The sequence below is a fragment of the Musa acuminata genome, chromosome BXJ1-7, assembly GCF_036884655.1.
Source record: "Musa acuminata AAA Group cultivar baxijiao chromosome BXJ1-7, Cavendish_Baxijiao_AAA, whole genome shotgun sequence".
In the NCBI taxonomy this organism is placed as follows: Eukaryota; Viridiplantae; Streptophyta; class Magnoliopsida; order Zingiberales; family Musaceae; genus Musa; species Musa acuminata.
The window spans coordinates 71,921-213,935 of record NC_088333.1 but is presented as its reverse complement, the minus strand read 5'-3'; the positions used below and the strand labels follow the sequence as shown (position 1 = coordinate 213,935).

At 42.4% G+C, this 142,015-nt stretch overlaps 10 protein-coding genes and 1 pseudogene across 19 annotated transcripts; 6 read left to right on the top strand and 5 right to left on the bottom strand.

Moving 5' to 3' along the window:
• Positions 1 to 781: 781 nt before the first annotated feature.
• On the bottom strand, positions 782 to 3,308 carry LOC135678052 (probable indole-3-acetic acid-amido synthetase GH3.1). Its single transcript, XM_065190366.1, has 3 exons — positions 2,791 to 3,308; positions 1,774 to 2,678; positions 782 to 1,679 (listed from the first exon to the last, which is right to left on the bottom strand). Exons 1-3 carry the CDS (start codon positions 3,111 to 3,113, stop codon positions 1,087 to 1,089), a joined length of 1,821 nt encoding a protein of 606 aa, XP_065046438.1. The 5' UTR covers positions 3,114 to 3,308; the 3' UTR covers positions 782 to 1,086.
• Positions 3,309 to 12,695: 9,387 nt separating this feature from the next.
• Positions 12,696 to 17,773, bottom strand: LOC103991035 (probable NAD(P)H dehydrogenase (quinone) FQR1-like 1). 2 transcript variants are annotated; one of them, XM_009410395.3, is made up of 4 exons: positions 17,635 to 17,773; positions 15,584 to 15,677; positions 14,392 to 14,654; positions 12,696 to 13,143 (listed from the first exon to the last, which is right to left on the bottom strand). In XM_009410395.3, exons 1-4 carry the CDS (start codon positions 17,655 to 17,657, stop codon positions 12,912 to 12,914), a joined length of 612 nt encoding a protein of 203 aa, XP_009408670.2. In that variant the 5' UTR covers positions 17,658 to 17,773; the 3' UTR covers positions 12,696 to 12,911. The 2 variants fall into 2 exon arrangements, with proteins under 2 accessions (XP_009408670.2, XP_018684051.2); XM_018828506.2 differs by lacking the exon at positions 15,584 to 15,677 and having other exon boundaries at positions 17,635 to 17,762.
• Positions 17,774 to 22,703: 4,930 nt separating this feature from the next.
• LOC103991036 (vacuolar protein 8-like) lies at positions 22,704 to 25,240 on the bottom strand (annotated as a pseudogene).
• Positions 25,241 to 27,761: 2,521 nt separating this feature from the next.
• LOC103991037 (B3 domain-containing protein Os07g0563300) lies at positions 27,762 to 43,049 on the top strand. 5 transcript variants are annotated; one of them, XM_009410398.3, is made up of 12 exons: positions 27,762 to 28,119; positions 28,601 to 28,682; positions 28,819 to 28,917; positions 30,314 to 31,110; positions 31,278 to 31,374; positions 32,255 to 32,378; positions 33,167 to 33,243; positions 33,719 to 34,087; positions 36,490 to 36,539; positions 40,154 to 40,267; positions 41,167 to 41,234; positions 42,012 to 43,049. In XM_009410398.3, exons 1-12 carry the CDS (start codon positions 27,971 to 27,973, stop codon positions 42,596 to 42,598), a joined length of 2,613 nt encoding a protein of 870 aa, XP_009408673.2. In that variant the 5' UTR covers positions 27,762 to 27,970; the 3' UTR covers positions 42,599 to 43,049. The 5 variants fall into 5 exon arrangements, with proteins under 5 accessions (XP_009408673.2, XP_009408675.2, XP_009408672.2 ...); XM_009410400.3 differs by having other exon boundaries at positions 32,204 to 32,378; positions 42,066 to 43,049; XM_009410397.3 differs by having other exon boundaries at positions 27,763 to 28,119; positions 32,204 to 32,378.
• Positions 43,050 to 43,491: 442 nt separating this feature from the next.
• LOC103991038 (uncharacterized) lies at positions 43,492 to 66,060 on the top strand. Of its 5 annotated transcripts, XM_009410404.3 has the most exons (10): positions 43,500 to 43,747; positions 43,840 to 43,890; positions 56,992 to 57,156; positions 57,994 to 58,194; positions 59,123 to 59,201; positions 59,315 to 59,457; positions 60,091 to 60,172; positions 62,061 to 62,134; positions 65,045 to 65,303; positions 65,388 to 66,060. In XM_009410404.3, the coding sequence occupies exons 1-10, from the start codon at positions 43,745 to 43,747 to the stop codon at positions 65,465 to 65,467; spliced, it is 1,137 nt and encodes a 378-aa protein (XP_009408679.2). In that variant the 5' UTR covers positions 43,500 to 43,744; the 3' UTR covers positions 65,468 to 66,060. The 5 variants fall into 5 exon arrangements, with proteins under 5 accessions (XP_065046437.1, XP_009408679.2, XP_009408677.2 ...); XM_009410402.3 differs by having other exon boundaries at positions 43,500 to 43,890; XM_009410403.3 differs by having other exon boundaries at positions 43,503 to 43,890; positions 65,054 to 65,303.
• Positions 66,061 to 67,443: 1,383 nt separating this feature from the next.
• LOC135679796 (internal alternative NAD(P)H-ubiquinone oxidoreductase A1, mitochondrial-like) lies at positions 67,444 to 70,796 on the top strand. The gene is made up of 9 exons (XM_065193776.1): positions 67,444 to 67,487; positions 68,088 to 68,702; positions 68,782 to 68,995; positions 69,176 to 69,336; positions 69,453 to 69,518; positions 69,603 to 69,766; positions 69,866 to 69,980; positions 70,114 to 70,293; positions 70,381 to 70,796. The coding sequence occupies exons 2-9, from the start codon at positions 68,112 to 68,114 to the stop codon at positions 70,534 to 70,536; spliced, it is 1,647 nt and encodes a 548-aa protein (XP_065049848.1). The 5' UTR covers positions 67,444 to 67,487; positions 68,088 to 68,111; the 3' UTR covers positions 70,537 to 70,796.
• Positions 70,797 to 80,081: 9,285 nt separating this feature from the next.
• Positions 80,082 to 81,017, top strand: LOC135680078 (uncharacterized). The gene has a single exon (XM_065194069.1). It carries the CDS (start codon positions 80,082 to 80,084, stop codon positions 81,015 to 81,017), a length of 936 nt encoding a protein of 311 aa, XP_065050141.1.
• Positions 81,018 to 82,583: 1,566 nt separating this feature from the next.
• On the bottom strand, positions 82,584 to 91,369 carry LOC135678050 (uncharacterized). The gene is made up of 2 exons (XM_065190361.1): positions 90,698 to 91,369; positions 82,584 to 82,998 (listed from the first exon to the last, which is right to left on the bottom strand). The coding sequence occupies exons 1-2, from the start codon at positions 91,019 to 91,021 to the stop codon at positions 82,840 to 82,842; spliced, it is 483 nt and encodes a 160-aa protein (XP_065046433.1). The 5' UTR covers positions 91,022 to 91,369; the 3' UTR covers positions 82,584 to 82,839.
• A 3,824-nt stretch (positions 91,370 to 95,193) lies between these two features.
• Positions 95,194 to 100,518, bottom strand: LOC103991042 (mitochondrial outer membrane protein porin 1). Its single transcript, XM_009410407.3, has 6 exons — positions 100,221 to 100,518; positions 100,058 to 100,125; positions 97,273 to 97,383; positions 96,191 to 96,280; positions 95,886 to 96,094; positions 95,194 to 95,759 (listed from the first exon to the last, which is right to left on the bottom strand). Exons 1-6 carry the CDS (start codon positions 100,261 to 100,263, stop codon positions 95,453 to 95,455), a joined length of 828 nt encoding a protein of 275 aa, XP_009408682.2. The 5' UTR covers positions 100,264 to 100,518; the 3' UTR covers positions 95,194 to 95,452.
• A 175-nt stretch (positions 100,519 to 100,693) lies between these two features.
• Positions 100,694 to 103,162, top strand: LOC103991043 (putative pentatricopeptide repeat-containing protein At5g40405). The gene has a single exon (XM_009410409.3). The coding sequence runs from the start codon at positions 101,164 to 101,166 to the stop codon at positions 103,072 to 103,074; it is 1,911 nt and encodes a 636-aa protein (XP_009408684.2). The 5' UTR covers positions 100,694 to 101,163; the 3' UTR covers positions 103,075 to 103,162.
• Positions 103,163 to 105,047: 1,885 nt separating this feature from the next.
• LOC135678049 (phenylcoumaran benzylic ether reductase Pyrc5-like) lies at positions 105,048 to 106,971 on the top strand. Its single transcript, XM_065190360.1, has 5 exons — positions 105,048 to 105,353; positions 105,439 to 105,573; positions 106,012 to 106,249; positions 106,395 to 106,598; positions 106,694 to 106,971. The coding sequence occupies exons 1-5, from the start codon at positions 105,168 to 105,170 to the stop codon at positions 106,858 to 106,860; spliced, it is 930 nt and encodes a 309-aa protein (XP_065046432.1). The 5' UTR covers positions 105,048 to 105,167; the 3' UTR covers positions 106,861 to 106,971.
• Positions 106,972 to 142,015: the final 35,044 nt, after the last annotated feature.

Here is a 142,015-nt window from a genome sequence, read left to right as displayed (position 1 = left end):
CTTGATCCATCTTATTAACAAATAGTGGAAACCAGCTAATAATGATCCACAGGTAAAAAGGAATTAAGATCGAGGCTTTCTTTCTTTGACTTAATTAGTGTGTTCGGTTCACCTGTGTGTTCTTAGAGCTGCTCTAATGTCTTCTCCAGGATAATGAATAGTACTCGCTCACGGATTTACTGCTTCGATTTGGATCACCGGCCTGCACTCTGGCTATATTTGTAGTGTCATAACAGGACGCAGATGGGATCCCCCGTTGACAAATGAAACTTGCAAGTCCTCTTGCGTGCGGTAACGTCGGTGCGGGTGAAGAAGCCTCCAAGATGAAGCCAGCCGCCGGTTCGTGGGATTACTCCAACTCCAGCATAGTCAGTCGTTGGCCACATCCACTGTCTCGACTCGCTTCCTCGCCAACATTCTGTGAACCATCGTCGGATGTCACGCCGAAGGTTCCGTGCAAACTGACAAGCAAAGACCGCACCCTGTTTTGAACTGATCATCGACAACGAAAGCAGAGCATGTTGATCGGAGGCGAGGTTAGAATTACATCACCAGGAATTTTTTCTCGAGATGTCGTCTGCAGGAGCACGGAACCAATGCCATGGAGCTGGAACAAGTGTGCACACATGAAACAAGTGGAGAAAAAGCAGCCATCCAGATCAGATGTGCTTCTTTGTCATGTCAAAAGTCGCTTCCCTTTTCTTTTGTGATTGGGGTCATGAACCAAGACATGACGACTTCTCAGAGTTGCCAACGGTGAGTGGGCATGAAATGGAAGCTCTGAATCTACAACAACATCATAACATTACTTGAGAGAAAGGCATCCCTTCCTCGATCGAGAGTGGTAGTAGTTTGTACAAAGCTGAGATGACCTCCTAGCGAAGCTACTCGTATACTATCTAAAACTCGAAAAGCGAAAAAGACAAAAGGGGAACCAAAAAAGAAAAACTAGCAGAGGAAGTAGGAAAAATGAGGGAGGAGAATAAGGACACCTATTTCTCTACATTTAACCGCTGGCTATTGTGACTAAAAGCTAATATCCACTGCTCCGACTTGTACTCTCCGATTAGATGATGACGATTTGCATTAGATGCCAGTATCGTCCATGTTCCATTGCTTGTGGCCCGGCCGCCATTTGGGACACTTGGGGCTGAAGAACCGGGACTTCACTCGCCCATCCAGCAGGTCGACGACCGGCCCTGCCCGCACGCACCGCGGCGCCTTATACTGGTTGATGGAGGCGCCCTGGCTCAGCGCATAGTCCATTAGCTTGTCGAACGTCCCTTCCGCCACCACGCGGATCTCCAGCGGCCCGATCGACTTGTCGCACACTCGCCCCTGCCGGTACACGCTGTTCAGTGACTCCTCCACCGTCAGGCCGCAGTCCTCGAACACCGAGGGTGGCACCGGCGTCCCACCGGCACGCAGTTCCCAAAACAGCACGTAGTGGCCGGGGATGCTCGACGTGTCCGCGTAGCTGGTGTACTCCACCAGCGACGCCCCAAATGGCTCCAGGTTGTTCACCGCGTTACCCACTGCGTCGTGGAGCTCCACCTCGTCGGTCTTGTCGGAATCGATGCTCAACGCCACATTCTTCCGCCGAATGAAGTTGAATTGCGGTGCCTTGTTCTTGAATCCCACCACCCTCAGCACGTCACCGATTCTATACCGATACAGCCCTGCGAGACATGTAAAACCAAACCTCCACTTTTAGTTGAATTTTGCCGCCGCCACCGTCTTGTTTAACTACACAAGTCGGTCGATGTCACTTGCCAGCGTAGGTAGTGACGACGAGCTCGTACTCCTGGCCGAGCTTCACGTTGACGAGGTCGACCAAGTCGTGGTGATCCAACTCCACACCGCCGTTGTCGCTGCATTTTTGGATGGGGAGGAACTCGAAGTAGGCCATGGTGGGGATCAACGTGTAGGAGACGTCACTGGGCTTGCACGTGGGGTCGAGATTGAGCCCGAAGTAACACTCCGACGACGCGTACATCGTGCACGTCAGCGGCAGGCAGTCGCTGTAGAAATCAAGCGTCGGGATGTACTGTGCCATGGCACCGGTGACAATCACGTCGACGTACTTGGTGTTGGGCCACAACCGGGATATGATGCCCTGCCACGACCCCTTGCGGCACTCGGCCTCGATCTGCAGCGCCAGCTCCGGATCCGGGCGCAGCACGCACGCCACCGCCTCGCGCACGGCCCGGTCGGTGATGTCGGGGTCGAGCTCGCCGGTCCTGATGTCGCGGCAGATGCTGGGCCAGTGCTTCTCCAGGAAGCGTATGGCGCGGATGAAGCCGGATGCAAAGACGGCGCCAACGCGAACCACCTGGGTTCGCTGAATAAGGCCGCAGAGGAGCTGAGAGTACATGCTCTGGTAGGAGTCCGAGCAGAGGATGGCTTCGTTCGGGCTGGTGTAGACGTTGTAGGGGTCAAATGGCCGGCTGAGGAAGTGGCGGCTCTTGTAGTAGCTGGTGAGCACCGGGCGGGCGACGAGGCCACCGGGAGTCCGCGCCTCCGACTTAACGAAAAGTAGGTACATTCCCTTGCCCTTGTCGAGGCCAGGCACGAATTGGCTCATCACCGGCATGAGCAAGCTGTAGAGTAGAGAGCGGCGGTCGAGCTCATCGTCGATCGTCGGCATCAGCTTCCGCTCGCCGCCCGACGTCCCGGAGCTATTGGCAAGACACAGAGGGCATGAACCACGATTAACCGCGCAACACGTGTTGACCGTGCACGCTCAACCAATGATGCCACGCCGTATGGCAAAATGAGAAGCACACGCACCTGGTGAGGAATTCGGAGATGGGGCGGCCGGAGAGGATGGGGGAGGTGTCACCATGCGCGATGCGGAGGATGTCGGGCTGGAGATCTTCGTAGGTGACGACCGGGACGAGGCGCTTGAAGGCGTCGGGGTCGGGGACAGCTCGGCCGGAGAGGCCGTGACGGTGCAAGTAATCGGCGGCGGCGTTCTGCGAGAGGATCTCCACAAGCACGCGGCGCTGGACGAGGTCGGCGTTCGCGGTCACATCTTCGATGAAATGGAGAGCTTGCCGGTGCTCCTCCGGAACCACAGCTGGTGGCAGCACGAGCTTAGGCGCTTCTGGCATGGTGGTGACGGTGAATCAAGCTGAAGCAACAACCTACGAGCTGTGATTCTTGTTGGGAGGGGGTTGGGGGGGGGTTGTGGTTTGTTGAAGTGGCTGACAGCAACGGAGATGGGGTTTGCAGAGAAATAATGAGAGTAGAGAGGCTGTGGGGGAGGGAGAGGATGAGAGAGAAGAAGAAGACTCAAGTTTGTCGATGTGTGCGGGAGGGGGGAAGGATCGTGACGAAGTATTTATAGAGAGAGGAATAGTTGTAGCTCACTCATGTTTCAAATCAAACAGTCGAAGCGAAAGGAATACCTTTTTATGTAGCTATATAATAAGCTCTTCTTTTCATCCTTATCACCGTAAATTGGCAACCTCACGTAAACCCCATGTATTCTTCGTGAATAAGCTTCATGTATTATTCGCGCACTTCATACATTTGGAATGATCACATGTTTGGTCAGTCCAAGACCTTTGCTTCGATGATTACTTTTTGGGTCTCATCATCCATCCATCCCTCGCTTACTTATTTCCATCCATGCATTTCGAGTGACGAAATTTAAGCGATGCCAGAATTTAAACGATAATTAAATTTCATCGACTAGCTTTACTTGTCTTATGTGGTAGATTTTTTGTCCATTAGCACGATTAGGTTTTACCAAGTCATCTATTTATTTTATTTCGAGAGATATATGTATTTCGTTCGTAAGTGTGTGTGTATATATACATATATATATACTCACTCGCAGATCTTCTGTAATCCCAAGCAGAATCGAGAGGAATCATGAGGGACACGATCGGGCCAGGTTCTTGGTGGCGAGTGGCAACACAAGACAAGGATGGATGGCTAGGAAGACATTTTTCTTTCGTCGGATTTGGTATCCCAAAAAAAACATCATAATTGCTGCATTAATTTGCCAGCAGATGGTGCCAAGGGGCATGTAGTAGTAGTAGTAGTAGTAGTAGTAGTAGTAGTAGTAGTAGTAGTAGTAGTAGTAGTAGTAGTAGTAGTAGTAGTAATAGTCATCATGCACCCACGCATTAGGGACGAATCATTAATCAAACTTTATCGAAGCAATGTTGTGGCAGATCAACATGACATTGCATACGATTAATTGATGGACTCTTCCGTATTTCCTAGTCACCAAAACATGTATTTGAAACAAATTGCAGGAACAATAAAATACGAAAACGAATCATTGCATTACAACAAATGTCACATAAATACGTACGCACGCAGTAGGAGGTTTTGCCTACGAATCATGCCCGAGTACATATGTACTCGTATGCAGCAGCTACATCGCGGAAGTGCGTATTGGCAAGAAAAGGAGAGCGAATTGCTTGCACGAGCTTTATACTCCATGGCTGGGATGGTGGTGTCTTGGAAAGGCAAGGTCGATAGGAATCCTCGTGCGTGAACCCTTTTTGTGTTGTGCCGTGCGATAGATGGATGGATGGATGGATGCGTTGGAGTCTCCACCCTTGCTTTATTTATTTATCGTACGCTCGACATGTACTGGATCGCGTGATCTATTCATTTGTCACCATGCACTAATTAGAGGCCAGCTCGAGAGCTAAGCTGATCGTTTCGCCTGGGGAGGAATCCCATGATGCATCGGCTTTATGGATGTCGCTGGTGAATTAACTTTCTTGGATGTGGAGAAAAAAGTGTGTTGACGAACTAAGCTGATCATTTCACATTCGGACTTTGAGCTGCAGGCAACATGACAGGCGATGTCACATACCACTCCATGCGGGAAGAAGAAACCCCTTTTCCGCCTTCCTGGTGTACCTAAAACTTGCAAAGACAAAGAGTAGATAATAGTTGGGATTGGACATCATTATCATCATCACCCGCCGAGAGAAAATTTTTACTCCGATGCACACGGTGCGAGTTTGGATGTAGCGAAAGAGGGTCATTCCTAAGCTTTGAGTTCACATCATTGAAAAGATAGGAGGAGGACTAAAGTTACGTACATTTTATTTTATCCACGGATCTATCTATCTATCTATCTATCTATCTATCTATCTCTCAAAAGTAGTTTGAGTCTTGCTGCCAATGCGACCAATCGAATCGGATGCGAGCGATAGATAGCAACGATGCGACACTGAAACCGTGCAAGATGCATCAAAAAGCAAGGCGGGATGGATGCATCGGTCATGCTAGTGATCGATAGGCCACACGTTTAGCATCTTGTCGTTGATATGATTCCTGAGGTCGATCTCTCTTTCGTATCTGTGTGTCTTGATCACGATCATGGCTGAGATATTCCTTCCTTTCCATGGCTCGTCGAGTTAATGGATGTCGTAAACGCAGCGTCGTCAACACAAGCTTTGCGCACACTCGTTCGACACGTCGGGCAGAAGCGGCGGGGTTTTCCTCGATGCGCATCGATCGGCAACGTGTGTACGTGGTGTGATGAGATACTTGTAAACCTTGTTGATCATCTATTAGTCGTATTCCTTTAGCTTAGATTTGTCTCCGAGGTGATGTGATCTGCGATGGACGGACTTGAAGTAATGGAAGCAGCATACACGTAGGCCCTACACGTCATGTCAATGAGAGAGGATCACTTTGGGAGCGATTTTGTCAACCCGAACACTGTGAGCCCATCCATTTATGATACGAAATAGACATAAATTTTCTTTGTTTGTTTATTTATTTTATTTGCATGGGGTAAAAAGAGGCAGGAAAAGAATCGCTCACCACAACGCTACCACATTAAATATTAGTCGACTTTTGGGAGAGTTGGGTGCACCAACGCAGAGAAAAAGAAGGTGCCGGCTCGTTAATTTCCTTTTTGAACTGACCTCGAAAGCTCGTGGTAGTCAAGTTAATTAAAAGAATGGTGAGGATTGTGGGGATCAGCTGGATCTGCACTCTCGTTACTGTTCCATGTAAGGAAGCCTGGAACAAGAGTGAGAGAATTGTTATCTTTTTCTTTTTATCATTTTCTCTTTCTAAGAAAATAAAACACTATCATTTACATGAATATATATACATGTAAACGAAACTCTCTCATTTACATGCACACACACGCTCTCCCTCTTCTCTGGATGGCACTTTATTACGATGATCATACGTTTGAAAGCAAACTTGTGGTGTATATATATGTATATGTATATGTATATATACATATACATATACATATATATATACATATATATATATATATATATATATATATATATATATATATATATATATACATGCATACATACATACATATATATTCCAGTCAGGAGCAGATTTGCAAGACTCCCAAAATACCAGTTGCCATCTCGCACGCAGTACAGGATACTAACAAAGTAAAGACCGGGCGGTAAGTCCAGTGAAAAGGCTCTAGATACGGACGCATGGTTAAGCAAGTTGGTCATCGCAAGGTGAAACAAATAGGATTCTCTGATACATGTCTGACCAAGCAAGCCCACAGGAAACTTCTTCAAGTTGGATTGTAATCAATGCAACTCTCAATCATCGTCTAACTAGTATGTTCTAGAGGTAGCGTATTCTTGGTTGCCTGCAGGCTCATGTTAGCCTTTTGTCTTGCTTAACAAAGATTACATCACAACGCCATAATCATTGAGTTCCCCGAAGAAGGGATCTCAGAAGTAGCTAGCTTAGCCCTGTCTAATATTCGTATTAACTATTCCCTCTTCTTTTCTTCCAGCAGTAATTAAGCATGTGCTGTCGATATGGTGCGTCCATGGCGGTGGCCCTGTTGCTCATGGCCCGGTGCTTCAACATTATATATAAACAATAATGATTAATGCGTGGGGGTTGTCGAGCGTCTGCTATCACCTATAGGAAACCGGTCCTCATGTCCCATTGATGGCTGTCAAATTCCTAGCTTTTATACCCTGGAAATCAAGCCTAGTTTCTACTTTTCTATTGCCATTCCTTGTACGTGTAACGAGTTCGCAGCTGGGAATTAATGCTTGAAATACACTTTTACTTCGGAACCTCCTGTGAAACATGGTATATATGTATGCTTTATGACGATGATGCTACAACATCTAAGTTTTATATGTCTAATACACTTCTTATGTATACTCACGCGTAGGATCAAGGATGGTTTGCGCTGTGAAGTGGTGCTATCGGGGACGGGACGTGACATAATTCTGCCGTCATATACTACAATGTGGAATGGGAATCAAGGCAATATTCCAAACGAACAAGCAACCAAAGATGGATAACGTGTCTCTCCAACGAGCACAAATATGAATCTATCTGCATGGCAACAGTTGCAAGTTTGGCGGGATATGTACATCAGCAGCGTGTGCGCTAACGATATATCCACACCTGCGAACGCGTGTACAACGACATGTCGGGTGGGTTCTTGTGCTGCTGTTATCAGCATGGCCCAGCATGCTTCTACAGCGTAGCCATCACAGTCTACTTCCCATGGCTGCTGCAGTCCCCAGCAATTGGCTTGGCGAGGCTAAAAGGTGAGACACCGATCCGATCTTTCTCAGGCGTGTCAACCCAGGGCCGCCGAGGCGCCCCTCTCGTCCGAGTCAGGGGTCAGCATGTACATATGGATGGATGTGATGGATCCCTGCATTAAGCTTCGGGCCGTTTCCCCTGGATCCTTGTGCAGGTCCCTTTCCATGGCTTTCCTTCATAAACCAAGGTAGGCGGGCAGGCATCTGTGGCTCCGGCCTCTGTTATCTTCTCCGCTAACTTTTGTTATTTCCCATTCTGTCATCGGTGGTGAGTCCAAATGCTCCATAAAGGGTTTCCTCACCTCCCCGCCCCTCCTCTCCTCTCCTCTCTGCGATGGCGATGCGTGGGTGCGGTTGTGGCGTCTCCATCTGTTCACTGTTTGGACACTAGTGTCTGGCAGATCGTGCGACATAGAGGGCCACCGAGTGGCACCGCTTTCGTCGACTCGTCGTTGTACAGAATGTTGCATTATTCTCCTGTCTCGGGTTTTTCCTGGTTCATCCTCCGACAGGGTGGTGTTGCAGAGGCGCAAAGGTTAATGGGGTTACGGAAGGAAGCTAGCGACGACTGTTTGTACATTACCGACAAAACATATGTCTCCAGTTGTAACGAGTGGTATTTCTCGACAAGGAGACGTAATGAATGGTGTTTTTATTCTTTTCAGAAAAGGAGATGTAATGATGGTGTTGACCTGAAAGACAACGAAGCCATAACTACAGCATGATAATATCCCAAGCAGGTGCCTTCGCGAAATGCATCACCGTCATACGGTTAATTTATACGTTCGGGTAATATGTATGTCACGGTAGACGACAACGCTAAAGAGAGTGAATTGATCGATGATCTGGATATCTATCGATCTTTTTGTATATATACATGAGGGGGGAGAGGGAGAGAGAGACAGCTATGTTTACCATCTAAGAAGGCGTGCGCACAGACATTAAGAGAGAGAGAGAGAGAGAGAGAGAGATGTATACCAACTAAGAAGGCGTGCGCACAGATATTAAGAAGAGAGAGAGAGAGAGAAAGATATGTCTCCCATCTAAGAAGGCGTGCGCAACAGATCTTAAGAAGAGAGAGAGAGAGAGAGAGAGAGAGAGAGATAGATATGTATCCCATCTAAGAAGTTGTGCGCACAGAAATTAAGATGGCAGTCGGTCGTTCCTACATGATTTCATCGTCTTCTGAATAGCGCCAAACAGTCGACGATCTTCGTGAATTGTTCATATCTTCTGCGGACACACCCTTTCATTTATTAGCCATTATTATTTCTGCCTCTTACGCTACTGCTTGTCACCATAACACAGTCTTTTTAATTTGATCGTACAGCTATTTCTACTGCCCTGTGGATATTAAAAATCTTGAACTTCCCATACGGACAATAAATGACATTAAATCAACTGCCTACGCGCGGGCAAACTCTTCCGACGAGAGGAAAGAGAAATAGGTGATGAACAAGTATGAAAGATGTACAGGCAACTCATGGTTAATTAGGTCTATCTGGAACAACATAAAAAGTCCCAACCCTCATGTCGATCGGTTTCTCTTCCTGCTCCGCCGACGATCGACGAACATGCTGTGACTGACGGCAACGCAGTAGTGTGTACGGTTTTGATGGCTGAAACTTTTGGCGTCTTACCGGAAGAGCTCATAATTAATGTTCCAATGGCGTAGAATAAAGCAGCACGGAGACAAAAGACGTCCTACGCGAATCTCACGGTGGGTGATTCCGTCCGCTAGGGATGACAACAAAACAACGACCGGATGTGGAAGTGGACAGAAACCGTAGGTCCTCCGGAATATATATAGCAGACACAAAGCTAAGAAGACATGACATTGTTGGGAAGCTTATAGCTCGGAAGCTTCTCATTTCTAACTCCAACCTCTACTGGGACTCCCGGTTAATTAAGCTTGCAACCGACGGACGTGACCCACCGTGGCAAGGAAGTCCCATTGTTTACTTTCGCTCTCTCTCTCTCTCTCTCTCTCTCTCTCTCTCTCTGACTTGTTCACTTCCCATGTTTGTTATCCTCGCTCGGAAGCATGGAATTTAATTAGCTACTCGCACTAGCTAGCTAGTTGCCATCTTGGCGCTTGACATCATGCATGGGCATATATACACCACCTGAATCTTCCCGCGGAATGGTTCCACACCTTGTTCTGCCAACCTCTTAGAACTTTCTTGCTCGAGTATCGTGACAATTACACAAGTGCATCTTCATGAAACATGGATCGATGTAACCAAAGAACAAGACAGCCGAGACAGAAGCTTCAACGACACAAGATGCAACATCTTACATCTAAACCCACTTGTTGTTCCCGCTTTCATCAAGTTCAAATTTAGTAGGTATCAAAATCTGACATCTCACCCCGCCAAAGTAGTCTCTTGTTGATGCTACAGGGACTGACATAAATCTTCATGAATCCACACTTGGACCATCGAAATGAGTCTGTCCTCTCTATCACATCTTATTTGCTGTCGGTTTGCAAGTGTATTCTCGCTTGCCAATGCCAGTTCCTTCCGACAATACAGTCTCTTTTTTTCTTAATTACTCAGCTAAAAGAAGTAGCAGCACCTGTTGATTAATCTGAATTTCACGGTTCATCGTAGTCATGAATAGCATTTACCTCTCTCCATCTTCATCATTTTATCTTATTCCTTTGATGTTTTGTGTTTCAGGTTTGCATGATTATTCTTATGATGAATTCACCGCTTGCGTTGTGGGCTCGTTGCAACTTTCTTTATCCATGATAGGGGAGGGGAAACAAGTCTTGGATACCAAAAGAACTACTACTAATACAGAAGATCAACGATAAAAGCACAAACAAGAAAATAATTAATAAAAATTTTATATGGTTCAACACTTGTGTATAAAAAAAAAAAAACCAAATAAATACAATATGTCTCTCTTGAATCAACTCAAATTTAAGTGTGGAGTCTCTTATACTAAATCTCTCTTAGGATCTCTAATATCAATTTAAAAAAAAAAAGAGCAACTCGAAATGTTTTTCCTTTCTATCTCTTTTACCAAAATCATGAGGTACACAAGGGTTTCTTTTCATACGTAAAATCATTCTTCAGATAATTTTAATTTTAAAGTAATTTAAATCATATTAAAATTCTGAAAATACTCGTCCGTCCCCTCGTTGAAACGCCCAAAAAAAGAAAAATAGACGCTGTATAGCTCCCTCCATATCAATCGTCAAATCGTGAGTCGCAAAATTCAAAGGTTGGTAGCCAGAAGGAGACAACTAGCACACTTTGCATGACAGGCATTGGAAGATCATATTTTGAAGGTGTTTGGAACACTTGGAGATGATGATAAAGGGAGCATTAATCGTGGGTGCATGGAGGAGGACAAGGTGGATCCTTCAATCTTGGAGATGACGAAGACTTGAAAGGAAATACGTTGAACGATCGGCTCCCCCTCCCTAGATTCCAGTCCCAAGGCGTCGTGGGTTTCCTCCGATCAAAGCAACGTCTGATGTCATCGTTGAAGGGGTTGCAAATTAAAGGTGGGTTTGGTTGTCTCCAAGCGAAGGTCCTCGCTCGGGAGGACCAACATCATCAAGTACCCATTAAAGTATCCTTCCTCCAGTCGCAGAATGACATTTGGTGTCTGAGAGTACTCTTGGGGTTGAACATTCATTCATTCATTCGTACGCACTGTTGGTCTCGCTTTGCCATGTCTGTGTTACTGTCGTGGCATCTAGCAATATAATAGTAGAAGGTAGGAAGGGAGGAACAGGGAGAGGACCAGTGGTTTCTGTTTGGCTACTGTTCTAGAACATGCTTTTGGATCACCATTGACTTGGCGTCAGTGAGGAAACGATGAGATGTCTTGCTCATGCAGGGTCTTCTTCTACTCTTTCTAATGAGCCGAGCTGAGCTGTGTATCTATCTATCGTGTCCACTTCCTCTGTGCTTCTTCCGAGCTGTGGCAGCAATTCAACAGTAGCTGGACAGCTTGTTTCACGTTTTAGTAAAGATTTGATCACTATCTAATCCTCTATCTTTTAACTTAATCCTTGCACATTCAGAACCGCCACATGTCTTCCGTGGGCATATAAATCACATTCATGGCAAGCCTCTTCGTGCATGTGCATGCATACTGCTACGCATGGGAACTCCGACATGTAGCATGCATGCCCCTCGATCGACGTGGCCTGCTCGGTCGACGGAGGCAAACGATGGTGGTGTCCTGTATCCCCACAACTAGTGCAGTGACCCAAGGGACGACACCCTTCACGATGATATATTCAATGGACGCGTGATAGAATATCCGAGTTGAAGAGGAGACATCTCTCGTGTGGATACTGGATGAAGCTTGGGACTCATGGCACAACAGGATCAACTGTTGTAAGCATTAGGGGAAAACCGGCATCAGTTCTTGATCATCGAGCTTTCACTCTACAGCTTTCGGCATGGCAGGAGTAATCCATTGGTCCCCTGGCCCTATCGCGTGGTGGCGGTGGTTTTGCACCTGGAAGCAACTTCCGACAGCGAGCAAAGATCGCCGCATGTCGAGCGGATAGGCAGCAGAACGGAAGAGGGATGGAACCCATAGGGGAAGGGAGGAAGGACCAGAGGAGGTGAACCGATCGATGGGACAGCGGACGCAGCTTTGGTGGGGGCCATCACATTAAATTTCTTCTTCCTTTTGTAGCCATCTTCGACTGTTACATTCACTGTGAACTTTTTGTTTTTTGTTTGTGGCAATGTGGGCGTGGGAGAGTGATGGGAATGGTCAGTAGACACCGAGCTGCATGATGAGGGCTTCCTGTTTCAGAACCTGCAGGTCGCAGTTTGCTTTTGGGTTGGACTGTGGAGGAAACCTTGACAACACAAAATCTTATCCATTCAAATTCCTCATGACATGTATAAGATACACTGATGACGGCTGATCGTGTCAAAAGTAAGTTTTGGCACATCCTCGAGATTTCTCACCATCTTAATACGAGTCTTGATGCGTTGGCCCAACATTGGCTTCAGATTCTACATGATGGGTTCATCATTTTTAGCACATGATCATGACAGTGAAATAAAAGTCCTCCTTGCTCTTTAACTGAGTCATAATCTCGTGAAATAACGCTCATAAGCTCTACTAACAGAACAAATACTGATGTAGCTAATAGATTGTAGACCGTCAGCAGAAGGAAACAAGAGATAGATGGTTACCATTAGAAGAAGAACTTCACAGGACATGATCCATCGTTCTAATGGTACAAATAATATCTCGATGGGCACAAGAATCAAACAACCTTGCAGTATTAACAACCAGAGATAAATTGCAGAAAACAAAGACAAAGACTGTACATATATGTTTTATATTTTGAAGTCGACCTTTTGAACATTTATGTTCATCAGATCAAGCAGATGTCTTGAGCTTCTTTGCCATTACTGCAAAATATCTTCCCTGATGAAAAGCTTGCTCCGATTCAAGCTCAGATGGGACTCTGGTACCATCCCCAGCATAAGTGCCTGCACCATAAGGGCTGCCTCCCTTCACCTTCTCCATCTCAAACATACCAGCTCCAAAGGTATAACCAATGGGCACAAAGATCATTCCATGGTGAACCAGCTGAGTTATTGCAGTCAAACTGTAAAAAAGAAAAAGAAGGTGACAGCAAGTAGCATGGTGGTTTAAGTTCTTTATGAAGGCTTTGGAATCTAAAGATAAAGAATGACATGTATATAGATGACAAGCTTATTTCCTCAATCTGACTATGGCAGCAAAGCTTATCATATAAATGTGGGTACAATGATAAAAGCTAACAGAAACCGACTCCACTAGCTTCGGGTAGTGGCTTTTAACTCTAATCACAAAATCTCCTAAATGAACAAAACTGAAGACAAGAATGGCCTTTAGCTACTTAAAGATGTCAAATAACATAAACATGCCACTGAATAACCCTACGAACATGATATTTTTAAAAAAATTGTTAATAACAATTTGTCGTATATCCATGGTATTTGGACTTGGTTCAGGAAATTGTCATGGGATGATGACCAATGAACTTGATTTTGCCTAGAGCGGGCCATATATCTACAGGTATTTATCGATCCAGGCATGAACTGAGACATGGACTGTCTCATTTTGGGTAATGTGATTTGCTTTTCTCTTTTCTAAACATGTTTTTTTATTTTTTAAAGGCCTGGATGCCTTTATCTGCATCGTCCGACAACCGCTGCTTGCTGCCTGCTCTTTATCATCATCCACATGCTGCCCACCTCTTTTTAAACAAGTACACCTCTTCTTTCTCTATCTCCACTGCCTCCTTTTCCTTATCTTCCTTCCTCTTTCCTTCTTTTTCCTTCTTTCTTCTGCTTTGCTCTTCGTATGCTTCCTTCTTTCTTCTTCTTCATTCTTCCTTTCTTCTTCATTTTCCTTCTTCCATGTTATTACTTCCCCTCTACCCATATCCTCCAGCAGAATGGAACCATGGTACATGCCGACATACCATGTATCAACACATGTATATATACAGAGAAACATACTGGTTCTGCCATCAACCGTACAGGTGTGTATCCAAAATTGCATTCTATATAAGTAACCTCTAAAGGCAAGAAGCCATGCTGTTCCAAAGATCTTACATTTTAAATGATAGAACTGACAGCATAATGGTGGTTTACTGTGAAATATAACATTTAAGAATTATGAATGCAACCTAGATTTTATTCATAAGAATTATAATTGAAGCCGAAAAACATGAAATCAACATCTTATTCATCTACCTGAAATCTAAAGACTAAGAATCCTGATAGCTGACTTGTGCGTAAATAGGGAAGTTTCAAGAGAATGCAACGTAAGTAATATTAAAATCTTCTTTTCGTAGGAAGTATCTTACGGAGTAGTCTCCTGTCCACCGCCTTGAGATCCAGTGCTATAGAAGATTCCTGCAGGCTTGCCTGCAAGCTGTTGAGATCTCCAAAGACCTCCAGTTGCATCAAGAAATGCTTTGAATTGTGCAGCCATCATACCAAATCTAGTTGGAAATCCAAATAGAACACCATCTGCCTCAGCAAGTTGGTTTGCTGTGATAATTGGTACTTCGCTTTTAGGAGGTGCACTCATTTTCACAAGAACTTCATCAGGGAGGATTTCAGGTACCTGCTCAGTTGATGTAAGTCCACATCAATGACATGCAATTAATGGATGATTCGTTTTGCCAAGCATTCCTAATGTGTATGGACTATGGAAGTGTTTTCGTAAAATATTGTTCTTACCTCCAATCACAAATTTTTCACAGATCTTTACTGAGAAAGCATTTAGTTTAATAATGTACCATCACCTAATTCAGAATAATAGATATGTAGATATTTGACACTAGAAAGATTCTTAGACCAACAAGGAGGGAAGACAAACAAGGTAAACAGTGAACCATGTAGCTTCCTAATTGCTGTGTCAATACAGGTTTAGTGCATCATATAATGTGGTATCATATCCTATGGATAGCAATGGGGGAGTGGAACAGATGAAAGCACCAAAGCAACCAAAATTTTCTCAAAAGGATGTGGCACAGTCAAAGAGCAGACTGAAACAAAGACTGGGAATGGAATTGCTCCTGAGTTGCTTTTTTTGGTATTAGCAAATATCTTACCACAGAGATAACATTTCCTTCCATCTAGTAAGCTAAGTCAAACGTGACTAGTTCTGTGGACAACCAGCATTAGAAGCATCTGCCAGAAGGTTCCAAAAATATCATCTGGCATTGGTTCTAGAAGTGACTTCCAAGAAATAAGATTAATGGTTCTTAATCAAGTTACCATACATAAGAATATCACTTTTAAGCATCACAGTGTGCATTATTCTCAGGTCCACGTAATCCATCACACCAGCAATTAACAACTTAAAAGACAAATTCACGTACTTCTGCTAAACACCTATCTGACATTCTTAGAAGTCCAAATCAGCACTGATTGAAGACTTTGACACCTACAATGATAGTCCGAACGCAATGCAACTAGGCCAAACACAATCAAGGAACCTTATAATTTGTTAAATTGAAATCGATTCTAATGGAATCCAGTTGCACAAACCTGCCACATTTTAGCTTCCACTCCTTCAATAGATGAGGCACCTTTTTTTATCTCTTCAGCTAACCTCTCAACATGGCCATACATAGAGTAGTATCTGTTCAAGCATCATAAAATTGTGATGTTCATTAACAGTAATAACTACTTTCAAGTTCATGGGTTACAGAATGCAAACAATGCCTTTCTACATATATATTATACTTTATTTAAAGAAATCAAGAGACATAATTGTTTATACCTTAACATGCTTAAGCAACCCTTACATATTTGTAACCACACCAACTAATTAGTCATGTACTATTCTATGAATTAGTTAAGGGCTTACACATCATGTTGGTCCCAATTTTGAACTATCATACATGGCTAACCATGTAATGGAGGGGACACAGATAAATCAGCAAAACTACTATCTTGCTAATAAGTCAATGTAATTTGAAAGTAGATGAAAAGAGACCTCCCATTTCACTTGTAAAAGAATGAATTACTTCTACTATTTTTACAGAACTACGTTTCGTGACAGTAAATATGATCTTTAATCTTGAAACAAGTAGATATTGCATAATCTAATGATAAGAAATTAAAAACTTATACTCTAGAAGCCTATATTTGATGCTTCAACTATTTATTCCCAAACAGAAAAGAGAAAAAAAGGTTTCTAGATGATAAATGTTTTGATTAGGTTATTAGTATTCCTAAAAGCTTAAGTTCATAGGAAGGAGCCTAATATTTTTATAAGCTTTAGGATCCCCTTTCATGTGCAAGTTGATCTAGGCTAGCTTGATACCTGAAGGTAAATCCAAGTATATGACATACATACTTCTAATTAAATAAAGAATGAAATAAAGAATGACAGATCTAGGAATTAAACTCGTTATGTGCTTTGATACCATGATAAATAATTTGATTAAGTTACCAATAATTCCAATTTTATGGTGCAAAATAAAATGAAAAGCGAATATTACACATATATTTTAAATTAAATATTAGGTGATAGATGTGAGAATCGTACTTATGTCTTGCTTTCACTCTATGATAAATATTTTGATTGGCTTACCTGGTAATATTAAGAGCTTAAACTGATAGAAAAGTGTCCAATATATTTATAACGTAAGATTAGATATTCATGAAAGAATACGAAACTTTGGAACAGTAACAATCCAATAATTATATTAAGTACCAGTAGCTAAGAGGATGTTCTTATGCATATGATAGCTTTGTCTCTAAAAATGCATAAAGCACGGGAAAATTCTGGTGAGCTGTCCTGGTACAAAGCCAGATAGAAAACCGCATCAGGCCAAGCACAATTATGGAAGGATCCAAAATGAGCAGGCCCTCCATTAAGTCAGGAATAAAATTGGTTCACCATGTTGATGGGGATTCATAGTGTATGGAACCGAACTAAACACTAAAATTGTATCAAGATTAAGATAAAGGTATCATTTTTCGATTCATATTTTTATGCCTTCTACTTTTTTCAACGTCTCTAATGGTGGGTCGCAGGCACACAATAGCTCTCCTCCTTAGCACAAAAGAGCTCAAACATGCACAGCAACGAAAAGAGAACAGAGCTAAACGACCAGGAAAAGTAATCCAATTACTTTCAGAAACAATTTGCAACAACGAACGCGAAGGAATTCCTAACATTATAACTTAAACTAACTTCAAGAGGAACAAGACATCAAACTGTATATTTTGAATCGCGTTCTCCTGAAGGAAAATTCTCACGGGAACAAGTGATCAACAGACAAATACGATGGATTCCAACGAAGCCAGAACAAGGGCAAGAAGCAAAACTGAAACTATCTGTAAAGTACACCCCAAAAGAATTGCTCTAGGTCGTATATCCTTGTGTGAAAATTCGAAAGATCCCAACCTTATCCATGTCTGAAGAAAAGATCGATAGAAAAAAGGCTACAGAAAAAAAAGGAAAACACAACTTTTAAACGAAAAGAACAAACAACAGTGAAGAATCAGAAACAAAAAATGGTATCCGCAGGGACGCGGAAGAAAGAAGAGAGCAAAGGAGAGACAAAATAGGGTTTTGAAAAGCTTACACAATAAAGACTTTGGTGGCCATCGATGGAGTTGTGGGAGCTCGACCGAGGGACTCCGAATCTGTGAGAAAGGGTAGAAGAAGGTGAGGGAAAAACAGCTCCCCTTCTGGGAGGGGAAAGAGGGGCAAATAACGGTCCGTCCGTTATGTCTAGCGAGGGCCGAACCTGGTTCGGTTTGATTTCCGGTCTAGTGAAGTCCTATCAATCATTGATCACGTCATTCTCGTGGTTGGCGCACGGAACACGGTTTCTTTTCCCATGTGACTCTGTATATCTGCGGAGTCGAGTCGATGGTCGCATTTGGTTGGACCCAACCTACGTGTTCTTTAAGCTAAACTTGGTAGATTGTTACCGATTGGTCCTCTAACTATTGCTTATACAGTAATTGTTGTGATTCTTTATGTCATGGTTTCGGAAGAAACATGGTTTGGTTCGATCACGATTGTATAAGTTCGTTCGCGTGGTTACTCAGAAGGAAAGCTTCTCGCAGAAGGGACGAAGAGTTATGGTCGTCGTCTCCTAGGGTGTTCTCCGACGAATCCGCGAGGGGCTTTAGGTCCCGAGTCCTTGCACGATAGGTCAACGCTTGAGATGGGAGTTCTGGCTTACCCCGCCAAAACATAAGTTAGTTTTTGTAGATATTGAATCATGTTTCTTGGCATCTTCTCATGAGTGATTTTTATATCTTTCGTAGGGAGTCGACTCCCCCTATGCTTACTGGTGTCTGTTGATATTTTCGACGAGCGGTTTGTATGTTCTGGAGTCATCCTTCTGACCCCATTCCTTGCGGGGTTATATCCTCGCTGGCAAGCATCACTTGATTCCGAATGGCGTGGATTTGTAGTGCGCAGCTTCGAAACTGAGTGGCGTCGCTTTTGAGTTGGGTTGCATCGCTTCAAAATGCGATCGTTTCCATATCGATCTATGTTGTTTTGCATTGCTTTTTGATGTGCGCATTATTTTTACTAGAGTGGCGCCATGTGTGATCTGAGGTGGCTGTCAATTGGGTGGTGCCAAAATATCCTCTATCATTTTCTCCCCCACCGTAGAAGTGTAATATATATCTCTCGTAGGGGATTTGAGGTGCTTTGAGGTGCGCCTTTTGTGTATTTCTTTTGGTGGCTTCTTTGTTTATTATCGAAAAAACATGTTAGCTCGCCTAAAGTGCAAACCTTGGTTCTTCACGCTGAGGTGCATGGCTTAAGAGCAAGTAGGCTCGGCCGAGGAGTAAGCTTTGGGTCTTCATATTGAGTGCACAACTAGAGAGTGCATGGGGTCGACTTAGGTGCCAACCTCGGCTCTTCATACCGAGGCGCATGGCTCGAGAGTGAATCCTTTTTGTTGAGAAATCTATGAGCGACATCACATGCATAGCGGAAAAATATAAACAAAAATCTCATATTTTCATAAAAAGGTTTTATCGTCATGTGAAGATTGGTGCACAAAACCCATAAAATAGAAAACCACGTGTGAGATAGTTGTGTTACCTAAGGAGATCGTATATCCTTAAAATCCTGTAAATCTATGGGAGAGGATGAAGGAGGTCAATTGTCCTCATTTCTAGTAGTGATACATATGGTAGGGGCTGCAAAGATGCTCCTCGAATCATTGCCTAAATCTCCACACACCCTTATTGGTTGAGGAGGAAAATGGAAGAGAAGAATAGGAGGTGGCAGTCAAAAAGGTCTAACATATGGCCATTTGGTTCCCTCCTATTTATACATGTCTAATGTCAACTTAACCCTAATGGATCCTGCCTTATTGAGTATTGTATCTTCATCTAATTACTCAAGTTTTTTAGGTTAGTGGGTCTTTACTCAATAATCTCTTATTAGCTCTTATTGGATCTCATGAGATCCAATAATTCATTAGCTTAATGGATATCTAATTAGATAAGGGCTCCGACGGATATCTTATATCTGAACCTCTACTAGTCGTAACACCTACCATATATGTATGATCCTCTAGACTCAATATCGAGCTGGCTATGAGTCATACCTGTCAAAACTTCTTCCGACTCAGTGAATTATTATTTCTATAATAATTCACTCGACACATTGATTACGGACGTACTTGGCCACTGCGTCACAGTTCATAGACGATACAGGAGAATCCAATCCTTTGGACTTATCTGTCCTCAGTTATCATGTATCTATAGTCTCTCATCCATCTAAATCTAGTGATAAAGCATCCCGCTATGATGATGAGACCGATTATGATAATGAAGCTCATGGTACAGTGATATGATCGAATCCAATGATAAAATATCTTACTATAGTGATGTGGTCAAATTCGACTATAAAGTGTCATACTAACTTAATCGAATTTGGTCACAAAGTGTTCTACTAAGATGATATGATCAAATCTAGTTATAAAGACTCCTATCATGATCATGCCATCGAATTCAGCTATAGAGAGTGCTACTACCATGACTAGGTCGAATTTGGTCATAAAGTATTATATTATGATGGTACAATCAAATGGTACAATCAAATTTCATTACAAAAGATCCCCTTTCGTGATAATGTAACCAACTCCACCATGAAACCTCATGCCCAAGTCTTATTGAAACAAGGCAGATATGTAGATATGCAATGGGGAGTGTAAATTAGTAGCCTACTCTATGATATCGTGTCCCAACACCTTCCATATATTGAAATATGTTAAGGGTGCAAGTGAACAAAAAATTTGATATATGGGCATTCTAATGATATATCGCACCCAATCGACTAATGTGTCCTCGAGGACAATGACTTGATGTTAATAGGATAATCAATTTGATCGAAACAATAGTTGGTGTCCCTCGATATAAATTATTACTTTGTAATCGCAATGTCCGATGTTTTAATGCATAATCCCATGCCTCAATGATAATTAGACAATCAACACAATCATTCCTAACATTAACCTCTACCTTGACTCAATAGTCAATGATGATAAAATCTCTCTCCCCCTCATCCCGGATCTCGAATTTTGATGATAAAATCAATTGGTGTCCTCCCCCCTCTCTTAGTACATTTATGATCATAATAATAGTGACAAGTGTAAAAGCGACTCCAAATCAGATTTAAATCCCTACATGTATCTGACAATCAAATTTTGATTTATCAACAACAAACAAAGAATGTACCAAATTCTTATACACGTGTGCCTAGAAACATTATTATAGTAACACAACCTACATTCATTCATTTACCAATATGTTGATATATATTTTCCCTCTCCACGTCAGATAGAATGGGCCACTAGCAAATCACCGAAAAGACAAATAAAAAAAAATATGCTTGTGTGCAAACGCACAATGATTCACTAAAAAAAAGAAATAATCATGCAAAACGAAGTTAGAGTGACCATTTGCAATATAGAGACGTCTACAGTTTCTTGCTTTGAATAGTGGAACTCACCCTATGCTATCTATCTGCCCTGCATAAAGATAAAATTTGGAGTGAGTAAAAATCTTAATCAATTCGGGTTAATTCTAATGAAATAATGGATGATAGGACTATAAGAACAACTATAGTTTCTATCTTAAGAATATTTTCTATCAAATATAAAAAATTAATAATATCCAAAAAAAACTTATGAAAATAATTTATACCTTAAATATTCTCTGTGGAAGGTGATCGAACTTTCAATCTATTAATATTTTTCTATCGTTTTGTTAACTTTATGATGATCTCTGTTGATTATCTTTTTTATCTCGATATCTCCAGCTTTGGTGATTGTCAAGATCAAATATGCTCTTTGTCAATTATGTTTTTCATGATATTATCTCAAAATATTTCTTTGATGTTTCTCTATATAGTAGTTTCTCTCTCCTTGTTTCTCTAATTTCTCGGTCCTTAGTATTTCTTAGTTTTCCCTCTCATTTCTCTCTTCACGAAGATAAAGTGCAAATGATGGTAGAGGAGACCACCGAAAAAGGGGTTTTTAGCAAACTAAAGATATATATATATATATATATATATATATATATATATATATATATATATATATATATATATATATATATATATATGTCAAACTTGGATCGAGAATAAAGTCAAATGTTAACGTAGATGGGTGGAGTTGTCTACGGTCTCTGTGATACATATATAATTAATAATGAAATAGAAGAAATATGATCTTTTCTTGAATTAATTTAAATTCAAGTACGTATATATCACAGACACAGTCCTGCAAGCCACTCTCAGTCATCAATATATCACTCGGAAATAACCCGTGATGATGGGGAGGATTCCTCGTCCTGTACGCAAACCTCCATCGCAGCTAATAAGCCCGAACCTGCAGCTCAACTTCCCTCTGCTCCTGCAAAAGTTGACAGTGACTTTGCTCGTCAAGTCACTGTTCTTAAGGTGGAATGCTTTATTCTCTTCTCCTGCAGAGGATTTCAGCGATTCAAATCACTGTTCTCGAGGTGGAATGCTTTACCAAGACGGCCTCGTAGGAGGAGAATCATTCGGGACAGAGTCTACCATAATGATAGTCGTTGGCAGAGAAATTTGGGAGTATTCGAAAGTTAGGGGAAACAGGATATCACAATCAGATAGCCAACTCCTGCGAGGTAGAAGCTATGTTGAAAAGGTGACCACCCACCAACCGGTTTGTGTCAGTCAACCTGGAAATATGTTACTGTTGTGGGACTTGAACACACGGTAGAAAAAGAAGCATAAAGTTAGCTACAAGCTATCCAACCAGTTGTGTCAACTTAGAAATATGTTTCTGTCGTGCGACTCCACCAGACGGTGGTAGAAAAGAAGCACAGATTTTTGCGAGGAGGACCCCAGAAAATTAACAAGCCCATCACCTTGCCTGGAAGAAGCTACGTGGTGTTGTTCGATAAGCCTGACCACTGCTTCACAGATAGATCATGGTAGAGTCCACATGCTACACGTCAATATTATATTTGGACCTTGGTGACACTCGAGTGTTTGGCAGCATCAAATTTCTGCCGCACATACGCCCCTAACTTCGTGGAGAATAGATGCTAAAACAGAGATGTGGCTGTCGTGGGAAAAGAGAAAAGAGAGAGAGAGAGAGAGAGAGAGAGAGAGAGAGAGATACGCATGTCAAACGGAATCCCAGTAGATCACCGGCGACAATTACATAGCCACATGCGAATTTAAAGCACCACGGTGGATCATTTGTCCAGAGATCACCTCCGGCAGTATGCGTAACACCACTCAATTCCCTTACAGAAACGAAATATCTACACAAAGAACTAATGTTGGTAAATTTGCTTGCACTTTTGGGACTCTTGTACGTCGTTACCTTTCTTCCATAGTAGCTAGGAGAAGAAAGTAAAGATGAGTGTCTTGACCACCCACACAGAGATGGGTGGTCAGCCAGTCGTTGACGTCTACGAGCTCCAGATTCCGGTAAACATACTCCGAAATCTGCTGGTAGACAGCTTTTTGATGATCTTCTTAGCATCGGCTGCCTCCGTCTCTGCGAGTTTCTCCAAGTGTTTCGAGTACCCAGAAGCCATCATCTTCCTCCGCACACTCGTGCCATCGGTCAAGGACACGAGGACAGTGAGCAAGAACTTCTTTGTCACCGACTTCTCTTCGGGATCGAGCAGCTGCAGGATCCGGTCCACGTTTTCATCTTCTCGAACGAATCGCCTCCGGTTTCTTTGGATCGATATCATCCCGGATAGCGTCTCAGCAGCCATCTCCCGGACCTGGAAAGATCTGGCCTCCAGTAATTTCACGAGCTCAGGGATGAAGCCAGCGTCTCCCATCGCCTTCTTGATCGCTTCGGATAACCCAGAGAGGCGAGCGACGGCTTTAAGCGCAGACTCCTGAATCGAGATTTCGCCGCTCCTTAATAAGTAAAGAACACAGTCGAGGAAGCCGGAGCTCATCAAGTAGTTCATGGAAATTGGAGATGAAAAGCATAGGTTCTCGATGGCCCTGAGCGCAACCTCTTTCGCCTTGGAGGAATGGGGAACCAGTGACCTAAGGACGCCTTCTTCCATCACCTTCTGCTTGATGGCATCGTCCTCGCAGGCCAGTATAGTAAAGAATTCGATGGCTTGGACTTGTGAAGCTTCTTCCTATGATCTGGAGAGCTCCACAAAGATGGAGACTGCCCCTTCTTCCACCATGAACCTTCTGATCTCTTCGACGCCGCTGAGGCTCTTCAGCACGCCACAAGCTGACCGAATCAACTCCCGGCTGCTGCTGGCATCACCACAGATTTTGAGAAGCGTAGAGACACCTCCTTGAGCTGAAACCGACCATGCATTGTCTGAATTCTCCGTCAATTTCTTGAGAGCTCCAGCTGCTCTCTCCTTCGCCAATTCACTTCCCATCTCCAGTGTCCGAATTAACGGCGCGACAGCTCCAGCCATCACAAGAGCTCCCTTGTGTGAATCAAAACCAGCGATGACTGAGATCGCCTCGGCTGCCTCCTCTTGAACGCCTTCGCTCTGGGATTCGAGAAAGCTCACTAGCAGAGTAACACCTTGGGCTACTTTGGCGACCAAAATCCTCACGTACTTGTCGTCGTCGCAAAGCACCTGCTTAAGGGCGTTCAAGGCTCGAAGCCTCATCTCCGAATCGCCAATCTTTAACCTCGAGATGAGATCCTTCACGTAGAACCGCATGTCCTCCCAGCTCGCACCAACGCCTGGCCTCGAGACGACGATGGCTTGTGAAGACGTCAGAATCCCGGATGCGTAGATCTCTTCCAGGCGCCTCATGAGGAGGTGAAGCTTGGATGCTATCACATCAAGATCACTCCGCAGGTGGAGCTTGCCACCACCGTAGGACTCATCGTTACACCTATTGGCCAGCACCTGTGTCTCACACGCAGTCGATTTTATAGCTTGTAGTAATCCGACGATATCAGAATTTGTTGCAGAGTTGTCGCCCTCTGCTGCAGCGGCCAAGGAAGAGTGTATTTGTTCTAGTTTGTCCCGGATCAGCTGCCACTTTGCGGGGAAGGATCTGACGGAGTAGGAGCAGGATATCAAGAGATTGATGAGCTCCGTCGCTCGGTGGAGGCTAATCCCTTCAGGTTGCTGAGCTTTGGGGGCGACTTTCCCTTCTTCCTCCTGGTCCATCTCTGCTTTCATGGACTTGGAGTGGATCCTGGTGCGGCTGGTTTCTGTGCTCCCACTGGGTGCATATGCCTGAATTCTGCTGATTGTGGCTGGAGGTGGAGAACGATTGGTTAGTTCCTCGGTGGGAGGGTGGTCTAGAAGAAGAAAAAGAGATGTTGTTTGTTCACCTTGGCTATCCAAGACGACGGTGGTGCGTCGGTCCCAAGCCTCTCTCGACCTTGGATGTCGACACCACGTTGAGTTTGGGAAATCTCGATGGGCTCAACGATGATTGAGCCGATGACCATGCCTAAGCTAGTGGTATTGGTATCGCCAGTTGAGCTAATTAGGGAAACAAAAGGATTAACTACTTGTATCTTGTTTGTGTTTACACGAGTGAGATTTGAGAACATCTTGATGGGGATGAGTAGGTAGCTTAGAGTCATCCTTGGAGGGGCTGAGAGACCTATGTTCTTGAATAGATGCTAGTATCGCATCGATATCTAGGTCGATGTGGATGTACTCATGTACGGAAAGGGTCGTTATTGTCTACCTTGAGTGAAAGTACTATGGGTTAGAGGCAAAGCCTTTTTGCTATAAGTGTTTATTTGAATGGTTAACAAGCAAACATTCCTACAATATCATGCCCTCCTTTTAGTGCTAAAAATATTACGGGAAGAAATATTTAATATTCTAATCAGCTTGATATGGTTTGGACCTATGTGCGTAGGATTGTTTGAGATGCCTCCGAGCTAAAAACATAGAACTCCTGAGATATCACCTATGTGAACACCGAGGTTGGGAGAGGTTTCCCATCAAAATCTCTCCGATACCCCAAGTTAGTAACTTGAGGTAGGTAAGTGTGTATGCTGATTAAAAAAAAGTGATTCCCTTCTTATTTTATGTTGAAAAATGAGTTTTTACATATGATCGTAAAGAGAAAATATTTTATAAAATATTCTATAGGAATACAACCTCTAATCGTGTCCAATAATCTTCTATTGATCTTTTATCTTAGTAGGTGATAAAAGGGAGATAACTTGTGATCAACTCTTATCCATGTGGACAAATATTTGTCTTTTCTTTTCATTGTAAATATAATATGAAAATCATATATTGGATAAAGATTTACCGACGTTACTTTTTCCTATATAGTATAAAAAAAAGAAAAAAGGAAGAGCCATGCACGATCCCTGTATCTTGATGCTGCAAGAAAACATAAATACATTATGGCGAGCGGTATTAACCAATCTCAATTCCATTCTGATAATGCTTTTGACGTCGGTCGGCTTACGTTGAATTTGAATATTTGGAACTTTTCTACATCATGTTTACGTAGGGCTGGCTGACTGGCTAGTTAACAAGCATGCAGACATGATGCATAGAATGGCTGCTGGCTGAGTTGTTGATTTGAAAACACCTGGCTTCATGCCACGTCGGTCATTACGTTAACAATAGTAATGAATGGGTGGGGTAGGTAGACCAGCCGAACATAGCTGATTCTGTATGTGACCGCATCTTAGTTATCTTCCACTAGCTCCAAAATTATGGAGGCATACTTTTTTATGTTCCGGAGTCGGCTGTTACGAACACGGTGGATAATTAACTGATCACAAGGAATCTGAGGTTTGAATCCTCAGATTCGATTCAAACACACATCCGGGTTCCTTGCAAGTTGATTCCTTCCCTCCTTTTTCTCTGCATGTTACGGAGTGTTGACCTTTTTATTAGATCCCGAGCGTGATGTCGTTTCGGAGTCGCTGCATGGCGTCGTCCTCCCATTTGCAGGTAAATGTCATTCGTGAAAGGATACAGACATGGGATCGCACACGACGCGCGTGTAAGGCGTGAGTGGGGAGGCGTTAGGCGTGACCTCACCGTCCAGCGTGACTAATGCAAAAACTATATATATATATATATATATATATATATATATATATATAATAATAATAATAATAATAATAATAATAATAATAATAATAATAATAATAATAATAAACTTACCCCTTCTCTCTCTCTCTCTCCTTATTATGCTTGTTCATTTGTTTATCCCTGTCTTCCCAGAGCTAAAATTTAGGAAAAATGAAAATAAAATTAGTTGTCTAATTTACCTCATCTCATATCTTCTAGAATCGTCAAGGCTCGTGAGGGGTGTTTTGGTCCCGCGAAAGCACGGAGACGGCGTCCGTGACCGTCGTCGTCACGTAAATATTCTACGAGCAACTCAAAGAACCCATCCCACTCGGTCTCCGTTTCGCATCGCTCACCGGTGACAACAACGTAATCTATGCTTGCCTGTCTTAATTATTCTGCCAAAAACCTAATTTTATCTCCTGTGTGCGAGCGATAAAGGCCGGTATTTGAGCGATTATTATCGTTAAAAACTCAAGTCTATACCACTGACACTGATGGAAAAAAATAAAATAAAAAAGTGTATGACCGAGTTTTGATGATTTGGGGGGGTGCAGTTGTCAAAACCATCTCTTTCTCCGTCGCAAAATTAAGAAATAATAAATAGTTTTTCTTTTTATCATGGAAAATCGAAAAATAGGAACACAAAATTAAGAAATAATAAATAGTTTTTCTTTTTTTTTATCATGGAAAATCGAAAAATAGGAACACAAAATTAAGAAATAATAAATAGTTTTTCTTTTTTTATCATGGAAAATCGAAAAATAGGAACACAAAATTAAGAAATAATAAATAGTTTTTCTTTTTTTATCATGGAAAATCGAAAAATAGGAACACAAAATTAAGAAATAATAAATAGTTTTTCTTTTTTTATCATGGAAAATCGAAAAATGGGAACACGCATCGAGCCAGCCACATACCCACACACGTCTCAGGTCGGCCGATACGAAGAAATGTCTAGCAACAAGCGTTGTCGTGGCAGTGGTTAGAGTGGAATAACGCTTGAGGCGACGTCGAGACACACGACACGATGACAACCCAACCCCCCCCCCCCCCCCTGCCACATCTCAAACATATACCCACACACTCACTCTCTTTCTCTCTCTCTCTCTCTCTCTCTCTCTCTCTCTCTCTATATATATATATATACGCATTAAAGAGACGCCCACCTTTTATTCTTCCTTCGTCGCCTCCCCTCATCCCTTCTTCTCCTCCTTCGATCCCTTCTCCCAAACCCTCCCTCCCCCTTTCCTCTTCCCTCTTTCTGTTTTTATGGTTCCAAATCGAAACTTCTTGCCTCCTGCGAGCTCTCTCTCCCTCTCTCTTTCTCTCTTCTAGGGCTACTTCGATTTGATCTCTGCTTTTCTTGTAGTCGTCATGTCTTCGCCTTCGTCGGCGGCGGCTACCACCGCCAAGATCTGCTTCAACTCCCAGTGCAAGGAGCCGTTTCCTGACACCCCGCCCACCAGGAGGAAGGGGTGGCGCCTACGCTCCGGCGAGATCGCCGAGCTCTGCGACCGATGCTCGTATGCCCCTCTTTACCCCACCCATCGGGTGCTTCACTTTCCTGATGCTTCCCCTCGTCTCTTTACGCGTCGGAGTGTTTCTATATTTGGATCTGGCGGTTTGTTTTCTGCCGTATGGTTTCGATTTTGGTTTGGTTCCCCATGCTGGTGCGTCGAACGAGCCTACTGAAACGCGGTGGCTTTTTCATTGTTTTCCTTCTTCTTTGGATGTTAGAACTCAAATTTTGATTGTTTTTAGTGGAAATTGCTCGTTGATTTTACCTTGTAGTTCCAGTGGTGGCCGACGGTGCTTATTTGCCAAAACCTTACGCCAAAACTTGCAATCATTTTAGCTTTCATTTTTCTATTGGACCTTTTGATCCACAATTTGAAGCGAGTTCAGATAGATTTGAGTTTCTCACCAACGGTGATTTTGGGCACGTCGGTATAAAACTTTTGAATTTTCCATTTATATTCTCTAAGTCTATTGGTTTTCATTTAGCTGCATGTTCGAGCAAGGTAATTTCTGCGAAACGTTTCACTCTGATGATGGGGGTTGGAGGAACTGCGAAACATGTGGCAAGGTTAGAATTTAAATTGTTCATTAGTTTCTCTTATTAATTGGTCATGGTTGGATTAACTTTAGAATGATGATTTCAGAAGATCGGTGTTTTTGTTACTCTATTCGGCAAATTTTCTGATTCAGCATTTTTTTTTCAGCGGGTGCATTGTGGGTGTATCGTTTCAGCTCCTACCTACGTGTTTGTTGATGCTGGTGGAGTCGATTGTGTTGCATGTGCTAGGAAATCTCTTGTCACGGTGAGCAGAAAAAAATTCATCCTCTTCTGATTCATGTATTTTTTATAGCTCACCCTATTTAATTTTTGTATTTTTGTATTTTTGTATTTTTGTACAAATTACAGTGACTAAAATACCTAAGGTCACAGATAATTGGTTGTACATCTTCATGACAAGTCATAACCATAATAATTTTAATTTTAAGATCTTAGTTATTTTTCTAAAATTTATAATGTTGAATCGTTGACATTTAAAGATTGTTCAATTACCTCTTTGGTTGGAGCATATTTATAATAATATGATCATTCTGTTTTTGGTTTGGTCTGCCTTTTTTTTCTATTAATTGTTAGATTTAAAAAGTTAACTTTGGTCAAGGATTATTCTATTTACTTTTTTTTGGATATACAGGTACAAAAGCAAAAAATATGGTCATATTACCTACGGTATCAAGAGCCGCAATTTAGTATCCGATCCTAGGCTGGACCGTTATGTACCTTTGGTATCAGTGTATTGACATTTGGTACATACTAAAGTGGAAGAAGAAGGAGAAGGGGAAGGAAGAAGAGGAGACGACAGAGGAAGAATGAGGAAGAGAAAGGAGGTGGGCGAAGAGGAAGGAAGAAGGGGAAATGGTGGAGGAAGAGGACAGTAAAAGAGGAGATAGTGGAGGAAGGAAGGAGAGGAGACAATAAAGGAAGAGTAGGTGGTGGAGGAAGAGGAAGGAGGAAGACGAAGAAGGAGAGGATCCACTGGAGGAAGAGGAGGGATGAGGTAGTGGAGGAAAAGTAGTAGAAGTGGAGCGTGTACTTGGTCGGTGACAGCAGTGGACGATGGGGGGGAGGCAGCATGCGTCAAGGTTTGTTCTCGCGATTTGGGCTGGATCGCAAGGAGGAGGCATGCCTTTTTTTAGTTTTTTATGGCTGCACTGAACGGGCAGAATTGGGTTAGGTCCATGGATCAAATCGGTGAATATTGGCATGATATGCAATATCGTACAGTACCGCTCGGTATGGGTGGTACGTACTGATCCGATAGAGGACTGGTATAGGCGGTGCACTTATATAGTTCGGTACGTGTCGTACCGATAGCTGATCGGTATACTGGTATGGTATGGTATTCAGAACCTTGAATATTGGTTAGTACACATTGGTCCAGGTGAAAAGAAATTTCTTGATTCTTGTTTGGAACCAAATTCTTCATTGGTAATAATTTATTTAGGTCATTTTCTAGGCTCAAGACTGTCCATGTCATCCTCATTGCTGTTGCCTCCTGTTGGGGCCTTTTTGTCATTATGTATATTCCATTATATATTTATGATATTATGTGCTTAATTTTATACTTAAAAGCAGAGCACCTCAGTCTTATTTATGCATTTATCTCTTTCTTGATACCTTAATATGTGCTGACATTTCCTCAGGCACCAAATCAGATGTTATCTTCTCCTATGCTTATGTCCCAACAAGTATCCGAGAGGAAGGAATTTCCTGCTAAAAGCTGGAAACCATTGAATGGTCCATTTTTTGGACAGTGGCGTCAATCACCACATATGTGGAACATGACAAGTGCACAATCAGACTTGCAACAGCGGTTGTCATATGAATTTGACAGACCTAATTGCATTGAGAAACTTACTCCTGGTGGCCGTCATTCTATTTTAGCGCATGAAAAGAAATTTGAAAACCTCTCTGAGAGACCAATTACTAGCAATGTCGCAAGAGAAAGATATGTCAATGGTAAAATAGGTATTGATGCAGCTTCTACTTTTGGTATGTTCCATGGAGAAGACAATGCTGATGGAGTGCAAGATTCTTGCCGCCTTGTTGGAGAAAATGATTCTGTCTCTACAAGGAAAGCAGTGAATGGAGACCCTTGTTCCACCAGTGCTTCTGGAGCTAACCTTGATGCACATCCAAATTCATGTGTGAAGCCAGCAACATCATCTGCAATAAAGGAAGATACTTCACCTCTTGGATTGGCTGCTCCTTTTCAATCGACAAATGATCTGAAGGAGCCAAGTAGATATTCAAACCAATCACAAGGTCAAGCAGGTTATCCTCTGTCAAAGCAATTCTACCCTCAAAGCATGATGGATGCTGAATTACAAACTCAAATACGCAATGGAAAATCTCGAGTAGATAACCGAGCACGGTCCCAGTTACTTCCTCGATATTGGCCTAGAATAACCGATAAAGAGCTACAACAAATATCGGGAGAGTATCCTTTCATTTTCATCATAATAACTCTGCTCCTGTTTTTGTATGTTCTTTTTAGTTTTTACCATGTTAAAACTTAAAAGAAGATTCTCAATGCATATGAAGATTAGTTATGGTTAATTTATGATGATATCGGTCTCACTTAGGTTTTGCTTGACATATTATAAGTTCAAACTCTGTGATTACTCCATTGTTTGAAAAGATGTTGAGTGCTAGTGATGCTGGTCGGATTGGACGTCTCGTGCTGCCAAAAAAATGTGCTGAGGTAAGTCTTCTAGATTTCCTGTACCGGGAGTTATAATCATTTTGTGACTGTTTTCATGTTTGAGCACTGCAGCAACAAAGTTGAAGTTTCACTAGGATGTTATGGCTATAGTACATTTTCTAATTCCTAGTTAATTGCCCATGTGACACTTGGGTTATGTTGTATTTCTAATTAATTTTGGTAAACATATATACACATTTATTTAATCAATTTTTCTTTGCAATTTTTTGAAAAGGTACACTGGCCAACATTTGGGAGTAACACAAAATGCTGAAGGTTCATTTTATAATGCAGGGAACTAGGAGCACATGGCTACTTTACAGCATTGTTTAAAATAATGCACTGGTTTAAAAATAAACTTGACAATATCTCAGTATGGTAACTTATATAGTTGGAGCAATTGGAAGCCACTCATCTTTTATTACATATGTGGAATATGGATTTTGTAGCATGACAGCAGTCACCTTGTTTGTGCAGTTATGGCTGTTCTGTAATTTCATATTCTCTGGCTGTACTTTCCAGCTAAACTTGCTGATTCTCTGTTTGAACTCTAAGCAGTTATGCATTATTTTTGTTCACTTCTTTGCTAGTCGATCAACATTACAGCAGTCACCTTGATTTGCTTTTGAATATCTGGCTTAATGGTTTTTTATATGCTGGCGCTTTGTCTCAAAGGATAAAACATTGAATATGTTTAATTGTAGATAGCAGATTTGAACTCTTCCACAGTTACTTCTTTTCAATTATGTATATGTATCATTATATCATAATGGGTGATTAAATTCTCTGAGTTGCTTTTAGTAATACAAATGGCTGGTTGTAAAAACAGGCCTACTTTCCTACAATTTCTCAACCTGAAGGACTTCCTTTAAAAGTTCAGGATGCAAATGGCAAGGACTGGGTGTTCCAATTTCGTTTTTGGCCTAATAATAACAGCAGGATGTATGTTTTGGAGGGGGTAACACCTTGTATTCAGGCAATGCAATTGCAAGCAGGTGACACAGGTATGTTTTTAGACTTGAATCAAGTGTCATGGCTCTTCGGTGCCCTTCAACTGAAACCACGTGTACACTACCTTACCTTGCTTCTGCAAGTATTCTGTAGTTCTATTTTCTCGAACTAGATTCTTTCTTGGATATCTGTATTCTGTACTCCCAAAAGACTGAGCCTTGCGTGCCCATATAATGTTGTTATCAGCTCTTTATTTATTTATTTTGACTGGGGTCGGTTAACTAGTAGTTTTGGGTTACAGGATATCCTGAGTTTGCATGGAATTATAACATGCATAGTTAACTATCATGTCAATGACAAACTATGGCAGTTCTTGAAAAATCACATGTCATGATCATGATATGAGATATTTAGGGAAAGAGTTCGGGTTAACTAATTTGTACTCTCAAGAGTTTTGATTTATTTTTATTAATAGGTGATACTTTTTTCTTGAATCCGTCAAACTTTCCGTATTAAGTTGCTTAAGGATGGTTATGGTATATGCATGTAAATTAATTTATGCATGTCCATTAATATGTATGTTCATATATGCTTGTGTATGATTATATGTGCATGCATATATTTACTTGTATATGCATTTATACATGTACATGAAATAATTACATGTGCTTATGTATATGTTACTTTCTTTTGCTGCATTACACATTTTTTGTAATTCAATAACATATAACACGATTGCATTGGGCCTTAAACCTGAACATATCTTTCCATTACTTTGATTTTAGTGTAAGACAGGAATGCCTTTTATCTGCAGATCTAAAATTATAATGTGCCTCTGCAGTAACATTTAGCCGGATAGATCCAGAAGGGAAGTTAATTATGGGATTCAGAAAGGCTTCTAGTGTTTCCAACGAACAGGTTTGTTGGTGAAGATTTTGTGTTGTATACTTGTCAAAAGAATATGGAGCTTTAGAAAGATTTTTCCTTCCTTTGAAGCTTGTTTAATCTAGAGATGCCTGAAGAGTTTGTCCTGTGTGTTTATGTGTTTATCTAACATTCCAAGTTTAAATGAGTTTGCTCTTGGAGTCTGAAACTCTCTTGCTTGTAATTTCCAGCTGCTAATTTGAGATTTAGATTTAGTATGCCTATTATATAAATTATAAATAATAATTACTGTCTATACTTGGTGGTCTCAATAATTTCCTAACTACTAGAATCATGGTAAGTCCATATGTGTAAGTTGCTGAATATGGAAATGAGTAATAAATAATTTTTGGTGATTAGTTTTGGTGAAAGATGAGGTGCAAGAATGTTTCAACTGTGAGCTACTTTAAATTGAATCTTATGTTCCACTTATTCAATGATCATAATTTTTGTTCTCATTTATTGACAGGACTCTCAAACACTTAAATCTGGCAACGGTTTCTCAACACCTCCAGAGGGTGACAACAAAGGCACTGCTAAAGATTTTAAGGGCAATCCAGAACCAAGAAACTTGATCAATACAGCAGAGCAGTGGAACTGCACTAAGTTAGCAAATGAAGGCCTGTTACAAAAGGATGGGCTCGATGCTAGATCCTCACAGGGTAGTAGAAGGAAAGGTGGCAATCTTGGTTCCAAGAGTAAACGTCTACGGATTGAAAATGAGGATTCCATGGAATTGAAAGTAACATGGGAAGAGGCTCAACAGCTGCTTCGTCCACCTCCTAACTGTATTCCTAGTGTTGTTTTGGTTGAAGGTCATGAGTTCGAAGAATATGAGGTATCCTGATTCGGAATTCTCCTACAACTTTGGTATTGTATAAACTTGAATGTTTCAAATCTTGTTCTGGTACTGACATCGGTCCTTGGATGGTATTCCCCCACATTGTTGCGGTTCTGGCCCAAAGAGGGGAGGTGGAAGAAGATGAGGGGTGGCTGGGGTGGGGGTAGGGTGAGGGCCAGAGGCAACGAGTAGGCAGGAAGTGATAGGGGGAAGCTAGAGTGATAGAAAAACAGAGATGGACAAACAGCTGAGGAGGCAGAGGAAAAAGGGAAAGAGTGAAAAAAGAAAAAGGGTATTACTAATGCCCGGTACTAGTCTTCTTGACACATCTAAGTTCAATACTTACTGCATAATACATCTCGTACTGCACCAAACAGGGCAAAATTACCCAATCTTGTCCTGGTTGGCTATTGGACTGCTAAAAACCAGCCCATGTTTATCAGTACAGGCAGTATTTTAAGCCTTGCTTGTGTCTAACTTTTATTTGCTGCAGTTCAGGGGGAGGAAAAAGGGAAAGAGTGAAAAAAAAAGTGTTACTAATGCCCGGTACTAGTCTGCATGCCACATCTAAGTTCAATACTGTGAACTTACCACATGATACATCTCATGCTGCACCAAACAGGGCAAAATTGCCCAATCTTGTCCTGGTTGGCTATCGGACTGCTAAAAACTAGCCCATGTTTATCAGTACAGGCAGTATTTTAAACCTTGCTTGTGTCTAACTTGTATTTGCCACAGTTCTTGTTATTAGTTGACAAAAGTTAATTGATCTTTTGAGTGTTAGGAGTTTATTGTAATGGTTATCTTTCCCATCATGCTCGTTTCAATCCCTTTGATGTCTTTCTTTCTTCAGGCGCTAACACAGAAAGCTCGTTTCCTGCTTTATGTCATCATTGGATATTTTTTTTTCTAATTAGACCTAATTTTGTTATCCTTTGTTTCCATTTTCTGTTAAAGTACTACAATCAAATGAAGGATTTTTTTTCTGCTTTGTCATTGATGTTGTGGCTTACAAAGCGAATTTTATGCTTAAGACTTTATTTTGCATAACCAAAGAAGAGCTTAATCAATTTTCACGTAAAAACAGTACCTAGAAGCAAGGTTTGCCATATGTACCTATCCGATAGGTAGGGGACCGGTATGGGTGGCACATTCTATTTTGTCGATACACCTTACCATACTAGGTATGTATCGTACCAATGGCCGATTGGTATATCGGTACGGATCGGTAAAACGAATCATGTTTGGAAAAATGTTAGAATACTTACACATGGCCTAAAAAAAAAAAAAGTTTATAGATGCTCTTATATTCCAATATATGCTAAAATGTTTTAAAACTAAGGTTATGAAGAGTCCTTTTGGCCACTTATGATGAGTGTAGATAAAGAAATACATCCATGAATTATTAGGGGTAGTTCCATGCATGAATAAATGAGAGTATCTTTTAAGATTGTTTTGAGATGTCCAAAGGAGCACCAATAAATAGATGATATACATGTGTGTGTGTGTATAAAATAACAAATAAGAAAAAAAATGGAAAAATGAAAATAACATACACCAATAATAAATGAAGAAAACAAAACCATACGAAAATAATAAGACAAACTAAGAAGATTGTGCAACTCATGACACTATAATTATATGTGATGATGTCCAATATCTTGAACATGTTGCCATCTTGGAGACTGGATTCCACTGAGGATAGTGGCAGCTGTGGTCGGTGCCACCTGGGTTTGGTCCCGCCTGTTGGGTGCTGGCAAAGTGCTGTGTATACCTTAATTTCCTATGTCAGTACCTTCTTTCCTCTCTTTCCTTTTGAATATATTCTGCTGGTGGAATATTATATGGTGGTGTTTCTCTACATGTTTCAACTCATTGACTGAAAAAAATCCATGTAGTCAAACCCAAATTATTGGGACATTATGGTTTGTTGTTGTTTGTAGTTTTCCAGGTTTGTTATCAGGCCTTAGCAAGTCATTTTGAATCCTTATAGGGTAGACAAAGCATTGGCTACATAGCTAATCATCCTTCTTTATTATGGCTTATAACTTTGTAGCTAGCACCATTTATATTGCATCCTTAGAGGGAGACAGACCATCGATGGCTACGTAGCTAATCATCCTTGTGTCCTTGAGTAGGACTTGAACTTCCTAGCTAGCACCATATCTTGTAGGAATAGGCTTGGATGAAACTGTAACCATGGAGCAATTCGGAGCTCTATAGTTATTATTGATTATACAATATAGTACTATAACAATTAGTTGAACACCATACATGACACTCGATATGCCAATCCACTACTTACCGTACTTCTATTCTTGTAAGACTCTTAATATATAAATATTTATATGAACAAATGTACTTTCTTTCTTTTATGATGATGTGGTTATTTATGACAGGAAGCACCAGTGCTTGGGAAGCCGACATACTTTACCACTAATCAATCTGGGTGACCTCTCTTTTCATTCTTGCTTGTCTTAAAATGGCATGAACATTTATGTTTGCATTTGTTATCATGACCTTTGACACATGTTTAATTAGCTGTATGCTTGTATTAGTTAGGTTAATGTTTGTTTGGAGAGGGTATAGTTTGGCACTTTGTGCATTGATTATGTTACTGATTTTTGGTTGGTATATACTTGTAGCTAGGTTGCTAAAGTATTGCTTGGTATTCTCAAGTTAAATTCTGAAGTGAATGGCTAAATATATCAGGAAGATAAATGAACCAGCAAGATCCTTAATTATATAAAGCAGTGTTTCAGCATCAAACCTTAGAACAGTTGATTGACATATTTAAATGTTTAGAATGGCATCTCCTTGATCCATTAAGAACACTTAGCAGGGTGATTGGGTTGATAGATTCAAATTTTACTAAATGAGTTTAAATCTATCAAATAAGTAGAGCTAAGTTGATTTCTGGCTTTCTTAACCTAATCTGATTACTTCTACAGTAAACTTATGCCAGGTGTAGTGGACATAGTTGATTCTTTTATCATAGTTTCTGTTTTTGGAATCTATGAGCTTTTCTAAACCAGCTTAGATGGTTTAGAACTAACATGGTTGTTGAATCAGCTCTGGCTGTTTAAACGCAAAAAGGGGTTCAGGGTTGTCCATCAAGTTTGCTGCATATCTTCAGCATTATTGCATCATTTTCTCTACCAATTTTTTCTTGCCACATCATTGCATTTCATAGTACTGTTGTGCCATTGTTTTGATGCAATTAATGCTGGCATAGGACTGTAGCCTCCAATTTTGCTGAAAATTGTTTAAATGTTTTAATCTGTTTAAAAGAACTACAAATGCATTGTTTAAGCAAGGTGAACTGATTCATCTCATTTTGAAGTCAGACAAAGGATGAACAACAAGAAGGGATTTAATGGTTTGTATAGTTTGACTAATCATATCAAGGAATGCAATTTCAGTACCAGATCCATTCTGATCCATGCCAAACCAATTCAGGTTTGATCCATGTTGGCGTATTGGCACAGAGTATGTGTGCATGTACCATGGTACCATGTTGGTTGGAGGGTGAGGAGGAAGAGAAAGAAGAAGAAGAAGAGGAACAAGGAAGAAAGGAGGGCGAGGAGGAAGAAGAGGAGGCGGAACAGCAGATTGAGTAGGAGGAAGAAGTACTGGTCTGGTGGTGGCAGCGTGCGGTGGGCAGGCTGCTCTCAAGTTGCATGTTTGTGACTCGAGGAAATGAAGACATAAGAGTTTTTTGAACAAAATATAAATCAGACAGGACCACCTGAAAAGGGGTGGTCCAGTTCATGCCCGGACTGGTTTTTGAAAGGTCCACACCCAAGTTCACACCAGAACGGTAAACATCGGCTGGTACAAAATGGTTCAAGTGAAATTGTATTCTTTGAATCATATTGTCATCGACAGAGTTAAATGGTTGGAGAAGATTCATCGAGCCGACTCCGTATTGTTGGGAATTATGGCTTCTTGTCGTCATTGGGATGTTATTATTTAGATTATTTATTTCACAATAAATGTGATCCCTTGAAACAAAAACATTTGCATCACTCACTAGAAAAAAAAATCTAGTAACTCACTTTTAGGCATTTTTTAACAAAATCGCTAAGATGAATAAGTAAAATATTGTAAAAATATTCTCCTTTTAGGATTGCCCATCCAGCCATAGATTACTTACAAATGTCAATATGGTACTTGGCATGTAAATTGGTCAGGTTCAGATTGAGTCAGAATTGATCACAGCCTGATCCAAGTATCAGACTTGTAGCAATTGGGAAAATCAATGATTTGGCTAAAAGTTGATCCATATCCAACTCCATTGTTAACTGGATCTTCAAGTCAAATGAGTTCAACAATTTTGGAGCACATTCGTGTGACGAGGAAATTCACTCTGCTGGGAGATCAGAAGACTGTTAGATGGGTGTCTGTCTCAAAATATATCTATTTTGATGCTTCTAAACAAACACATTTGTGAGATCAGCATTGAGGTGGTTGCATTTGACATGGCGAGGTCTGTAACAAATTAGGTGACCAGGGTGAAATAGAGAGGAGTGAGATAAATGGATCCTGGTTTGTTATTTGTTTTCCTTGTAGTTTTTTTTCATTGGGATATTGACAAAGGAGATGACCACAGCAGATACCTAGAACTCAAATTTATGCTTTTGCTTGGTGACTTCCAGAATATGATGTTCACAATTTTCTATCTTGGAGTTGTAGTACTCAAATTTATGCTTGTGCTTGGTGAATCTGAATGCCACTTGTCAGAGTTATCATATCTATGTGATCAGGGAAAGAGTGAGACGTGAAGAGTGAGAGTTATTCTAGCCAATGGCAGCAAACTATGATTAGAAAGATTTGAGTAAGAGGAAGGATTGGATAAGTGGAATCTGTTTTATTATGGGGATATCTGGGTAGAATAATTTACTTCTTTTAATCTTATAGGTAAATATCAGTCCCAATAAGTGCTGAAACCATATATGCTTGGGTAAAGAAATCAGGTAATCAGATCAGCTCCTTAGATCAGTGAATGAAATGATCCATACCAAGCCTGAATCAGATTCTTGATCAGATTCTGCCATATCTACTACACCTACAAATGTAATGATACATCAATTCATTCTTCATGCATGTGTAGAACAGACAATCATGGATACATCAGATAACTGTCAACTAGGAAGTGAAGCAAAGTGCAAAATCCTGTATATACCTCTTCTTAGTTCGTTGCAGTGAGCCACGATCTCTTTAGAATGGATTCGTATCCTCTGCCGTTAATGTTTGTATATCCAGACAAGAATAAAGAACACAGAAAAGAGAAGAAAGATGATCAACAACAATAACAACAACAACAAAGCTGTAGAATCCTAGGTCGGCTACTTGGATCTTTTGCCACCATTGAAATAAAAAAGAAAGATGAATATGAAAACTTAATTAGACTGATCTTGTGAGGTGAATATATAGATCTGTTTAGTCTATTTGTGACCTATTCGACTCCACACCGGTGCATGATAAACTGATCACTAATTGCACGAGCTTGCACAGGTCGAAATGTAAGTCCCAGAAAGTTTTAATATGCATCATATGAAGGCGTTCACCTATGCATACATCGATTTTTGGTCTATGATATATACGATAGCCGCATGGCCAGTTGTGCTATGCCGGGAATGTTTCAACACACTCCTATACCTTGAAACAATGATACCAATGCACAAAATTGGTCTAGTTTCTTTCATGTCATGTCTCAGCCAGTGTGGCACCATGACAAATTTGATTTCTTGTTGTGGTTCTACTTTCATATTCTTCTCCCTTCTTGCTTATATCATTTCTTCTGTCTAGTATCTCTGAGTGTCGTGTGTTTTTGAGATTTACTTCTTGGTTCTCTTTTTTGTTTTTCCTGATTGTCGTGTTCTTTTTATATGTATATACAGATGAAAGAGATTACTGACATGATTGAAGACTTCATCTTAAATTTCAAATTGAAATGATGTGATAGCTTAGTGTACTGGCATCATTTCCATATTCATCTTAGCATCAACCTTAACAGGCAATAGTTACATAATGTTACTTATGTTTTGTGCATTGTGACAGTGAAAACTATCAATGGGCTCAGTGCGAAGATTGCTCAAAATGGCGTCGACTGCCTGTAGATGCACTTCTGCCATCTAGATGGACCTGTTCCAACAATATGTCGGATCCTGAAAGGTGACTGGGATTAGTCTCGTATCCAAACTTGTTAATGAGGAAGTCATTGCTAATGTTACTTAAAAGTTGGAAATCTTATTCCAATAGGTTTCATTTACAATAGAGTATAAGATTACTTTCCACTGGATGATATTTTTACGAAACAAAACATAATGGCAATTTATTCAATTACAGGTTAATATGAACTCTTCTGCTGTGTCCATCTACCCTTTTTGTAATTGATAATTATTGTGCACGCTTGTGCAGATAAATAGAGTGTTGGCCACCAGTAGATTGAGTATGTTTCTGGTATCACTATCAATTTAAGTTCTTTCTGTCTTTTAGTGAAATGAACAACTTTGTGGCCTATAAGCTTAATTACCTGGGACAATATCATGTGAATGCACCTATGTTGCCTGTTGCCTGTGACTGATATGCAGGTTCTGGGGTTCATATAATTTAGCTGGTATCTCCTGCACAAAAGAAATCACCTTGTGTGGTCACCTTTCCTAAAAGATGGGTTTTTTTCCCACTATGCCTTAAAATAAACTTTGGAAGTATTTGTCAACCAAGATGATGTGTCTGAGACTAGGATGGCCCCTTGTTGCTTCATTCACATGTGCCACTTGAAAGTACAAGTCCCAAATTTTGCAGCGTAAATCATGGAAAGTACTAGGATTATTATAATTTAAGTCTAACAAGTTACTATTAAATTTAAAATTACCAAGTTTTCTGCCAGTTGAAAATCATGCAGTTATGCTTAGGGTTAAATTTTGTTTCTGAAGCTTTGTTTTGAGATATATTGAATATTTGATTTATCAGGGGTTTTTAACTATTGATCAATACAGATTTTGTAGATTGGACATGTAACTTTGTTCCACTTACTTGCTTGACTGCTATTTTATATTCTTTCAATTTAGGTCTTTGTGCTCAGCTGCTCAGGAATTGAGCATGGAGCAACTGGCAGAATTGATCCCTTGTAAAGCAGGTGTGGATATCTTCGTTTTAAATCTTTCGAGTATGCTTGAATTTCTTGATTAATCAAGTGCAGAAAGTCAAATGTTCCTCAATATGACTAGTAATCATATATAATTCACGGGTAAAACATTATATACTATTTCAAGCATTGAAGAACTGTTTGGTGGTGGAGACAAAGATATTCTATTCTTGTTAGCATGTCCACTGGAAAGCAAAAATATGTCTTGGGACACTTGCAAATGAAACAAACCTAATGTTTCTAGGATCAGTCTCTACTCTTGGTAGAGGCTTTTTATAGAGGATTGTACCACTATCTGAGGTGGATATTATATGGGTGCCTCAATGTCAAATTTCATGTCATATGCTGATGAAATTTTTGGTGGTACTCAGTACCTATGGGAACCTATCTGAGGGGGCTTTGATTTTTGTACTAATGTGTACTTTTCTTTCATATTGCTTAAGGCCACATCATCCTTGTAGGGATATAAAGCAGAATTACAGTAGATAATCATTGCTCCAGGAGTGGATTTTGATCCTCCCAATATTAAATCACATTTATGATGCCTAATTTTGCTCTTCAATCTTATGTATATTTGTTTGCAAATTTACATTTTTATATATTCAAGTTCATGTGAAGTGAATTAACTATTAAGAATTTTCTGGTTACTAAAAAAGCATGTTGTGAAGTTAAAAAGTTGAATGTAATTTTGATTTGTTATTCTGTTCTCTGTACGTGTCATTTGATATAGTGACATTTAGTACTAGTAATGTTTTTGAAGTAATGCAGGTGCATCTAAGAGATCAAAGGTTAAAGTTGAAACTGACAATATTGAAGTTTCAGATGGGCTGGATACGCTTGCTAACCTTGCCATTCTTGGAGAGGGTGAAAACCTTCCTCCTTCTCAACCTACAACAAAGCATCCAAGGCATAGGCCTGGCTGCACATGCATTGTATGTATACAGCCTCCAAGTGGCAAGGGCCCTAAGCACAAGCAGACTTGCACATGCAATGTTTGCCTCACAGTCAAACGCAGGTTCAGGACCCTCATGCTTAGGAGGGAGAAGCGTCAGTCAGAGAAGGAAGCTGAGACTGCAAGGAAGCAGCAGAAACAACAGTCCAACCAATCACCAGAGAAAGCACCAGGAGGAAGTGACCCATTAAAAACTGATCTAGGTGTGAACAAATCCCCTCAGAAAGCAATGACAAATGATGAGGGGATCAGTGATGAGGGACTCGAGCGAAGAAGAGCATCGCAGTCTCCTCTCAAGGCCCCTCAGATTGATTTGAACATTCAACCAGAACGAGAGGAAGAACCATCACCAAAATCTGACTCTGGCAGCATGATGAGGCTTCTGCAAGATGCTGCGACGTAAACAGCTTTAGATTGTTGAAACAAGTGAGAAAGGTGGTCCGCATCTGTAACTTGCGTTCAACTATCTTCGAGTTGAGGCAAAACACACTCCCAGCATGTCTGTAGACTAGGCTGTAGAAGCAGTATGTTAGAATGCCAATCTTCACCATTGTTAAGTCTTGTTTTTTGTCTTTTTAAATAACTGCAGAGTATGTGAAGGTAAATTTGAAAGATTGTCCATTTGAGCATTCAAAGTTGTGGTAAAATTTATAAGCAGACAAGGGAAAGTAGTTGTGAGAAGGCAAGGTGAGTTTAAGTGAATAGTATGGTGCAGCTAAAGATTTCTTACACCTATGTGAGAAGAATTATTTTAGTTTATACTGATGATGATGTGGCAACTTTTCGAGGAAGCAACTGTTGCAGTATGAACATTTTTTTAGTTGGAAATATATTATGTGAAATATGTATTTTTACCTGGCTGAGTAGTTTCAAATCAAGTTGTGTTCAATTTGACCAGCTGCAGGATGGATGGGCTTGTTGTAGTCGGATTAAAATCCTTTTGTGCTGGTTCAAACATCACACACAGATAATGAATTTTTGTTCTACCTTATTTGTCCACTGTTTAGAAAAAAAAAGAAAAAAAGATGAGGTAGGCAAACGTCCATGCAAAGCTGTGTAACGAACGCCTGATGACTCGTGGAAATTTCCAGCAACGTTGTTGAGTTCACGAACCTTCATCTGGTACACATTGATTTCGTTAATTATTGTTGTTTAGAAAACCTCACCTCTTTAAATATCTTACCTTACTAATCATGTGTATTATAAAAAAGAGTTCTCCTTATCAGTAAATTTTTTCCCTATTTGTTGGATGGATATTATCCCATCCAACAAATAGGCCGAGTTGACTATCAAGTAATTGATCGATCGATCCATCATCCTCTTTTCTTTTTTTTTTTTTCCGAAATTTGCCAAAAACACAAAAGAAGAAACCATTTCTTACTCATCAATCGATCGTCAACTCACCGAACTGCGGCAACTTAAAAAGATCGTATAAATAAAAACTATAAGAGGTTTGAGATTTTAACATCTTTGAAATTTCTCCATCTTTTTGCCCTTTCTTTCTTTCGGGCCGAAGGAATCTGCTTGACGGTTGACTGTGGCTCCGCCGATGGTACGCCTCCTCTTGCTTTCTATCTATCCTCCTCCGTCGCTTCGATCGACGACCAACAGCCCTCTATCGATCGATCTCGTGGAAAAATGCAGGAAACCCTTACATCTGATTCCATTGAGAAGCGTCTTCGCTTGCAAAACGAGGTCCTTCACCTTTTCTTTCCGTTTACTCTCTCAATTTAATTTTAGTGTTTTTTTTTGGCATTTTAGGTTGAAATAATCTATTTGACGTGGTTTTAGTGTTTTTTTTTTTTTTTGTATTTTAGGTTGAAATAATCTATTAGGTCCTTAACCTTTTTTTTTTGAAATAATCTACCGATTGAGACTTTCTTGTGATCATTGTAGTATGGACGCATCATCTATTCGCTTTTTTCTTTCTTCTTCTTCTTCTTTTCCCCAGTTCCCGTGATGAGATCCATAGTATTGGGTAATTGATCTAATAAGGTTCATGTACTGAGACCAGAAAGTGGTGGATGGAATATCAGAAAGGGGTAAAACATCGACCATCTGAGACCAGTAAAAAGAAAGTGGGATCACCGAGAATCCTTTTTCCTTGTGGTTCTTGGATTGGAGGAGTGTTTTAGGATGTCTCTGCCTTTGCACTAGTGTCCAGTTTGAAGATAACACAATCAACTCAGAAATAATGATCTTGTTCTGCGAACCTTGAGCCGTGACTGCGAGGCTGACACGGTTTGGTCAACCCGGCGACGTCCAGGATCGCGAAGATCTCGGTCGGTCGGGTCGAGATTGGACTTGGTGGCGACGCGCTTCTTCCCTGAACTCGTTCGCCTTTGCTGCACCTGGATTCCTGCACATAGGCCTAGGTCGGGATGGGGGATGATCCCGACTTGGGCCCCTGCGAAGCTTGAGTCAATGGTCTACTAATGTTCTCATGCCCCCCCGTCAGATGCTGGTGAGGGGTTTTTATTGTGACTCCCGGGGGTCGACCGTACGATCGACCCCGGTGAGCGGCCAATGTACCTTCGGGTGTTCGCTGTCCGGGATACGTGGGATGGCGCCATGCGGTGCCGAACGGCGCGGGGAGATGACCGTTGCATCTCGGATTATTGGTGGCACATCTTTCGTGGCTCTATCTCCCTCCCAAGGTCTTGTGCTCGGGCTGATGTGGCGGGGGTCAGGTCCCTGTAGGATGATCCATAATGTGTGCCCTATCACTTCTCCCCCCCATCAAGTCATGTCGTTGGGTCCTTGTGAGGAGCTGAGGGCACGACTGGGTTGGTAAAGCAGCAGTCGGGTGGCAACTTAGTGAGGCGTCGCTTGTGAGTCCTTTGGTCGAATTGCATGACTTGGGTAAAGGTTGATTCTGTTGGTCGAGCTATCTAACTTGGGCGCTGGAAGGGCTGATTGGACGAGACGTTGCTCGTACGACTATTGGTCGAGTTACGTGACTCGGGCAAAGACTAATCCTGCTGGCCGAGCTACTCGACTCGGGCATTGGATGGACTGATTGGACGAGACGCTGCTCGTACGACTGCTGGGCGAGTTGCATGACTCGGGCACTGGATGGACCGATTGGACGAGACGTTGCTCATACGACTGTTGGCCGAGTTGCGTGACTCGGGCACTGGATGAACTGATTGGATGAGACGTTGCTCGTACGTCTGCTGGGCGAGTTGCGTGACTCGGGCACTGGATGGACTGATTGGACAAGACGTTGCTCGTATGACTATTGGCCGAGTTGCATGACTCGTTCGTGCTCCATTACATGTTTCTGGCGTGAATTTTTGGTGGTTTACGGATTTTTGGTGGGAATTCGGCAAATTTGGGGGATCTGGGGAGTTATGCCAAATTGGATGCTGACATTACTTCTTGCCTCGGGGAGTCCAAACGTCGGCTTGGGGTGGCGTGTTTCTTCTTTATAGATCCCTGACTATGGAATGCGGTGGCATTGCTCAGTCTGTGGAATGCGGTGCATTGCTCAGTCGCCGTTTTCTCTGCTCGCACCTCGGATCGCTGCTCATTATTTTGAGGTCGGGATGTCTTCGTCTTCCTCGTCTTCCCCCTCTTCGGGTCGGTCGGTTTCCGAGATCAGCAACTCGGGTTCCGATAGTTCTAGGGTAGAGGTGATCAGTTCTTCGTCGGGTGACTCGCCCCCGACGGATTCGAAGGCCTTTGCGGCCCTTCAAGTGATGAGGTCATGGCATGATGTCGACTCGGTGGTGACCAAGAACCTTTTAGGTCCGATTCGGGATCGTTACAGTCTCCCGAAGAATTATGGACTTTATGTTCCGCGTCCTGGTCAGCGTCCTTACGACCTGTTTCCCAATGGGCTTGGGTTGACCACGAATGCTCTAGAGGCGGGGCTGCGCTTCCCGTTGCACCCGGTTATCGAAGAATGCCTCCGCTGGTGGGGGATCTCACCATCCCAGATGGCGCCGAACTCCTGACGTTATTTAGTGGTTTTTCTCGGGGAGTGTTGGGGGGCAGGGATCGAACCGACCCGAACCCTTTTCTTAGCTTGCTTTCACCTGTGCAAGGGGCGGGGCGGGTATTACCTGACCGCCCGAAGTGGGTTTAAGATTAGCGGGGCACCCTCCAACAACAAGGGGTGGAAAACTCGTCATCTCTTCGTGAGTTGTAGTCGGAGGTGGGGGTTTTACATTGGGTGGACCTCTCGAGCTATTAACAACGTTCCCCCATTTCTTTGACATGAAGAGACCGAGCACGTGGAGCGATTGAGAGAGATCCTGTCCTCCTCTCTGGCCATCAAGGGAATGACCAAGGAGTGGCTGGTTGAAGCGGGGCTAAGCCCAGCCACTAGGGGTACGATCAGATTCGTGCTCGAAGTGCTCTTTTTTTTTTTTTTTGACGTCTTACTAATCGAACCTTTGTTTCGCAGAAATGGTGAACCTCTAGATTATGAAGGGGATGCCTTGCCCTTCGGCCGTGGCGCAACCGACCCGGGAGTGTGATGGATTCAGCCCCGGGGTTCCTTCGAAAAAAGGGCACATCGGCACATGGGTCGAAGTCGCCTAGGGAGCCGGAGGCGGGTCGACCAAAGAAGAAGGCCAAGGTCAACACCCAGAAGGTGTTGGAAGGCATGGCATGGGTGAGTTTGGCGTTTTTCTTGCTACTGTTTGGAAGTTGGTGCTGACGTCAATCCTACGCAGGTTCAACATTACACCATGGCCTTGATCGATCGCGTTTGCGATGCCGGTAGGGTGATCGAACGCATGGGCGAGATGAACTCGGGCCTTCACCAAGAGATCGAGGAGCTAAAAGGTGGGCCTGGTCCAGCGACTGAGCAGCGTGCCACAGATTTAGAAGCCGAGGTCGAACGACTAAAGGCCGAGCTGCCCGATTCCTAATGTCAATTGAAGGAGAGTCGGGGGCGGGTTCGGGCTCTAGATGACGAGCTATTGACCCTTTCACGAAATGCCGAAGCTGCGCGGTCAGCGTCCTGGGCAACGGAAGAGCCTTTGGCCGAGGAGCGCCGACTGGCACTTGAAAGAGTGAAAGAGGCTATCTCCGAATACAAGAAGTCCTCGGGGTTCGAGCTTGTTTTGGCGAGATCGGGCCAAGTAACTTATGAGTTTGGGTACCGAGTCGCCCGTGCTTGCGTCCGGACTAAGTGTCCCGACCTGGAGGTGGAGTCGGATCCCTTCACCAATCTTCCTGGGGACCAGAACGTCAGGATGCCGGACGAGGTCCCTTTCGATGACAGCCTAGAGGCTCCCCCGAATTGAGGGGTGTTTTGTTTTTCCTACTCTTTTTTGTCTCTTGGTCGGGTTGAGTTTTTGAGTTGTAATACCTGGACCAAGCATAATGTATGTGCCTTTTGAATTATGGAAAACATGCTTATGTTTTTGACGTACCGACGTGTCTAAGGATAAAACTTTTTGAGGTTTGTGGCGTTCCACGTCCTTGGTAGAGGTTTTCCCTCTGTGGTTTCGAGGCGGTAAGTTCCTTCTCGGACCACATCAGAGACTCGGTATGGTCCTTCCTAGTTTGGGGTCAATTTCCCTCTGGCTCGGGTCGGGTCGCTTACCTCGGCCTTCCGTAAAACGAGGTCTCCGGCTTTTATTTGTCGGGGTCGGACTTTGCGGTTGTAGAGTCGGGCCACGACCTTCTTGTACACCAAGTTGCGGAGGTGTGCCACGGCCCTTCTTTCTTCGAGCAAGTCGAGGTTTGTCCGGAGGCTTTCCTCTGAGGCGTTTTCTTCGAAGTTCTCGATGCACAGGGTGGGTAACACCATTTCAGGTGGCAGAACTGCCTCGGTTCCATATGCTAAGCTGAATGGGGATTCCCCCATGGCTGTTTTGGGTGTGGTCCGGGATGCCCATAGAACGCTTGGGAGCTCATCGACCCATGCCCCGCAAGCCCCAGTCACCCATTTTTCAAGCCCTCCAAGATGGCTTGATTTGCGGCTTCGGCCTGGACGTTAGTTTGGAGGTGCGCGACCGAGCTGAACTTCAACTGTATCCCGTAGGACTGGCAGTAGGCTTTGACGTTGTTGAACTGGGCTCCATTGTCGGTGATGATGGCCCTTGGGATCCCGAACTGGGTAATGATGTTCCTCCAGACGAATCCCTCCACCTGCTTTTCAGTGATGGACGCCAGCAGCTCGGCTTCGATCCACTTTGTGAAGTAATCTGCCTCGGCTATGATGAATCTCCTTTATCCAAATGCGGGGGGAAAGGGCCCGAGGAGGTCGAGCCCTCATTGGGCAAAAGGCCAAGCAGCGTCCATCGGGGTGAGAGGAACCGCGGGCTGGTGTTGTATTCGGGCGTGCTTCTGGCATTGCTGGCATCGTTGCACGTATGACTGCGCGTCCCAATGCAGAGTCGGCCAGTAATACCCTTGCCTAAGGACTTTGAAGGCTAAGGTTCGGCTGCTGGCATGTTCCTCGCAGATGCCTTCATGGACCTGAGCGAGGACCGTTTCGGTCTCGGGTGGCGCCAAGCAGCGTAAGAGGGGTTGAGAGAAGGCTCTTTGATATACTTCCCACCGACTTCACAGTACCTTGCTTGGATGCGCTGGAGTCGGCGGGCAACAACTTGATCGTCAGGTTACGCTCCTTCCCTTTTATAATGAAGGACCTCGTCCATCTAGTTCGGGGCGACTTCAGTTGTAGTGACGATCTCGGTCGAGATGGGCCGAGAGGACTTCAGTTCTCGGCAGGAGTTCCCCCGAACTACGGGAGGAGGCTAGTCGGGCTAGGGGGTCGGCTTGTACGTTCTGGGCGTGCTGTCACGACCTTAGCTGGAATTGCTTAAGGCGTGAGGCACCCTTGCGGCCAAAGACGCGAACTTAGCTTGCGTCGCCTAAGTCGCGAGTCACCCTTGTGGCAAAGACGCGAACTTAGCTTGCGTTGCCTAAGTCGCGCTTCGCCCTTGCGATATTGCTCCGCAAGGATCAACCCACTTTTTAACCTCTCGCAGGTCCCGAAGGACCTGTAAAAGAGAAAGAGAGTTAGTTCGAAAGAACGAGCAACGTACAAGTCCCGAAGTCTCGCGAAAAGGGAAGCATTACAAGCAATTCGACGAACACCTTGTGTGCATAAGAGAAAAGAGGGAGAGGGAGAAAAACAAGGCTTTCAAGGATGAACGAACAGCTGCAAGCCCACAAACAGCCGCTCACCTGGTCCCGGGCGCGAAGACAAGTTCCCGTAAAGGTCACGTGCGAACTTGCGAAAGAGATCTCAACGCCCGGTATATAACCGAAGCCCCATCCAGCCCTGTGCCACCCGGGGGGTTCCTGGGGTCTGAGATGGCTGACATTTTGGTGAGCGGAGGAAGTTCTCCGCTCACCTCCCGCGGCACGCAAAAACGGAGCTGTTTTGGGCTGTTTTGGGGCTGTTTTGCTTGGTTCGATGAGCGGTCGCTTTGTAACGCTGCAGCTTGTTCGAACTTACATATTTACAAGCAAAATGACCCAAAACCAAGAGAAAACATGCTGTCAAGCAGCTGTACATGCAGGTGTGAGCGACGAACGGTTCGTTGAACGGAGTTGTTGCGGGTGCGCGACGACCGTTCGTGACATTCTCCCCCACTTAAACCGTCGACGCTTGTTGGTAGTTGTTGATGACTTCTTCTTCATGTCGCAGGGCGTCTTCGGGCTCCCAACTGGCTTCAGTTCGGGGAAGCTTTCGCCACTTCGCCAAGTACTCTGTTTGCTCAGCTCCGTTGGGTAGCTTTATCTTGCGATCCGCCAGAATGGTTTCCACTCACTTTTCGTAGGAGGCTGTGATGGGAGGTAACCGAGTTAGAACACTTCGGGAAGCATCTTGCGGATCCGAGTGGTAGGCTTTTAGGTTGCTGGCATGAAGGACATTGTGAATTTTGAACCACGCCGGCAGCTGCAACTTGTAAGAGACGTTGCCTACCCTGCTGATAATTGGGAAGGGTCCTTCATACTTGCGCACCAATCCTTTGTGGACTCTGTTCCTAAAGAATTGGAGTGATGCTGGTTGGAGCTTTACCAACACCAAATCGCCAACTTTGAACTCTTACGGTCGCCTTCCCAAGTCTGCCCACTTCTTCATCCTTTTTGCCGCCTTCTCCAAGTAAGCCCGCGGAATATCGGCATTTTGGTGCCACTCCTTTGCGAAATGATAGGCTGATGGACTACTCCCAGTATACCCAATTGCCATGGTGTGCGGAGTCGACGGTTGTTGTCCTGTGATAATCTCGAAGGGGCTCTTGTTGGATGCAGAGCTCCGCTGCAAGTTGTAGGAGATTTGGGCAATGTCCAACAGCTTCACCCAATCTCGTTGATTGACACTCACGTAGTGCCGAAGATATTGCTCCAAGAGCGAATTTATTCTTTCAGTCTGGCCATCCGTCTGGGGGTGGAGGCTTGTAGAGAAGTATAACTTTGACCCTAACAACTTGAACAGCTCGGTCCAAAATCGTCCCAGGAACCGAGCATCTCGATCACTAATGATATTGTGCGGGACTCCCCAATACTTCACTACATACTTCATCATCAGCTTGGCCGCCTCCTCTGCTGAACAGTGTAGGGGAGCAGCAATGAAAGTTGCATACTTTGAAAACCGATCGACCACCACGAGTATCGATCCGAGTCCCCCTACAGGTGGCAAGCTTGATATGAAGTCTAAGGAAATGCTCTCCCACGACCTTTCTGGTACGGGCAACTGCTCCAAAAGTCCCACCGGCTTCCGCTGCTCCACCTTGTCTTGTTGGCAAGTAAGGCATGTTCGAACATATTCTTCCACGTCAATCCCCATTTTCGGCCAGTAGAAGACCCTCTCCACGAGAGCCAATGTTCTGTGAATGCCTGGGTGTCCAGCCCAAAGGGAATCGTGACACTCTTTTAAGAGCTCACGCCTTAAATTGTCTACTCGGGAAACATACACCCTATTCCCTTTTGTGTAAACAAGTCCCTCCTGGACCCAAAATCGTCGTGCCTTGTCTTCTTTGATGAGCTGCATTAGGATAACTGCTTGGGGATCACTATACAGCCCATCCCTGATTCGGGAAAGAAAGTTGGAGAGCAACTGACTTGCTTGGCCTCTGCCCTCCAGTTGTACGACATTCACACTTTCCACCTTCCGACTTAGTGCATCGGGCACGACGTTCGCCTTCCCGGGCTTGTACTCCATTGCCATATCGAATTCAGCCAGGAAGTCCTGCCATCGCGCCTGCTTTGGGGAGAGCTTCTTCTGAGTTTGGAAATAGCTCAGGGCGATGTTGTCTGTCCTCAGCACAAATCGCGACTCGAGGAGGTAGTGTCGCCAAACTCGCAGACAGTGGATCACTGCTGTCATCTCCTTCTCATGCACTGGATACCGCCGCTCGGTCTCGTTGAGTTTGCGGCTCTCGTAGGCCACCGGATGACCCTCCTGCATGAGTACTCCCTCAATAGCGAAGTCCGAAGCATCTACATGGACTTCAAAGGGCTCTCCATAATTCGACAATTTGAGCACTGGTTCTTCCAGAACAGCAGCCTTCAGATCTTGGAATGCTATCTCACATTTGTCTGACCACTTCCAAGGCTGCTCCTTCTTCAGCAACTCCGTTAGTAGGGTTGCCCGCTTCGAATATCCCGCTATGAAGCGTCGATAGTAATTGACGAAACCAAGGAAGGATCTTAACTCTGGCACCTTCTTTGGAGTTCGCCATTCCGCAACTGCTTGCACCTTCGACTTTTCCATCCGAATGGAGCCATCACCGATTCGATGCCCCAAGAATAAGATTTCAGTTTGAGCAAAGTAGCATTTCTCCCTTTTCACGAACAAAGTGTTCTCCCTGAGAACCTTGAAAATCATCCGAAGGTGCTTGACGTGCTCCTCGAGCGTTTGGCTGTAGACGACGATATCATCTAGGTAGACGACCACGAACTTATCCAAATACTCCTTGAATAGCTGGTTCATGAGAGTACAGAATGTGGCCGGAGCATTGGTTAAGCCGAAAGGCATCACCAAGAACTCAAACGCTCCATACCTGGTTACACAGGTAGTCTTCGCTTCGTCGCCTTCAGCAATGCAAACCTGCCAATACCCCGATCGAAGGTCAAGTTTTGAGAAATACTTAGCCTTGCCCAATTGGTCGAACAAGTCCGCGATGAGCGGGATGGGATACTTGTTCTTCACTGTTACTTTGTTGAGGGCTCGGTAGTCGATGTATAATCAGAGGCTCCCATCTTGTTTCTTCTGGAAGAGAACTGGAGCTCCGAAAGGTGCTTTAGAGCTGCGGATGAGACCACCGCTTAGCAGTTCACCTAACTGCTTCCTGAGTTCTGCCAACTCTGGCGGGGGCATGCGGTAGGGTGGTCTCGCTGGAGGCTTCACTCCTGGCTCCAGCTCGATACTGTGATCCACGCCTCTGCGTGGTGGAAGGTTCTTCGGCAGCTCTGGTGGCATAACATCTTTGAACTCTTTTAGGACGTTCGCCACCACAACAGGTTCTTGAATGACCTCCTCGTTGAGTGGCTCTAGCTTCATAGCAGCCACGAATGTCAACTCGCATTTTCGCACCTCTTTCTTCAATTGTAATGCCGAAATGTGTTGGGGCTCCTTAGTTCCTCTCCGAGAGACGGGAACCACGCAGGGGTCATCGCCTCCCATCATACATAGGGAGTTCAAGAACGGTATCGGCACCAACTTCGCTGCGTGCATAAACTCCATTCCAAGAATCACTTGGAAGTCGTCCAGTGGCACGACCATCATATTGGTGTTTCCGCTCCAAGTCCCGATTTTGATAGGAACACCCTTCGCCAACCCGGAGATTCGCCTGGCCTCCGAGTTCACCGCCTTCATTCGGCTTGGGCTCTTCTCCAAGGTCAACCCAAGTCGCTGTGCTTCGCGATCGGCTATGAAGTTGTGGGTAGCGCCCGTATCTACCATTGCACGGGTCGTTTGGCCATTTAGCTTGATGTCCACATACATCAGCTCACTACTTCCTGCTTTTTGTGCCTTCGTCTTTATGTTCTCCCCCACTTGACCCCGCATAGCGTTCAACAAACGCATTGCTCCCATTCGGGGTCCTTGCGACTCCTCGTCGTCGCTGTTGGGTTCTGAACTGGTCGAACTAAGAGCAACAGCTTTGCCCTTGTCCGATCGGGGAGGGTGGATGGAAGCCGTCAAAGCATTGAGTGCCTGTTTTTGTGGGCACTCCCTTACCATGTGCGGTCCTCCACACAAGAAGCATCCTCCAGGTTTTGAGGCCTTGCCTTTCGGGTTCGGCCCTTTGTGGGAGCTCTTCTTCTTTTGTTCGCCCCCGAGCTCCTTCCCTCGAGAATGTTTTGGAGGGCGATTGCCTGAAGATTGTTTCCTTCTTGCTGGGTCTTCAGAGGAAACAAAGTCGGTGAGCCTTTCTGCAGCAGCTATTGCCCCGACCACGTCGGTAACTTTCCTTCGATTTAGCTCCTGTTGAGCCCATGGTTTCAAACCATCAAGGAAGCTGAACAACTTGTCCTTCTCAGACATGTCCTGTATGTCCAGCATTAGTGCAGAAAATTGTTTCACATAGTCTCGGATGGTGGTACTTTGGCGGAGTTGTCTCAACTTCCTTCTTGCGACGAACACCGTGTTCTCCGGTAGAAACTGAGTTCTCAACTCCCGCTTCAAGTCCTCCCATGTGTCGACTCGACATCGACCTTGTTGGATCTCCTCCCAACGAGTTCGCCACCAAAGTTTCGCATCTCCGTTCAGATACATTGTTGCTATAGAAACTTTGGTATCTTCAGAATCGGGCCTCGTAGCTCGGAAGTATTGCTCCATGTCGAACAGAAAATTCTCGAGCTCTTTGGCATCTCTGGCCCCTCCATATCCATGAGGCTCCGGTGCCCTCAGATTTTGTGGCGGTGCAACGCGGGTGTTGCTTCCTCCCGCATTTAGTGTTCTTGTGAGCATGGCCACCTTTGCCGTGAGTTCCGCCACAACATCCTATAAGTGTTGCATGGAGTTTTTGGTGTTGTCAGACAGTCGGTCGACTAGGGCCTCGACCTTGTCGATCCTGGACTCCGCTTCCTCTTGCGAGCTCTCTACCCCAACAAGTCTTTGTTGGCCATGGTAGAGTTCCTCCATGCTCGCTTCCAGAACATCCAGGCGGGTTTCCGCCGTCGTGAGTCTCTCCTTATGACTCTTTTTCCCAGTTAGCGCACCAGATTGCGCTTCCTCCGCTTGTGGAGAGTAGCCAACTTCTCGCTCATCCTGTTCGTTGCTGCGCTCCTCGTGAGCGGTTCCAACAGCTTGAGAGCGAGTGTGCACATGCAGCCCACCTGCGGCTGCTTGGGGCAAGGGTTCGGCTTGCCCCGTCTTGCTTGATTCGCCACGATGCTTTGCCATGGCGAAGTTGCGAAGTTCGTTCGCTGTTCGATCGAAGAGCTTGCCCGCTCTGATACCACAATGTCACGACCTTAGCTGGAATTGCTTAAGGCGTGAGGCACCCTTGCGGCCAAAGACGCGAACTTAGCTTGCGTCGCCTAAGTCGCGAGTCACCCTTGTGGCAAAGACGCGAACTTAGCTTACGTTGCCTAAGTCGCGCTTCGCCCTTGCGATATTGCTCCGCAAGGATCAGCCCACTTTGTAACCTCTCGCAGGTCCCGAAGGACCTGTAAAAGAGAAAGAGAGTTAGTTCGAAAGAACGAGCAACGGACAAGTCCCGAAGTCTCGCGAAAAGGGAAGCTTTACAAGCAATTCGACGAACACCTTGTGTGCACAAGAGAAAAGAGGGAGAGGGAGAAAAACAAGGCTTTCAAGGATGAACGAATAGCTGCAAGCCCACAAATAGCCGCTCACCTGGTCCCGGGCGCGAAGACAAGTTCCCGTAAAGGTCACGTGCGAACTTGCGAAAGAGATCTCAATGCCCGGTATATAACCGAAGCCCCATCCAGCCCTGTGCCACCCGGGGGGTTCCTGGGGTCTGAGATGGCTAACATTTTGGTGAGCAGAGGCAGTTCTCCGCTCACCTCCCGCGGCACGCGAAAACGGAGCTGTTTTGGGCTGTTTTGGGGCTGTTTTGCTTGGTTCGGTGAGCAGTAGCTTTGTAACGCTGCAGCTTGTTCGAACTTACATATTTACAAGCAAAATGACCCAAAACCAAGAGAAAACATGCTGTCAAGCAGCTGTACATGCAGGTGTGAGCGACGAACGGTTCGTTGAACGGAGTTGTTGCGGGTGCGCGACGACCGTTCGTGACAGTGCGGTATTCTTTCAATCGAGAGGCGATCGAAATGGCCCGCAAGCTGTTTTGCTTCGGCCAAGTATAATGCCATGGTTAGGTCTCGGGCTTCGTAGCTGCCGTTGATGTGGCCTACTACCAGCTGTGAATCGCTGAAGACCTTCAGGTCTTGGATGTGCATTTCCAAGGCGAGTCGTAGTCTCGAGAGTAGCGCCTCGTATTCGGCTTTGTTGTTGGTGGCCTTAAACTCTAGCTGGAATGCCTGTTCGTATGTTTCGCCCTGCGAGCTTTTTCGGATGAGCCCCGCCCCTACTCCTCCCGAGGCCGTGGCCCCGTCTACGTACAGGGACCAGGTGCGCTCGGCGAGTTCCTATCGAACAAGACGCTCGTCGGGGGTTAGCTCGGAAATGAATTCGGCCAATACCTGTGCTTTTATGGCGGCTCTGGTTACGTATTGGATGTCGAATTCTCCAAGCTTGACTGACCACCTGAGCATCCGACCCGGTGCGTCGAATTTGGAGAGGATCTGCCGGAGCGGCTGATCGGATATCACCTTTATTGTGTGAGCTTGGAAGTATGGTCGTAGCTTCCTGACTGTTTTTATTAGCGCCAATGCCAACTTCTCGATCGGGGAATATCGCTCCTTGGGCCCGGCGAGGACGTGGTTGACATAGTAGATGGCTTGCTGTGCCTCTGGACCTTCCCGTACCAGCACCGAGCTAACAGCTTACTCTGAGGCTGCCAAGTACAGGCCAAGGGTCTCACCCGGTTCGGGCGAGGCAAGGCGCGGTAGCCGTCCAAGGTGCGCCTTCAGATTCTCGAAGGCCAGCACGCACTCGGGGGTCCATGAAAACCCGTTCGCTTGGCGCAGGGCTCAGAAGAAGGGGAGGCATTTGTCTCCTGAGCGTGACATGAATTGGTTGAGTGCTGCTAGCCTTCCGGTGAGTCGCTATACTTCCTTGGCCGATCGCGGGGGCTGCATCTCCTTTATGGCCCAGATTTTTTCTGGGTTGGCATCTATTCCCCTTTGGTGGATGATGAATCCGAGAAACTTGCCAGACCTGACCCCGAAGGTGCACTTTGAAGGGTTAAGGCGCATGTTGAATTCCCTGAGGGTTTGGAAGGTTTCGGCCAGGTCGGTTAGATGCGTGCTTGCCGACCTACTTTTGATAATCATGTCGTCGACATAGACCTCCATATTTCTCCCGAGTTGCTGCTTGAACAGATCTCATTACTGAAAGAAATTTGACCCGAACTAAGTAGTGCTTTAAAAACTTCTTTCGGGTCTATAGTACCTAGAGTATTCATGGGAGGCCATCATTCAAATGCATACTAGAAAAATACTAGAAAAAGAAACTTATTTTTATTAGTGATTTGATTAACAAATTTTGTCAACAATTTTTTCCATGTGGGTTTTACACCAAGAACAATATCAGAATTTCAAAAGTCATAATTAGAAAGTCCTTTTTTCCCTCTTCATCTTTTGCATATCTTGGTAAGCTAGCTTCTGGAGAAGGACGATGGACACTTTAGAGTTTAATTGCATCATCTACTATCACCTACTTTTTCCTGACTTTAGAACTTTGAAGATATATCTGTATAAATACACATTGTTAATCTTATTAAGTTGTCCCTTTAGGTTCTAAAATGGCTGTCAGAGTTTTCAGAAAAGCTGCTTCAGAGAGCAAAAGATACCGAAATGGAAATGAATGGACTATTCGACCAAGCTGGGGCTGTGGAACTAGATCTGAAGAACACTGTCAACACCCTCTGTAATTTATCACGCGATCTACTTATCAATCATGCAAGTACAGATCACAATGGTTACAAGTGCATATATTAATCTTTACATTCTTTGCTGTGGGTTTTCAAACTGACATGCCACTGTTTAGTTTTAGTTTAGCCAAGCAACATGTTTACAAAGGTAAAATCTCTAACTTGAATATGAGGGTCTTATACTTAATTCTGTTCATTCAGTTTGGATTGCCTTCCATTTTGATTCATAGTGCCTTGAAAGGAAAAGGCCCATGAGTTTGTACTTGACAAAATAGATGTTATGTGCTACACTGGTGATAAAATTCACCATTGTTGGTTGTTCTCTTTAGATAAAATTCATAGCACCTTGAAATGCAAAGGCTCATGAATTTGTTCTTGACAAATTAGATATTATGTGCTACAATAGTGATAAAATTCATCATTGTCGGTTGTTCTCTATAGATTACTCTTGACTGGTATGATAATGATTTTTCTAATATATTCTATCTTGTCTCATTTGAAGCTAAATTATATAGTTTATTTCTACTTAGCTATTGTTTTTAAGTGCAAATAACTAACAAAAATTCTGGCTGAACTTCTAAGTATTGACTACTATGTCATGGTCAAGCTATCAATTAAATATATTCTTTACATGTATCTTGTGAAGTGGCTCACATAGTAGTTTTTTACATGTTTTGCATATTTTCTTAAATAAAATAAATGTTCCATTATACTGCAATTTGTTGTTCTGTTTCTTTTGCACAATTTGAGTTTTAACTTGTAAATTATTTATTCAGTGTAAAGGATTTTTTTTGTTATATCTGGATTACATAATCCCTGTCCTTTATCTTCTGATCGTGAAAGTATTTTCCATTTTGAATTACAGAAGATATCTGATGAAGATGACATTGCTTGTCATCCTTTGAAGGATCATGCTGAATCTTCGGCTCAAGCGGGCATTCCTGCTCAGGATTATCAAAAAGATATACTACCAAGATATAAGAATGCTTTGTCTTTGGGTTTGAATTCCTGCAGAAAACACTTGCATGGTATAGAGAGAAGGCATATGACCAGTTCTGTTTCTAGAGTAAGTTTTGTGTCTTCTAATGACAAAATGTTATTCAGATTTTCTGAACATGAATTTTTTTCTTTATATTTTTCCATGGATGGGCTTTATTTCATCCGTGTATGGTCAGCTCTCAAAATTCCTTCTCACCATTAATCCCCCTCAAGGCTTCTTATTTCTATCAGCATCTTTTTCCATCATTTTCTCAGTACCCACACCAAATTTTCTTGTGTTTTATGTCTAAATGTTTAGAGTTAAAAATCTAGCAAAATACTTTAGATTTTCTATTTTTGTTTTCCTTTGATTAAAAGAGATTCATGCGATGATATTCCGAGTTTACTTTCTTAAGGTATTTTGAGCTAAAAAATTGTGGTAATACTTGCAGTGTTTCCTAATGTAGTTCATGCTATTTCACCTTATGTGCAACACTTTTTAAGTTTTATGTGTTTGACTTCAGATATGGTTAACATTCTACTTGCAACCTTTTGCCTGTGAATGCCATTAATATTTTAGAAAGCATAAACTGCAGGTGCACACTTTCTTTTGTATTACATCTTGGTGCCATTGCATAACCTGAACCAAAATTTTGCAATATTTTTATTGATTTATAAGAGTAGATAACATTATTCTCCGAAGAAAGGATGGAAATGAAAAGAGTAATTTATAAAATATAGTCAATTCCTGAAACACAAACTCCAATACAACATTTGGTTTCCTATGCCTGAAGATTGGAATGTTTACAGAAAACATATGAACATCTGCTAACCATTTTGTCCTTATATTTTAAAATTGTAACTTAGTGCATATCTGTATGTTCAACTATATTTTGATTAATAACAGTTGCAAAAAAAGTCTTCTTATTTGCTAGTTATCTGATGATAGTAGTAGTGGAATTCTATCTACCTGATATCTAATTTTTATCTGCTTTTTTTCTGATTCAAAAATCAAGACTGGGTTAGTATACCGTCCACTTCCACACATTATTGGATCTGAAGAATTTATTCATGATAATAGCTGTGGCATAACAGGTGCTTTTAGCTGGTGATCTGATTATTGATTAAAAATTTCAGTGATATTTTTTTTAGCTTTTTTAGTGACTCACGATGTGCATCATATTGTTTGATTGCTTCATTATATGAAGAGAACACATCCTTGGGAAACCCACAGCTTGATTTAGGCTTGATATTGGAATCAAAGCAAGCATCGTCAGTTGCAGAAGAGCTTGATTCCCTTGATTTATTTGGTCCTGACATTTTTGGAAATCAACAAGATTCTTCAGAGAAGGTAGATGAACATCTCTTAGCTAATTCCAAGATGGATAAATATCTACTTCTCTCATTGTCTCTTTTCTGTTGTTTATATAGCTTCTGGTTTTTGGATACAAGAATTACCATGCAGGTCAAGGCGGGGTACACTTTCAACCTTGCTATCCCACTAGTAGTTTGTGCAAATCTTGTAGAACATTGCCAACATCAGGAACACCACATTATCTTAGTTTTAGAAACTGTTAAATGTCTACCTTTCAAGTCCTAATTAAATATTCTTGATAATTCCGGAAATGACACATATTTGGAGATGGCTTGAAATGAATCGTAAGTTAACAACCATGTGTCTGATAGTAAGAAGAAAATAGTAGATTTGAGGCTGGTTGAGATTTGAGAATAATGGTCAGTCCAGAACCATATATCTGAAGTAAGAAGAAAACAGAAATGGACCACTTCTCAAGGTAAACGCTATGATGCTATTGTGTTTCTGTTGTTTGCAAAGGCATGCTGTTTGGGAGGTTGTTGTTACTTATGTTGTTAAAAGCTAACCACTCTTAATTTGCTCTGAAATGTCATTTTTTCCACTTTCTGGTGTTTAAAGCTAAAGCATTCTTAATTTGCTCTATAATGTTGTTTTTTCACCTATTGGCAGGATATGACAGATCCTGTAGCATCTGCTGCATCAGATTTTAAAGCAATGCTTGAAGCAGCTCTACTCAATCAATACAAATTCCGTATGTCTCTTTTCTGGTGGTGTAAATTGTAATGCATATATGAAGCTTCTTGATAAGGCAGTTCTCAATTTGCAACTAGGATATCCTTGAATGGTCTTTTTCTTCTTCTTTTTTTGGTTTTATAATTAAAAAGAGTATTGCATGTAAAGTATCAATTTAGTCACTTCAAATGACATGGTGCACAATTTTGCCTGATAAGCCCACTGACCTAGTAACTTTGTTATAACTTTAGCCATGTGGCTCAAAATAATAATGTTTAAGCTGCCTAGTACTAGGCTTATCAAAACTTACATACATCATGTAGGACTAGCAAGGGTATCACAATCTTCCCAATCATAGACTTGACATCCTTGTCGAGGATCCAATGCACAACCAATTTCCACCTTTGTGGTATGAATGTGGATTTAACAAAAGAAAAAACCCTTGTCTTAATGTGATGAAGCAATCTTATCTTTGCACATGTTAGCCCATATGAATGACTTGCAAAGTTGCTATGGTACCAATTGTCACGACCCATCCTATTTGGCCCAATGACCTCGTAAGCTGAATATAATAGACATTATACTTGGTGGTTCATAACGTTTGAGCCAAGGATTTTAATTTTGAATGACACCACCCGGTAAGGTCCGCCAGTAGACTAGTATGCGGACCGCCCGCTATCGGGCGGTATCGTCAATTATGCTATTTCCACTCCATTACCAACCGAAATCGATCGGTAACGATCGATTTTGACCGTTGTCGTCCGCTACCAAGCGGTATTAGTCGAGGGAGAAGGAAGAAGAGGGAGAACTTGAAGATCCGTCGCCGCTCTCCTTCGACAATCCCAATCCATCGTTGTCCTCCCTCATTGGACATCGTAGATGAGATGTCGCCTCCTCCTCGTCTGAGGCGACGATGCCTCGGTGTCGTAGGCGGCTTCTCTTCATTCGCGTGGGGAGAAGAATCCTCGGCGACGTCACACCTTTTTTTTTATTTTTTAAACTTATTTAGTATATATATATATATATATATATATATATATATATATATACTGATTGGTACGCCAGAGCGTACTACTCGGTACGCTCATACCATACCGAGCTGAGCTCGAAACGTCGATATGGTATGAAATTACGAACGTGGGTTTGAGCTCAAGTTACTAGTAGTAAAACTACTGAATATTATTACCAACATAACCTACCATCCTCTTCGGATGTGTCAAATTGGGGTATCTCACTGAATAATTTTCCCCATAGTTAAATCACTTATTTGCTTCCAGATACACTTAAAAATGATGAAAATATCTCAGATGCTTAATCATTCAGAAAAATTGACTATCTAGTCAAGACATTATCAGTAATATTCCAAAATTAAATTAATTCATTTCATAAGAAACTAATCAGTAAGGGGAAGAATGTATCTGCTGGTCTAGAATAACTTAAGTTTGTATTTTCTCACAAACAAGATTTACTTTTCAGCCATTTGGCCTCTGTCAGAAACAATCAACTGAAGTTTAGACTGCTTGACAAACTCCGACTTAATAAAGAACAGAAGTAAATTGCAACATATTATCTTTCATGGTTTCTATTGACTACCCTTCATTTTTAATACTTTTAATCACTAGATAATGATTGCCAAATAATGCTGGTAGAGGATTACAATCTAAACTCAAGAGACCTCCTAGGTGACTCAAATAACAACTAGCTGATTCTTCTACAGTTGGACTCCTTTTTTTAACTTGGAAGGGACAAGATAAAGCCATATTTGCCTGTTGCAGTGACAGCTTTCTTGCTGAACTTTTTGTGATATCGTATCTTCATCTTGCTTTACTGACATGTCTCCTTTTTTTTTTCTTAGTTTAAAGAAAAGAAATAATCTGGCATTTGATAGTTTGATTTTCTTTATGCAGATGATGAGGAAAGTTTGTCAGTGAAGGACATTCTCAGGGATAAGATGATCTCTGGACAAATACATACAGATGTGGTTAGTTTGTGTATTATCATGAGCATTAGCATAAATTCATTTATCTCATTTTCTTTTTTACATGGAAAATATGGTAATTGGAGAGGGCCAAAAACTACCAAACATGAGGAAAGTAATTTGTAAAAAGATGGAAAAATGTAGCAGGAGTAACCAAAACAAGTCAGAATGAAGCAAGCATGTTGCTTCTAGTTCAATGGTATAGAACCATATAATAGCTAGAACTGACATAGTTGAATATTTTTGATGAATTTTGATCAAGAAAACGAGAATAAAACACATGAGATCAAGTTGTGGTCAAATGATAGCTGATGCTAAATTTTTTGTGCCAGATTCAGAGAGTACAATTAGCTAATTGGTTGCAATTTATATTGGTTTTGTGTGCCATTTAGTTTTGATAGTATAAGGTGTCTTATTGTGTGAGCAAAATCAAATATCCCTGCTGAATACAAGCTTAAAAAGATTTTGGTATGCATGCCTGTTTCAGTTAGAGTTTTTATCTATATCCTTGTTATAGACCTCAAACCTTAGAACTTGTCCAAGCGTTCAATTATATGTACAATTGAATAGTTGCCTGGATTTCTACCTTTATTCTGCTATCTTTCCTGTTTATTTCTTGACAATAGTGATGATATGATATGGGAATATCATGATGATTCATTAATATCATTATAATACCACAAGCTTGAGTATGATCCATGCATCACTTTGACACGGGAGTGCCTCATTTGCTACAATCAACTCATGTGGATCTTGCTTATCCTATGGTATTTTCTACGGCCCACAATGTTGTCTTATAGCCTTTAACCCATCCCACTCAAATATGAAATCTCATGAGCATATTCCTTAGACAAAGTTAAAGCTGTTTCAAGGTTCTTTTCTTTATGACCAAGGAATGCATTAAATGGGTTAGTTACCAGTTGTAAAACACTTAATTTCGTAATTCCCTATGCATGAAGGGTTGTTTCATGCACTAGTACTTATTTTGGTGTTTTAGGGTTAGAAAGGAGTTTAGAAATTGATGATATTGGCAAAAAATCTCTTGGAGTTCTCTCTTAAATTTTGTATCTCTTGGATGCTTCCTTGATTGGTGAGTTTTTTGTTATCAGTTTTGTATCCTTGTTTATTATCCTTGAGGTGGTGAACTTTCTGTATCCCTCTGTGATTTTAAACTTGGTGATGAGTTATTTTTCGATTTTATTAAAGTATTATCGTGAGTTCGTTCTTTTTCTATCCGAAAAACTTATTCTAGCTAATACAATTGTACTATCGGCTTTCTTTCAAAATCTATTCCGCATTACCCGGTATCACACTTGCTTGTCGAAGGTCACTCTTTATTCAATTTCCAAAACAGTGTTAAGTTCTATGCTGGTCGGCCATTTGTCACAGACTTAGCTAGAATTGCCTAAGTCGTGAGGCACCCTTGCGGTAAAGACACGAACTTAGCTTGCGTTGCCTAAGTCGCGAGGCACCCTTGCGGCAAAGACGCGAACTTAGCTTGCGTTGCCTAAGTCGCGCTTTGCCCTTGCGATTTGCGTCCTCAAAGATCAGCCCACTTGCAACCTCTCATAGGTCCCGAAAGACCTGTAAAAGAGAAAGTTGATTAGTTCGAAGAATAAGCGACAGACAAGTCCTGCGTGCACAAGAGAAAAGAGGGAGAGGAGGAAAACAAGGACTTTAGAGGGTTGAACGAACAGCTGCAAGTCCACAAACAGCTGCTCATCGGGTGCCGGGCGCGACAACAAGTTCCCGTCAAGGTAACGTGCAAACTTACGAAAGATTGTTCGACGCTCAACGCTATACCGAAGCCCCATCCAGCCCTGTGCCACCTGGGTGGTTCTAGGGTGCTGAGATGGCTGACGTTTCGCGTGCAGCAGCGGGCTGCAGAAATCAGCCCGTGGCACGCGAAAACGGAGCTATTTTGCTCGGTTCGGTGAGCAGTCGCACTGTAGCGCTGCAACTTGTTCGAACTTCCATTTTTACAAGCAAAAGGACTTAAAACCAAGCCAAAACATGCTGCCAAGCAACTGTACATGTAGATTAGAGCGACGAACGGTTCGTTGAACGGAGTTGTTGCGGGTGCGCGACGACCGTTCGTGACACATTGGCATGATATATACACAAGTCATGCCATGCTTGTTATATTCACATACACATTCACGTGTCACTTCACTGCTGGCATTGAATATGAATGCAGGATGATAGACAGTTCTATATATGTTTCAAACTGTTATAAATCTCAAAACCAAAAAACATATCATTATTAGCTTTTTAAATAGGTTCTTTATTAGTTTTAATACATCTAACCTATAACAAGGAGTAGCCTGTTTCCCTAACTGGGCTATACTGAACTGGTTCCTTTACATTGAGTTAAAGCCTCATTGCTTTGCTTACTTCATAAAACTTATCCACAGGGCTTGCTTATTTTGCCAAGTGAACTTTTGGTTTAATTTACCTGAGTTCTTGCTTTTGGTTCACTGGAAATTGATTGGCCTTGAAGGTGGAGTTCCAAGAGGCAGAAAATTTAGAGAAAATGGACTTTTGGTCATTAGAACTCTCAAGTCATCAGAACAACCTTTTCCTCCTTTTTTAGGCCACCAGCTCCAATATGTCAGCACAATGGCTTACTTTGTCAAGTTTATAGGTTGTTGGATATGAAACATTTGAATCGAATGAGTAAAAACCCAACTGACTTATCAACAGAGAAACTTTAGTGGATAGTATGAAGAAAAAGGCATTTGTAGAGTTTGCTACACATGTGAATGTACTGATATATTCCATTTTTAGTAGCAGGATTATACTGAATATATGGAAGCATTACCAAATTAAATATATGTGATATTTCAAAGAGTTATGCTTGAGTATTTATGAGTTCACCTGTTTATATGTTGCTTTCTTATTTTGTTCCATTAGCTTATTCAGGTAGGAACTTCGGGAGAACGACAGGTCTCGCAAGGCACTTCTGAACAGCTGAATAGTACAATAGAAGAAGACAAACCTGTGACTGAAGGAAATCTTTGTTCCGTTACTCACCCACAGGAATTATATTCTGCACTATTGGGTGGAAGTTTATTTGACAATGATGAGGATCTTCTCTCTTCTGGTCGAAAGGAATCTACTGATGTTTCTACTTATGTTGGGGAATCAAATTCCTGGTGGACAGGCATAAAAGGTGATGAGCTTGTTGAATGTGCCCATTCCTCGAGCATTCATGGAGCTTTTGGTAATTCTGATCAATGTCTTATGGCCTCTGTAGGAAAAGACAACTCAATGTGCAGTAATGAGGAAGAAAGTGGCCAGCGAGCTCCTTGGCAAGTTGTTAACTCTGACGAGTGACAAAAGCCGACTACAATCAAACCAGAAGACAATGTATCATCTTCATTAGTGGCTATCGGTGATGAGATTCTCTCTGACAAGGAGTCATGCAAATTAGATGCTGATGTCTCCGAGAAGGATAAGATGCATACTTCATCGGCAATGCAATCTAGAGGATAATGATTTAACCTCCTTGGTAGCTAGCTGCAAGGACAATCTCTCTGACAAAAAAACATGGGAATCAAAAGGCTAGGGATGAGAGCCGGAGGTTGTCTTCACGGAAATTAAAAGGATGATAAATTGTCCTTATTGGCGGCGGGCTATGGTGACATTTTTGACTAAATAGGGATCCAAGTGAAAATGATCACAACATTGCTGGAAGTTTGCAAGGTTAAACATTTAATATTAGTTCAGCTTCATTGCAACAAGTATGTTGTATTTCGATAACCATTCATTGTCAAAGTTTGCGAGTAACCTCAGCTAGACATGAGTAGGACCCATCGGGCATATTATGTGCCTGATGACGACCGGATGAGGATTAGTGATGTCCTAAAGATTTGACTGTACTTGGTCTCATGCAATAATTCTATGTTGATTGGAAATGATCAGTTTTATTGCTTGGAAAAGTTGGTTTTAAGGATGCCAAATGCTGCAATCTGGCCAGGCTATGTAAATCACCTGCTTTCTAATCTTTTATTAGAGTATTGCTTTGCGTAGGGATGTCGTCATCTCTCTCCGTCGCGCAGACAGTCTTCCCCATATGTGAGGTGAAGGTGAGGTCGGCTGTGGTCTGCCCCGCGATTGAAAAGGCTGAATGACGTTAATCGTGATTTAATTCACAGCATATAATAATTTATCCCTACAGCTGACGGCATATATGTATTGGATTTATGTTTCGGTTGTTTTGTAGCAATTTTTTTTTTTAATTTCTCGAAATGCTTTTAGGTAAAGAAGAAAAAAAAAATTAAAGTTTAATTGTTCATTAAATACTTTATGTATCTTTTAAGTCTTGATGGGATGTGAGAAAACATTTTTGAGTGTCGTTATCATTTTCCTATTCTATCTAGAACGAGAAACAAAAAAAAGAGTGGTCATTTATGAAGAAAATATATAGTTTGATCAGAATATAATCTTCCTTCATTAAGACATTGAACAAGTATTGAATGTTAGATTGTAACCCATATCCACAAGCCATGTATCATTCTGAGCTGAGCTCTAACGTTAACGTTAAGTCATTTGTAGATGGTTTCTTCAGTGCTAACCTCTGCAATGTTACTGTTAAGAGTCATGGTGGTTGACGACTCTATAACTTTTACCTTATTGGCGGCTCGAGCGAGCGGGGCGGGCACGTGAATTGAACCTGACGAAGTCTCGTTGTCAAAAGCATGCACACCAACTTGAGAATATTCTCTTTCAACAGAATTTTCCCCACTCCTTCCACGGAAGGCGGCCAAGTCAAAACACGTCGCCACCCGATCCCAGCAAAGTCAGGTCCGGAATTCACCCTTCGTCTCCATTTCCCATTCTGCACCACCCATCTCTCTCTGTCCCTCTCCGTCTTGTTTGGACACGTGAAACGAAGAAGCAGACACATCGCCCCTTGCCACGATTATTATTGTACCTATCCCCCGCTCGTTGAAACTCCTCGTTATTGTTTTCCACATTGAACATGAACATTTGGTTCCTTGCGAAATGCACAACAGGTGTTGGTAGTAAGTCAATCTTGGCGTCCGGGGCGGACGCACAAGGCGAGGGAGACGAGAGTTTTGCAGTGGTTGATGTGGCTGAGTGCGCGTCTGTCTGGGGTCCACGTTCTCCGTGACAAGTGGCATCCCGGTTTCCAGAACACGACTCTGACTCTCCCGAGGTCTGTGGTTCGATGTCCCACTTCGAAAAGTTCAAGAATCTCCTCGGAGAAAACGTGTGGTTGAAGTCGCTGAGCCGGAAGCACACCCCCCGGTTATAAATCCGGGGGCTCTCTCCGTCTCCCCGTCTCATCTGCTCGTTGCTCGTCGGTCTTCTTCCTACCTACGGACAGCCGGTCTCACCTTGTTGCTCTCGTTTTTTTCTTGATGTTTCCTTGAGGCGACGTTGCCATCGACCTGACGTTTTGAAAGTTTATTATGATAAAAATGAGAGCTTTTCGTGGCATGAATTTTCTCTCTTTTGTTTTCCCACTTTGTTTAGGAGAAGCCGTGTGGGCTTGTTTGGGTTCTACCGGTCGCCTGTGCAACCTTTTTTCTGATGAAAAGTACATTGCAGCATCTTACAATAAATTTAGTTTGACACCTGTGTTTTTCCTCCTCCTCTTGTTTTTCGATAGTGACATTACATAGGGTGAGGTTTCTTGCTTATTTTTTCGGTTCACGTGCAACTTTGTTGCTCGGTGCCCGAACCAGCCGTCTCCTCTTTCCCGTCCGATAGGATCTGTTCTAGCGGACTGTTGTGCGGCTTTGCCTGTAATTAATTGCTTTATCATATTTATCATAAGTAAAAGGTAGGGGAGATGTTGTTTCGACGACCGTCTTGAATCATTAGAATGTTTGATGATGATGATGATGATGATGATGATTTAATTATGCTTGTGATCTATCTTGTTGTTTGTTGGCTTTGCTCATATTGCTTTCTTTTGCTTCTACAGTCTGTGGCTGCTGTCACCACCAAAATGTTACTATCTAGGATTGCCAAGACTGCATTCAGCCAGTCGTCTCAGGCCGCCAGAATAGCCGCCGGAAACCACTACATGGGGATGCTCCGCAAGGGCTTTCCCGCTGCTCCAACCTACCACACTTGGCTTCGGGACGTTATCGCCAGCGGTAACGGCGACCGCTCGTCTCTGCTCCGCCCAGCTGATGTCTTCAGAGTCAACAGCAGAGGAATCGGCCACACCCCGCATTTCCAATATCCTTCAGCCGAAGCAGTTCAGGATGATTTGTACTCGGGGGCTGATGACGCAAGGGTCCCAGGATTGGAGCCTACGAAAGCCGGCGAGAAACCGAGGGTGGTGGTTCTTGGCACTGGATGGGCTGGCTGCCGCTTCCTTAAAGGACTGGACACGAAGCTCTATGACATCGTGTGCATATCTCCGAGGAACCATATGGTTTTCACTCCCCTGCTTGCTTCCACCTGCGTTGGGACCCTGGAATTCCGCTCCGTAGCTGAGCCTGTCAACCGGATCCAATCTGCTCTCTCCGGAGCCCCTAATTCCTACTTCTACCTGGCGTCTTGTACAGGAATCGACACCCACAAGCACCAAGTAGGAAACATCTAATTAGCAGGGACAGTTTTTATTTGTTGCCTTGCTATCGAGCTCATCCGATCGTTGGGTCTTGCAGGTGTGCTGTGAATCCGTTTCAGGCGCTGGCCTACCTGATGAGCCGTACCACTTCAAGGTTGCTTACGACAAGCTGGTCATTGCGGCTGGTGCGGATCCTCTAACTTTCAATATCAAAGGAGTAAAAGAACACGCGATGTTTCTCCGTGAAGTACAACATGCTCAAGAAATACGAAGAAAGCTTCTTTTGAACCTCATGCTCTCGGAAGCTCCAGGTAAGGAATACGAGGTGCTGTGATTTGTCTTCTTCCCGCAGAATCAATCACAAGGGAGAACCTTCGGCTTATAATAATAATAATAATTATTATTATTATTTGAATGCCAATTACTAAAAAAAGTTGGCTTTCTGTACTGATCGAAGAAACTTAGTACTCGATTGTTATGTGAAACGACAGGCATATCAGAAGAAGAGAAGAAGCGGCTCCTACACTGTGTTGTCATCGGAGGAGGCCCTACTGGAGTAGAGTTCAGCGGGGAGCTGAGTGACTTCATTATGAGAGATGTACGCCAAAGGTTTTCTCACGTGAAGGATTATATTCAAGTTACTCTTATAGAGGTACCTTGCAATCTTCGGCGTCTTGTAAATTTACATGCTAGGCAGGAGCTCGTGATGGTGCCCGCTAGCTGATATATATATATTTTTTGTTTCCTTTGTGGGGGTTGTTTGAGCAGGCAAGTGAAATACTATCATCGTTCGACGTCGGATTGAGGCAATATGCAACGAATCACTTGACAAAGGTAATATGTTCATGATTTCGATGAATGCTGCTAGGTAGGTAGAAATTTGAAGACCGATCGATCGAGCTTTTCCTTGTGCAACAGTCGGGAGTTCGCCTTGTGCGAGGCGTTGTGAAAGAGGTGCTTCCGGAGAAGATTCTTCTGAGCGATGGAACTTGTGTGCCGTACGGTCTGCTCGTCTGGTCCACCGGAGTTGGGCCCTCCGAGTTTGTCAAATCACTTGACCTTCCCAAGTCTCCGGGTGGAAGGTGAGATGAACTCCATACATTAGATTCGCCACGCTCTTCTTTGCTGTCAGCGTGTATAGGCTTCACATTATACATAACGCATGGACAATCTCTGTGCAGGATTGGTGTTGACGAGTGGCTTCGTGTTCCCTCCGTGGAGGATGTTTTTGCACTCGGGGACTGTGCAGGTTTCCTGGAGCAAACGGGAAGGCCAGTTCTTCCTGCTCTGGCTCAGGTCAGCTTCCTTGGCTTACTCTTTGCACCACACACTAGACCTTGTGGTGATGTAGCAACGCTCGATTATAAGTGGTTCAAGATCGTTGAAACAACTCTCAGCCCTCGGACCTCATGCGTCCTGCAAACTGCAGGTTGCTGAGAGGGAAGGCAAATATCTGGCTAATTTGTTCAATCAGATGGGCAAGCAAAATGGTGGCAGGGCGCACTGTGCCAAAGACATTCCTCTGGGGGATCCCTTCGTGTACAGGCACCTAGGAAGCATGGCGTCTGTCGGGCGCTACAAAGCATTAGTGGATCTAAGGCAGAGCAAGGTGCTTTTATTCATGCCGCCGCCATCTTGATACGCCATGAAAGAAGCTGTATGACGCTCAAGTTTCTCTCTTGACATTGTTCCACAGGATGCAAAGGGCATTTCCATGGCTGGGTTCGTCAGCTGGTTTATTTGGCGTTCCGCCTACCTGACTCGTGTGGTAAGCTGGAGGAACAGGTTCTACGTCGCAGTCAACTGGGCTACCACTCTTGTATTCGGTAGGGATAACTCCAGAATAGGTTGACTTGAGGCTGGTATCGGAGGCGGAAAGGCATGCCCTCGACTAGACTCGACCCGACTCGACTCGACTCTCCTTTTTCCGGTAGAGCATATATCTTCAGTGTCGTCGCCGCTATGTTGCTGCCTTATGATGATGATTCACCACTCCCAGTATCCGCTGTTTTCTCTTTAGTTAGGGTCGTCGTCGTCTAGTGATGCCCCACGACATACATATTTATATATTCGTTTATGAATGGTGCCCATTTGTTGATGATTCCTTACAAACCGTGTGGTCTTAGTGGTGATTCTTTACAACCGTGTGGTCTTAGGTTTCGGAGTCCTCTCCTCTATCAAAACTTTCATCCAAAAGATGGTATAATGGATCGTAAAACCCAAACTCTATACATATCATCTAATAACTAGGTAGGTTGATTATGCCAATCATGAGGCTTGGACGATCAACCCTTTTTTTTCAATTCAAAGTGTCGGCAGAAAATTCAACAACAAAAAAAAAAAATGATAACCAGCAAGTCGAACATTAAACAACTGTAGCTTTCGAATGCTGTAATTTTGTCGACAGCACTCGAGACATTTAGCGCAGTGGCTACCGCTGCCGACAAATGGCACGTTCCCTGTGTCGAGGAGTCACATAATTCATGGTTGATCCTAAATAAGAACAACCCACAGGACAAAAACTAAATAGGACGGACCGATGGCTTTGGCCACTTTCACTTTCTCCGTATGTCTTCTTCCCTTCACACGACGCGACTGACGCGCCTATGGAATCCAATGATGGCGATGACGTGAGGCTCGCGAGAAGGGAACCAAAAACAACAAGGATGCGATGTCACGACCTTAGCTGGAATTACTCAAGGCGTGAGACACCCTTGCTGCCAAAGACGCGAACTTAGCTCACGTTGCCTAAGTCGCGAGTTACCCTTGTGGCAAAGACGCGAATTTAGCTTGCGTTGCCTAAGTCGCGTTTCGCCCTTGCGATATTGTAACAAGGATCAGCCCACTTTGTAACCTCTCGCAGGTCCCGAAGGACCTGTAAAAGAAAAAGATGGTTAGTTCGAAAGAACGAGCAACGGACAAGTCCCGAAGTCTCGCGAAAAGGGGAAGCTTTACAAGCAATTCGACGAACACCTTGTGTGCACAAGAGAAAAGAGAGAGAGGGAGAAAAACAAGGCTTTCAAGGATGAACGAACAGCTGCAAGCCCACAAACAGCCGCTCACCTGGTCCCGGGCGCGAAGACAAGTTCCCGTAAAGGTCACGTGCGAACTTGCGAAAGAGAGTTCAACGCCCGGTATATAACCGAAGCCCCATCCAGCACTATGCCACCCGGGTGGTTCTAGGGGTTTGAGATGGCTGACATTTTGGTGAGCGGAGGTAGTTCTCCGCTACCCTCCCGCGGCATGCGAAAACGGAGCTGTTTTGGGTTGTTTTAGGGTTGTTTTGCTCGGTTCGGTGAGCGGTCGCTTTGTAATGCTGCAGCTTGTTCGAACTTACATATTTACAAGCAAAATGACCCAAAATCAAGAGAAAACACGCTGTCAAGCAGCTGTACATGCAGGTGTGGGCGACGAACGGTTCGTTGAACGGAGTTGTTGCGGGTGCGCGACGACCGTTCGTGACATTCTCCCCCACTTAAACTGTTGACGCCCTCGTCGACGCTTGTTGGTAGTTGTTGATGACTTCTTCTTCATGTCGCAGGGCGTCTTTAGGCTCCCAACTAGCTTCAGTTCGGGGAAGCTTTCGCCACTTCACTAAGTACTCTGTTTGCTCAGCTCCGTTAGGTAGCTTTATCTTGCGATCCACCAGAATGGTTTCCACTCGCTTCTCGTAGGAGGCTGTGATGGGAGGTAGCCGAGTTGGAATACTTCGGGAAGCATCTTGCGGATCCGAGTGGTAAGCTTTTAGGTTGCTGGCGTGAAGAACGTTGTGAATTTTGAACCACGCCGACAGCTACAACTTGTAAGAGATGTTGCCTACCCTGCTGATAATTGGGAAGGGCCCTTCATACTTGCGCACCAATCCTTTGTGGACTCTGTTCCTAAAGAATTGGAGTGATGCTGGTTGGAGCTTTACCAACACCAAATCGCCAACTTTGAACTCTTGCGGTCGCCTTCCCAAGTCGGCCCACTTCTTCATCCTTTTTGCCGCCTTCTCCAAGTAAGCTCGCGCAATATCTGCATTTCGATGCCACTCTTTTGCGAAATGATAGGCAGATAGACTACTCCCAGTATACCCAATTGCCATGGTGTGCGGAGTCGACGGTTGTTGTCCTGTGATAATTTCGAAGGGGCTCTTGTTGGATGCAGAGCTCCGTTGCAAGTTGTAGGCGAATTGGGCAATGTCCAACAGCTTCACCCAATCTCGTTGATTGGCACTCACGTAGTGCCAGAGATATTGCTCCAAGAGCGAGTTTATTCTTTCAGTCTGGCTATCCGTCTAGGGGTGGAGGCTTGTAGAGAAGTATAACTTTGACCCCAACAATTTGAATAGCTTGGTCCAGAATCGTCCCAGGAACCGAGTGTCTCGATCACTAATGATATTGTGCGGGACTCCCCAATACTTCACTACATCCTTCATCATCAGCCTGGCCGCTTCTTCTGCTGAACAGTGTAGGGGAGTAGCGATGAAAGTTGCATACTTTGAAAACCGATCGACCACCACGAGTATCGATCCGAGTCCCCCTACAGGTGGCAAGCTTGATATGAAGTCCAAAGAAATGCTCTCCCACGGCCTTTCTGGTATGGGCAACGGCTCCAAAAGTCCCACCGGCTTCCGCTGCTCCACCTTGTCTTGTTGGCAAGTAAGACAGGTTCGAACATATTCCTCCACATCAATCCCCATTTTCGGCCAGTAGAAGGCCCTCTCCACGAGAGCCAACGTTCTGTGAATGCCTGGGTGTCCAGCCCAAAGGGAATCGTGACACTCTTTTAAGAGCTCACGCCTTAAATTGTCCACTCGGGGAACATAAACCCTCTTCCCTTTTGTATAAACAAGTCCCTCCTTGATCCAAAATCGTCGTGCCTTGCCTTCTTTGATGAGCTGCATCAGGATAACTGCCTGGGGATCACTATACAGCCCATCCCTGATTCGAGAAAGAAAGTTGGAGAGCAACTGACTTGCTTGGCCTCTGCCCTCCAGTTGTACGACATTCACACTTTCCACCTTCCGACTTAGTGCATCGGCCACGACGTTCGCCTTCCCGGGCTTGTACTCCATTGCCATATCGAATTCAGCCAGGAAGTCCTGCCATCGCGCCTGCTTTGGGGAGAGCTTCTTCTGAGTTTGGAAATAGCTCAGGGCGATGTTGTCTGTCCTCAGCACAAATCGCGACCCGAGGAGGTAGTGTCGCCAAACTCGCAGACAGTGGATCACTACTGTCATCTCCTTCTCATGCACTGGATACCGCCGCTCGGTCTCGTTGAGTTTGCGGCTCTCGTAGGCCACCGGATGACCCTCCTGCATGAGTACTCCCCCAATAGCGAAGTCCGAAGCATCTACATGGACTTCAAAGGGCTCTCCATAATTCGGCAATTTGAGCACTGGTTCTTCCAGAACAGCAGCCTTCAGATCTTCGAATGCTATCTCACATTTGTCTGACCACTTCCAAGGCTGCTCCTTCTTCAGCAACTCTGTTAGTAGGGTTGCCCGCTTCGAATATCCCGCTATGAAGCGTCGATAGTAATTGACGAAACCAAGGAAGGATCTTAACTCTGGCACCTTCTTTGGAGTTCGCCATTTCGCAACTGCTTGCACCTTTGACTTATCCATTCGAATGGAGCCATCACCGATTCGATGCCCTAAGAATAAGATCTCAGTTTGAGCAAAGTAGCATTTCTCCCTTTTCACGAACAAAGTGTTCTCTCTGAGAACCTTGAAAATCATTCGAAGGTGCTTGACGTGCTCCTCGAGCGTTTGGTAGTAGACGACGATATCATCCAGGTAGACGACCACGAACTTATCCAAATACTCCTTGAATAGCTGGTTCATGAGAGTACAGAATATGACCAGAGCGTTGGTTAAGCCGAAAGGCATCACCAAGAACTCAAACGCTCCATACCTTGTCACACAGGTAGTCTTCGCTTCGTCGCCTTCAGCAATGCGCACCTGCCAGTACCCCGACCGAAGGTTGAGTTTTGAGAAATACTTAGCCTTGCCCAATTGGTCGAACAAGTCCGCGATGAGCGGGATGGGATACTTGTTCTTCACTGTTACTTTGTTGAGGGCTCGGTAGTCGATGTATAATCGGAGGCTCCCATCTTGTTTCTTCTGGAAGAGAACTGGAGCTCCGAAAGGTGCTTTAGAGCTGCGGATGAGACCACCGCTTAGCAGTTCACCTAACTGCTTCCTGAGTTCTGCCAACTCTGGCGGGGGCATGCGGTAGGGTGGTCTCGCTGGAGGCTTCACTCCTGGCTCCAGCTCGATACTGTGATCCACGCCTTTGCGTGGTGGAAGATTCTTCGGCAACTCGGGTGGCATAACATCTTTGAACTCTTTTAGGACGTTCACCACCACAGCAGGTTCTTGAATAGCCTCCTCGTTGAGTGGCTCTAGCTTCATAGCAGCCACGAATGTCAACTCGCCTTTTCGCACCCCTTTCTTCAATTGTAATGCCGAAATGTGTTGGGGCTCCTTAGTTCCTCTCCGAGAGACGGGAACCACGCAGGGGTCATCGCCTCCCATCATACATAGGGAGTTCAAGAACGACATCGGCACCAACTTCTCCACGTGCATAAACTCCATTCCAAGAATCACTTGGAAGTCGTCCAGTGGTATGACCATCATGTTGGTGTTTCCGCTCCAAGTCCCGATTTTGATGGGAACTCCCTTTGCCAACCCGGAGATTCGCCTGGCCTCCGAGTTCACCGCTTTCATTCGGCTTGGGCTCTTCTCTAAGATCAACCCAAGTCGTTGTGCTTCACGATCGGCTATGAAGTTGTGGGTAGCGCCCGTGTCCACCATTGCACGGGTCGTTTGGTCATTTAGCTTGATGTCCACATACATTAGCTCACTACTTCCTGTTTTTTGTGCCTTTGTCTTCATGTTCTCCCCCACTTGACCCCGCATACCGTTCAACAAATGCATTTCTCCCATTCGGGGTCCTTGCGACTCCTCGTCGTCGCTGCTGGATTCAGAACTGCTTGAAATAAGAGCAACAGCTTTGCCCTTGTCCGATCGAGGGGGGGGGGTGGATGGAAGCCGTTAAAGCATTGAGTGCCTGTTTTTGTGGGCACTCCCTTACCATGTGCGGTCCTCCGCACAAGAAGCATCCTCTAGGTTTTGAGGCCTTGCCTTTCGAGTTTGGCCCTTTGTGGGAGCTCTTCTTCTTTTGTTCGCCCCCGAGCTCCTTCCCTCAAGAATGTTTTGGAGGGCGATTGCCTGAAGATTGTTTCCTTCTTGCTAGGTCTTCAGAGGAAACAAAGTCGGTGAGCCTTTCTGCAGCCGCAATTGACCCGACCACGTCGGTAACATTCCTTCCATTTAGCTCCTGTTGAGCCCACGATTTCAAACCATTAAGGAAGCTGAACAACTTGTCTTTATCGGACATGTCCTGTATGTCCAGCATTAGAGTAGAAAATTGTTTCACATAGTCTCGGATGGTGGTACTTTGGCGGAGTTGTCTCAACTTCCTTCTTTCAACGAACTTCGTGTTCTCCGGTAGGAACTGAGTTCTCAACTCCCACTTCAAGTCCTCCCATGTGTCGACTCGACACCGACCTTGTTGGATCTCCTCCCAACGAGTTCGCCACCAAAGTTTCGCATCTCCGTTTAGATACATTGTTGCTATAGAAACTTTGGTATCTTCAGAATCGGGCCTCATAGCTCGGAAGTATTGCTCCATGTCGAACAGAAAATTCTCGAGCTCTTTGGCATCTCTGGCCCCTCCATATCCATGAGGCTCAGGTGCCCTTAGATTTTGTGGCGGTGCAACGCGGGTGTTGCTTCCTCCCGCATTTAGTGTTCTTGTGAGCATGGCCACCTTTGCCGTGAGTTCCGCCACAACATCCTATAAGTGTTGCATGGAGTTTTTGGTGTCGTCAGACAGTCGGTCGACTAGGGCCTTGACCTTGTCAATCCTGGACTCCGCTTCCTCTTGCGAGCTCTCTACCCCGACAAGCCTTCGTTGGCCATGGTAGAGTTCCTCCATGCTCGCTTCAAGAACATCCAGGCGGGTTTCCGCCATTGTGAGTCTCTCCTTGTGACTCTTTTTCCTAGTTAGCGCACTAGATTGCGCTTCCTCCGCTCGCGGAGAGTAGCCAACTTCTCGCTCATCCTGTTCGCTACCGCGCTCCTCTTGAGCGGCTCCAGCAGCATGAGAGCGAGTGTGCACATGCAGCCCACCTGCGGTTGCTTGGGGCAAGGGTCCGGCTTGCCCCGTCTTGCTTGATCCGCCACGATGCTTTGCCATGGCAAAGTTGCGAAGTTCGTTCGCTATTCGCTCGAAGTGCTTTCCCGCTCTGATACCACAATGTCACGACCTTAGCTGGAATTGCCTAAGGCGTGAGGCACCCTTGCGGCCAAAGACGCGAACTTAGGCGTTACCTAAATCGCGCTTCGCCCTTGCGATATTGCTCTGCAAGGATCAGCCCACTTTGTAACCTCTCGCAGGTCCCGAAGGACCTGTAAAAGAGAAAGATGGTTAGTTCGAAAGAACGAGCAACAGACAAGTCCCGAAGTCTCGCGAAAAGGAGAAGCTTTACAAGCAATTCAACGAACACCTTGTGTTCATAAGAGAAAAGAGAGAGAGGGAGAAAAATAAGACTTTCAAGGATGAACGAACAGCTGCAAGCCCACAAACAGCTGCTCACCTGGTCCCGGGCGTGAAGACAAGTTCCCGTAAAGGTCACGTGCGAACTTGCGAAAGAGAGTTCAACGCCCGGTATATAACCGAAGCCCCATCCAGCCCTGTGCACCCGGGTGGTTCTAGGGGTCTAAGATGGCTGATATTTTGGTGAGCGGAGGCAGTTCTCCGCTACCCTCCTGCGGCACGTAAAAACAGAGCTGTTTTGAGCTGTTTTGCTCGGTTCGGTGAGCGGTCGCTTTGTAATGCTGCAGCTTGTTCGAACTTACATATTTACAAGCAAAATGACCCAAAACCAAGAGAAAACACGCTGTCAAGCAGCTGTACATGCAGGTGTGGGCGACGAACGGTTCGTTGAACGGAGTTGTTGCGGGTGCGCGACGACCGTTCGTGACAACGAGGCGAGAAGGGAACCAAAAACACGTGATGCCAGCGACTGAAGTAGAGCCGGTGGGATATCAACTTTGTTTTTGTTTTTTGTTTTTTTTGTTTTTTCCCACTCGATTATGTTTCACTATTAATTAATAAAAATATCCACCCTAATTCTTTTTAATCAGATGGGGTTCCTAACTAGAATTACCAATGTCATTTCTTTTCTTTTTTTTCATAACTTATCCATTCTAGACTATGGTTTTAATTGTTGTCCTCTTTTGTTCTCCCCATTTATCTATCTAGTGATACCCTCCCTCCCTTTGTCTAATGTATCTTATGATCAAGAAGCACAAAATCTAGTAAAGGCAACGTGACGGAGTGTTGGAGACATCAATCTAATCTATTCCATAGCGAAGCTTTCCGTCTTTTAACTTTTGACATTTGTTCAAATATAGTCATTGAATTTCTATCCTTGTTCCTTAGTCTTTATCATAAAATCTTTCCTACAAGAGTTTTGGAATCACTACTTATCACTATCTCAAATTCGACATAAAATATCCATAAAATTTATCCAAATAATTAATGTATTAGTGCTTATATTTGACTTTTACGATAAAGATTTTGGTGGATTGGAGAAATTTATCATTGCTACACTTGAAAATGAATTGATTTACAGCCAAATATAGATTCAACATGAAAACATCCAAGATTTGAAATAAGAAACCCCTAAAATAATTAAAAAATGATGGAGCATGTATTTGTATTATATTTTACTTCTTTGGATAAGCATTTTCGATGATTTGAAGAAACTTCATGTTGTTACACTCCAAAATAAGTTAAAATACTCTCGATTATAAATTTAACCTTAAAATGTATTAAATCCAACATTAAATACCCATAAAATCATCCTAAAATGAAAAAAATAGATAGGATATTGGTATCATATATTACTCAAATGACAAAAGTTTTAACTACTTTAGAGAACTTTATTTTGTTATAATAAAAAAATGAACTAAACTATTCTTGACTGCTGATTCTACCTAAGGGAGTGTAAAATTCGACAAAATATTCATAAAGCTATCCTAAAATGTAAAAGTCACTGTAAGGAATATTAGTATCGTATTTGACTCTCATGGTGAAACATTTTGGTAGCTTTAAGAAACTCTATTTTGTTACACTTGAAAATAGACTAAAATACAATAATGATTCAACTTGAAAATATATTAAAATGGACATAAAATATCCATATAATCATCCTAAAATGGAAATAACATTTAAGTATTATATTTGACTCCAAAGTTTGGTTGGAGTAGCTTCATCTTATTACACTCAGCAACAGACAAAAATACACTCAACTATATATTCTTGCTGAAAACATGTAAAATTCGACATAAGATACCTCTCTCTTAAATCATCACCAAATAATAAAACCACTAAAAATAGTATTAGTATCATATTTGACTCCTATAATGAAAGTTTATAGTGGTTTAGAGAAACTTCATGTCATTACTAAAAATAAAAATTAAACTACACTTGACTATAAATTCTACCTAAAATAACACCAGATTTCAGGTAAAAAAAAAACGTATAAAATCATCCTAAAATAATTATAAAAAAAAGCATATTAGTATCATATTTGACTCATATTGTTTATGGTGAAAGTTTCAGGTGGTTGAGAGATACCATAAAGCTTTAACTATGTAATATCATAAATTTAAAATTATTCACATCACAATCATCTTTCAATATATTAAACAAACATAATATATATATATATATATATATTTATATATAGTGATTTCGTTGTTTTTATATTTTTTATGTGATCTTAAAAAAATTTTAAGCCTACTTGTAAGAACAATCGAGTATCACACCGTTCATTTATGATATAAATATTAAATTTTTATGATATAAATATTGATTTTTTAGATGATTATAGAGATTTTTAAATCGAATTTGAACAGATTGACACTTTGTAAAACAATGTAATAGTATATAAAAATAATGTAATAATCTTTAAAGTCAGTCAAAAGGCATATATGTAAGCAGAAAAAGAAAAGGCATGGACATGAAGATTTATATTTTAGGGTAACCGCAATGCATTTTAAACCGTCCCCATACTTTTTGACCCAAAGACAAAAGAATCCTCTCTCCCTCTTCTTGGGACTATAACGAGGATCTCATTCTTCTGTTGCGTCGTCCCTTCACATGTCGAAAAGAGAAACGGGAGAGAGGATGACGCTGTGAGGGAACTTGCATTGTCTTCACGGTAGAAACACCAAAAAAAAATCCAAGGTTCCTCCCTGTCAGATACGCCAAGATCTAAAAGTTCATCCGTAACTGCTGTTCTTGCTGCTGGAGGAGATGCCAGCTTAGCTGTAGGATGGGCTGCTGCTTCAGTAGTAGTATCACCAAAAAGGAAGAGTCTCTCGCTAAGGGGAAGCCGGCTGCGGCTTCTGCCACAGTCCATCGCAACCCGGTGGTGCAGAGGGATTCACGGCCGCCAGAGACCGAAGCAAAGGAGACGGTGAAAGAAGTCCTCTTGGAGACGTCCAGGCCGCGGTCGACCCCGCCATTACCAACCACCAGGACGAGCGCATGTGAAGATGCCAACTCCAAGGAGGTCGAGATAATCGAAAAGGGTTACGCCACTGGTGTTCCTCTCAACGGCATTGCTCCCCTCTCGATCGACAGCAGCAACGGCTGTGACTCCATATCCGAGGACGCATCTGAGGCCTGGAGCGTCAGCGCGAAGAGCGAGACCCTCTCGGCCTCCGCCACCAAGGCGGAGAGGCGACGAGGAGCTGTGGCAGAGGCAGGGATGAGGGCGACGAGGGAGGAGCGCTCGCCGGCGAAGTACCAAAGGAAGCGCTCCGTCTCTGGAGATTTCGCTTGCAGGAGGGACCGGAGCGTTGCCGTCGGCTGCGGCAGCGGGAGATCCTCATTCTCGCCTGCGGGAAGAAGGTCGGAGTACGCCGCCGTCGCCCGGACGAACTCCGCCAGAGAGTTTTCGAGCAGCCGAGCTTCCAGACCCGGGGCCACACGAGACCTGGGGGAGAGATCCGGCAGGCGGTCGGTGTCCCCGGTTATGAAGCGGGCGGCGGAGCTTGGGCAGAGAGGGGGACAATGCAGGGCGCCGGGAGCGTCTGCGGTGAGGGCAAACGGGACGAAGCAGCAGATGCCTGGGGACGAGGGAGAAAAGAAGTTATGCGTAAAAGACGAGGGCATAGTGGGCGGCGAGGCCGCGGGATCTGCAGGGGAAGCGAAGGAGTCGCTGGAGAACCCCCTCGTCTCCCTGGAGTGCTTCATCTTCCTCTAACTTTTATTATTAATTTTGTTTCTTTTTGAAATGGTGATATTCTGGTTTTAGCATAAGAATTCTAATCCTTAATGCTAGTTAGCTTCGTGAGTTTGATGAAAGGAAAAGAATGTCTCGCAGGCAGCCAACGTATAAAGAGGGGATTTATTTATTTTTAATACAGGAGCTAGCAATTCCTTGCATGCCAAATCGAACTGCAACCATGCTGACGAAGAGAGGGAGGGAGACGAAGACGACAACACTTGGAGAAGGGACGTCAGCGAACCTAACGTGAACATGTATGTACATGTGACTTTGTTACGTCGTATGTCGCCGCTCACCACTGTCATTCATTCCCTTGAATACACGACACGGTACATACATACAATTAATTCCCCTTGACGATGGAGGAGCCCCAAAGCTAGCGATGGCCACTGCGGTTGTTGGGTTTTGACACCGCAGGACCACTTGGGTTTATCCGCGAGTCGAGTTTCGATGAGCGAATAAAAGACGAAAGCGACGTGACTTGCTCTCTCGGAATCCAAAGAAAGCAAAGGCGGAAGACGAGGCGGCGGCTTGCGGTTGCCTACTACCTTCGAGGGAGAGCTACTTTTGAGGAGACTGTGTGATATAAGGGGTGGTGGACGTTGGATCGAAAAAGTTTGAGGGCAGCGTGCTGCTGCCACACGGTACGTACCTCCATGGCTACGGGGGTGGCGTGTCGACGGGCGCCAACGCAACGGCGTGTCTTTCCCGTTCCGATAAAGTCATGTTCGAGTAGACACACCAACTGCCATCCTTCAGACTACCCAATTGGGGTTAGCGGAACTCCGTCCGAAGAGACCCTTGCTGGGTTCACAACGTCATGATGAGAATTGTCTTCAAACATAGCAGCCAACAATTCTTAATTCACTTGATCTAAAATAGAAATGACGAGATATAAGCTTAACATGAATCACTGGTAGAAGAAAAAAACAAAAAGGGTCACCATCAGATCAATGGTTTTCTGGTTGATCTTACTTTCCATTATTAGGACGAGGCAGACATGTGCAAACATGAGAACCCTACAAGCATTCTCAGCAACCACATTTTAATTTTCCACACTGATAAATTGTGACTGCATTTTAATGTCCATGGTAGTAATAGGCTTATAATACATACATATAAACCATTTTTTATTTCAACACTAACCGAGAGCATGGTCAGATTTAATATTGACCCCATGGATAAACATAACTTGGGTCCTCCTTGCTGATTGCTCTTCCTAATTCCCCATTTAATTCGTGTTAACACAATATCCTTTTCTTGAGACCCTTTCAACTGACACTATATATATATATATATATATATAGCTCAATTATGCAATTACCTTTAAACACACATCTGTAGAATTTACATTATCTAAACATGGATAATAAAAAATCTTTAAAAAAAAAAATCAAACCACTTCTTAGAAGCTTAACGTTCAGTTCCCTAACAAAGGATTGCACTCATTTACGCACGAAACTGGAAGGCCAAACAAAGGAAATTCATCTGGAACCAATTAATTTCTCATGGAAAAAGCTTAAACAAATTCATTGGACAGACTGAAACAAGGGCAATGAGCTAACAACTGTTTCAAAGTATCCAAGTAGAACCCATAAAAACTTACCTTAAGAAAGCTACCTCTCTATTACAGTGAGCAACAGGGGCAACATACTTGATTGAAGCCAAAGAAAAGAACTATACAGACACCGGCAATGCCTATCTAACCACAGCAACGAGTTCTATAACAAGATGAGACACTGCCAGATAGCAGAACGACCCTCAGATGGAACCAAGTTCAACTTGAATTTGATGTTCACTAGCCTAAATTTGAGGGAGATCCACTAATTGAGTATTGTTGATGAGAAGGCCATGGGATCCGCTCAGGTCGGCAGGGAACAGGAGCAGGATGTGCAATGAAGGTGGGCACGCTATGCCCGGGCATCAGCACTGATACCTCCTTTGAATAGATCGACATCTGATCAAGAAAGAGAACATAAATAACAGTGATAGAAAGCAAGTACCAGTCAGTAACTATCTTAAACAGATAGATGGATTTGGTTACTAAATTCTTTCATCTGAGCATCTGTTGCCCACTAGTTATGATATTATTATTACTGAATTAAAACTTTTACATAACTATGTCCTCCTAAATTTAACCAAAATTATAAGCAGGGAACTAATAAATAGCTTTCTATAAAGTGGTTCCTATTTTGTATATCATGGGTGACAATCAGATGCTACGTAGCTTTCTCTTATTTACACATGGTAGACATGATACTTTGATGCAAAAGAAGGTATGTCTTTTATAAGTAGAGCGACCTCCAAGGATTAGACTGCCTAAATTGCAGGAATTGCTTTTATAAAATTACAGCATCTATGCTAAAACCTAATTCTGTATCAGAGGATATAAAGTGAATCATATAGGAAGCACAACAGTGTTGAAAATTTTAAAAACTAAAACCAGAGAGACTAAACAGCATCAATATATCATACTCATATACATATACACTTATATATATGAAACTACCAGTTCTGGTCTGTTATCTATACTTAAATGCAAAGAAATCTGAATCAATGAAGCCTCTCTCACTGAAGTCAAAGAAGTCTCTTTTAAACTCACCTGCTTCCTAATTTAATTGTTACTGTTTGTGTTTCAAATAGATCTTACACTAGTTCAAAGTCTCCCAGCTAATGTGCTGCAAGAGGGCTCATCATTCATATAATTTTTAGATATACTAGTAAGCTGAAAATGATTTTTCATATTGATAATGATACTTTTATGTAACCATGTTCAACAGAACTGGGAATTCAAAAATAACTCATTGTTCAATTTCATCTTCGCAGATACTGTACTGATTAGGTTAATAATGGAAGACAGAATAACCACTATGTTGTTATGATAACACAAAAGTTGACAAAAAAAGATCCGCAAACAACCCAGGCGTACTGAAATATAATTAGTCCCTAGAGTTTCTCCAGAGTGTGTTGGGGAAATTGTTGGGTGTACACTTGAGTAGAGGGTTAAATGAATAACCTCACCATTATGATCACGTGAAATAGTAAGTGGGTATATGACATGAGAGTCCATGAGGCTTATGATTTTGGGTTTGGTGATGCCTGAATGTATCCTTTACAAGTAGGCTGACTGGGAACCAGTTCTCTCCTCAACATGTGATCTCAAAATCTGTGGTTTAATTATGGCAGACAAGTAATGGAATTGATGATAGATAGTGACAGACTCCTATACATATGGTGATTAAGCCGACCGACGCTGTTGGTTCTGAGCAGCTGACTAGCTTTAAGAGACAAATAAGCAGTTGATTGTCTAGCTTGATACCGACTCAATGTTTAGATGGTTGAGTTGTGGATTGGCACCATGCACTTTCGAGGAATGCATAATTGGGTTATCATTGCATGTGGGATTGACTCGAACAAGGTCACACAGGGGGTGTTATTATCAAGGTCAAGGTTCTACTCTCTAGAATGGTCCATACTGAGTGGTATTTACCAGCCCAATTGGGAACTGGGTTACAAGCTGACCTTTTTTCAGGTGGTTCAGATCTTGTATAGGGGTTACCGCATGATAACCCTCTAAAACTAGGTCTTTTATTTAGGGTTAAAACCTCTCTCTCTCTCTCTCTCTCTCTCTCTCGCACATGTGCACTCACCTCACCTCTTCACACCATACACGCTTGCCCTTGGCCATCACTGTAGCCCAACTACTTCTTGTGCCGAATGTCGTTGCTATTGGCTTGCCATGTACTCCTCTCCTCTTCTTCCTCCTTGATCTCCGCCTTTACCTCCATTTCCTACTCTTCTCCTTTTCCTCCTTTTGGTGCTATATGTGCACCAACGGACAATAAATTGGTATATCGGTGCATACAGGACCTATACTGGACCATCAAGGGACCTATATGAGTCTAGCATCCAAGATTTAGAACCATGACCAAGGTATCATAATTGAATGGGGAAGTGTTGATATTCATTAGCGAGCAGATGGTCTAAGCAAATGGACTTGTATAGGATAGACATGAGATGGTAAAAAGCATCTGATTTATGAGAGCACGACTTATTCTTTTAAGCTTTCCAGATAGTATACCTCACGTATGTATTTCTTTACCACCAGGCTGATTGGGATCCAGTTCTGCCCCTAACATAATCAACCTACATTCTAGGATTTGTAGATAATTGCAGAAAGGTATGTTCTGGATTTAAAATACTAGGATTAATAGTATTTGCTTACAAAAGACTAAGTGGGTAGAGGAAAAATCTAAAGAGATTGGTAGTACTCGATTTAAAATTTTATATACTAAGAAAGTTAAAATTTAAGAACAATGTTGAAGACGCAAAAAGATTTGACGATAGAATAATAGTCCTAAAATTTATGAAAAGACATAATGATTTGAATGTCATTAGTGCTTATGCCCCTTAAGTCGGATTAGATGATCAAATCAAAAGAGAATTTTGGGAAAGCTTAGATTATTCCTCTCTATCATTCAAGGAAATATCTATAACCAAAAAACTTATAATTAGAGAAAATTTGAATAGTCATATAGAGAAAATGGTGAATATAGAAGGGTGCATGGCGGCTTTAGTTATGGGAGAGAAATGAAGATGATGGTGTAGTCAAATAAATTTTTTTCTCACTAGAAAGATAGATAAAGTTATTTGTAAGAATTGTAAAGTTATACCTGGCGAAAGTTTAGTAAATCAACATAAGTTGATAGTACTAGATATTTATTATAGAAAATGAAAAAAGAAAAATGGTTAGTATGATAAGATATAAAGCTTATGATAATTTTTATAATAAACAAGATACTAAAGATGGTAAAAAAGATACATATCAAACTGCTAAAGCTAGGGAAGAAAGTATACAGATTTAGATAATATTAGAAGCATTAAAAACGAAGATAAAAAAATATTTGTTAATGATAACAAGATTAAGGAAATACGAAGAAATTATTTTTATAAATTATTTAATGAATATTTCACATAGGACTAAGATTTAATGATAAATAATAGTGATAGATTTAATAATCATATATTTGTTCATTAAATTAGAACTAGTAAAATAAAAGACGTAATAAAAAATATGAAAATAACTAAGAGTATGAGACTTAATGGGATCTCTATTGAGGTCTAGAAAAACTTAGGGGACAAGGGAGTAACTTGGTTAACTAACTTATTTACCAATATCATAATATTTAGAAAGATCATGAATGGAGAAAGAGGTTTTTAGTACCAATTTACAAGAATAAAAGTGACATACAAAAATGTTTAATTTATAGAGAAATTAAAATCATGAGTCAGACCATAAAACTTTAGGAAAAAGTTATCGAAAATAAAATAGACTTGAAATAAATATCTCTGAAAATCAATTTGATTTTATTCTTGAAAGATCAATCATAGAAGTTATTTATTTATTAAGACAATTAATGAAAAAGTATAGGGAGAAGAAGAAAGATTTGCATATGCTTTTTATTGACTTAGAGAAAAGCTATAATAAAGTTCCTAGAGATTTATTATGGTAGGTTTCAGAAAAAAAAGATATATCTACTAATTATATTGATGTTATTAAAGATATATATGATAATGTAGCTACTAGTGTTAGAACTATAAAGAGTGTGTCTAGTGAGTTTCCAATTAGCATACGATTACATCAAGGATCTGTATTAAGTCCCTATTTTTTCATATTAATAATGGATGAACTTACCAATCACTTATATGATAAACCTCCCTAGTATATATTATTTGTTGATGATATTATCTTAATTAATGAGAGACCAAGTGAAATTAATTATAAACTTGAACTATAGAGAAAATTTTAGATACTAAAGGTTTTAAATTATAGACTAAAACTGAATATATGAGATGCAATTTTAGTAATTCTAGTAATAGACAGAATAATATAGTTAAGTTTGATAGACAAGAAATTCCTTGAAATAAAGACTCTAGGTATCTTAAACAAATTATTCAACAAGATGAAAAGATCGATGAAGATATAATTCATTATACAAAAACATGATGGTTAAAATAGCGAGAGGCGTCATGAGTCTTGTGTGATTATCAAATATCTTTGATATTAAAAAAAATTTCATAAAACAATTATGAAACCAACAATACTTTATAAATTTGAGCATTGGGTAGTTAAGAAGCAACATATATATAAAGTTTGTGTTGCTGAGATGAGAATGTTAATATATGGAGTTACTAGGAAAGATAGAAAAAAAATATTTTTATTCGTGAACAACTAGGTATCGCTTCAATAAAGAATAAGATGAGAGAAAATTGTTTAAGATGGTATGAGTATGTGTTTAGAAGACCTCCGGATGTGGTAGTTAGAAGAGATGAAATGATTAATGTTAGTGATACGAGGAAAGATAAAGGAATACCTAAAAAGACTTTAATAAGAACTATAAATAAATATTAAAGTATTTTGAACTTAACTAAACATATGACTTTTTACATATCTCAATAGCAGCAAAAGATCTATGTAATCGATCCCAAATAGTTGGGACTTACGGGTTTGTTGTTGTTATTGGCAAAAAGGTATATTCTAATTTTACACAAGCTCCTTTTTATTTATTCAACCTCTGACACTATTTTCTCTCATCTGAATAAACATTCCCATATAACATTTTAGAGAAATTATGGCATTGAAAATAACATGATGAATAACTGCTTATATTTATCTTCTAGATACACTGTAAGATGGACTATGATTCCTTGCTCTAGCTGCTAGTCTAATAGGATAATTACATTATCATGGCAATCACACTTCAACAGTATCGAAAAAATGATCAAAGATATAAAACCAGCACAACATAAAATCAAACACAAAGTATTAATGAAAATTAAAATATAGGTCTATAGTTTGCATGATTTATCTTGTTACATTCCAGTTCTTTTTTTCTTTTACCTGAAACATCCCAGAATAAGCTGATAAGGATATAATATACATATCCAGGTTAAACAAACTATATAAAATGCACAAATAGGCATTCAAAATTGCTAATAATGATGCATCTCACAATAGTATTTACACCAACATGCACTCATATTGTATCCTTTTGGGCAATGCATAAATCCTGAGTGCATAAATATTCTTGGATAGAATCGAGTCCCAACCAGACATAGTTTAGCTAGGATGTATCTTTTGTTTAAGATAAAGGAAAGCTTTCAATCTTTAGTGAGCACCAAGGATTCATATTTTGACTGTACTGGTTGGTCTAGAATGATTAATGATAAGTTCCTTATATACCTTGTATGCCAGGCCTAGATAGGATGGTGCATCCCAGTTAAAAGAAAACATAGCAGATGCACTAAACCAAGCTTTCAAAACTGTTGAGTTTAAACTTCTATACATCTTCTGGATTTCATCATGGATAAACAATAAAAGGCCTTTGGCGAGAAACAGCGTCTGAGTTTATTTATCATAGATCAGGAACTCAGTCTCCATATCTCAAGTTGTTTGTCATCACACTAAAGAGTTATTCATGCTTTTGACAAGATTACTACTCCAAACAAAGAAGCAATACCTCATATGTTGCTAAATAATAAAGAATAAACTTTTGCCTTCCGAATATATTATTTCCATAAAACCACCATTACCCATTGTGAAACAGCTAACCAATTTCTTTAGTTATATAAGTATCACAATTCCTTCGAAATGAATATACTCATAAGGAGCTCATGTATGTCATCATATCTATCATAAGTATTAGAACCTACAACTTGATTTAGTGGGACAATGATGAGCTGGTCATGATTCTTGCAATTAAATTTATATTGAGGCTAATCATCATGAAGTTGCTGCAATTGAATTGGAAGCCCTGGAAGAGATGAAAGGCCTTAAATAGGAGAACATGAGGAGCTGCACAAGTGTATGATTGGGCTTTCATCCATGCCGCTTTTAGATAGAGACATGATTGCAATGCAATATAAAAAATTCCAGCCAGTGTTTTTTTGTCCTAGGCAATCCAATCCCAATTCCAGTTGCATGTTTTTAGTCTTCGAATGTCTAGGCAAGGTCATTGTTCATGTTAATTTATCTCTGCCATGATACATAACCAACTTGAGTAGATTGACTCAGATTAGCCATAAAATATTTCATTTCATCCATGATGCATTTCTCAAACTCGAATTGTACTCTCACCGACCCATCTTGAACAAAATAAGGCTTGCATCAAGATACTAATGGAGCAAAAGGTTGGCAAGAGCTTGCTTGCTCTAAAACTGTTACCAAGAGGTGTATGGTCAAAGTTCACCGAAATTTCCTAACTTTTCTCTTTTTTTAAAACATTGCCACGGACAAGAAAAAACACAACGATTCATCGCCTACTACATTCATGTTAAGGCCTCTTCACAGATTACAAAAGCATAGATCCGATTAAAATGAATTTATTAAACAAGTGAAATGTTATATTTGGCATCATAATGAAATGGAAAATTAGCAGTGTTTGAAAATTAAGAGCAATGCTTGTACCTTGTTTCTTTTATTCCTTGGATTTAGGGTCTAAAGTTTGAATGAAGCAAATTGTTTTCAGCCAAGAGCCACCCAAAAACCCAAATAGTTTTGTTAGATTCTGCTAGTTGTGATTGCATTTGACCCAGTTCCAATAAGTTTGACAAATCTAAGGGGTTTTGATGGTTGTGATACAGATCCAAATATAATTAAAAGAAGACTAATTTTGGATGAAATTGAATGGCTTAGGTTTATAATACCAGTATTTAGGCTGCAAACACATAATACTGGGACTTTAAACAGTTAACAATGTCACTTTTCTGTAAAAATCAGATCAAACATAACTTTCAGGTGAAAATCCTTGTGGTGATTGAGACCACACAACCCAATTTGCATAAGATAACATACAAATAATGATCCCAATGAATTATCACATAACTTTTTTGGTACAAATTAGCTTAAAACTAATTTTTATTCGATAGGTCACTTCTTTTATAGGAGGCATTGTGCAAGTGCCTCAGCCATGGAATGACTGGGGGACGATGGGGACTCCAGAGCACCTCTTTTTTAAACTTTGGACGCTATCAGATGACATTCTTGTCTCCTTACGGATGCCTGTTTCCTTGTCGATAGATGACAAATGGGTCATTTATTACTGCATATTCCTTTTTCTCAATTCCATTTGATATCAGAAACAGGACAATATATACAATCCGACGTGGTCCTGTACAAAGATAGTATATCTTGTTGAAAAATGATCAGCCGCTTTACAAGTGGTCCGTTGAAAATTCAGATTGTGGAAACATAAACCCTCTTATCTTTCGAACGTTTTCCGGAGTCTTGTCGACGAAGAGAGAAAACAAAGTCCAAACAAGGGTACAAGTTGTTAGAAGCGTTTAGAATTGTCCAGCGCAGTTATGAGTCATGACAAAAGCCCATTTGAGCCAAACCAATCATTAAAGGTTGAAGACGGAGTAAAAAAGAAAAAAGAAGATGAGATCCGGAGAAAGCTAAACGAACTTAGGCCGAGTTGTGTGACCAGTAGTAGATCAAAAGGAAGGGGCATAATTTCATTATCTATCCACAACGAATAAGGATTGGAGGGCGTAACTCATGAGGGTTAAACATAACAGCAGCAGCAAAAGTAGGTTGTTAGCATGATATGGTGCATTGGTGCGCTAATCAGCATAAATCTCAAATTAGTCCGTACCTTGGGCGAAGGATAATCGAGCTTGCCAGCGAATCCCTGGGGTTGCGCCTCCAGATCCGCGGACAAGAGCGTCCCCCTCTGGAAAGCCGAGACAGGCACTCCTCCGCCGCGCTGGCCGTTGTCGGAAGAAAAGAGGAGAGGGGACCTGGGGCGGAGGAAGCGCTCAAAGATGGCCATGGCAAGGAACATGGAGATGAGGATGGCGGTGGCCACGAAACCAAATGAGACGGCGTTGACGGAGTCGTCGAAGTGCCGCCACCTCTCCTCTCCTCTCAGAGCCGCCACGTTCAGCGGCGCCATCGTCGGGCCCCCGCTCTCGCCCATCCCTCCCTCTGGCGTGCTCACTCCCCACCCACTGCTACGGAATTTCTTAGCACCGTACCTCCGTCATTCCGCTTCCTCTCTCCTCGTCCTCCACCACCAGCACTGCCACCTCCTCACTTCGTGGCCTTGTGATGAACGGGGAAACTCAAAATGGCCTTCCGTAGGGCATCACATTCCTGGGCGCGGAGGAGAAGCAGACAGGAGGGAAACGGTGGAGACAATGACGCCTGACGACGACGACGACGATGACTAGCTGCTCTTTTATCTCTCGGACGCTCGCGGAGAAGGCCTGATCTGTCTTTGTATCCGCTTGGTTAAAAAAGACTGACAGTGGGGTCTCTCACTCTCGGGGCTCTCAGCTTTTGTTTTCTACTCCCGAAACGGAGTGAGAGGAAAGGAAAGAAGCGGCAGCGTATACGTGGAGAAGCGGCAGGGCTCCAGATTCGACGGTATCCTTGGCGACGAAGCCGGATGCGATCACATGACGGAGCCGCATGTGATCGACGGCATCCTCGGCTTCGATTTTAGGATCGTTGTTTTGATTTTAGAATCATCGATTTTTTATTTTTAAAATTTTAGAATTAAAAACGAATCGATTAAATTTTAATTCTGGAACTGAACCAGAATCATTAGTTTTAATCCCCGATTTCGATTCTTGATTCAGTCGATCGTAATCAAATATTTTTTAAACTTAATTTATAATATCATTTTTTTTATTTTTAAAATTTTTAAATATTAATGTATATCCATAATAACTTAATAAGTCAAAATATGTAATGACAATTATGATATAATTAAATTTTTTGATATAAAATTAAATAAAATTATAAATCACAATCATTATCATTTATCAATGACGGACGTTTCGATTCTCATAGTCCCTTTAGTTGATAGGTTGAATAAAGAGATCATTTTCTTCACAAATGATCTTTTGTTTTTATTTTATCGTCCCCTTGTTCGATCGTCCAAATATGGTTGAGTTTATTCTAATTCAAGAGGTTATGTTTGATCTGATTTCATTTCATATTTATCCTCTCGTGTTAAAGGTTTGCTTTAAGTTATCATCAATAATAGAGTAGCTAATATTTGTCTCGTGATTTTTGTTAAAAATTATAAATTTTATTGCATATCACACCTTAATACTATCACCAAATTTAAAATGGAGTTGTTAGATGCATATCAAGCTTGGAGTTCGACTATTCCCTTGATTTTTTTTTTTTTTTTTAACTTTGTACTAATAGTTTTTTCTCTCAAAGATTTTACTCTTGCTAATTTGATTAATCGATCCAAAAGCAGTATTTGTTAATGCATTTTTAAAACCAATAAAAAAAATTTAAAAATAAATAATATATTTTTTTTTTCTAAAATTATTTTTATTATTCTATAAATATTATTGGTTGTATATGCCATTCGAAAATTATTTTCTAAAGTGATTTTGTCCGGTTGCATTTTTAGGCATAGGCTCCCTAATTGCGAGGGGCAAAGCCTAAGCCTGCGGGTCTGCAGATCAGCAGTTCTCTTTATTTGTTATATCGAAGCGTAAACAACTATAAAAGGGATTCTTCCTCGTCCCCGATGCTCACGTGCTCCAGAAACAACATGGGAATCCGTGGGGATGCAAAGGAATAACCAACGCTCATACAACTTGAAACGAGGCCATGCCGAACCAAAGCCGACTAGGTGCGTTGGGTACGGCAGGCTGGGTCCACGGGCTACGCATGGGCTGCCGTGGAAGCGGTGGACACCCCAGGATGACTGATCAACCACCACATGGGTCTGTAGGCGAGGCCAGCGAGGCGAGATGCGTCGGAGAGGACAGTGGGCCAGGGTAGACACTTGTCCGGCGGGACTTCAAAGCGGGGGTACGAACTAAAAACATTGAGAGGTGAGGTGAGGTGAGGGCGGGGGTTTGCCACCGACACGTCAGGCACCGATGTCGGCCCAATCGGCGTAAGTTGGAAACGGTCGGGTTCGCATTGCATTCTCTACACTCTTTCGCCAAAAGAGGGACATCGGACGGACGGACGGTAATTGTGATGTGAGGAGCGCCCAATCCTGATGCGGGTCACGTCGGATAACATTGTTTCCATCCAGTTGGATGGGTTACTACGACACTTGCGTTCGCGGAGGCATGGAGCCGTGAAACAAGCATATATACCCTTAGATAATACGATTAAGTAGTACCTATCGTCTGTCATTGATTGTTTCATACACCATCTTGAAAAAGAGCAAAATATTAACAAGTGTAAAAGAGATGAGGCATAGTTATAGGGAAGCTTAAACAAAGCCTAGAGATGAGGAAACTTACATTTTTATCCGCCGGTACAGTCTCACCTTCACAAAGAACCACAAGGATATGAGTTATTGAATAAAAACTTCTACAACCTGTCCCTTCCCATTCTCGCATATATATATATATATATATATATATATATATATATATATATATATATATATATATATATATATATATATATATATATATATATATATATAGTTCAAATGACAATAATCATTTGAGAAATTTCATTACTGGCATATGAGAATACTGAATGCTAAAGTGACTTCATGAACTTACAGCTATTTAATTTCATTGCATCATATCGAAAAAAAACCACATTGTCTTTTGCATCAGGATATTTTCACGTCTTCATTCTTCGGCACTCTCTTCACGGGGTCACAAGTTCACGTAAACATAGAAGGCAGGTCGTTAGGTTGATAATAAAAAATATATAAAATAGAATGCACAAGAATAAAATAGGCCTGAGCACATCATGGAAATGGATTGTCACATTTCGAAATATTAATTTGCATTTGATGTCATTTTCATATAATCTTATTTTTTCAAAACTAATACTTTTAAACTTTGTGTGTACCAAGGGGTGTATTCACTAGTTGCTACTGCTATCAAGAACCGTAAGCTTTTGATTCCATGGGGATATCGAGGTTACGGAGGTCAACCGTCGATTGGGCAACAAGCCACAAGAGAGGACGATGCGCTGAAGAATCGGACGAAGCGCCAACCAATGACGTGCCGGGCAACAGAATGTCAATTCGTCTTGTAATAATTGTCTAGATCGGAGTCGAGTTTTTACTTGTGTGTGTAGGATTAACTATGATAACGATGAAGATATAAAGCGAAACAAAGTATCGGAGTCAAGCGCGAAGGATTTGTTGCGAGTTCGAGAGTTTGACGGAAGTCTGAAGGTTCGTCGGGAATGCTGCCGGAACTAGCCGAGAATAAGTAGGGAGCTTGCCGAAGGGTTTTTCGGAAGCTCGCCGAGCACAGGAAAACATGATATTTTCTTTCATCGACTGTGGAAAGAAGTCTGTCAGATCACCTTGTTGCAACGAGGTAACAGCTATTCAGTGCCTTCATCTTCTCATTGATTCTGTCTCTTCTTTTCTGCACAAGTTTGCACATGACACTGAGCTCTTCCATGGCTCGCTTCATCCTAGTAGTTCTTCATCAAGATCGTACAAGATCACTCTTTTCTGCATCGTCTTATATACCCTGCATGGAGTCATAATTAATTTAAGGATTAGATTTTGGCATTGAAAATCACAAGACAAGCTACAAACTGCATATATGATCCATAAAACTTCTCTTCCAGTGATAATAAAAGTAATGACTATGCTATAATGCAACTTAAATTATACTTGTTACTTGACCTCCAACTTTATAGTACTCTCTTAGAGCTGATCATAGTAATAAGAAAAGCATCATCCAGTTAATGTTTAACTTTGACAGTATATATTCGGACATAGTTAATGATTGTTCTCTATTTTTCTACGTGCTTCAACATTAAAAAGACCATCATTCAAACTGCTAGGTTGCTGGTTTTATGTGTAACTTCAAATTATTTTGACCAAAGTATTTCTAAGAGCTTAGACTACAAGATGACCCTATGCATGGAAATTCGAGGAAGCTACGCTTACCCAAAAGGACAGTGATGGGACTCCTAATTATAATCCGTTGGAAAGCTACACTTACCCTTAAATGCTCAGAGAATGATATTACCCCCACTAAATAAACGTAGAAATACCAGTCGATCATATCTTTGTTCCAAAAGGTTAAGCATGCTAAAGATATGTACGCCAAATACCACTGGCAGAAAATTATAATCGGAGGAATACCAAAAAGCAAATTCTAATCATTTGATACCAATCTCTGCTCACAACCAGTTTATATATCTAGGAAGAAAATGGTAATATGCAGGGCAGCATCTGGTCTCAGTCGCTGGATAAGAATTATTCTTACAGACTAGTATCAAAACAAGCAGGGAGCCAAAGCCCCCATGCCAACTACAAGCATGACAACAACTAAAAATGATGCTGCCACCAATCGGGGCATAGTTCCTTCTAAACTTATTCCATTCCATTAAATTTTGAAACGGAAGTACACTGCAAACAATACCCAAGAACTTTTCATCATGGCTTAAGCACCAAGGACAAGCCTATTTTTGAACTCTTCTCGATGGCCTTGGTGTCAACCTCTCCTGAGATGGTGAAAAATGATTTGGGCTTCCACTCATGCTGGATAAGAGCACTAGCCTTGCCATAATTGTTGAAGCGTGCCTTTATTGTGGTCAGAGGGTCGAGCGCATGGTGAGTTCCAAAGGCGAGTGTGTTCTCGTTGCTAGAGAAGCTATGGGTCAGCTCTGCACCAACTGCTGTGCTTGACAAAGGGTTAACCAAGTGGTAATAGGAAGCACTCAAGCTATCTCCCTTGTTATTCCTGCATGCAAATAAAAGTCGAAATTTACCATAAATATCCAAGACCATGCTTAGAATTTGGCATTTTCATCAAAAAATCAAAAAAATTCTTTATTTGGTGAAATTTTACTTGAGAGAAAATACTCACAGAGCCAAGGCAGCAATAAGATCAGCATTACTGATGCTCAGACTGGCATTGTACTTGATAAAATTCCCAGTTGCAGTATCAAATGCCACATCGGCACCAACTGAGACAGTCTTAGATCCAACCACACCAGAAAAGTTAACCACAGGATTTGCAGTCAATCCAATGCTTGCATTAACCCCAGCGTAATCATGCAAGTAGTGAAGCTCAACCTGAAAAAGTAGTTTAGTTTAATGATTGAAATGAAAAAGAGAACAATTATGCTGAACATATCTTCATCAACAAAAAATACAACTAGAACTTCTAACCTTCCCAGACCTCTGATCTGGAATAACAAAGCTGAAAATTGTCTTCAAACCTGGGGTGGCAAGTTCATTAATGGTAACTGTAGTTGTCACCTAGCAAGTATGACAATAATAGTTATGACCATCTGGTAGAAGAAAATTTTCATATACAAAAGGAAGCAGTACATCCTCTCATGTCTGTTTTTAGTGCCCTAAAAGCAATTGACTTGAGAATACACAAGCTCAGTATCATCCATCCTGAAAATGCCATTTTCATGATAAGTAAAACCATGTGGTTAATAATCATCATTGACTTGGCTGCATCACCATTTATTTTATCAAGTTAAATGCAAATATTAGTTACTGGTTAACCATGTTATAATGCAAAACAGATCAACTTATTATGACTTCATAATATATAAAAAAAATACCTTGTATATAAGTAAGTGATTGAAGCCCATGGGACTTGTCATAGAGTACAGACTGGCTTTGCTAAACTATAAGGAATAATCTCAAACAAGAAGTAACTTGTTCATTTAGGACTTCTTATCCTAAAACCATTACTGAAAAGTTAAGTAGAATAAGTACTACTTTAGCTCTCCTAAATCCTTCTGGAAACATCAACTCTAAACCCAACTCAAGACTGCAAGCTCCCTAGGATTCATTAGTTCAGGATAAAGATCCAAATCCTCCTATTTCTTTAAGTAATTATTGTAACCCGACCTTATCATCATTGCATTAGGAATATAAAGGTTTGAGATGTAATTTCATGAATATGTAAGAAATTTTGAAACTTGATGGAAGATTAGTGAATAAGAGATCAATGGTTAATAAACTATGGAACATTTGGCTGGAAAAACAATTAAGTATGAGATACAAAAGGTAAAAAAAGTAAAACGAAAAACATGCTCCATAAGAATAATGGTCACTTCTTCATAGGTGCTCCAAAATTGTGCTTAATAACCACAACAAATTGTATGTACCATGGCCAATGAAACAGCATAACATTTCTCATATTTTCAGAAACTATTACATCTAAAAGCCTTGCGCTTCATACACCATACATGTCAATTCATAAACAACAATGAAAAGGTAATAAATCTTACATTTGAATCTGAGTTTGTCTTCACATCAAAAGTGATGTTATTGTTCTTTATCTGAGACTGAATCTCACCAAAAATTATATCATTCTTCCTTGTACCCGAAGCTGTAATTGCCTGCAGCAGAGAAAAAGATCAAACAACTAGAATGGTAGAGTGTTGTAAAAAAGGTAGAAACTTAAGGATCACAAATGCCAAGAAGCTGACTGTCAGCAAACAAGCTCTCTACATGGATGATTGAACTAGAAAGTTCTAACCATCATGTTTCCTAGATTAGTAGAATCAACAAGAAGACCAAGTTCCTGAATACTTGGAGGTGGCCACATGAATCTTATCCACCATTACTTTTCCCATAAACTAGAAATATATATTTTAAGTAAAACCAGACTCAAACAAGCCAAACCAATGTAGAAAGAGAAGACAATGTACCATGCACATTTAATATATTTTTTAGTAAATTCAGTTTCTCCAGTAATATGCATATTTATAAGACCCACAGCTTAAACTAGCCAAACCAATGTAGAATGGGTCAATATAAATCAAAGTTCAAAGCACATTGGTTGTCCACCTGAACAAACTCTAACCGTCATATGCCAGCACCAAGACCATAATTACTTCACTAGCTTTCCCTTTTCCATGAGATCATATAGAAAGTCAATTAAGAAATTGCCAATATCCCATAGCATGTGCTGAAAGAACATAATGGTAATTGAAAATAACTTATATCCAGCAATACACAAGGAAGGATCTCTAATGGTGGTTGTTGCTCTAAGTGCTCCAGACAGTCACATACTTTAAAAACAGGAGCAGCTGGATGTGTGTCAAATGCCATGAAAACACGAACAAACAAAAAATTAGTGAAGCTGACATGAAACACACAAAACTAGACTGTTTTATATTAGCAGATAAGATATGGAATGGGGAAAGAATATTATGACTGGAAGGCCTGACCTCTACAAAACAAAAGAGGAAGGAGATACTATATCCTGTCACCACTAAATGATAGGCATGCTAACATCACCACATGCCAAAAATTCTGTCCCAGGACTGCTAGAGTTACATTGTATAGTAAAATACTATAGCGGACTCCTAAGAGACTATGATTATGAAGTGTGTAACATAAGGCCAGTTCATGACAAGCAAATATATTCTTTTATTTAAGAATAGAATAAGCAAAAGAGAGAATAGAAATAGATAATATAACAAAGAATAAATATTAGACTCAGCTCATTGTGCAACTGCCAGGGATGAAAATCTCACCTCCGCACATCTTATATATGACTGATGGAAATTCACCATTGGAATGTCCTCATACAACTCACACGTTGTCAACTTATACTTTGTGGAAAAAATATTCTTTCATTCATTAATTCTCTAATTTTCAATTACGATTCATTTTTTCCTTTTTATAGACCTCAAATAATAATATTCCAAAAAAAGATATGTTTTCAAAAATGAAGAAGAATACAATAATATCCCAAAAATCAAGTCATATCAATAATCAAACATTGCCTCCTTTATAAAGGTATGTTTTCATATTTTGACAAATAATATTCCTTGATAAAATATTTGATTTATGAACATATTCTTTTTTGTAGAAGCTTCAATATTTACAAAACTTTTTTGTAGGATAAAATCTTCAAACAATATGTAAAATCTTCAACCATGGCTAAGATGTATCTACTTCCTTTTTTCTCAATATCTCTAACGAATTATATGATTGATCTCCTTCCTTCTGGATTTTCATTTTTTTCATTCTTTTTGGCAATCTTGGTAATTAATATAGAATTATAGAAGATTTTTCATATGGAAACTTATGACATTTGCAAAATATCCCTAAATTAATAAAATTTATTCAATAAAAAAATAAAAATTGTCCCACATCAAAGTGATTATGGTAAACAACCAGAAGAAAGCAATTACAAACCAAAGGAACCCAACTATCAAACAAAAATAACTTTGCTGCACATAAAGACTTCTTGTTGTCATATTACGATCCAATTTTTATCTCAATCATAGTCACAGCTTCTGGGAAAAAGTCACAATTGCACATATCATGCCTACACTAACAACACAAGTCTTGGGTCATGACTACTGGGAGCTAGTTACATGAATCTTTTCACACCATGAGCTCTGTCGAAGGCAATCATGCGCCAAACGTCTAAAAAATTCAAGGTTAAAGTATATTCCTACTTCTGAGGATCTTTCGGCACTTCAGTTTACAGAAAGAGCCAAATGTTGAAACAATTGATCTGCAGTGCAATCAACAGATCAAAGATATATAATGGTCCAATTTAAGTACCACAATAAGATATCTCAGACCTGTTAGGGATTACAGTTGCCCAGAGACAGTTACGAATAATCCTACCCTCCTACCCTCAGAGTAAGATCCTCTTATAACTTGCACAAAGGCCAAACAAACATCAGTATTTGGAAAATATCCAAGTGGCATTTCTACCCTTGTCATTCTTTTAAGCACAATCTTCCTTGCTTGGAGTCCATCAGACGATCCATAGATCAATCAGAGGAAAAAAAAACCACCTATACAACACCCCTTTGGGTCATAGATTGTGAGGTTTCAAAAAAAAATCGCAAGCCATAGAGGCATCTAAGTGATTTCGAGATTAAGTTTACACAACATGACTAAACTACATAAATATATCCATTCATCGGAAGGAGAGAAGCTAAGAAGATAATCAGCAAATATATGACGCCAAACCCATTTCCAACGACACAAAAGCAAGATCAACGAGCAAGAAAAACCGAAAAGAAAAAGAAAATAATCACTTACGACTCCATTTGCGGTGCAGGTAGTGACGGTAAACTTGTGGTCAGTCTGATAATCCTTGTAAAGAAGATCTGCAAAAAAAAATCAAAGATGTCCAGCATAAAGACGGAAAAAGGAAGGAAAGAAAGGATTGGAAAAAAAAAAAACATGACAGAAAGTAAATTACCTCGGGCCTTTTTGCCGATCTCGGAGTAGAGACCTGGACCCATGAGACCGAAGGGCAGAGTGGTAAGGAAGAGAAAACGTCGCAGCGAGGAAAGGCGCGGAGAGGACAGGGCGGCGCCTTCCTAAATATTAGTAAATATCAACGACGTGAAGTGAGACGGATGTGGAGGAGCGTGAAGGCCCTAATCCGCCGTGAGAACCATAAGACGGCGATGAGACCGACCCGTTGTTTGGTGCAGGGAGATGACAGCCGTTGAATTCGTGGGGTCAGTGCTCTGGAACCGCTAGATGAACTGTCAGGTCAGCCGATTGATTTCTGGGGCGGGTTATGCCGTTTGACTGCTGGGTGCAGCCGTCTATCGGAACGAGCCCTCGAAGTATTTCAGGGATGACGTGACCGACATGACACGTCGACCCACATATCATTGTGACAAATTACAGCAGCGACGGCAATCGAAAAAAAAAGAGGGCCAAAACCTCAGTCAATTTGTTGAGTTTTTCTCTCTGCATGCATTCAGGATAATTGAAGTTGGGCACTTATCCTCTTGGATTATTCTACAAATTTGATCCTTGAAAGTTGTTCGGATAATCAAAATTTTTGTTAGGAAAACTCTCCGTTGTAAAATTTATCTCGTTCATCATCAATTTTGATTCTTTTCCGAAATAGCTATCCGGCATTCCATGCTCAAGTCTCAAATTGTTAAAGCATATCTTGTTCAGTCTCAGCACTGGTCTTGTCCATCTCCCCCGGTAGAGTGCTTCTGCGTGGCTGCCAACGCTGCCTCCTCGCTCTGCATTATGCCATGAAAATTGTTCCACGTCGACATCTCCAGTGCACGGAGTGTGTTTCCATGCGACTCCTATTGTTCAGGCACCCCCGCTCTTTGAATGACGACTAAAATTATCCCTCCCTCCCACCGCTCGACGCCGCGCGTGCCCTTGCGATGACAACATCACTTCGGAACATAATCACCAGGCACAACCCCATAACGCTTCTCGACTCATCCTTCGGCCCTGTCGCCCTTGCCCACGTCCACCAAATCCACGCCCAACTCCTCGTCCATGGCCACCTCAACTACCCCCTCCTCTTCGTCCAATTCCTCGCTGCCGTCGCCCTTCTCTCGCCCAGCAACACCACCCCCTCTTCTCCTCAGCACCACGAACGACAACTCCTGCTCCTCTATTCTCAGCGGCTTCTTGATTACTCTCCGCACCCGCCCACCACCTTCGTCCTTAACTCCTTAATTCGTGCCCACTCGAGAGGCCCTGATCCGGCCCCTGCCTTCCGCTTCTACCGCCGACTGCTCTGCTCCCCCGACGCCCTCTCCCCTGACCGCTTCACCTTCACCTTCCTTGTCGGCTCCTGCGGCCGAGGAGGGCCCTCCTCCGCTGCCGGGGAAATTGCACATGCCGCCGCCCTCCGCCGCGGCTTCGTTTCCAACCCCCACGTCCACAGCGCTCTAATCCGCATGTACGCCCAGTTCGGCCTCCTCGACGCTGCCCGCCGCGTCTATGACGAGCTTCCCGACCCTGATCTCGTTTCCCGCACAGCCATGCTTGGAGCCGTTGCCGCCGCTGGTGACATTGTCCTCGCCCGCGAGTTGTTCGACAGTATGCCCCGCCGGGACCCCATAGCCTGGAACGCCATGATCGCCGGGTACTCGCAGGTCGGCCGTTCCAGAGAGGCGCTGGAACTGTTTTCCTCAATGCAGTTGGAGGGTGTCAGAGTCAGCGTGGCGACGTTGGTCTCGGTCCTCACCGCATGCGCCCACCTGGGCGCGCTTGACCAGGGCAAGTGGGTGCACGCCTACATGCAAAGGAACAGACTCCGCGTCACGGTAACGCTCGGTACTGCCCTCGTAGACATGTACTCCAAGTGTGGCGACGTCGGGAGGGGGATGGATGTTTTCTGGAGGATGCAGGAGAAGAACGTCTACACCTGGAGCACCGCGATGAGCGGACTGGCGATGCATGGAGCCGGCAAAGAATGCCTCGATATCTTCGAGCTCATGAAGGAACATGGCGTGCTGCCTACCGGGGTCACCTTCGTCTCCGTGCTTCGTGGGTGTAGCGTAGCTGGATTGGTTGAGGAGGGCCGCCGGCACTTCGACTCCATGAGGGATCAGTACGGAATCGATCCATGGCACGAGCACTACGGTTGCATGGTGGACTTGTACGGGCGAGCTGGGCGGTTGGACGATGCCGTCCATTTTATCAATTCGATGCCCATTGAGCCGCATGCTGGAGCTTGGGGAGCTTTGCTCAACGCTTGCAGAATTTACAGGAACATTGAATTGGGCGAGTATGCAATGAAAAAGATGGTGGAGATGGAGTCGAAGAACCATGGGGCTTATGTCCTCTTGTCTAATATCTACGCCGAATCCAGGAACTGGGGAGGAGTTAACGATGTCAGGGAGTCGATGAAGGCCAAGGGTGTGAGGAAGGAGCCAGGTTGCAGCGTGATAGAGGTTGGTGGTGAGGTCCATGAGTTCTTTGTGGGGGACAACTCACATCCCAGGTACAGGGAGATCGAGGTGATGCTGCGAGAGATATCGAGGAGGCTTAGGTTGGCGGGGTACGCGGCCAAAACGAACGCGGTGATGTTCGACATAGAGGACGAGGAGAAGGAGGATGCTGTGTGTTGGCACAGTGAGAAGTTGGCGATCGCCTTCGGGCTGATTGCCTTGGGAGAGGGCGCTAGCATCAGGATCGTGAAGAACCTTAGAGTGTGTTGGGATTGCCATGATGCTACCAAGTTGATATCCAAGGTGTTTCAGAGGGACATCGTCGTCAGGGACAGGAACCGGTTTCACCACTTCAGAGATGGGATGTGTTCTTGTATGGATTACTGGTGATGGCTTCCACTTCTTTTATTATTTTTATTTCCTTTTGTTGGAGCATCACATAAACACAATCGCCATACTTGTTTTTGATTTGCAAGAATTAACATTCTCACAACGATGAAGAGCTTGCATATGTATATGTATATGTATATGTATATGTATATGTATATGTATATGTATATGTATATACATATACATATACATATATATATATATATATTTATATATATAAAAGGAGAAAAAATAATATATATATGTATATATATATATATAAGGGGAAAAAATGATTGATTTAACATAATCAAAATAATAATTTCATATATATAGAATTATGATATATGTTAGTTGGCTTTCATGGAGTCTTCTTTGTTAGAACGGTTTTGAGAATCTGCTACGTCTCTAGTGCCGGATTATTCATATGTTATTAAAGACATGGGATATTGGAATTTCTTTACCACAAACATCAAACAAGTGATAATCTAAGCCATAAATCACTTTCCCTTGGCCTGCATCATTCATCATTTTTCTTTGAGAAATTGAGGCAAGGAAACACATACATTTCATGGTTATGAAATAGGAGTACTAATATGAAGGGAAAGGATTATTGGATTACATGGATGGCAATGCTGTGGAAGTATTAATATTTTTTCCGATCTTATTGACATTGTTTGAGCCAAAGATAGCAGAAACATAGTCAACGCCCATTATGATACGTTGGAATGGGCAGTGAGCCCACAGTGACAAAGCTGTTTGGTCGTTTGGTTCTCGGAGTTGGTGTACCTACTATGGCTGCGACTTAAAGTTTTAGATGTTTGGTTGGAGACCGGCACCTCGAGAAGCCTTCCTAATAAATGAAATGGTCCCACTCTTGATGTCATGGTGTGTGGCAAATATTTACATGGTGTATAATTATAGTATTTTTTTTTTCTGTTTTGTTTTTTAGTCCTATTAGACAATAGAAATCTGGGCTTAAGTTCGCGTTGGCCTCGGGTGCCATGATCTTATCCTTCTTTTCTATCTTTCTAATAAATGCAATCTTTTTTATTCTTTAATGGCATGGCAACATAGTGGTGAATTCCTGGTTTTCTTAATGAGGTTCTCTTGGTCTTCCTTGTATTATATCGGGAGAAAATGCCCATGATTAGTGGTTAGCTATTTTATTTACAAAGATATCAATGTTTATCCTTTCCTAACTTATTCCCTTCTCGTTCTTCCTCAACTCTTCTTCCCCAGCCCTCTTCCGCTCTCACGGTTCCCTCCACATTTAAAAGAAAGCAAAGAGAAGATAATGAGCCTAACTAGCTTAGGAGTTCACATTTATAGTTGTGAATCTGCGTTGACAGAGGAGAGCAATGGAGAAACTGCAACATTCGCGAAGGACGAGAAGAAGAAGAGTTCCACCTTCGTAATCGATTGCCTACGTGAATAAAAAAATTATAAGCATCACCTACTTGGAGAAATTCCTCTAAAGCAGATCAAGGTAGCCAGTGACAGGGCTAATGTCCTGGAGGTATACTTTAATATACACCATTTTGATTCATGGACTTCTCTAAGGAGACTACGTTTATGATATGTTCCTCACCAACTACACGTAGTCAATAACGAAGGTGAAACCCATCTTCCCTTTCCCTTGGAGATGAAGAGATATCATGGGTATGGTATAGGTTGGGAAATAAGAGTTGGGTAAGCAGAGACTTTGCCTGAAAGCTGATTCATGTGGATGCCATCATAAAATGTGCTGCGCCGTAGAAAGAAAGGCGGAAGACGTGACAAACGATAACAACAGACAAGAAAAATCGTACTAGTGTTCAAACGTCATCTTTCTTCTAGAAGAGTATAAAGAAAGAAAAAGAAAACTGCTGACAGCTCATGCGGTGCGTCATCACCACAAAATGCCGTCATTCCTGGTCATCGATTCATCGGCAACAACCATGCAACACGGTGATCAACCATTCTCTTCCAGCTCGTTTTGTATGGTTTACAGGCGGGCCGCCGTAGGGATCGCCACTTCCTCGCTTTCTGACTATAAATATTCCTCTTCCTCCAACATCATGAACAAGCTACTGGTGCTTTTAAATCTTCATCACCATCGATAACAAACAAACATGGCGGAAGTGAAGAGCAAGATTTTAATCATCGGAGGGACGGGGTATATTGGCAAGTTCATGGTGACAGCCAGCGTTCGCTCCGGTCACCCCACGTTCGCTCTGATCAGGGACTCCACTCCTTCCGACCCCGCCAAGGCCAAGCTCTTAGAAGACTTCAAGGCCTCCGGCGTCACCCTTCTCCGAGTAACTTCTTCCTCCAATTCTTTCTCGTCATCTCACCTCTTCTGTTTTTCTTTTTTCTAATTTTTCTTTATCGCTGATGAGTTAGGGGGATTTGTACGATCACGAGAGCCTGGTGAAAGCAATTAAGCAGGTAGACGTGGTCATTTCCACAGTGGGGTTCATGCAGACGGCGGATCAGTCAAAGATCCTGGATGCCATTAAAGAGGCCGGAAACATCAAGGTTCTTAATAATTCTCCCCTGTTTCCTTTCCCTTTCTAATTTCTTCTGTGCGGGAATCCGGCAACGAAGCGGCCGTGAAATTAAATCTTTACGGAATCAAGAAAGATTTAAAAAAGAAAAAAAACTGTAAATGGCTTCCTGTTTCGGTGACTTTGCTTTTAGTTTGCCTTAATTGTTTTATCGGAGATTGCTATTGTTCAGTTTATAATCGTAGGGCCTCGCAGTTTTGCATCCTTGGTTTGCAATTTCACGAATATCGAGATATAAACAATGAATCTTCTAAGGTATCGAAACATGAACAATCATCTCTGCTAAATATGGCTCGTCTGTTTCTTTCACCGGTGAAAAGTCTATTGTTCTTCGGTGGTCACTTCTGAGCTTTTAGTTTCCTTTCTTCTGAGCAGTTCTTGACAGTTGTGGTTCAACACGGTTTCGCAGAGGTTTTTTCCGTCGGAGTTTGGGAACGATGTGGATCATGCACATCTGGTGGAGGCAGCAAAACCAATTCTTGCCGAGAAGGTTCAATTTCGACGGACTGTCGAGGCATCAGGGATCCCGTACACCTTCGTGGCTTGCAACTGGTTCGCTGGTTACTTCCTTCCGACGCTGGCACAAGCAGGAGCTAGTGGCCTTCCCGTAGACAAAGTCACTATATTAGGCGATGGAAATGTCAAAGGTAAACGTATCAAAAGTACCCATCTCCGTGGATTTTCAGGAAATACGGGAAAAGAAATGATTTGAGTTTTCCGTCAGGACCATCAACAGAATTGGTATACTCTAAATAAGTCTCGGTTCTCACACATTTGTATTTGGTTGTTCAGCTATATTTGTTGATGAAGACGATATCGGGACTTACACCGTCAGGTCCGCCGATGACCCAAGAACTTTGAACAAGATTCTGTATCTGAGGCCATCTGCTAACACTCTAACGCATAATGAGCTTGTATCTCTCTGGGAGAAAAAGGTTGGCAGGACTTTTGAGCGGGTTTACGTCCCCGAAGAAGAAGTTTTGAAGCAGATCCAAGGTGTGTAGAAAGACTTCCCGAGCTCATAGTTGTTTTGATTAGACACCAATCTGGTAATTTAAATCAACTCACTAACCATCTACTCATTTCTTCAGAAGGACCTTTCCAAATGACCATCATACTTGCGATCATGCACTCTGTTTTTATCAAGGGGGATCACACCAACTTTGAAATCGATCCGTCATCTGGTGTGGAGGCTACTGCACTCTATCCTGATGTCAAATATACGACTGTAGATGAATACTTGAATCGCTTCCTCTGAGAATATGCCGCGAACATATTTCTATAGCCAATAAACACGCAAGTAAAACAGTTCAATGGCTTTCTCTGTGGCCAATGAACACGCCATCTAATAACATTGGCTTCTTGTTCATGAGTTTGTCACTCCATTGTTATTCGTTTCACATGAAAGCTTATCATTTTAGTTGCTGCAATGGCATTGTACGCGCTTGATTGTTGAAAAGCGTTGTACTAGTAAGTATGGCTCCAAGTGATTCTGGATTTCTATCATTTTGATTAATAGCAATCAAATGCTCTTTTTTTTTCCTGTTTCCTCTGATCACTGATTTAGAAGCCGGATGAGTTGGAATATTTCTTATTGAATCCTCCGGATCTGTAAATAGAAAGCGAAGAGTAGTTATACTTGCGTCCAACTCACCTTTTTGAAGTGTCACATTACCTGTGGCTTGGTATTGTCAACCGAAAGTTGATGAATCTCTCCAAAAGCCATGAACACTTTGGGCGGTAAAGTCCACACAAGGAAGGTTTGGTTGAAAGGTTGATGGATGATCCGAGAGAGTTCATACGATACTTACGAAAACAAGGGAATTGATGATTTATACAAGTGATAAATGCGACCCAAGGGATGTTTCACGACAATCTCTTCATGAGTGAAAACTTTCGAACAACATAGCTGGAAAGAGATAGAAAAGAATAACTGAAGAAGCTTGATTGTATTCACATGTCCGCTCCTATTAAGGACGTCAATCCTGGACCGATGTAATGTAAAAAGGTGGCGAGCGAGGGGTTTCGATCAACCGAATGGACATGAGAAACTCGTAGTTGACGGCAGACAACATGATCTCGCACAAAATGGAAGTCGATAGTAATATGTTTCATGAGTGAGTGGAACACTGGATTAGCGCACATATAGGTAGCTCCGACATTATCACAATATATTATAGAAGTAGGGTTGATGTTGAGTTCTTTTAGTAAATTTGTGACCAAATTGAGTTTTGTAGTGGCAATGGCGATGGCATGGTATTCAGTTTCAGTTATAGATCGTGCGACTATCTTTTGCTTCTTAGAACTCCAATTGATTGGATAAGCGCTAGGAAGACAATATACCCCCATAAGGATGTTCGATCATCAAAATTGCCTGCCCAATCAACATCGATAAAGGCATGAAGCTGAAGTGGAGAGTATTTATGAAGAAAGACACTATGATTGAGAGTCCCCTTAAGATATCGTAGGACTCATTTAACTGCAGACCAATGCATAATAGACGACCTCTGCATAAACTGTGATAATTTGTTAACTGCAAATGAGATGTCGGGACGGGTGAGAGCTATGTACTGTAGAGAACCAATGACTTGTCAGTATTGAGTGGGTTCCATAGCAGGACTTCCATTATATAATTTGAGAGAGCCACTAGCAGATAGAGGAGTTGTAACTACATTTGCGTCTTGCATGTTTGTTTTAGATAATAAATCTTGAATATACTTTCTTTGTGACAAAAAGAGACCGGAAGGTGTGAATGTAGCCTCTACACTCAGAAAGTAGTTTAGGGGTCCTAGATCTTTGAGTGAGAATTGATCTGCCAACTATTTGATGAATGCTTAGATTTCTTCGGGGTTGTTGCCTGTGACAATGATGTCATCCACATAGACCAAAATATAAATTGTGTTGCTATGGTGGTATCTAAAAAATAACGAAGAATCAGATTTGGAGTTGAGAAAGCTAACTGAAGTAAAAAAAGAGCCAAGTTCATTGTACCAAGCTCTTAGAGCCTGACAAAGTCCATAAATAGCTTTTCGAAGTTTGCAGACATGCCTTAGATATTGAGGATGAGTGAAATTAGGACGTTGTTAGGTAAAAACATCTTCAATTAGAGTCTCTTGTAAAAAGACATTATTAACGTCCAATTGGCGTAATTGCCAACCCTCAATGGTGGCGAGACTCAAGATAAGTCTGATTGTAGCGGGCTTAACAACGAGCCTGAATGTCTTAGTGAAATCAACTCCAGGTCTTTGATGAAACCCTTTGGTGATGAGGCGTGTCTTATATCGGGCAATAGAGCCATCGAGGTTCCGCTTAACTCAAAAAACCCACTTACACCCAATGATGTTTTGTGTATAATGAAAGAGTACTAGATCCCATGTTGAGTTATGGAGGAGGACATTATATTCCTCACACATGGTGGTACGCCAATGCGAAAATTTTTGGGCTTGAGTGAAGGTGGTGGGTTCAACGGTGGTGGATGAGGAATCCACGATAGCATCGAGATCAAGGACCTGATGCGGTTTGAAAATACCACTTTTAGAGCGTGTGGTCATAGGGTGGTTGGAGACTATGGGACAGTGAGACTGTGTTGTTGGAAGAAGGGGTTGAGAGTCATTGACATAGGGCGGGTCAAGTGAGGTACATTAGGGTCACTTGGCTGAGAAGGAGGTAAAGATAACAATTGTGATCCTGAACCAAGCACCCCAATAGTCGGAGAAGAGAGAAGTGGAGTAGGAATGGGTAATTGCTGAACCGGAGGAGTGGAATAATGTGGATCATGAGAGGAGGAACTGGACGATGTTATGGGAGGCTCATCCGGTTGGATCGGAGGTATACCCCAATGAGAAATAGTTAATGAGGTGGTCTGCATGGTAGGAGAGGTATGGTTATGAAAAGGAAAGACATACTCAACAGAAATAACATAACGCAATATAAAAATTTTGAGTAATACTCTGAGTTTATGAAGGTTTGGGGGTTTGTGAAATAGTGTGTCAAAGAGGGACTAGTATTGTAGGACTAGCGTAGGTATGCTATTTATAAGATAGACGGTAGTTTGAAAGGTTGTCGTCCAAAAGTTTGAAAGCATGGAAACATAATGGAGAAGTGTGAGCCCAGTTTTCACTATATGCCGATGTTTGCGTTCGACGGAGCCAACAAGTTGAGGAGTATGCGGGGGGAGATTTGAGGTGTTGGAAACCACAAGCTGAGAGATAGGAAGTTAGGGCTTGATATTCACCGCCAGCATCAGAGTAAATCATTTTGATGGTAGATTGAAAGTGATTTTTGATCAACTTTCGAAAAGTGGGAAAGATGGTCGAAACGTCAGATTTATGGTGAAGAGGATATAACCATTGCTAGTCATAAGTGCCCAGCAAGCCAATCACGTGAGTGATGACACGTATGACTTGATACAGAATCTTTTTGCTTATTATATTTTGGCGTATATCACTTTATAACTATTGCATAAATGCATACATATATTGTGATGTCCTTGGATTTGTGCAATGGGAATCGGATCGTGATGAGATCACAATAATGAGATCGATTCACCTTTAAACACATGTCCTAAATAATCCCGGTCATAGGTTACTCGAAAGGGACATCGTGATAACCGGACAGACTGGTGTGTTGTATACCCGTCTATATGATGGATGTAGCTGGTCTCATAGCTGCTCGTGTAGGGACACTAGGGATACAGTACAGGTGCTCATTGGAGAATGAGTTCACTAATTGATCCGCTTACGAAATGCTGGATGGTTGATGATGCCTTATTGTCAGACAGCGATTCCGTAGTCATAGTGGTATATCTGGTCCTTAGACTTGAGACACCAAGGATGTCCTATATGAGTGCTCCACTCTTTGATACCAGACTTATAGGTTTGGCTGTCCCAGATCTAGTACAGCTGGTCATTGGGAGTGGTAGTCGACCTTACGAGGGCTATTGAGTGTCGATAGAGGATCATCCACTCTCGGCGTCATGAGAGGAATATCCCATGTGTTCTTGCTCAGACAAATCCCTGGCCAGGGTCATTCGGGTTGAGAGAGAAAGAGTTCTGCGGGAGAATCCGATTAGAGCGAGACTCGAGTAGAAACTGTATGGGTCTGACAGCACCATACTCGATATACGGTCTCTAGGATATTAGATGGATGAGGAACTATAGGTACATGATAATTGAGGACAGACAGGTCCAATGGATTGGATTCCCCTGTATCGTCTGGGGACTACGACATAGTGGCATAGTACGTCCGTAGTCGATGAGTCAAGTGAATTATTACAGAGATAATAATACACTGAGTTAGAAGGAGTTCTGACAGGTATGACTCACGGCCAGCTCGATATTAGGCCTAGAGGGTCACACACATATAGTAGGCATTACGATGAGTAGAGGTTCGGATATGAGATATCCGATGGAGCCCTTGTCTTATTGGATGCAGATCCAATACCCACTAGAGGAGGACCCATTAGGGTTTGATAGGTGACCTCTATAAATAGGAGGGATTCAAAGCCTCATAGGCTAGAGCCTTTGCTTGGCTTTCCTATTCTCCTCTCCCTCTCCACCTCATAGCAGGCCTGGAGTTTTGAGAAGCGTCATCGCAACCCTGCTGTGTGGATCCCCGCTAGAGAGGAGGACGCTTGACCTCCTTCACCCTCTCCTAAGGATCTGTAAGGAAACAGGGATATACGATCTCCCTAGGTAACACAATCTACTCTATACGCAGTTTTGAGTTTTGCGGATTTTGTGCACCAATCTTCGCACGACGACGAACATCCTTTTGGGAATCGGGGATTTTGTTTTCTTGTTCTTCCGCTGCGCATGTGATGTCGCCCCCAAGATTTCCCAACAGTGGTATCAGAGCCAGGTTGTTCGTGCGAATGATTGGTTTTGAACTGCGTGTGTTTTGTTTAGGAAGAATTTTGACGTCAAAATCGTTGACGCAAAAACAAGGAAGGGCAGCAACAGTTGCTGCCCTCGATCTGCGTGCGTGCAGCGTAGTCGAAGGCGGGCAGCACAGGGGCGGGCGTTGCCCCACCGGCAAAACCGCCCGCGGGGGGCGCCCACTTGCAACAGCAACGCCCTCACCCCGCCGCATAGGCCGCCGCCAACAGGGTGGCGGCGACGGCAGCAGTAAGAGGGAATTAGGGTTTTGGGCAAAAAAGACAATTTTGCCCCTGTGAATTTGAGAAATTCCAGTTTCTGTCTTTTATCCAAATTATGAAAATACCCTTAGGAATTGAGAAATTCCCTACATGTCCCTGATTTCAAAAAATATTAATTAATTAAAAGGTTTAGTTGATTATTATTTTTATTATTATCTAGTAGTCCTACATGATGATGATTATTTATACATGTGATGTATGATGTGTGGACGGATGATCATGGACCGTGTGATGTGTGTACTTGTGATTATTATTATTGAGGTCTACGAGCCTCCATTATATTTCTCGTTTATTGTCGGGCCTGCGTGCCAATGATTAAGTCGTAATCACATTAGGAGGTGTAGCGGGAGCGTGGATGCGATAGCGGGACCCACGAGACGGACGATCGGGATGCATCAAGATGCATCAAAATGTCGACGGAACCGACGAGGACGAGATGGACGATCACAGGGCATGGAGATGCACCGTTGCACACATAGATCTTGATGTGAGTGATTAGGCCTACTGGCTCGAGCCTAATCATATTAGGTTGTGGTCAATGATCATCTGGTGTGATTGCTTATACATATACTAGATATGTATATATATTTGCATGCGATGTAGATATATATTAAATATGTATATGTGTGACATGTCATATTAGGAGACCAAATCCCGGTGGCCTTCCATTGTTATGAGTAGGAACCGATTCCATCGTTATGACCAAATCCCGGTGGCCTTCCATATTAGGAAACATCTCTCGATAATATTAAGTCGGTAAACGTGAGGCAATTAGATTGACCCATGTGGCCTTCCATCGTTATGAGTAGGAACCGATTCCCGGTGTAGGTTGAGTTGGTCGAGTCCCTCGAGACTCACCTATATCGCGATTTGCTATCTTGCTTACGACATAGAGTTGTCACCGGTGACCTGAGGGCATGGTATGCTTGGTCGAGTCCCTCGAGGGTATATCATCAAATCAAACTCATCTTGTAACGAAGGTGTTGACTTAACCGAGCATCATGGTTGGTCGAGTCCCTCGAGGCCATGGTGATTCGGAGGCCGAACAGGACGGGAATCACAAGGAGTTGTGATCGACAAGAGTTGCCTACCTTTTAGGCTTAGTGTGATTGGTCGAGTCCCTCGAGGTTACACTAAGACGCTGATTGGATCCTGATCCCCACTAGAAGTCTGCCGGAGACTTCCGTTTCACGTGTTGAGGGTGTCGCGTGACTCGTTAATAAAATATTGGGAGCATATTAAGATAGAAGTCCATATCTTGATAGTTTATTTCTTGCAAAATCTGCATGTTATTCATTTTTGCTGCATCTTTATTTTCAGAAAATATCGCTTTCAAATCCCTTACGTGGTATACTTGATGTCAATCGCCTCACTGGTCTAAATTATACGGATTGGCTCCGTAACTTGAGAATTATTCTCACAGCGAAGAAAAAATCGTGTACGTCCTTGATACAGTGATGCCTACACCCGAAGAAGGGGCAAGCGAGGATGAGATCGCTCGCTATGTGAAGTACATTGATGACTCCACTCTTGCTCAGTGCTATACGTTGGGCTCTATGACTCATGAGTTACAGAGACAACATGAAAAGATGGATGCCAGATCTATTCTCCTACATGTCCGCAAATTGTTTGAGGAACAGGGAAGGACTCAGCGATATGAGATATCCAAGAGCCTCTTCCGCGCTAGGATGATTAAGGGGACACCGGTTCAGAACCATGTCCTAAAGATGATTGAGTGGATAGAGAAACTCACAGGTCTAGAAATGGTCCTAGAGGATAACTTGTGTGTGGACATTGTGCTTTAGTCCCTACCAGATTCCTTTTCACAGTTCATAATGAATTTTAATATGAACAAGCTTGAGGTGACTCTCCCAGAGCTCCTCAATATGTTGAGGGAGACAGAGAGTACTATTAAGAAAGAGAAGACAATTCTCTACACTGGTGAGACTAGAAAGAAAAGGAAAGCAGAAAGATCCCTTAAGAAGGGAAAGGGCAAGGGCAAACCAAGTAAAGCAAAGGTTGCTAAGAAAAATCCAGCAAAGGACAAAGGCCAGTGCTTCCACTGTGGTAAAGATGGGCACTAGAAGAGGAACCGCAAAGAGTACCTTGCAGAAAGGGCGAAATAGAAGCTTGGAGAAGCTTCAGGTACATTCATGATCAATCTTTAATTGTCAGATTTTTGTAATAGTGCATTGGTATTGGATACCAGTATTTTTTATCACATCTACAATTTATTGTAAATTCTAGAAAAGCCGAGGGGAGATTGACAAGAGGAATATTGCATAAAGGTTTGTTTATGCAAGACACTACTCCACATATCATGAATGTAAGTGTCTAAGTGGAAACGAGATGAGGTGAACAGTGCATACCTATGGCATTGTAGGCTAGGTCACATCCATGAAAGAAGGATTCAAAAGTTGCTAAATAATGAATATCTAGATCCATTCGACTATGTGTCATATGTAACTTGTGAGCCTTGCATTCGTGGAAAACTGACCAACTCTCCATTTAGTGGAATTGGAGAGAGAGCCACTGAGTTGTTGGAACTCATACATAGTGATGTATGTGGAGCCATGTCAACTCATGCCATTGGAGGTTACTCCTACTTCATTACATTTACTGATGATTTCTCAAGGTATGGATATGTGTACTTAATGAAGTACAAGTTCGAGGCCTTTGAGAAATTCAGAGAGTATAAGAATAAGGTGGAGAACCAGACTGGAAAGAGTATCAAAACTCTTTGATCAGATCGAGGAGGTGAGTACTTAAGTACAGAGTTTACTCAGTTTCTCAAGTACTATGGGATATTATCCCAATCGACACCTCCTTATACACCTCAGCTCAATGAACGAAGATGAGCCTTGTGTGTACAGGAAGGTAAGTGGGAGTGCTATCACCTTTTTGGTGTTATATGTGGATGACATCCTTATCATTGGGAATGATGTAGGAATGCTATCCACAGTAAAGGCTTGGTTATCTAGACACTTCTCCATGAAGGACTTAGGGGAAGCATCCTATATCTTGGGGATTAGAATCTATAGAGATAGATCCAAGAGGATGCTTGGCTTGTCCCAGTCCAGGTACAAAGAAACCATTATCAAAAGGTTTGGCATAGAAAATTCCAAGAGAGGTCTCATACCGATGAGACATGGGATATCGCTTTCTACGAGTATGTCCCCAAAGACTCCAGAAGAAAGGGCGAACATGAATATGATACCTTATGCCTCAGTAATAGGGTCTATCATGTATGCCATGCTATGTACTAGGCCTGATATAGTGCATACTCTGAGTGTCACGAGCAGGTATCAGGCGGATCCAGGCTTGGAGCACTGGAAAGCAGTAAAGTGTATCCTTAAGTACTTGAGAAGGACTAAGGATCTTTTACTAGTATATGGAGGTAATAGCCTTAAGGTTGAAGGCTACACTGACTCAAGTTTTCAGTCTGATGTCGATGATAGAAAGTCGAATTCAGGGTATGTGTACACCTTGAATGGAGGAGCAGCGTGCTGGAAGAGTTCCAAGCAAGATACCACTACTGACTCGACCATAGAGGCGGAGTACATTGCTGCATCAGATGCAGCAAAGGAGGGAGTCTGGGTGAAGAAGTTCATCACAGATTTGGGAGTCGATACAGATAGCGACAAGTCGACTTCCTTATATTGCGACAACTATGGGGTGATTACTCAAATAAGGGAACCTGGGTCTCATCAGAAGTGTTCTGAGGAGGTTCCAGCTTATCAGAGAGATCGTAACCCGAGGAGATGTAGTAGTGGAAAGAGTTCCATCCGAAGATAACATTGCAGATCTACTGACAAAACCATTGTCTCAGATTGTCTTTGAGCGTCACAGGGGTCTGATGGGAATCAGACACATAGGTGATTGACTTTAGGTCAAGTGGGAGATTGCTAGTCATAGGTGCCCAGCAAGCCAATCACGTGAGTGATGACACGTGTGACTTGATACAGAATCTTTTTGCTTATTATATTTTGGCGTATATCACTTTATAACTATTGTATAAATGCATACATATATTGTGATATCCTTGGATTTGTGCAATGGGAATCGGATCGTGATGAGATCACGATAATGAGATCGATTCACCTTTAAACACATGTCCTAAATAATCTCGGTCATAGGTTACTCGAAAGGGACATCGTGATAACCGGACAGACTGGTGTGTTGTATACCCGTCCATATGATGGATGCAGCTGGTCTCATAGCTGCTCGTGTAGGGACACTAGGGATATAATACATGTGCTCATTGGAGATTGAGTTCACTTATTGATCCGCTTACGAAATGCTGGATGGTTGATGATGCATTATTATTAGACAGCGATTCTGTAGTCATAGTGGTATATCTGGTCCTTAGACTTGAGACACCAAGGATGTCCTGTATGAGTGCTCACTCTTTGATACCAAACTTATAGGTTTGGCTGTCCCAGATCTAGTACAGCTGGTCATTGAGAGTGGTAGTCGACCTTACGAGGGCTATTGAGTGTCGATAGAGGATCATCCACTCTCGGCGTCATGAGAGGAATATCTCATGTGTTCTTGCTCAAACAAATCCCTGGCCAGGGTCATTCGGGTTGAGAGAGAAAGAGTTATGCGGGAGAATCTGATTAGAGCGAGACTCGAGTAGAAACTGTATGAGTCTGACAGCACCATGCTCGATATACGGTCTCTGGGATATTAGATGGATGAGGGACTATAGGTACACGGTAACTGTGGACAGACAGGTCCAATGGATTGGATTCTCCTGTATCGTTTGGGGACTACGGCGTAGTGGCCTAGTACGTGTTGGGAAATCATGGGGGGCGACATCATATGCGCAGCGGAAGATCAAGAAAACAAAAATCCCCGATTCCCAAAAAGATGTTCGTCGTCGTGCGAAGATTGGTGCGCAAAAATCCGGAAAACACAAAACTGCGTATAGAGATTGTGTTACCTAGGGAGATTGTATATCCCTGTTTCCTTGCAGATCCTTAGGAGAGGGTGAAGGAGGTCAAGCGTCCTCCTCTCTAGTGGTGATCCACACAGTAGGGTTGCGACGACGCTCCACAAAACTCCAGGCCTACTCTGAGGTGGAGAGGGAGAGGAGAATAGGAAAGGCAAGCAAAGACTCTAGCCTATGAGGCTGTGAATCCCTCCTATTTATAGAGATCCCGTGTCAAACCCTAATGGGTCCTTCCCTAGTGGGTATTGAATCTGCATCCAATAAGACAAGGGCTTCGTCGGATATCTCATATCCGAACCTCTACTCATCGCAATGCCTACCATATGTGTGTGACCCTCTAGGCCCAATATCGAGCTGGCAGTGAGTCATACCTGTTAGAACTCCTTCTAACTCAGTGAATTATTATCTCTGTAATAATTCACTCGACTCATCGACTACGGACGTACTAGGCCACTACGCCGTATTCCCCAGACGATATAGGGAAATCCAATCCATTGTACCTGTCTGTCCTCAATTACCATGTACTTATAGTCTCTCATCCATCTAATATCCCAGAGACCGTATATCGAGCATGGTGTTGTTAGACCCATACGGTTTCTACTCGAGTCTCGCTCTAATCGGATTCTCCCGGAGAACTCTTTCTCTCTCAACCCGAATGACCCTGGCCAGGGATTTGTCTAAGCAAGAACACATGGGATATTCCTCTCATGACGCCGAGAGTGGATGATCCTCTATCGACACTCAATAGCCCTCGTAAGGTCGACTACCACTCCCAATGACCAGCTGTACTAGATCTGGGACAGCCAAACCTATAAGTCTGGTATCAAAGAGTGGAGCACTCATACAGGACATCCTTGATGTCTCAAGTCTAAGGACCAGATACACCACTAGGACTACAGAATCGCTGTCTGACAATAAGGCATCATCAACCATCCAGCATTCCGTAAGCGGATTAATCAGTGAACTCATTCTCCAATGAGCACCTGTACTGTATCCCTAGTGTCCCTACACGAGCAGCTATGAGACCAGCTGCATCCATCATATGGACGGGTATACAGCACACCAGTCTATCCGGTTATCACGATGTCCCTCTCGAGTAACCTATGACCGGGATTATTTAGGATATGTGTTTAAAGGTGAATCGATCTCATTATCGTGATCTCATCACGATCCGATTCCCATTGCACAAATCCAAGGACATCACAATATATATATATATATATATATATGCATTTATGCAATAGTTATAAAGTGATATACGCCAAAATATAATAAGCAAAAAGATTCTGTATCAAGTCACACGTGCCATCACTCACGTGATTGGCTTGTTGGGCACCTATGACTAGAAATCTCCCACTTGACCTAAAGCCAATCACCTATGTGTCTGATCCCCATCAGACTCCTGTGACGCTCAAAGACAATCTGAGACAACGGCTTTGTCAGTGGATCTGTAATGTTATCTTCGGATGGAACTCTTTCCACGACTACATCTCCTCGGGTTACGATCTCTCTTATAAGCTGGAACCTCCTCAGAACACTTCTGATGAGACCCGGGTTCCCTTATTTGAGTAATCACCCCATAGTTGTCGCAATATAAGGAAGTCGACTTGTCGCTATCTGTATCGACTCCCAAATCTGTGATTAACTTCTTCACCCAGACTCCCTCCTTTGCTGCATCTGATGCAGCAATGTACTCCACCTCTATGGTCGAGTCAGTAGTGGTATCTTGCTTGGAACTCTTCCAGCACGCTGATCCTCCATTCAAGGTGTACACATACCGTGAATTCGACACGCTATCATCGACATCAGACTGAAAACTTGAGTCAGTGAAGCCTTCAACCTTAAGGCTATTACCTCCATATACTAGCAAAAGATCCTTAGTCCTTCTCAAGTACTTAAGGATACACTTTACTGCTTTCCAGTGCTCCAAGCCTGGATCCGCCTGATACCTGCTCGTGACACTCAGAGCATGCGCTATATCAGGCCTAGTACATAGCATGGCATACATGATAGACCATATTGCTGAGGGATAAGGGATAGACCATATTACGATCTCTCTTATTCATGTGTGCCCTTTCTTCTGGAGTTTTCCATGTCAAACCTTTTGACAATGGTTTCTATGTACCTGGACTGGGACAAGCCAAGCATCCTCTTGGATCTATCTCTATAGATTCTAATCCCCAAGATATAGGATGCTTCCCCTAAATCCTTTGTGGAGAAGTGTCTAGATAACCAAGTCTTTACTGTGAATAGCATTCCTACGTTATTCCCAATGATGAGAATGTCATCCACATATAACACCAAAAAGGTGATAGCGCTCCCACTTACCTTCCTGTACACACAAGGCTCATCTTCGTTCTTAACGAAGTCATAAGATCTGATTGACTCATCAAATCTTATGTTCCAACTTCAGGAAGCTTGCTTTAGTCCATAAATGGATTTAAGCAACCTACACACCTTATCTGGGCAGTTCTTGGACACGAATCCCTCAGGTTGCATCGTATACACCTCCTCCTCGAGGTTCCCATTGAGGAATGCGGTTTTCACATCCATCTGCCAGATCTCATAATCATAGTGTGCTGCAATAGCCAATAGAATTCTGATGGATTTTAGCATTGCTACGGGTGAGAAGGTTTCATCGTAGTCAACACCTTGCCTTTGACGATACCCTTTAGCCACTAGCCTTGTTTTATAGGTCTCTACCTTTCCATCTACTCCGATCTTTTTCTTAAAGATCCATTTGCAACCGATAGGTACAATACCTTCGGGCGCATCAACTAGGTTCCAAACCTTATTGGAGTACATAGAATCCATCTCAGAATTCATGGCTTCTTGCCACTTCCCGGAGTCTATACTCATAATAGCCTCCTCGTAGGTCTGAGGATCAATATCCTCAGCATCCTCTCCTCTAATATGTCCCATATATGTCTCAGGAGGATGAGATACTCTATCAGACCTGCGTAAAGTTGAAACTTGTGTATTAGGTACCTGAACAGACTTGGGCTATAGAGTGGTGTTTGAGCTTGGTTCTCTAACTTCGCTCAACTCTATCATTCTCCCACTATCTCCGCCAAGAATGTGTTCCTTCTCAAGGAACACTGCTCTCTTAGCTACAAAGACCTTTTTGTCCTCGAGATGATAGAAATAATACCCACAAGTTTCCTTGGGGTATCCCACAAATATGCATCGCTCTATCTTTGATTCTAAGTTATCGGGGTTGTGTCTTTTAACGTGGGCAGGGCAGCCCCAAATCATAACAACCTTAAGATAAGGCTTCTTCCCTTTCCATATCTCATATGATGTAGACACTACCGACTTAGTTGGAACTCTGTTCAGAAGGTAAGCTGCGGTTTCTAAGGCATATCCCCAGAATGAGATGGGTAGGTCAGCGAAACTCATCATGGACCGTATCATATCTAATAACGTACGATTTCTCCTTTCAGAGACACCATTGAGCTGAGGTGTGTAAGGAGGTGTCCATTGGGATAATATCCCATGGTCCTTGAGGAACTGAGTAAACTCTGTACTTAGGTACTCACCTCCTCGATCTGATCGAAGAGTTTTGATACTCTTTCCAGTCTGGTTCTCCACCTCATTTTTATACTCTCTGAATTTCTCAAAGGCCTCGGACTTGTACTTCATTAAGTACACATATCCATACCTTGAGAAATCATCAATAAATGTAATGAAGTAGGAGTAACCTCCAATGGCATAAGTTGACATGGGTCCACATACAACACTATGTATGAGTTCCAACAACTCATTGGCTCTCTCTCCAGTTCTACTAAATGGAGATTTGGTCATTTTTCCACGAATGCAAGGCTCACAAGTTGCATATGACACATAGTCGAATGGATCTAGATATCCATCATTTAGCAACTTTTGAATCCTTCTTTCATGTATGTGACCTAGCCTACAATGCCACAGGTATGCACTGTTCAACTCATCTCGTTTCCTTTTAGACATATTTACATTCATGATATGTGGAGTAGTGTCTAACATAAATAAACCATTATGCAATGTTCCTTTCGTGATTATCTTGTCATCTAATAATATTGAAAAACCATTGTTCTCAAAAACAAATTTATATCCACTAACTGTTAAACATGTAATGGAGATAATGTTTTTGATAATAGAAGGAACAAAATAACATGCATCTAATGCAATAAAAGCTCCACTAGGCAGATGTAAGGCAACCTCGCCAACAGCTACTACAGCAACTTTTGCTCCATTACCCATCTTGAGGTCCATCTCGCCTCTCTCAAGTCTCCTAGGCCTTGCCAGAACCTGCAACGAATTGCATATATGATAAGCACTACCGGTATCTAATACCCATGTATTATCATAAGATTCTGACAAATGGAGACTGATCATGAATGTACCTGAAGCTTCATCAAGCTTTTGTTTCGCCCTTTCTGCAAGGTACTCTTTTCAGTTTCTCTTCCAATGCCCATTTTTACCACAGTGGAAGCACTGGCCTTTGTCCTTTACTGGGTCTTTCTTAGCAACCTTTGCTTTACCTTGTTTGCCCTTGCCCTTTCCCTTCTTAAGGGACCTTTCTGCTTTCCTTTCCTTTCTGGTCTCACCAGTGTAGAGAACTGGCTTCTCTTTCTTAATAGTACTCTCTGCCTCCCTCAACATATTGAGGAGCTCTGGGAGAGTCACCTCAAGCTTGTTCATATTAAAATTCATTATGAACTGTGAAAAGGAATCTGGTAGGGACTGAAGCACAATGTCCACACACAAGTTATCCTCTAGGACCATTCCTAGACCTGTGAGTTTCTCTATCCACTCAATCATCTTTAGGACATGGTTCTGAACCGGTGTCCCCTCAGTCATCCTAGCGCGGAAAAGGCTCTTGGATATCTCATATCGTTGAGTCCTTCTCTGTTCCTCAAACAATTTGCGGACATGTAGGAGAATGGATCTGGCATCCATCTTTTCATGTTGTCTCTGTAACTCTGGAGTCATAGAGCCCAACATATAGCACTGAGCAAGAGTGGAGTCATCAATGTACTTCACGTAGCGAGCGATCTCATCCTCGCTTGCCCCTTCTTCGGGCGTAGGCATCACTGTATCCTCTCTAGCGGTGGTCCACACAGGAGGGTTGCGACGACGCTCCTCAAAACTCCAGGCCTACTCTGAGGTGGAGAGGGAGAGGAGAATAGGAAAGGCAAGCAAAGACTCTAGCCGTTGAGGCTGTGAATCCCTCCTATTTATAGAGATCCCGTGTCAAACCCTAATGGGTCCTTGCCTAGTGGGTATTGGATCTGCATCCAATAAGACAAGGGCTCCGTCGGATATCTCATATCCGAACCTCTACTCATCGCAATGCCTACCATATGTGTGTGACCCTCTAGGCACAATATCGAGCTGGCCGTGAGTCATACCTGTTAGAACTCCTTCTAACTCAGTGAATTATTATCTTTGTAATAATTCACTCGACTCATCGACTACGGACGTACTAGGCCACTACGCCGTAGTCCCCAGACGATACAGGGGAATCCAATCCATTGTACCTGTCTGTCCTCAGTTACCATGTACCTATAGTCCCTCATCCATCTAATATCCCAGAGACTGTATATCGAGCATGGTGTTGTCAGACCCATATGGTTTCTACTCGAGTCTCGCTCTAATCGGATTCTCCCGGAGAACTCTTTCTCTCTCAACCCGAATGACCCTGGCTAGGGATTTGTCTGAGCAAGAACACATGGGATATTCCTCTCATGACGCCGAGAGTGGATGATCCTATATCGACACTCAATAGCCCTCGTAAGGTCGACTACCACTCCCAATGACCAGCTGTACTAGATCTGGGACAGCCAAACCTATAAGTCTGGTATCAAAGAGTGGAGCACTCATACAGGACATCCTTGGTGTCTCAAGTCTAAGGACCAGATACACCACTAGGACTACGGAATCGCTGTTTGACAATAAGGCATCATCAACCATCCAGCATTCCGTAAGCGGATCAATCAGTGAACTCATTCTCCAATGAGCACCTGTACTGTATCCCTAGTGTCCCTACACGAGCAGCTATGAGACCAGCTGCATCCATCATATGGACGGGTATACAGCACACCAATCTATCCGGTTATCACGATGTCCCTCTCGAGTAACCTATGACCGGGATTATTTAGGATATGTGTTTAAAGGTGAATCGATCTCATTATCGTGATCTCATCACGATCCAATTCCCATTGCACAAATCCAAGGACATCACAATATATATATATGCATTTATACAATAGTTATAAAGTGATATACGCCAAAATATAATAAGCAAAAAGATTCTGTATCAAGTCACACGTGCCATCACTCACGTGATTGGCTTGTTGGGCACCTATGACTAGCAATCTCCCACTTGACCTAAAGCCAATCACCTATGTGTTTGATCCCCATCAGACTCCTGTGACGCTCAAAGAAAATCTGAGACAACGGCTTTGTCACTGGATCTGCAATGTTATCTTCGGATGGAACTCTTTCCACTACTACATCTCCTCGGGTTACGATCTCTCTTATAAGCTAGAACCTCCTCAGAACACTTCTGATGAGACCCGGGTTCCCTTATTTGAGTAATCACCCCATAGTTGTCGCAATATAAGGAAGTCGACTTGTCGCTATCTGTATCGACTCCCAAATCTGTGATGAACTTCTTCACCCAGACTCCCTCCTTTGCTGCATCTGATGCAGCAATGTACTCCGCATCTATGGTCGAGTCAGCAGTGGTATCTTGCTTGGAACTCTTCCAACACGCTGCTCCTCCATTCAAGGTGTACACATACCCTGAATTCGACTCGCTATCATCGACATCAGACTGAAAACTTGAGTCAGTGAAGCCTTCAACCTTAAGGCTATTACCTCCATATACTAGCAAAAGATCCTTAGTCCTTCTCAAGTACTTAAGGATACACTTTACTGCTTTCCAGTGCTCCAAGCCTGGATCCGCCTGATACCTGCTCGTGACACTCAGAGCATGCGCTATATCAGGCCTAGTACATAGCATGGCATACATGATAGAGGCCCTATTGCTGAGGGATAAGGTATCATATTCATGTTTGCCCTTTCTTCTGGAGTTTTCCATGTCAAACCTTTTGACAATGGTTTCTATGTACCTGGACTGGGACAAGCCAAGCATCCTCTTGGATCTATCTCTATAGATTCTAATCCCCAAGATATAGGATGCTTCCCCTAAGTCCTTTATGGAGAAGTGTCTAGATAACCAAGTCTTTACTGTGAATAGCATTCTACGTTATTCCCAATGATGAGGATGTCATCCACATATAACACCAAAAAGGTGATAGCGCTCCCACTTACCTTCCTGTACACACAAGGCTCATCTTCGTTCTTAACGAAGTCATAAGATTTGATTGACTCATCAAATCTTATGTTCCAACTTCAGGAAGCTTGCTTTAGTCCATAAATGGATTTAAGCAACCTACACACCTTATCTGGGCAGTTCTTGGACACGAATCCCTCAGGTTGCATCATATACACCTCCTCCTCGAGGTTCCCATTGAGGAATGCGGTTTTCACATCCATCTGCCAGATCTCATAATCATAGTGTGCTGCAATAGCCAATAGAATTCTGATGGATTTTAGCATTGCTACGGGTGAGAAGGTTTCATCGTAGTCAACACCTTGCCTTTGACGATACCCTTTAGCCACTAGCCTTGTTTTATAGGTCTCTACCTTTCCATCTACTCCAATCTTTTTCTTAAAGATCCATTTGCAACCTATGGTACAATACCTTCGGGCGCATCAACTAGGTTCCAAACCATATTGGAGTACATAGAATCCATCTCAGAATTCATGGCTTCTTGCCACTTCCCGGAGTCTATACTCATAATAGCCTCATCGTAGGTCTGAGGATCAATATCCTCAGCATCCTCTCCTCTAATATGTCCCATATATGTCTCAGGAGGATGAGATACTCTATCAAACCTGCGTAAAGTTGAAACTTGTGTATTAGGTACCTGAACAGACTTGGGCTATAGAGTGGTGCTTGAGCTTGGTTCTCTAACTTCGCTCAACTCTATCATTCTCCCACTATCTCCGCCAAGAATGTGTTCCTTCTCAAGGAACACTGCTCTCTTAGCTACAAAGACCTTTTTGTCCTCGAGATGATAGAAATAATACCCACAAGTTTCCTTGGGGTATCCCACAAATATGCATCGCTCTGTCTTTGATTCTAAGTTATCGGGGTTGTGTCTTTTAACGTGGGCAGGGCAGCCCCAAATCTTAACAACATTAAGATCAAGCTTCTTCCCTTTCCATATCTCATATGATGTAGACACTACCGACTTAGTTGGAACTCTGTTCAGAAGGTAAGCTGCGGTTTCTAAGGCATATCCCCAGAATGAGATGGGTAGGTCAGCGAAACTCATCATGAACCGTATCATATCTAATAACGTACGATTTCTCCTTTCAGAGACACCATTGAGCTGAGGTGTGTAAGGAGGTGTCCATTGGGATAATAACCCATGGTCCTTGAGGAACTGAGTAAACTCTGTACTTAAGTACTCACCTCCTCGATCTGATCGAAGAGTTTTGATACTCTTTCCAGTCTGGTTCTCCACCTCATTCTTATACTCTCTGAATTTCTCAAAGGCATCGGACTTGTACTTCATTAAGTACACATATCCATACCTTGAGAAATCATCAATAAATGTAATGAAGTAGGAGTAACCTCCAATGGCATAAGTTGACATGGGTCCACATACAACACTATGTATGAGTTCCAACAACTCATTGGCTCTCTCTCCAGTTCTACTAAATGGAGATTTGGTCATTTTTCCACGAATGCAAGGCTCACAAGTTGCATATGACACATAGTCGAATGGATCTAGATATCCATCATTTAGCAACTTTTGAATCCTTCTTTCATGTATGTGACCTAGCCTACAATGCCACAGGTATGCACTGTTCAACTCATCTCGTTTCCTTTTAGACATATTTACATTCATGATATGTGGAGTAGTGTCTAACATAAATAAACCATTATGCAATGTTCCTTTCGTGATTATCTTGTCATCTAATAATATTGAAAAACCATTGTTCTCAAAAACAAATTTATATCCACTAACTGTTAAACATGTAATGGAGATAATGTTTTTGATAATAGAAGGAACAAAATAACATGCATCTAATGCAATAAAAGCTCCACTAGGCAGATGTAAGGCAACCTCGCCAACAGCTACTACAGCAACTTTTGCTCCATTACCCATCTTGAGGTCCATCTCGCCTCTCTCAAGTCTCCTAGGCCTTGCCAGAACCTGCAACGAATTGCATATATGATAAGCACTACCGGTATCTAATACCCATGTATTATCATAAGATTCTGACAAATGGAGACTGATCATGAATGTACCTGAAGCTTCATCAAGCTTTTGTTTCGCCCTTTCTGCAAGGTACTCTTTGCAGTTTCTCTTCCAATGCCCATTTTTACCACAGTGGAAGCACTGACCTTTGTCCTTTACTGGGTCTTTCTTAGCAACCTTTGCTTTACCTTGTTTGCCCTTGCCCTTTCCCTTCTTAAGGGACCTTTCTGCTTTCCTTTCCTTTCTGGTCTCACCAGTGTAGAGAACTGGCTTCTCTTTCTTAATAGTACTCTCTGCCTCCCTCAACATATTGAGGAGCTCTGGGAGAGTCACCTCAAGCTTGTTCATATTAAAATTCATTATGAACTGTGAAAAGGAATCTGGTAGGGACTGAAGCACAATGTCCACACACAAGTTATCCTCTAGGACTATTCCTAGACCTGTGAGTTTCTCTATCCACTCAATCATCTTTAGGACATGGTTCTGAACCGGTGTCCCCTCAGTCATCCTAGCGCGGAAAAGGCTCTTGGATATCTCATATCGTTGAGTCCTTCCCTGTTCCTCAAACAATTTGCGGACATGTAGGAGAATGGATCTGGCATCCATCTTTTCATGTTGTCTCTGTAACTCTGGAGTCATAGAGCCCAACATATAGCACTAAGCAAGAGTGGAGTCATCAATGTACTTCACGTAGCGAGCGATCTCATCCTCGCTTGCCCCTTCTTCGGGCGTAGGCATCACTGTATCAAGGACGTACATGATTTTCTCCGCTGTGAGAACAATTCTCAAGTTACGGAGCCAATCCGTATAATTTGGACCAGTGAGGCGGTTGACATCAAGTATGCCACGTAAGGGATTTGAAAGCGACATTTTCTGAAAATAAAGATGTAGCAGAAATGAATAACATGCAGATTTTGCAAGAAATATACTATCAAGATATGGACTTCTATCTTAATATGTTCCCACTATTTTACTAACGAGTCACGCGACACCCTCAGCACGTGAAACGGAAGTCTCCGGCAGACTTCTAGTGGGGATCAGGATCCAATCAGCGTCTTAGTGTAACCTCGAGGGACTCGACCAATCACACTAAGCCTAAAAGGTAGGCAACTCTTGCCGATCACAACTCCTTGTGATTCCCGTCCTGTTCGGCCTCCGAATCACCATGGCCTCGAGGGACTCGACCAACCATGATGCTCGGTTAAGTCAACACCTTCGTTACAAGATGAGTCTGATTTGATGATATACCCTCGAGGGACTCGACCAAGCATACCATGCCCTCAGGTCACCGGTGACATCTCTATGTCGTAAGCAAGATAGCGAATCGCGATATAGGTGAGTCTCGAGGGACTCGACCAACTCAACCTACACCGGGAATCGGTTCCTACTCATAACGATAGAAGGCCACGTGGGTCAATCTAATTGCCTCACGTTTACCGACTTAATATTATCGAGAGATGTTTCTAAGATTTGGTCTCCTAATATAACATGTCACACATATACATATTTAATATATATCTACATCGCATGCAAATATATATACTTATCTAGTATGTGTATAAGCAATCACACCAGATGATCATGGACCACAACCTAATATGATTATGTTAGGATCGAGAGCACTAAGAGGGGGGGTGAATTAGTGCAGCGGAAATCTTTTAGCGATTTAAAAACGAAAGCTGCGTTCGTCCGATAGAAACGATTTCGATGTAAAAGTCGATTCTAAGATTACTTAAGATTAAGCGCAGTTTACGTCTAAGCACAGTTTATGTCTAAACTCAGTTTGCGTCTAAATACAGTTTGCGTCTAAACGCAGTTTTGCGTCTAAACACAGTTTTACGTCTAAACGTAGTTTTGCGTCTAAACTCAGTTTACGTCTTAAACGCAGTTTTACGTCTAAACGCAGTTTGCGTCTAAAAGTAGTTTACGTCTAAAACACAGTTTTATGTCTAAACACAATTTGCGCAGTTTGCGTCTAAACACAGTTTTGCGTCTAAACTCAGTTTACGTCTAAACGCAGTTTTACGTCTAAACGCAGTTTGCGTCCAAACGCAGTTTTACGTCTAAACGTAGTTTTACGTTTAAAAGAAGTTTACGTCTAAAACACAGTTTTATGTTTAAACACAGTTTGCGCAGTTTACGTTTAAACGCAGTTTTACGTCTAAACGCAGTTTGCGTCTAAACGCAGTTTTACGTCTAAACGTAGTTTGCGTCTAAAACAGTTTCAAAGGGATCTAAACTCAGAAGCTAGTTCATAAAAGCGCAGAAGACAGTTTTGCAGAATCAAAACACAAACGTAAGCTGATCGTACGAAAAACACAGATTTACGTCCGAATGCAGATTCTAAAAGATCAGCACTTAGAACTTGTTCGTAAAGGCGCAGAGAGCAGTAGTTATGTAGGAGGTTTGCAGTAATGATAAGGTACTCGAAATAAAAGCAAACCAGAGATTTAGAGTGGTTCGGTCAGTCTTGACCTACTCCACTTTTGGCTTCCTCCTCCGACGAGGTCACCGACGTCAACTAGCCGCCTTCCTTCAATGGGCGAAGGCCAACTGCCCTTTTACAGTTTCACTCCTTTTGATGGGCTCAGGAGACAACCCTTACAGATCCTTTCTCTCCTCTCTTTACAACTCAAGACTTGAAGAACAGAAAGAGGAGAGCTTTTGGACTTTACACAAATTTGAGCTCTTAGAATCACTGAAAAGATCAAGAATTCAGTGTGGATCTATATCCCTTCAGTGCTGAATGGGTGGGGTATTTATAGGCCCCAACCCAATTCAAATTTGGAGCTCAAAACGATCAAATCCCAGAATTTCGGGATCAGGCGGTTGCACCTCTTGACTGGAGAGGTTGCACCGCCTGGCAGAGCTCGAAGACCGAGCTCAGGCGGTGCCACCTCTCTGTCAGGGAGGTTGCACCACCCAGCCTTGCTCGAAGACTGAGCTCAGGCGGTGCCACCTCTCTGTCAGGGAGGTTGCACCGCCCAGTCTTGCTCGAAGACTGAGCTCTGGGCGGTTGCACCTCTTGGCTGGGGCGGTTGCACCGCCCAGTCTCGCTGGAAGACATAGCCTGGGCGGTGCTACCTCCAACCCTGGCGGTGCCACCTCTTTCACTATTCCAGCTCACTTGGTTTGGCTCCAAACTTGGTCCAAACCAGTCCGAACTTGGGCCTAATTGGCCCCTACTTGGGTTATAGGATTAACACATAATCCTAACCCTAATTAACGTGCTAATTATGAATTTAAAGACATTTTCTAAGCTATTACAAAGTCCGTAAGTCAAGACTTCTTCTAGCGAGCTTCCGGCAAACTTCCGGCGGTCTTCCGATGAACTCTCGGAAACCATTCTGCGGACTCCCGGCAAGCTCCTAGACTTCACGATTTGATCTTAGCGAGTTTCAACGAGCTTCGTCGGCAAGCTCCGATCTTTCTCGGCGAGCTCCGCGAACTTCCAACGAACCTTCCGACGAGCTTCCGAAAAACCCTTCGGCAAGCTCCCAACTCATTCTCGGCTAGTTCCGGTAGCATTCCCGACGAACCTTCGGACTTCCGTCGAACTCTCGAACTCGCAACAAATCCTTCGCGCTTGACTCCGACACTTTGTTTCGCTTTATGTCTTCATTGTTATCATAGTTAATCCTGCACAACAAAACAAAACTTCGATCGAGACAATTAATCCTAAGCAATTAACCAAGTTGTCCGACATGTCATTGGTCCCTCGACGCTTCGTCCGGTTCTTCGGCGCATCGTCCTCTCTTGCAGCCTATTGCCCAATCGGCCAGTTGACTCCGCAACTCCGATATCCTTGGCACAATACCCGCTCTTCTTGGCCCGATGCCCGATTCCACGGCCCGAAGCCTTCTGTCGATACGTTGACCGATCCACCGGCCCGACGTCCAATCTTCTGACATGTTCCTTCGGCACAACATGATTTTCCTGCTTTAATTGTCTCATCCTGATCGATGCATCCTGCGTCACTCAAAACGCAGATTAAATCATAAACATATATCAAGTAGTTTCATCATCAAAATACGAGATTCAACAATCTCCCCCTTTTTGATGATGACAACCACTTGATGACGGAGTTAAACTTAACTCCCGGAGTTTAAACAAACTCCCCCTATCAATATGCCATATTGATAGAACCTTGAATTCAAACTGAATTCAAGTCATTGCAATATTCATCATGAATACTTGCAACACGTCAACATGAACATATGCATAAACTTATGCATCAAATGTCATGTCATCAACATACTTCTCCCCCTTTGTCATCAACAAAAAGGAGAAGTATCACAATCAATCGTTTGTGATATTGATTGAACTCATTGCATGAAAAACATAGTATCAAGTTTTATCATCATGCAATCTTGGAGCTAGAAGATTTAGCAAGTGTTACATCATGCTTAGAACATTCATGCTATCAAGTTTTGGATATGCAAGTTTTATAGCATATAAGATAGCACTTTTGGTAATGTTCAAGATAGCAAGTTCTACATCATGCAAGCTAGCAAATTAGAGATGTTCAAGAAGGCAACTCTTGCTTCTTGAAAATTTTGCTCACTTTGCTAGATGCGCAAGTTAGCATTTTTGCCTCTTGAGATAGGCAAGATAGCACATTTGCTTCTTTTGAGATAGCAACTTTTTGCTTCTCTTTAGACCAACAAGCTAGCAATTTTTACGATATACAAGTTTCACAATATATAAGCTAGCAAAAATTTCGAAAGCAAATGCAAGATAGCTTTCTTGTGTAAGCTCATGATTCTTGCTTCCTATTGCAATGTGCAAATTGCAAGTTTTGCTTCTTGAGATATTCAAGATAGTGATGTTCAAGAAGACAATTTTTCTTCTTGAAATAAGCAAGTTAGCAATCTTTGCTACTTCAAATAGGCAAGCTAGCAATCAAGTTTTTGCATCTTCTTGACTTGTACAAGCTAGCTATCTCCCCCTTTGTCATTGTAAAAAAGAAAGAGAGAATACAGTTTTGTAGTTCTCTTTTCCTTTTACAACGATTTCAAAATCATGACAAATGATGAATAATCAAGTTATGAATGTCAAGACAATTTTTCATCATGAATATTTTATCATTGCATACATCATTATTGAAGTATTACATGCATGATATCATATCACCATTCATAATTACATTAATGTTTCAATATAACAATTTCTTCTCAAAATGTGTAACTTGGCACTTATAGCATTTTAAATCATGATTTACATTATATGCAATACATCACATCATAATTAGAAAGCACAAGTATTGCATGCATAATTGCACATTATAAATGTTTCGTATCATGGTATCAATTTTGTCAAATTATATCCTATCATGCATGATCAAAACTTCTCCCCATTTTATCATTGAAAACAAGAAGAAAGTAGGGGGAAGAGCATAAAAGTGTTAAATATTTCAATCATTTCAAGGCATTTACATCATAGATCAAGTCATGATTCGTGATTCATCATAAAGCAAGTTAGTTTTCAATCATCACATAAGGCTTTTAAGGAATTTTTGAATCATAGGAGAATGATTAATTTAAGCATACAATGTTTCAATCCAATTCAAGTCATGAATATCAATGCTTTCATATTGTGAGTATCAATTCATGAATACCACAAGATATTATTTGTGACTTCAATTTTGTAAGATCAAGATTATGATTTAGATAAAACTTATTCAAATCAAATCATTAACTTGAAATTCATAATCAAGTCATTAAAATTAATTTCGAGATTCACAAAATATCATGAAATCATTAATCTCGATTAGATGGGAAAAGCATTTTTTAAGAGATTCTTTTTCATCTAAGCATGCCTTAGTCTTTATATGCCAAATTAAGATAAGCATGAAAGTTCAAGACATAAGGCAAATAAATCTTGTATTATGAAATATATGATATCAAGGCTCATGATTCATTCGAAAAGATATAGTACAAAGAGCAACTTGAAACATTCTTATCAAGATCACATTTTAAAATATTCCAAGTTTCAAGATATCAATATGACACTTCATTGAATTGCATTTCATTTGAAGAACTCCTTTTTGATAAATGTAGGGAGCATAATGAACGATCTTGATTTATAAAGAGCTTCATGTTATAATTACCAAGATCATGATTTTAATAATTATTCTCTTTAGCAAATAATCACAAAAGCACTTTATTTTTGCATAAGAAATCTCATTGTATTATGATTTATAAATTCTTTTTCTTCACATGAATCATAGGAGATATGAATGTGAAACAAATCTTTGCAAGCAAAAACACTATCATTCATATTTCAAGATGGAATTTATAAGCAGGAATCATTTCATCAAATCCATTTTAGAAAAATATTTTTCATAAGTGTATGAGAAAATCCGATTGTTAGGATACCAATTGTTAAGTGAATCCGAAAATGAAATTAACACTTTCATATATTCAGACATGATTTTTGTTATAGATCTTGAAATTAAATCAAGAAGATCAAACAAGCTCATGATCATGGATAACTTAAAGTCTCATGCATAAAATTGTTAATAACCATTTAATATTACATCTTTATGCATTACTTTAAATCAAACATGATTTCATTCAATAATGTTAATCAAACATGATACACATTATTACTTCTTAACCATGATCAAAATCATTTTGTTTGTTTATCATGCAATATTATCATTTTCGAAATTATCAGCATGATCATAATTTTTGTATTTTTATTTTTAAACATGTAATTTTCAAGAAAATTAATTCTAAACTAAAAAAGAAAATATATCATGAAAGCATCAAGTAATTTTAAAATAAACCAAAGGCATTTTAATTACCTCAATGTCGTAGGCTGGTAAGGCGTAGTTTGCCGCCTCGCTTTTGTTGACTTTCTCGTCTTCAGAGGAGCTCGATTCATCCCAATTTTTATTCTTCTTCTTGCATTTAAAGCAAGTAGTTCCATTCTTTTTGCTTTTTAATTTTCGTTTCATTTGTAGTTTAAGTTCACCATCACTTGAGCTTACGCTCGAGTGGTCTTCAAATGTTCTATGTCCCAAATCCTTCCTGTTCTTTGGAAGGTTGGTTTGTTCATCATTGTCCTCATCACTTGAGTCATCGCTCAAGTGGCATTCATTTGTCCAGAGTTCCAAATCCTTCCTGTTCTTTGGAAGGTGATTGTGTTCAACATGTTCATCATGTGCATTGTGCACCATTTCATATGTCATCAATGAACCAATTAGTTCTTCAAGTGGTAAGTTGTTTAGATTTTTAGCTTCTTGTATTGCAGTTACTTTTGAATCCCACTTTTTAGAAAGAGAACGCAAAATCTTGTTTACGAGTTCAAAATCCGAAAAACATTTTCCAAGAGCTCTTAAACTATTGACGACATCCGTGAAACGGGTGTACATGTCGCCTATAGTCTCGCTTGGTTGCATTTGAAAAAACTCAAAATCATGCAATAAAAAGTTAACTTTCGAGTTTTTGACTCTACTAGTTCCCTCGTGCGTGATTTCAAGAATTCGCCAAATGTCAAAAGCCGTTTCACACGTAGAAATCCGATTGAACTCATTTTTGTCCAATGCGCAAAATAAGGCATTCATAGCCTTTGCGTTTAAAGAAAAATTCTTCTTCTCCAAATCCGACCATTCGTTCATCGGTTTGGAGGAAAGTTGAAAACCGTTTTCAATGATACTCCATAAGTCTAAATTCGTAGAAATCAAGAAAACTCTCATTCGAGTTTTCCAATAAGTGTAGTCCAATCCGTTAAACAACGGTGGACGAAAGACCGAAAAGCCCTCTTGAAGAGCCATTTCTCTTAGGTGTAAATCCGAAATGAGAAATACCCCGCTCTGATACCAATTTTTAGGATCGAGAGCACTAAGAGGGGGGGGTGAATTAGTGCAGCGGAAATCTTTTAGCGATTTAAAAACGAAAGCTGCGTTCGTCCGATAGAAACGATTTCGATGTAAAAGCCGATTCTAAGATTACTTAAGATTAAGTGCAGTTTACGTCCGAGCACAGTTTATGTCTAAACTCAGTTTGCGTCTAAATACAGTTTGTGTCTAAACGCAGTTTTGCGTCTAAACACAGTTTTACGTCTAAACGCAGTTTTGCGTCTAAACTCAGTTTACGTTTTAAACACAGTTTTACGTCTAAATGCAATTTGCGTCTAAAAGTAGTTTACGTCTAAAACACAGTTTTATGTCTAAACACAGTTTGCGCAGTTTGCGTCTAAACACAGTTTTGCGTCTAAACTCAGTTTACGTCTAAACGCAGTTTGCGTCTAAACGCAGTTTTACGTCTAAACGTAGTTTTACGTTTAAAAGAAGTTTACGTCTAAAACACAGTTTTATGTTTAAACACAGTTTGCGCAGTTTACGTTTAAACGCAGTTTTACGTCTAAACGCAGTTTGCGTCTAAACGCAGTTTTACGTCTAAACGTAGTTTGCGTCTAAAACAGTTTCAAAGGGATCTAAACTCAGAAGCTAGTTCATAAAAGCGCAGAAGACAGTTTTGCAGAATCAAAACACAAACGTAAGCTGATCGTACGAAAAACACAGATTTACGTCCGAATGCAGATTCGAAAAGATCAGCACTTAGAACTTATTCGTAAAGGCGCAGAGCGCAGTAGTTATGTAGGAGGTTTGCAGTAATGATAAGGTACTCGAAATAAAAGCAAACCAGAGATTTAGAGTGGTTCGGTCAGTCTTGACCTACTCCACTTTTGGCTTCCTCCTCCGACGAGGTCACCGACGTCAACTAGCTGCCTTCCTTCAATGGGCGAAGGCCAACTGCCCTTTTACAGTTCCACTCCTTTTGATGGGCTCAGGAGACAACCCTTACAGATCCTTTATCTCCTCTCTTTACAACTCAAGACTTGAAGAACAGAAAGAGGAGAGCTTTTGGACTTTACACAAATTTGAGCTCTTAGAATCACTGAAAAGATCAAGAATTCGGTGTGGATCTATATCCCTTCAGTGCTGAATGGGTGGGGTATTTATAGGCCTCAACCCAATTCAAATTTGGAGCTCAAAACGATCAAATCCCGGAATTTCGGGATCAGGCGATTGCACCTCTTGACTGGAGAGGTTGCACCGCCTGGCAGAGCTCGAAGACCGAGCTCAGGCGGTGCCACCTCTCTGTCAGGGAGGTTGCACCGCCCAGTCTTGCTCGAAGACTGAGCTCAGGCGGTGCCACCTCTCTGTCAGGGAGGTTGCACCGCCCAGTCTAGCTCGAAGACTGAGCTCTGGGCGGTTGCACCTCTTGGCTGGGGCGGTTGCACCACCCAGTCTCGCTGGAAGACATAGCCTGGGCGGTGCTACCTCCAACCTTGGCGGTGCCACCTCTTTCACTATTCCAGCTCACTTGGTTTGGCTCCAAACTTGGTCCAAACCAGTCCGAACTTGGGCCTAATTGACCCCTACTTGGGTTATAGGATTAACACATAATCCTAACCCTAATTAACGTGCTAATTATGAATTTAAAGACATTTTCTAAGCTATTACAAAGTCCGCAAGTCAAGACTTCTTCTAGCGAGCTTCTGGCAAACTTCCGGCGGTCTTCCGATGAACTCTCGGAAACCATTCTGCGGACTCCCGGCAAGCTCCTAGACTTCATTGATCTTAGCGAGTTTCAACGAGCTTCGTCGGCAAGCTCCGATCTTTCTCGGCGAGCTCCGCGAACTTCCAACGAACCTTCCGGCGAGCTTCCGAAAAACCCTTCGGCAAGCTCCCAACTCATTCTCGGCTAGTTCCGGTAGCATTCCCGACGAACCTTTGGACTTCCGTCGAACTCTCGAACTCGCAACAAATCCTTCGCGCTTGACTCCGACACTTTGTTTCGCTTTATGTCTTCATTGTTATCATAGTTAATCCTGCACAACAAAACAAAACTTCGATCGAGACAAATAATCCTAAGCAATTAACCAAGTTGTCCGACATGTCATTAGTCCCTCGACGCTTCGTCCGATTCTTCGGCGCATCGTCCTCTCCTGCAGCCTATTGCCCAATCGGCCAGTTGACTCCGCAACTCCGATATCCTTGGCACAATACCCGCTCTTCTTGGCCCGATGCCCGATTCCACAGCCCGAAGCCTTCTGTCGATACGTTGACCGATCCACCGGCCCGACGTCCAATCTTCTTACATGTTCCTTCGGCACAACATGATTTTCCTCCTTTAATTGTCTCATCCTGATCGAAGCATCCTGCGTCACTCAAAACGCAGATTAAATCATAAACATATATCAAGTAGTTTCATCATTAAAATACGAGATTCAACTGATTAGGCCCGAGCCAGTAGGCCTAATCACTCACATCAAGATCTATGTGTGCAACGGTGCATCTCCATGCCCTGTGAACGTCCATCTCGTCATCGTCGATTCCGTCGACATCTTGATGCATCTCCATGCATCACGATCGTCCGTCTCGTGGGTCCCGCTATCGCATCCACGCTCCCGCTGCGCCTCCTCATGTGATTACAACTTAATCATAGGCACGCAGGCCCAACAATAAACTAGAAATATAATGGAGGCTCGCAGACCTCAATAATAATAATCACAAGTACACACATCACACGGTCCATGATCATTCGTCCACACATCATACATCACATGTATAAATAATCATCATCATGTAGGACTACTAGATAATAATAAAAATAATAATCAACTAAACCTTTTAATTAATTAATATTTTCTGAAATCAGGGACATGTAGGGAATTTCTGAATTTATAGGGGTATTTTCGTAATTTGGACAAAAGACAGAAACTGGAATTTCTTAAATTCCGAGGGGTAAAAGTGTCTTTTTCCAGAAAAACCCTAATGCCCTACTATCCTTTGCTGCTGCCGCCGTTGCCGCCGCCAGCAACCCTAAACCCTATAGGGGTATTTTCGTAATTTGGATAAAAGACAGAAACTGGAATTTCTTAAATTCCGAGGGGTAAAAGTGTCTTTTTTCAGAAAACCCTAATGCCCTACTATCCTTTGTTGCCGACGGGGCTGGCAGCCTTGTTGCCGACGAGGCTGGCATTGCCCTCGCCTACAGGCGGCACGCCCGCTGGCGGCGCTACCGTTGCAAGTGGGCTCCCCCGCGGGCGCCGCTGCCTCCGCAGGCGGTGCTGTCCCGCCGGGCGGCCGCCCCTGTGGGGGGGGGGGGGGTTTCGCCAGCAGGAGCAGCGGCGGCAAGCAGGCGCCGCTTCCCCGCGGCGCCTCTGCCCGTGGGCTGCCAGCCCCGTCGGCAACAAGGCTGCTGCAAGCAGGCCGCCGGCCGGCTACTACAAATGCAGCCCCTGTGCTGCCCGCCTTCGGTTGCGCTTCACGCACGCAGATCAAGGGCAGCAACTATTGCTGCCCTTTCTCGCTTTTGCGTCAACGATTTTGACGTCAAAATTCTTCCTAAACACAACACACGCAGTTCAAAACCAATCATTCGCACGAACAACCTGACTCTGATACCATGTTGGGAAATCATGGGGGGCGACATCATATGCGCAGCGGAAGATCAAGAAAACAAAAATCCCCGATTCCCAAAAAGATGTTCGTCATCGTGCGAAGATTGGTGCGCAAAAATCCGCAAAACACAAAACTGCATATAGAGATTGTGTTACCTAGGGAGATTGTATATCCCTATTTCCTTGCAGATCCTTAGGAGAGGGTGAAGGAGGTCAAGAGTCCTCCTCTCTAGCGGTGATCCACACAGGAGGGTTGCGACGACGCTCCTCAAAACTCCAGGCCTACTCTGAGGTGGAGAGGGAGAGGAGAATAGGAAAGGCAAGCAAAGACTCTAGCCGTTGAGGCTGTGAATCCCTCCTATTTATAGAGATCCCGTGTCAAACCCTAATGGGTCCTTGCCTAGTGGGTATTGGATCTGCATCCAATAAGACAAGGGCTCCGTCGGATATCTCATATCCGAACCTCTACTCATCGCAATGCCTACCATATGTGTGTGACCCTCTAGGCACAATATCGAGCTGGCCGTGAGTCATACCTGTTAGAACTCCTTCTAACTCAGTGAATTATTATCTTTGTAATAATTCACTCGACTCATCGACTACGGACGTACTAGGCCACTACTCCGTAGTCCCCAGACGATACAGGGGAATCCAATCCATTGTACCTGTCTGTCCTCAGTTACCATGTACCTATAGTCTCTCATCCATCTAATATCCCAGAGACTGTATATCGAGCATGGTGTTGTCAGACCCATATGGTTTCTACTCGAGTCTCGCTCTAATCGGATTCTCCCGGAGAACTCTTTCTCTCTCAACCCGAATGACCCTGGCTAGGGATTTGTCTGAGCAAGAACACATGGGATATTCCTCTCATGACGCCGAGAGTGGATGATCGTATATCGACACTCAATAGCCCTCGTAAGGTCGACTACCACTCCCAATGACCAGCTGTACTAGATCTGGGACAGCCAAACCTATAAGTCTGGTATCAAAGAGTGGAGCACTCATACAGGACATCCTTGGTGTCTCAAGTCTAAGGACCAGATACACCACTAGGACTACGGAATCGCTGTCTGACAATAAGGCATCATCAACCATCCAGCATTCCGTAAGCGGATCAATCAGTGAACTCATTCTCCAATGAGCACCTGTACTGTATCCCTAGTGTCCCTACACGAGCAGCTATGAGACCAGCTGCATCCATCATATGGACGGGTATACAGCACACCAGTCTATCCGGTTATCACGATGTCCCTCTCGAGTAACCTATGACCGGGATTATTTAGGATATGTGTTTAAAGGTGAATCGATCTCATTATCGTGATCTCATCACGATCCAATTCCCATTGCACAAATCCAAGGACATCACAATATATATATATATGCATTTATACAATAGTTATAAAGTGATATACGCCAAAATATAATAAGCAAAAAGATTCTGTATCAAGTCACACGTGCCATCACTCACGTGATTGGCTTGTTGGGCACCTATGACTAGCAATCTCCCACTTGACCTAAAGCCAATCACCTATGTGTTTGATCCCCATCAGACTCCTGTGACGCTTAAAGAAAATCTGAGACAACGGCTTTGTCAGTGGATCTGCAATGTTATCTTCGGATGGAACTCTTTCCACTACTACATCTCCTCGGGTTACGATCTCTCTTATAAGCTAGAACCTCCTCAGAACACTTCTGATGAGACCCGGGTTCCCTTATTTGAGTAATCACCCCATAGTTGTCGCAATATAAGGAAGTCGACTTGTCGCTATCTGTATCGACTCCCAAATCTGTGATGAACTTCTTCACCCAGACTCCCTCCTTTGCTGCATCTGATGCAGCAATGTACTCCGCCTCTATGGTCGAGTCAGCAGTGGTATCTTGCTTGGAACTCTTCCAACACGCTGCTCCTCCATTCAAGGTGTACACATACCCTGAATTCGACTCGCTATCATCGACATCAGACTGAAAACTTGAGTCAGTGAAGCCTTCAACCTTAAGGCTATTACCTCCATATACTAGCAAAAGATCCTTAGTCCTTCTCAAGTACTTAAGGATACACTTTACTGCTTTCCAGTGCTCCAAGCCTGGATCCGCCTGATACCTGCTCGTGACACTCAGAGCATGCGCTATATCAGGCCTAGTACATAGCATGGCATACATGATAGAGGCCCTATTGCTGAGGGATAAGGTATCATATTCATGTTTGCCCTTTCTTCTGGAGTTTTCCATGTCAAACCTTTTGACAATGGTTTCTATGTACCTGGACTGGGACAAGCCAAGCATCCTCTTGGATCTATCTCTATAGATTCTAATCCCCAAGATATAGGATGCTTCCCCTAAGTCCTTTATGGAGAAGTGTCTAGATAACCAAGTCTTTACTGTGAATAGCATTCTACGTTATTCCCAATGATGAGGATGTCATCCACATATAACACCAAAAAGGTGATAGCGCTCCCACTTACCTTCCTGTACACACAAGGCTCATCTTCGTTCTTAACGAAGTCATAAGATTTGATTGACTCATCAAATCTTATGTTCCAACTTCAGGAAGCTTGCTTTAGTCCATAAATGGATTTAAGCAACCTACACACCTTATCTGGGCAGTTCTTGGACACGAATCCCTCAGGTTGCATCATATACACCTCCTCCTCGAGGTTCCCATTGAGGAATGCGGTTTTCACATCCATCTGCCAGATCTCATAATCATAGTGTGCTGCAATAGCCAATAGAATTCTGATGGATTTTAGCATTGCTACGGGTGAGAAGGTTTCATCGTAGTCAACACCTTGCCTTTGACGATACCCTTTAGCCACTAGCCTTGTTTTATAGGTCTCTACCTTTCCATCTACTCCAATCTTTTTCTTAAAGATCCATTTGCAACCTATGGTACAATACCTTCGGGCGCATCAACTAGGTTCCAAACCATATTGGAGTACATAGAATCCATCTCAGAATTCATGGCTTCTTGCCACTTCCCGGAGTCTATACTCATAATAGCCTCCTCGTAGGTCTGAGGATCAATATCCTCAGCATCCTCTCCTCTAATATGTCCCATATATGTCTCAGGAGGATGAGATACTCTATCAAACCTGCGTAAAGTTGAAACTTGTGTATTAGGTACCTGAACAGACTTGGGCTATAGAGTGGTGCTTGAGCTTGGTTCTCTAACTTCGCTCAACTCTATCATTCTCCCACTGTCTCCGCCAAGAATGTGTTCCTTCTCAAGGAACACTGCTCTCTTAGCTACAAAGACCTTTTTGTCCTCGAGATGATAGAAATAATACCCACAAGTTTCCTTGGGGTATCCCACAAATATGCATCGCTCTGTCTTTGATTCTAAGTTATCGGGGTTGTGTCTTTTAACGTGGGCAGGGCAGCCCCAAATCTTAACAACATTAAGATCAAGCTTCTTCCCTTTCCATATCTCATATGATGTAGACACTACCGACTTAGTTGGAACTCTGTTCAGAAGGTAAGCTGCGGTTTCTAAGGCATATCCCCAGAATGAGATGGGTAGGTCAGCGAAACTCATCATGAACCGTATCATATCTAATAACGTACGATTTCTCCTTTCAGAGACACCATTGAGCTGAGGTGTGTAAGGAGGTGTCCATTGGGATAATAACCCATGGTCCTTGAGGAACTGAGTAAACTCTGTACTTAAGTACTCACCTCCTCGATCTGATCGAAGAGTTTTGATACTCTTTCCAGTCTGGTTCTCCACCTAATTCTTATACTCTCTGAATTTCTCAAAGGCATCGGACTTGTACTTTATTAAGTACACATATCCATACCTTGAGAAATCATCAATAAATGTAATGAAGTAGGAGTAACCTCCAATGGCATAAGTTGACATGGGTCCACATACAACACTATGTATGAGTTCCAACAACTCATTGGCTCTCTCTCCAGTTCTACTAAATGGAGATTTGGTCATTTTTCCACGAATGCAAGGCTCACAAGTTGCATATGACACATAGTCGAATGGATCTAGATATCCATCATTTAGCAACTTTTGAATCCTTCTTTCATGTATGTGACCTAGCCTACAATGCCACAGGTATGCACTGTTCAACTCATCTCGTTTCCTTTTAGACATATTTACATTCATGATATGTGGAGTAGTGTCTAACATAAATAAACCATTATGCAATGTTCCTTTCGTGATTATCTTGTCATCTAATAATATTGAAAAACCATTGTTCTCAAAAACAAATTTATATCCACTAAGTGTTAAACATGTAATGGAGATAATGTTTTTGATAATAGAAGGAACAAAATAACATGCATCTAATGCAATAAAAGCTCCACTAGGCAGATGTAAGGCAACCTCGCCAACAGCTACTACAGCAACTTTTGCTCCATTACCCATCTTGAGGTCCATCTCGCCTCTCTCAAGTCTCCTAGGCCTTGCCAGAACCTGCAACGAATTGCATATATGATAAGCACTACCGGTATCTAATACCCATGTATTATCATAAGATTCTGACAAATGGAGACTGATCATGAATGTACCTGAAGCTTCATCAAGCTTTTGTTTCGCCCTTTCTGCAAGGTACTC

What these genes read in the sequence shown, in the direction of transcription:
- LOC135678052 (XM_065190366.1), bottom strand. Translation starts at nt 3,113, where the DNA reads ATGCCAGAAGCGCCTAAGCTCGTGCTGCCACCAGCTGTGGTTCCGGAG. An exon ending in ATCTCCGAATTCCTCACCAG is followed by an intron (nt 2,679 to 2,790) that starts GTGCGTGTGCTT and finishes TCTTGCCAATAG; the next exon opens with CTCCGGGACGTCGGGCGGCG. An exon ending in CGTCGTCACTACCTACGCTG is followed by an intron (nt 1,680 to 1,773) that starts GCAAGTGACATC and finishes CATGTCTCGCAG; the next exon opens with GGCTGTATCGGTATAGAATC.
- LOC103991035 (XM_009410395.3), bottom strand. Translation starts at nt 17,657, where the DNA reads ATGGCCACCAAAGTCTTTATTGT. An exon ending in GCCACCAAAGTCTTTATTGT is followed by an intron (nt 15,678 to 17,634) that starts GTAAGCTTTTCA and finishes ATGCTTGAACAG; the next exon opens with ATACTACTCTATGTATGGCC. An exon ending in GGTGGACAGGAGACTACTCC is followed by an intron (nt 13,144 to 14,391) that starts GTAAGATACTTC and finishes TCTTTTTTACAG; the next exon opens with TTTGACTGCAATAACTCAGC.
- LOC103991037 (XM_009410397.3), top strand. Translation starts at nt 27,971, where the DNA reads ATGTCTTCGCCTTCGTCGGCGGCGGCTACCACCGCCAAGATCTGCTTC. An exon ending in CTACAACAAATATCGGGAGA is followed by an intron (nt 31,111 to 31,277) that starts GTATCCTTTCAT and finishes ACATATTATAAG; the next exon opens with TTCAAACTCTGTGATTACTC. An exon ending in ATTGATCCCTTGTAAAGCAG is followed by an intron (nt 41,235 to 42,011) that starts GTGTGGATATCT and finishes GAAGTAATGCAG; the next exon opens with GTGCATCTAAGAGATCAAAG.
- LOC103991038 (XM_009410402.3), top strand. Translation starts at nt 43,834, where the DNA reads ATGCAGGAAACCCTTACATCTGATTCCATTGAGAAGCGTCTTCGCTTG. An exon ending in GTCTTCGCTTGCAAAACGAG is followed by an intron (nt 43,891 to 56,991) that starts GTCCTTCACCTT and finishes TTGTCCCTTTAG; the next exon opens with GTTCTAAAATGGCTGTCAGA. An exon ending in TGACCAGTTCTGTTTCTAGA is followed by an intron (nt 58,195 to 59,122) that starts GTAAGTTTTGTG and finishes TCAAAAATCAAG; the next exon opens with ACTGGGTTAGTATACCGTCC.
- LOC135679796 (XM_065193776.1), top strand. Translation starts at nt 68,112, where the DNA reads ATGTTACTATCTAGGATTGCCAAGACTGCATTCAGCCAGTCGTCTCAG. An exon ending in TTCAAGTTACTCTTATAGAG is followed by an intron (nt 69,337 to 69,452) that starts GTACCTTGCAAT and finishes TTGTTTGAGCAG; the next exon opens with GCAAGTGAAATACTATCATC. An exon ending in TTCTTCCTGCTCTGGCTCAG is followed by an intron (nt 69,981 to 70,113) that starts GTCAGCTTCCTT and finishes TGCAAACTGCAG; the next exon opens with GTTGCTGAGAGGGAAGGCAA.
- LOC135680078 (XM_065194069.1), top strand. Translation starts at nt 80,082, where the DNA reads ATGGGCTGCTGCTTCAGTAGTAGTATCACCAAAAAGGAAGAGTCTCTC.
- LOC135678050 (XM_065190361.1), bottom strand. Translation starts at nt 91,021, where the DNA reads ATGGGCGAGAGCGGGGGCCCGACGATGGCGCCGCTGAACGTGGCGGCT. An exon ending in TCGATTATCCTTCGCCCAAG is followed by an intron (nt 82,999 to 90,697) that starts GTACGGACTAAT and finishes TTTCTTGATCAG; the next exon opens with ATGTCGATCTATTCAAAGGA.
- LOC103991042 (XM_009410407.3), bottom strand. Translation starts at nt 100,263, where the DNA reads ATGGGTCCAGGTCTCTACTCCGAGATCGGCAAAAAGGCCCGAG. An exon ending in GATCGGCAAAAAGGCCCGAG is followed by an intron (nt 100,126 to 100,220) that starts GTAATTTACTTT and finishes TTTTTTTTGCAG; the next exon opens with ATCTTCTTTACAAGGATTAT. An exon ending in CAGATCAGAGGTCTGGGAAG is followed by an intron (nt 96,095 to 96,190) that starts GTTAGAAGTTCT and finishes CTACTTTTTCAG; the next exon opens with GTTGAGCTTCACTACTTGCA.
- LOC103991043 (XM_009410409.3), top strand. Translation starts at nt 101,164, where the DNA reads ATGACAACATCACTTCGGAACATAATCACCAGGCACAACCCCATAACG.
- LOC135678049 (XM_065190360.1), top strand. Translation starts at nt 105,168, where the DNA reads ATGGCGGAAGTGAAGAGCAAGATTTTAATCATCGGAGGGACGGGGTAT. An exon ending in AAGAGGCCGGAAACATCAAG is followed by an intron (nt 105,574 to 106,011) that starts GTTCTTAATAAT and finishes ACGGTTTCGCAG; the next exon opens with AGGTTTTTTCCGTCGGAGTT. An exon ending in AGTTTTGAAGCAGATCCAAG is followed by an intron (nt 106,599 to 106,693) that starts GTGTGTAGAAAG and finishes TCATTTCTTCAG; the next exon opens with AAGGACCTTTCCAAATGACC.